This window comes from Mytilus trossulus, unplaced genomic scaffold (genome assembly GCF_036588685.1).
Source record: "Mytilus trossulus isolate FHL-02 unplaced genomic scaffold, PNRI_Mtr1.1.1.hap1 h1tg000050l__unscaffolded, whole genome shotgun sequence".
Taxonomy (NCBI): Eukaryota; Metazoa; Mollusca; class Bivalvia; order Mytilida; family Mytilidae; genus Mytilus; species Mytilus trossulus.
The window spans coordinates 381255-525433 of NW_026963292.1; the positions used below are offsets into that span (position 1 = coordinate 381255).

The following is a 144179-nucleotide window of genomic DNA, read 5'->3' on the forward strand; positions in this document are numbered from 1 at the left end:
TACTTTGTAAAGGATCACTCTGATTCGAACAAAATTCTCTGAAACTGATATTATCAAGATGCTTGATTTCTTCATTGACAACATATTTGTTACGTTCGGAGAACGTGTTTTTCAACAGACTGTCGGCATTCCAATGGGAATAAACTGTGCCCCTCTTCTTGCCGACTTATTTCTTTATTATTATTATGACGCTGACTTCATGCAGGAACTTCTTAGGAAGAAAGATAAGAAGTTAGCAATATCCTTTAACTCTACGTTCCACTACATAGATGATGCTCTTTCACTAAATAATTCAAAATTTGGTGACTATGTGGAACGCATCTATCCCATTGATCTAGAGATAAAGGATACTACAGATACAGTTAAGTCGGCTTCATATCTTGACTTGCATCTAGAAATTGACAATGCGGGTCGGTTGAAAACAAAACTTTACGACAAAAGAGATGATTTCAGCTTTCCAATTGTGAACTTTCCATTTCTAAGTAGCAACATTCCAGCAGCACCTGCATACGGGGTATATATCTCCCAATTGATACGATATTCCCGTGCTTGCATTTCCTATCATGATTTTCTTGATAGAGGGTTGCTGCTCACAAGGAAAATATCAAAACAAGAGTTCCAAATGGTGAAGTTAAAATCAACCCTTCGTAAATTTTACAGACGCCATCACGAGTTGGTTGACCGTTATGGAATAACTGTTTCACAAATGATATCGGATATGTTCCTTACATCGTAACTAAAATCCCCTTCCCTTACATATATTTGACCTACCGAATTAGACTATTTACCGGATTTGTTATCACATAAGCAACACGACGGGTGCCACATGTGGAGCAGGATCTGCCCTTCCGGAGCACCTGAGATCACCCCTAGTTTTTGGTGGGGTTCGTGTTGTTTATTCTTTAGTTTTCTATGTTGTGTCGTGTGTACTATTGTTTGTCTGTTTGTCTTTTTCATTTTTACCCATGGCGTTGTCAGTTTGTTTTAGATTTATGAGTTTGACTGTCCCTTTGGTATCTTTCGTCCCTTTTTTTAAACAAATTGTTTGAATCAGTGTGATTTTTTATAAAGTAGGATTTTTCACAAGATACTTATATCTACGATTGCCATTCTCTTTTACAAGACAAAGCAATACCAATTTTAACTCTTTCAATTTGTTTTTTTATTTGGAATACAGAATACTTATGTGAAGTGAAGAAAAGGCAAATGTTTTAATACTATTGCAAGTTGAACAGTCTTAGATTGTAGGTACTCTAAAAGATCTTTGGGCATTTTTGGCATTATCCAGGATTTCCTCTTTAGTATGTGTCATGAGGGTATATGTTGAATTTCAAAGGGAATTGTCATTACCTAATTCATTTATCAACCAGTTATGTAATGAGATTTACACACAAAAACGATGCTGTTTTAGGCTTTAACTGTGGGGACTTTATCAGTGGGGACAACAACATATTTTTCATGGAGGTAGCTAGGACATGTGTTTTGTAACATTTAGGTCTTAAAAAATTGATGTAGCATAGTAAGTATTGATAGACCCATTCAGTTTCTTAATTCTGATTTGTATCAACGAGTGCACAGCCTTAATCCATTCAGAGTATACATGTCTTCTTTCTACAAATAACCCAACATGGTAAAATTCATCAACTCCTTACTGAAATTATAACTCTTTGATGACAGTTTTTCACAATTTTTTTTGTGCATTTTTTCATTTAAATATATCTTTTATATTTATCAAAGATAAATAGAATTTTCAATAAGCAAAATCAATCAGTAGATAAGATCTAGAAACAAGAATGTATCCACAGTACACAGATGCCCCATCCGCACTATCATTTTCTATGTTCAGTGGACCATGAAAATTGGGGGAAATCTCTAATTTAGCATTAAAATTTATTGCGTTTTGTTTTTTGATTTTGCCATGTGATTATAGACTTTTCAAATTGATTTTGATGCGTTTTGTTTTTGGATTTTGCCATGTGATTATGGACTTTCCAAATTGATTTTCCTCTGAGTTCAGTATTTTTGTGATTTTACTTTTTTTATATTAGAACGATCATATCATAGGGCACAAGTATACTAAGTTTCAACTTGATTGGACTTCAATTTCATCAAAAACTACCTAGACCAAAAACTTTAACCTAAAGCAGAACAAAAGGACAAACAAACGAAAGTACTGAATAATGGACTCACAGACTGAAAACATAATGCCCATAAATGGGACAGAAAAAAAAATTGACCATTTTATTTTTAAGTTTTACCTTGTACATGTTGTATGTTAAAAATTATTATAAATAAAAAGACACTTTCAAAAAATAACAAAATATCAGTAAGGCAAGATCTACTTACAAATCAAATTTTACCAAATCAAATTTTATCAATGTAGTTAGTAACTTAGTAGATATTTGCTCTTTATATGAGTGATAATCCTTCAATGAGGATTTTTTTTTTACCAACTTTTGTGTTTTTGAGTAAAAACTAAAGAAGATGGAGAGAATTTTGTAATGAAAACTATTGTGGTCAACAATGTTGGAGTGTCCTTTGTTAGATATATATGTCACAGGGTCTATAAAGCCCTCATTTTTTGGTCATTTTAACTATTCACAAATGCAAACAATTAACTTGAAACATCTCAAAATTTCGTCATTTTATTCATATTCATATAACAAAACATATAAGAACTGTACAATATACAAATGCAATGTCTTTGTACAATAAAATAATCAAATATCACAGACATGTTTAATATAGAAAACAATATTTATCCCCTCTTCTGTCATTCCTTCATACAACAAGATTGGAAAACTACTTCAACAAGATTTTCAACATTGCATGATTTTAGTTCAATTTAATTCCTCATCAATACTTTTCAGTTTTTAATGTAACAATAGAAATATTCTCTATGTTTCTGATCCTGCAGACATTAGTTCCTGATTATACATAGAAAATCCTAGCACTTCATTAGCAAACATTTCTCCTGTGATATGATGTGGGAGGTTCTGATCAATAATATCTCCGGCAGTGTTGACTTCAAATTCCTGTAACTCACTACTCCCTCCCTCAGCATTAAATCCTAGTAACGTGGTCAGATACTCCGCTAATTCATACTCTGTCATGTGTTCTCCTGAAAAGAATAGTAACAAACATTGTTTGAATTGTTTTACATTGTCTTATCTGGGCCTTTTATAGCTGACTATGCGGTATGGGCTTTGCTCATTGTTGAAGGCGGTACGGTGACCTATAGTTGTTGATGTCTGTGTCATTTTGGTCTTCTGTGGATAGTTGTCTCATTGGCAATCATACCACATCTTCATTTCTATATTGATTTTGTGCCTTTATAGTTTTTGTTCTCTATAACATTTTACAAATTTTTGGTATCATAATTTCTTCATTTCCAGTCAAACCTAGGTATGATATCAGGGACGTATATATACTCAGTAGATATGACCCAACATTGGGATTGTATCCAGCCAATGAAATGGCAGGATTCTTGTCAGTAATGTCAGAAGAAAAGTTATATATAATATACATGGTCTTTTATTCCCCTATCATTAAATCTTAAGTCTCAAATCTTAAAAATGATGCTGCATCTGCTATAAAAAATAAGACATTGAGGGGGCATTCAATTATATGGCCCACTACTGCTTGACAAATGACACAAGTAAAGGCTGAAATCAATGACATTTAATACAAATACATTTTAGAAGGGGCATCATTTAGCAAATTTCTGATGGGAGTTGAGGGTATGTTTAATATGTAATGGTTCTGAACAGACCATAAAAGGTTATCATGTTTAACCCCGTCACATTATTTATGTATGTGCCTGTCCCAAGTCAGGAGCCTGTAATTCAGTGGTTGTCGTTTGTTTATGTGTTACATGTTTGTTTTTAGTTCTTTTTTTTACATAAATAAGGCTGTTAGTGAATTGTTTTACATTGTCTTATCGGGGCCTTTTATAGCTGACTATGTGGTATGGGCTTTGCTCATTGTTGAAGGCCGTACAGTGACCTATAGTTCAGTAAATGTGTGTGTCATTTTGGTCTATTTTGTGTTGTCTCATTGGCAATCATAACACATCTTCTTTTTTATATGATTAGCTACAGGAAACCCCTTAAACAGAAATATGATCAAAAAGACAAAAAATCATTAAGGTAACATTAGATGAGATGTAAATAAGAAGAGTACAGTACTAACCTTTAGTTTGTAACATATCCAAGAGATCGCCTCTTTCTATGGCATTTCCTTGTGAAGTCTGAATACCTAAAGTCTCAAAAGCTGTCAGAAGTTTACCTGGGTCTAAACCAAATGCTGGACGATGATTAATATACACTGTCAACAAAAATATCAAATGAATGTTAACAATATTATGTGATAAATATTTGTAACCCACCTTCATAATATCAAATAGAAGGAAGAATAATAATAATTTGACTGAATACACAGAGAATAACTTGTAATTTTTGAATGACTCAAGCCTCTAAACTCCTGTGTTTGTCCATGTTGGACAATACATGTAACATTCTATAGTTTTAGATAATACTACAAATTGCTTATTAATGAAGACTGAAGAGAACCAGTCAAGAATCAGTTCTATTTTTTTTTCTTTTTTTCTTTTGATGACCATCCTTTTATAGCAGACATTTGATAGCAGACATATAATAGCAGACAAAATGCTGTTGAATTCATTCTCTACTTGTCTAGGCACACTCATGTTATTTTTTTTCTTCGAATGTATGCATTATCTCATTAAACATGTCCCAACTTTTTAATATGCCCATGTCTGTTCTTTATTCAAACTTTTTGTTATGCACTTTGGTATATTTTCTTATTCATATTTGACATATTACATCATGAAATATGTTCATTATTTCATTTTAGTGTTTCTATGTTCTAATATGTTCTTATCCTCTTGTTTCTATCTAACGCATGTGCTTTTTAAGACAGCAGAAAACCCTAAAAGCCACACAGTTTTTTGGTCCAATGTTAGTCTATTTATCTCATTACATACAACTTACATTTGATAAAATCTCCCAAATCAATATCTTCTATGTACTGGCCTGTTTCTACATATCTACTGAACTTTACTTCGTTTAACATGTCCTCAATCTGTTCACAAATAAAAAAACATGTGTTAAGTATATAAAATATATAGAACACAATACTATAGCATTATTTATTCACAAGATACAAGGAAAATATAAGGTAGCAATACACAGTTAGGAAACAACTTAAAATTCACACTCATAATCTTTAAAAACATTCTTTCCCCTCCTGTCTGACTAAGAAGAATTTATATGTGTGTTATGCATGTATATACTTATAGGAAGAGAATCTTCCATAGATTTGATTTTTAATGGTCATAAGGGTGAAATATATTCCCTTTTAGGTGTAACCATGGCAACAATCTGCATTTCTTAGATACAAGATATAGCAAAAAAGGGGGTGAACATGTCACAAAAGTCTCCAAAATTTAGTCTAAAGGAATATTTAAATCATTTATAGTGATACCTTTCTTGATTCCATAGGTTTATATCTATCAAGTGTTCCAAAAAAATCATATGCTTTTCTGCTCGTTTTTCCATAAAATTGAATTGAAAAGATCGAGTGCAAAACCTTTGTTGATAAAATCATATAAATGGCCTGTAAAACATTAGTTAAGAAAATTAATTGTGATGTCATAAAAGGAGGATATCAAAGTGATAAGAAACCAGATTTTTCTTACATCATGTCCTATTAGGGAAGACATTGAAAGTTCAATAAAGGATAAAAAAAACTTAATTCCTATAGTTTTTTTCACTGAGCCCCTTCCCACCCTCTTAACTTAATTTGGGAAAAATTGATTGACCAATAAGGATATATGTAAAAATCCATGTCAATTTATACAAAACTTGCAGCAATTTGACCCCCCCCCCCTAAACTATTTAAATTAAGTTTGTTATCCTTCATTGATTTTGTTGATGTCGTCTAGCTCTTACTCCTGTAGAATGGTTAAAATGAAAATCATCATAACCATTCCTGGCGTCAATTTTGTCCAAACAAAAAAACTGATCAATATTTGAAAAACATTTTGTCAAACTGTCAACAGGGAGATAACTCAACAAAAACTTTCTAATTCAACAACTTAACATGAGAAAGAATAATAGCATTAAAAAATTGACATAAATTCTATTAATAACTGTGGACATTAATTTTTTGTTCTATTGTTTAAAATAAAATGCTTTATAAGATTGAGAATGGAAATGGGGAATATTTATAACAACTACATTTATAGAATGATTTTTTAACATGACTTTCAGCAGTATTGGTTATTTTGTGACAGTCCCATGGGTTATTCAAACTTTTGACCTCCTTACATAAGAATCTTACCTCTTGTTCAGATGGGTAGAAACCCATTGCCCTCATAACAAATGGTACTTCTGACAGAGGAATCTTTACTGAAACTTCTCTCTTGTCCATTGCATTCACACCTTGACTACAAAATAAAGTGTTCATTCTAGGATGACATTTGGATATTAGACTCCTAAAGTGAAGTGTAAAATACATTGCAAAAACAGTTAGCTAGAGTCTAGATATAATTAAAGGATAAAAATGATTATCATTTTTGAATATTTTTTTCTGTTGCTATGATTTCATTTTCATGTGAGTTCAAATATGGATAATTAAAAGAAACATATTTTTAAAGGATTTTTTCTATTCAATTACAAAGTGAAACTTACCTTCTAATTTGTGCATAATAAAAATAATCTTCCAATTCTCTGAAGAGTTCTCCATCTCTTCCTCCTTCCAGTAAACCATAGAATGGTATTAAATCTTCTCCACCAAGTCTGGATTGTGCTTCCAAAACACTGAAACAAATAGAATGTATTTTAATGATCAGAATGTACTGTTTTAAAAACTTGATGATAGATTTTTTATAATCTCTTTTACACACAAGAAAATTTAAAGTTTAACATATTACTTAACCCTTTCCTCTATAATGACGCCTTTTGACGCCTGTGTAGTGCCTCAGTTGAAACATATAACATATGAAAAAACTTTATCAGACTAAAATAAAATTGTATCGGATATAAAAAAGGATATTCATGAAATATCTGACTGGATGAAAATATTTGTTTTCGCAATGCATGAATACTTTAAACCTAATGATTTTTTTATAAAAAAAAATCCTATGTGAATCAAGTATGTAAAAAAAAAAATCCCATGGAGGAAAGGGTTATAACATTTCTATATTGTTGAATACAATACAATAAAGTAAAGTGAACAGAATAAATTTAGAAAATAAATGTTATGGTGAATTCTTACTTATATCAAAATGTATACTCTGGCAAAAAAGTCTGTTTCCCAAATGATGTGCTATATATTCAAATCCTGTTATAACAGACATTATTTTCTATGGTACCATTCATATTTATGTCATTTTTGATGAAGAATAATTATATCAAGAACCTGGTCTTTTACACGCACCTTATTTATCTATTACACACGATTCCTACCCATGTGTGTGTGATGTGTGTCAGGGGTGGATCCAGCCATTTTAAAAAGGCGCGGTTCCCAACCCAGAGTAAAGGGGTGTTCCAACTATATGCTCCCATTCAAATGCATTGATCGTCCCAAAAAAGGGGGGGTTCCGAACCCAGAACCCCCCCCCCCCCCCTGGATCTGCCACTGTTTGTATAAGTAACATACTTGACATTGATTTCCCACATGTGTACAGTAGCATCAGCTCCCCCTGCTGTAAACAAGTATTTTCCATCGTAGCTACACACCATGTTCTCTACTCCCCCAGGATGTGTGATCAGGGCCATGGCATTGTGTGGGTTACCATCCAGTGGCAGCATACTTAACCCTACTTTATCTGTTGTCACATAGGCTAGGTAACGTTTGTCTTTAACTGGGTCAGCTGTTGGTACTACTTCCATTCTATAAAAAGAACATAGGAAATTAAAATATACACAAAAATCTGAATAAATGGACATTCTTAAATTTTTGCCATAAATTTCATTTAAAAAAAACTATATTGAAAATGTTAAATTATGAATATTTGCTCAATATTGCTTTAAATTCAAAAATAATGGCATGTTCTTATCATTGCAATTTTTGAAGAATGGTTAAAATGCAAGATTAATCATTGCGGTTACAGGAAATCTGCATACAGATATATATGTATCAGATATTAATTTTGTGATTTACCAAGTAAAATATTTTGCATCAAATAAAATAATAATTTATGAATTTATGTTCCTAAAACCTTACCTTTTAACTGGAGTACCATATGTTGGTCCAAGTAAAGTCTTCCTACACATTTTTGTTGTGGCATTATATAACTTAAATTTATACTGTAAAAAAATAAAAAGATAAAATTAAATATATGTCATGACTATCTTAACTTAATCCTACGGGTGCTGGAGTTTCTCGCTACATTGAAGACCCATTGGTGGCCTTCAGCTGTTGTCTGCTCTATGGTCGGGTTGTTGTCGCTTTGACACATTCCCCATTTCCTTTCTCAATTTTATGAGACAAATATATTATTTAAAGTTAAATATCAACTTTTCATTCTTTTAATTTTCTGGCTTTAATTTTGTTCAGACATGTTTCATGTACCGGTAAAATAAAAGTGTTCCTAGCTAGTGACCAAAATGTGAGGGGGGGGGGGGGGGGGGGCAAATTACTTCTTTGTAATTGGGTAATAACAACATGCAGTGAAGTAAGGCAGAGAATTAGTCTAACTTGATCATTGTACAAATAGACAAATTTATTGCCACTGGACACCATGTCATTACAGTAGTGTATTGCCACTGGACACCATGTCATTACAGTAGTGTATTGCCACTGGACACCATGTCATTACAGTAGTGTATTGCCACTGGACACCATGTCATTACAGTAGTGTATTGCCACTGGACACCATGTCATTACAGTAGTGTATTGCCACTGGACACCATGTCATTACAGTAGTGTATTGCAGTGATCAATAAAATGGAAAATGGAAATGGGGAATGTGTCAAAGAGCTGAAAACAACCCAAGGCAGCCAATGGATCTTCAATACAGTGAGAAATTCCTCGCCAGGAGGCATGCCTAGTTTACAAGTATTTGAGGAAAAATGCTATCTTTGTAATTGTAGGATATCAGTATACAGAGTAATATACAGCAATAATCAAAATTAAGGTAGTACCCAACACCTTCACTAAAACTAATCTGTCACATTTAATTTTCATAAAATTTTGACGAAGTATTTACTTTGACCATTTGAAAAAGGATAACAATTTCAAAACATTTGAACCAACCATTTTATCAGAAAAATTACACTGGTTATATAGCATTTAGACAAACACAAATTTTGATCATTGGGTCGCTTAATATTCCCTTAACAACACAACATAATTAAAACGTTTTGCTGATTTTACAGAGTTATCTCCCTGTAGTGTTAGGTACCACCTTAAAATTGTTCACTGAATGTTCAAGAGATAACCCAATATACAATTTGAGATCAATGAAAGAAAAATATAAACTTTTTTGTATGTTTCTGGCTGAGAAACTGTGGAAGAGCGAGGTTCTACTGAGCCTTTCCCAAGTTTTGTGCCAAGTACAAAAAAGTTTATATTTTTAAGACTGCACCTCAAACTTATACATGATAGCTTTTTAAATCATTACATAAATGTCAAACTAATTTTCATCACTTAATGAACCTCTGATTGTGGAGAAAGTGTTCTATGATGAAATTAACATTATACAAAATATAGCTGTATTACTATCTTTAGGAAATAAACACAACTAGTTGCAGTGTAAATTTTAAATGTTTGAAAAAAGAATACAGTGTCAGAGATGAATAAGAGTTTTACCTGATCATTAGCTGTGAGGACAAAGTGCTCTTTAGTGATTGGTGGATACCAGGTCATACATTGAGGTACAGCACTCTGTTCAATCCTGTCAGAACTGGTTATTTTAAGGTCATCTTTACTACTGTTCTCAAGGTCATATTCAACCTGAAAGAAATAGCTTTCATAAGTATACAAGTTATCTATGATATCAGGATTCTTTGTAACATCTTGGGAGTTTAGCAAAATTGGGTGAATCTCTTAAACTAATAGGCCGAATAAGCATCCTGTAACATAAAAACAGCTATCAGTTATTGTTGTTTTCTGGTCAATTAAGTCCTCAAAAATCTATATTCTATGAACTATGAAAATATCCACAGTATTCAAATCCTTAATTGTCAATTCCAAACCATAACATCCCACAAATATGATTAATTTCATGGTCAGGCGCAGCCTATATCTAAAGAAGCTGGGTTGTTAATTGTTTGCAGTTAAAAACACTCCAAATCCTTATAAAGGCTTATATCTTTTTATATCTATGTCAAACTCCAGTTATTTGATGCTTAATGGATATGTACGTTTTAAAAAAATCACACAAATATTACAGATAAATTGTGTTGTACCATATAAAATATCTATTGGTATAAATACTTACTAAAACTCTATCCATGCCCAATGACATCAATCTTGGTTGATTATTATCTAAGTGTATACCAAACATTAGATCTTTGATTTCTTTATAGTGAGCTCTGTATCTTCCCAGGTAGATATAAGGATCTACCTCTACTCCTCGCTGTCTCTTATATACTGATACTGTGTATTCTCCATCCTAAAATATCATTATAAATAGTGTTACCGTGTGTTTTTCTATGATGTGATGTTATGCTAATGCTTTAGAAAAAGGGAGAAGGTTTGGTACCATCAAAATGTTTAATCCTGCTGCAAATGTTTGCACCTGTCCTAAGTCAGGAATCCGATGTATAGTTGTCGTTTGTTTATGTTATTTATACGTGTTTCTCTATTCTTGTTTTTTTTTATATAGATTAGACCCCATTAAAATTAAGTATTCAATCTAAGTTCCACTGGTTTTTAATTTGATTTAAACATATTAATTTAAAGTGGACTGGGAAACAAGTTTTTCAACTTATATTAATCCCTTTCCACTTTGCGAGTGCGAGTGGTGCCTTGCACTGCTTTTTAAAGTGACTTACTCAATCATAAAAGTTTTCCTGAATTTATGCTTACATTGACCCAAATGTATAATTTACATTTTTTCTGTGATATTCAAGCAATGAACTTGAGCTGCAACAATACTTAATTAATTTTGATTAGAATTTTAAATCATCTCTCCATGCAAGAATAAGATACTAATTATAATCAAGATCCTTCATAATATTCCACTGAATACCAGTATACAAATATATCTAGACTATAAAGCTCTTTTCTACTGCATTAAGATACATAAACAATAATCTTTTTACTACATGTAGTACAACATGCAATTATTCTTTTGTAATCTAGTGAGTCAGTCTGTGAGTGTACATGCCTTATAATATGGGAGATAACTCATGCAGGAACAATGCTTTATAGATAAGAAATTAAGTAAATACTTTGAGTGGTGAAACATGTCAAGCTGGCAAAAGTAACCACAACAATTCAGTGTGTTGAGATTTTATATTTATTTAATTATCAAATATTGCATTTATGAAAAATAGAAAAAAATAAATGATCACTGAATAGCAAATTAAAAAAACTTATTAGGATTTGGAAAAGAATAAAATGGTAATTATACATATGATATATACCAATACACTAAATATTTGGTGTAGGGAAATATATAACTTAAATAATACACCACTATAACAAGAACTTACTTATAAAAATATATAGTAAAGGGTGCATACTGAAATTGTAACTAATCAATATGTATGATGTAGTACATGTATATAAATAAAAAAAATAGAAAAAGAAGCTAAATGGAATATATTTGGTTGTTTCTATAATAAATTGGTGTGTTTTACAACAAGTATGTGACTTACTTTCGTAGCTTGGCTCTGAAAGTTGTAGGAAACAGTATAAAATGACAACAATCATAAAAAGTAATTATACAGACAAACAAAATGGACATGATTTGAACAGTTTGTGATGAACACTTCACAATAAACAATATTAACAAATACTTTAAAACAAGCAAACCCATAGCCAGGGGATTCCAGGAGTTGTATGAACCCCCCACTTTAAAAACAAATAAGCACTGTTTAATTCAACGTTCTGTTTGAATTGTGACTGTTAAACATGATCATTAAGATTAATTTGTGTAAAATACTTACAGCGGTAGCCAAGTACTGAGAATCATGGGAGAAAGCTAAATGTGTGATGGCATATCTGGCGTAACGGAATGGTTCCGATAACTCATCTTCTAATGTGATAGAATCTACTACTCTCAGCTGACCATTCACAAAACCAATAGCTGTAAAACAAAAATGTTAAACATATCAAAATCAACATCTCTCAGCTAACAGTAACCATTCTCAAAAGCAAAAGAGTTCTAAAATATTAAAACTATCAAAATCTATATATACTTTCTGCTGATCATTCTCAAAAGCAAAATCAAATATTAAATGTATCAGATTCTTCTACTCTCAAAGGATCATTCTCAAAAGCTTTAAGGTGGTACCAAACACTTTAACTAAAATTAATTTGGCTCGTTTAATTTTCATAAAATTTTGAAAAAGTATTTACTTTGATCCTTTGACAAAAATATAAAAACTTTTTTAAAATTTGAACCAAACGTTTTATCAGAAAAAATACACTGGTTATATAGCAGTTTCACAAACATTTATTTTGATCATTGAGAAGCTTAATATACCCTTAACAACACAATGTAATTAAAACGTTTAGCTGATTTTACAGAGTTATCTCCCTGTAGTGTTAGGTACAACCTTAAATAATTAATGTGTCAGAACATTAATCTCTAAATGGATTATTTGTTGGTGTGGTTGTTCTTTTTCCCTTTGTTTCTATGATTTATTTATTCACATTTTTATGAGTTTACACAATAGAAACATGCATGTATCAGTGGCAGAATTTTTTATTTTTAAATTCTATTTTCTTGATGCATACTATCACATGCTCTGATCGCTACAAAGGGATAAAACCTGATTACATTTTTTTTTTTTGAGTTACAAAAAACACAACCCTTGTTACCATTCTCAATTTACCTGATAAACACCTGAATTATAATATTCTTTATATCTCACGATATATAAGAAACTTACCTATATATTGTCCTTTAGGATCAAATGCACAACATCTTATTAAACATCCTCTCTCAAACTGTCGGGTTACTACCACTTGTCTAATAATAGATACATAGGTTTCTGGTAAAATTTTGTTTCATAGTTAATGAGAACCATTCAAACAGGAGAAGTTTGTTGCAGTATTGTTTTAAATGCACTAATTTAATGCACTCTAATAGGTAATATATAACCCTGATTCTTCTTTATCACTGTGTCTGCATAGGTTTTCGGTTAAATTTTGTTCCATCATAAGCTTATGAGATCCATTTAAAAACAAACAGGAGAAGTTGGTTGCAATATAGTTTTAAATTAAGTGGGTAGACCTTAGTTCAGGGAGATAACTCTTTAAGTCAGTTATGCGTTTGTAAAAGTCAAGTATAATCAACGTATTTTAAGCATTTACCTGAAACAGATTGGAAATAATCTATGTAATCTAGAAGCTTAGAATATATTTATGAAAATGATTGACACAAACGTACTGATGATTTTAAGAGTTATTTCCCTTAACCTAGGTCTACCTCCATAAGTAAACTTAATCTTTGTCATATATAACCCAAAATAACCTTGATTCTACATTATCACTATGTCTGCAATGTTGTTGCTATTTTACATTTTAAGGCATTTTGTACCATTATTTCAATGTTCACATGACTAAATCCTGTGTTATTAAGGTTTGGTAGTATAATGTCTATCACATGGGTGTTCTATGCACTCTGTGCATGTCAGCCAGAATTCTTGGAGTCAAAAATTTATTAAACTTTGTCAAAATAAATCTAGTTTAAAATTTTGTGAGATTTTGATAGCTTTAAAGATATACTTTAATATGTTGAAGGCCGTACGGTGACCTATATTTGTTACTGTCTGTGTCATTTTGGTCTCTTGTGGACAGTTGTCTTATTGGCAATCATGGCACATCTACTTTTTTATATTTAATACTTATTTTACAGGTTACATCCTTTCATCTATTGGAATTATATCGTTTATCAGATAAAAGTAGTAAGCTGTATTGTTCAGATAAGGTTTTACAACAGCACAGACTTACTAATATATATAATGAGGAAGCAATTGAAGGGAAGACCTACCATTATCATTATGTTTCTTTGTTGCAAAGGGAGATAAAAAATAACGATGATCTCAATGATAATTTTACAAACAAACTTACTTCTTTTCATAGTCCCATATCTTTATCAATCCAGCATAACTACCAATTATCAAATATGGTCTGAAAAAACAAAGAAAAATTAAATAAGTTGATCTTTCAAAAATTTATCAGGAAGTTTCTGTATCACATTCCTCAGTATTATTAATTATTCAACTGAGAGACATTCACTGCTGTTACAAATATGACAAGTAAGCTTAAGCTTAAAAACAAATAATGCCAATATCTAATGAAACTTACAAATCTGATGTGAGTCATATGATGAAAGTAAGACCAAGTGATAAATACATATGCTACAGGTCAAACTGAACTTTAGACTAATTTTAATTAATTATATGTTAAAAAGGCCATTAAATAGCTATGCAATTTGTACACAGACACATGCTATCTAAAGTCTTAAACTAAAGGGATATAACTTACTTTGTAGGATGAGCAGACAAAGCATGAATGGCAGCATCATGTTCTCTGTGGATTAACTACAATGTAAAACATTCTCATTAATTTTCATTTTGTCATTTTGTAGACAAAAAATTGATTACCGGTAGTTAACTTGACATATTCCAGGTATGAATAGAACTTATAACTATTGAAATGTTTGTGTATAAAGCTACATTTTAAAATATTTATAAAACTCCCTGTAGTGCATAACTCAACTTATCAATTAATGTCTTACAAAGAATTATTCTAACAAAATAACCCTCTAAAATGCAGTCAATCACATTGTTTTTATAGATGATTCAGCCTTTTTTTACTCTCAAATTTTCTATTCATAATACATGATCAGTGTCTTTGTTCACAAGAAATGCTATATAGTATATATATACACTAACTAATTAACTGTTGATTTATACCTCCATTGCCTTTGATCATTGCAATAATATTTTAATAAATGAACAAGTGTGGACACAGATGAGTGTGGATAGTATGTTTAGATGTTTGACAATGTCTTATGACAAAAGGAGTTCTGTGTTTTTTCCTATATGGTGTTATTAACTGTGTTGCATGATGACAACCAATCTGAGATTTAGGAGTGTTATTTATTTGATATTTATGAATCATATTGTCATAAAATCTCTAAGACAAGGACAATAGATTAAAGCAATTGTAAGATATATCAGACACAAAGTTTTCCCTTGTAAAACACTAAACACACACGACAATACTCACATCTACTTTAGTTCCATCTGCAGTGACATTGCCAAAGACAGCAATGCTACTGCCTACAACAAAATCTCTGATGACAAACTTCCTGGCTTCTATTGTAGCATCTGGGGGGTAGTTAGTGCCATCTTTGGCTCTGAAAATTAACAAGTATAATGTACAATAACTTGTACGGTCACTAAATTAGATGTACATTCTTTTCTTTTTTTAGACTTTTTTTTGGTTGATGGTGGATTACTTTGCCTTTAATCTATACTATACAGTTCCTCTTAGTGTTGTACAGTACAGAATTAAAGTTACCTTCCCTGATTTTGCCAGAAATGCTGACTTGCTCAAACAAGATTAATTTATCTAGATATTTTTTTTATTCTAGCATCATGTGACTTTTAACATCTATACATTTAATTTTGTGGGTACCAATTTTTTGTGGATTGATGAAACTTGCATACTCCTGGATTTTTGAATTTGTTGTTTTGGCAAATTATCCATATACATTCCTTTAGAAAATATGTATTTCATTGAGCATTTAAACTCCTGGTTCCCCTGTACCCATAAAAATTGGTATCCAACAAAAATTATGAATCTACAGTATTTAACAATGTTGTTTTTTAAGATACCACATGGTAGATTTATAAATAAACTAGAAATAACTAGGTGAATATATACAAATGACATGTACTTACACTGCTTGGAAATCTGGATAATGAGCAAATGAGATTGCAGTGGCTGGTCCAAGGTGGAAATCCTGATACCTATAATGTAATGGAAGATCACATTCTATCATGGGCAAGAGAAATTGTGGATAATTCAAATCTCAACTATCCTTCAAAAACTTTTTAATACTATCTTCACATTTTTGTTATTTATGCCTATTTAAACCTTCTACTCATGTGAACAGGAGATAAAGAAATTATAAGTGAAAGTTAAAAATTAATGTTTGATTGTTAAATCTTGGTCAAAATTAACAGTTATCAGTCCAAGCAATAAGAATTTCTATAGCATCAAATTTTGTCATATTGTATTATGAGTGTCCTTTATATGTTGTAATGTAAATTGATCGAAGGTGCTCTCTACAAATGTTATATCCTGAGTAACATGCTTTCAGTAATATATTAGTATTGTGAAATCATCGTTAATTACAAAACTACAAAGATGGTTCTGTTCCCAATTTAGTTTTATGGTTTGTGTAACAGTCCACCAGAAAGTGTCTTTTAATGATAGAAAAATCTATCTTTTATCTAACAGATATGTAATGGAAAAAAATCTATCTTTTATCTAACAGATATGGAATGGAAAAAATCTACTTACCAATGAACCAACTTGAGACTTTGATCAAAGAATTTGACATGTCCAGCCATATCACCCAGCACTATAAACCTGTAAAATAAAGTCAAATAACAATTGATTTAAAATGTCAGAACCAACAGTATTTTTTTTAAAATAAAATTTTAACACAGAGATATGTCTCGACTGTTGGCATACAATTCTGAAAAAAACAATCTGATGGACAGCCACATGTTTTGTTTTTTTAATTCAGGCGCATGAAACTTTATACAAAACAGCATTGATCAGTCACAGATAGTTATTATAAAACTAAATTAAGCAGAAAACTTAAAATTGAAAATAGCTAATCAATTCAAATCAATTGGACAATGGGGACAGGGACTTGAAATAGCCATCAAATGGATATGTACCAATAGTAATGCAACTTACATCAATGATTTATCACAAGTAGTTCCTAACAAACTTAACAAGCAAGACAACTTAACAATTCTCAATGCCATTAGCACTGCCATCCCAAGATTATTCAAATCCCTTTGTCTTGCTTTCAATGACTTTAGTTTCAGACCAGACACAAACCTAATTGTATCATTTCTATACCTATGATAACAACTAGTATGTAAATATTCAAATGTTAAAAACTTGGAGCAATCACATTGTATAACATGCTCACATAAAGCTCTACATTAGATTTCATGAAGAAGTGTAACAAAAAGTTTATTCTAGACCATTATGTATAATTAAGTAGATACCTAGATGATGAGGGCTGTGAAAATACATCACATGGTAAAGTATGCTTGCTTAAGCTTGTACATGTATTTAAATTTCAGAAAGATCTCATTTACTATTCCTGAGAAAAATGTGATTAGAATGCTATGAGATAGACTCACATAATCTTTAATGCTTACTTATCAGTGGTTGTCAGTACATTGATTCCCCTGTCCTGTAACTTAATTATCTTTAATGCTTTTTTGTCTGCAGATGGTTCTGAGCTCACCACTGTAAAATAAAAATATATTGTTTACAGTTAAAGCTTTATATAACTAGAGGCTCTAAAGAGCCTGTGTCGCTCACCTTGGTCTATGTGAATATTAAACATTGGACACAGATGGATTCATGACAAAGTTGTGTTTTGGTGATGGTGATGTGTTTGTAGATCTTACTTTACTAAAAATTCTTGCTGCCTACAATTATCTCTATCTATAACAGTAGTTTCTGTGGAAAATGTAAGTGAAAATCTACAAATTTTATGAAAATTGTTAAAAATTGACTATGAAGGGCAATAACTCCTTAGGGGGTCAATTGACTATATTGGTCATGTTGACTTATTTTTAGTTCTTACTTTGCTGTACATTATTACTGTTTACAGTTTATCTCTATCTATAATAATATTCAAGATAATAACAAAAAACAGCAAAATTTCCTCAAAATTACCAATTCAGGGGCAGCAACCTAACAACTGATGATCCAATTCATCTGAAAATTCCAAGACTAATTTACTTCCTGTCAGATTTGCTCTTAATGCTTTGGTTTTTGAGTTATAAGCCAAAAACTGCATTTTATCCCCATGTTCTATGTTTAGCCATGGCGGCCATCTTGGTTGGTTGGCCAAGTTACCGGACACAATATTTAAATTTAAACTATATACCCCTAAGATGGTTATGGCCAAGTTTCAATTAATTTAGCCCAGTAGTTTCAGAGAAGAAGATTATTCTAAAAGATTACTAAGATTTACAAAAAATTGTTAAAAATTGACTATAAAGGGCAATAACTCCGAAAGTGGTCAACTGACCATTTTGGTCATCTTGACTCATTTGTAGATCTTACTTTGCTGAACATTATTGCTGTTTACAGTTTATCTCTATCTATATTAATATTCAAGATAATAACCAAAAACAGCAAAATTTCCTTAAAATTCCAATTCAGGGGCAGCAACCTAACAACGGAATGTCGGATTAATCTGAAAATTTCAGGGCTGATAGATCTTAACCTGATAAACTATTTTACCCCATGTCAGATTTGCTCTAAATGCTTTGGTTTTTGAGTTATAAGCCAAAAACTGCATTTTACCCCTATGTTCTATTTTTAGCCATGGCGACCATCTTGGTTGGTAAGCTGGGTCATCGGACACAATTTTTAAACTAGATACCCCAATGATGATTGTGGCCAAGTTTGGTTAAATTTGGCCCAGTAGTTTCAGAGGAGAAGATTTTTGTAAAAGTTAACGCCGGACGCAGGACGACGACGCCGGACGCCAAGTGATGAGAAAAGCTCACTTGGCCCTGTGTGCCAGGTGAGCTAAAAAGGCACCTGGGAGCCTATTGATTTTCAATTGAATCATTTTTCATAAATTAATGATACAATTATAATGTGTTTTTGAAACTAATAAATATTTCAGGATTAAACATACTAAGCTACATGTAATGCTTATCATAGAATATCAATGTGAAACAGGAACAAGAACTTATTTATAAAGTTTGTACAAAACAGTGTATAATATACATAACATACACAATATATATATAGTTTCCTATGCAAACAAAGGAGTAGGTTCAGTAAGACCCCTTTTTGGCCCCAAAATATAGCAGTTTTACAAAAGTTTGAAAATGTAATCTTTTAGCTATTTACTAGAAAGTAGAATGCTTCTGCTACATAAAGAGGGGCTGTTTTTGACAATAAAATACATATATATTGGATACTAGCATCATTAAGTCATGCTAAATTACTGAAATCTTCACAATTTTAGCATTTTAGTTAAATTTTAGACTATTTCCATCTTAAATAAAAGTGGCTGCATTCGTGTTCATTCATAATATTGAAATGTAAGTTGTATTTGATGATAAAACATAACATATAAAGGTTGAGGATGAACACGTATAGGGCCACTTTCCTCCTAGACAAAAACCATCTGAAAAGTGACGTTTTTTGGCATATTTGATAGATTTTTCATATTTAAGCTTGAAACGGGGTGTTTTTAATGACCAAATTAGTTAAAATCTTTAACATAAACTAATTGAATCAATTGAAATAGACACTGAAGTGTTTAAAAAGTGTGCAAAATCTTTTGTTAGATGAACCTGAAATTTGAGGCCAAAATCGGCCCTTACCAGACCTACTCCTTTAAGTTCCCATTGGTCATTTGAATACTGAACTCCAACATATTTAACTTTTTAACATATGTTTGATTCAACGTACACTTAGTGAGTGGTTTATTGTTGTCCCAGACTACCAGGTTTCCTATATGTGTAGCTGTCAACACTCGAGAGCTGTTTCTTTGGAAGATAGACTGACTGTATCTGCCAACCTGTTTGTTGAAGTCCTGGTCAGTCAGAGGTGGAGCATAATATTCCATGTGGCCATCATTCTATAAAATAAACCATTCACTGTATGTATGATATAAATAGATGCATTGTTTATGTTAATAAAACAACACCACTACACTAATTTCAATAAATTGAGAACCAAAATTACGTATTGATTATCAAGTTTCTGTCTGTAATTGTAAATAAAGTTCAGAGATCTTATTTATTCTACAAGAATTTTGGAATGTATATTTCACTAAGCAATGAAATATCAACTTGCTTCATAGTGTTTTAAAATCATGTTCATTATTATGACATTGGTGTTTCAACCAACAAATCAAATAGACTTCATAAAATACTGACCAACTGTTGTTATTCTGGTTTTTTTTTATGTTTTACTCCTGGTTTGGTCAGTTAATAAGTTAGGAAGCAACAATTACATCCATTGTGATCAATATGACCTGTTGAATTACATTGTATTTTAGAAAAAGTTGAATTCTATTTTTAGATATGATGTAATTGTTGGTAACAATACCTACCCAATGATAAAATATGACTTGTGATTCACTGTTAGTCACCAGATAGTGTATATCATCAGGATTAAATAATATAAAGTTCTGTAATCCAAACTTAGGATTTAACTCAGCTGTACACATAGGGGATTCCCCATCCACAGTCCAATTCCATATTGATAAAACCTAAAACAAATAGGCTCTATTAATGTAGAGGTATTTAAAATCTCAAATGTTCAGTAACTCTTCTAGAAGGACAGAGGTAAAAAACAAAGCCATATCTATAATGAAGTGACTTATGTAAACATGTGCTTATTTGATTGACGGAAAATATATTGAAAACCATTTATATGTAATGCTTTAAAAGTTAAATGTAAGATTAGTATCACAAATTGATTATTTTTCACTTTATTCACAAGGTTTTAACAAATTTGAAAAAAAGGAAAAAACTTCTATCTGTATTTCCCTGCATTGCCTTAATTAGTATTTGAATGCTTTTGAAGATACTTTGGTTTACATGAGAGACAGACAAGTGTGTTTTCCAATAAGTCAAAAAACTAATTATCTTACCTGAGTCGGACCTGAACTCAATGTTGCAAGGTAACGAGCATCAGGGGTCATTGCCATAGCTACAACTCCACCTTCTTGATCATTGTTAAATATTGTTTGTACTGGAATTCTGCAATAAAATCATAATGCTTTCAAGTTTATGAGAGGTATTACAACAATTCTTAGTCACCGAGTTCATATTACTGACAACTTAAAGTATGTTATCATCATACTCTATACATCTGTACATGTTATACAGCATCTTATCTCATTCAGTTTGACTTTACAAGATTTGTTTTCTTTAAATACCCCCTACAGAAACAAATATATTTTTTTAATGATAAACGGAAATAACTCTATAGGCACTTTTTTCTTCATTAACATAAATGTAATAGTTTGATAGACTGTTTGTTAACATTGTAAAATAGTTTGATAAAAAAATCTTAATGCAAAAAGCTTTTAAAGATAAAGCAGGATTTTTGAACAAAGAATTTATCAAGTTTTAAGATTTGTTACAACAAATGTTGACTTGTTCTTTATTAAAGTTAATACAAATAAATACATGAAGTAAAGCATAGCCAATATTGTTGTTATTTACCCGGTATAAGTGTCCCAGATAATGACCATACTGTCCACTCCTTTGTCTCCTGTGGCTAACCATCTTTTATCTTCACTTACACATGTACATGTCAACGGGTTTGACTGAAAAAGAAAATCAATTACATTGTACTTCTAGTATACTGTTATACATTCTATAGTGCAATGTGCGCCAAATTGTAGTATCCTGCTATTAGGTAATACCTGTTAATTTCAATATTAACATACATACACAAGGTCATGTTTTTCTCTGGCTGTTTATGACGTCTTTACACTAAATCCATTGTATGTTGGATGTGAACGGATTGATTGCTTATTCGTTCTTATGTTGTACTGTTATACCACTGTCCCAGGTTAGGGGGAGGGTTTGGATCCCGCTAACATGTTTAACCCCGCCACATTATTTATGTATGTGCCTGTCCCAAGTTAAGAGCCTGTAATTCAGTGGTTGTCGTTTGTTTATGTGTTACATATTTGTTTTTCGATAATTTTTTTACATAAATAAGGCCGTTAGTTTTCTCGCTTGAATCGTTTTACATTGTCTTATCAGGGCCTTTTATAGCTGACTATATGCGGTATGGGCTTTGCACATTGTTGAAGGGGACCTATAATTATTAATGTTTGTTTCCTTTTTGGTCTTTTTTGGATAGTTGTCTCATTGGCAATCATACCACATCTTCTTTTTTATATACATATTATTATATCAACGAGTCTAAATTGAAAACTACGTTCAAACCTATGATTGCGTTGGATAAAAACCGCAATTTTTATACGTGTGCATGTCAAAAGAAATTGTTGTAGAAGGGTCTAAAAACAGCAAAAACAACATTTTCCAAAAGACCAAAAAAGTGAAAAAGTATATTTAAACAAAACGCATTTGACTAACAGGTCGAACAACTGATGGTCTTTAACCCTGCTGACTGCCATTGGCGATTGCCAAATAAAATTGATCACAAGATGTAACAAAATGGATCTAAATATAAATTTAATACTAAACAGAAAAAAAATTTGTTAACTTGTGGCCACATATTATTATATATATATACAAATCGTCTAAACATCAACCCAACAATGTTAGATCTGTAAATTTGCTTTCGCAAATTTTTTGTTCTTCCCTCGCTGTGATACGAACCCATGCAATAATATATATTGTATATATATACGACTCTAAATTGAAAACTACATTCAATCCTATTTGTATGATATAATACAGGTTTATAATATCACAAGTTGCTAATTTATTGTTTGTCAACCAAAGTCACTTAATTGGTCAATAAAAATGTACACATAACAATATATAAGGAGTCTACAATTTTCAATCAAACAACATCTTCCTTAAACTAACTTACAAATGTCTGTTATTGTCAGCATTTCATTTTTGTACATGTATGTGTTTCTTTGATAATTTGAAAAATTAAAAATCAAGAGCATAAAAGACGTCCCTAAAGAATCTTTTGTATTTAAAGACATAAATGTATAAGAATAGTATACATGTACAATGAGATTAATGAAAAATTGTACTGCCATAATCATGATAATGATGTTTAGGTAAGTTTTGCTGTTCAAAATAGAAATTTAGTACCTATAATGATTATGTGATTTCTTTAGAAATGATACTTACATGTCCTTGTAATATATGCTGTCTGTTATTCTCAAAATCAAACAGTACACCAACATGTGCACAGGCATACATTATCAGTTTACGATTATCATCTGTCAAATTCAACACTTGGATATTTCTGTTTAATCCAAAGGACCATACAATATTCTGAAAAGAAGAATTAGAAATATAAATACACATGTACATGTACAACCATATAATCTTCAAACTTATCTTACCTAGGTATGATTATCATTGGTTAAAATTAAACATATATATGGGAACAAAGTTTATTTAATATTAGTTAAATTAGTCTTTGTTTTCTAAATTCGAATGGGAACATACATTTTGTACTTTATATAATTGTTTAAATAAACCATTTTTTCAAGACGTTAGTCAAATTAATGTTTTATTGTTTTAAAATACACTGTGATCCTTAAAAAAAAGGCAAAAATTGGATTGTTTTCAAATTAACACACATTGTAAATCCTCATTATTATTATGTTCGCCCAAGGTCCATTCGCCCTGATTTTTTTTTTTTTTTTACATGTATGTAATTGTAACAGTTGTCTAGTGGCATAATTTTAAGTATTTGAACAAAACATGATTCAATTTTGTTGAAAAATTGACAGAATATTTATATTACCGCAATCAATTTATCATTTTGAAATTTCCCTTTGATTTGCTGAGTTGAATACTGGAATACAATGTTTTTATCTGTATTGACTGTATTGATATTTGTTAACAAAATAAACGATTCAGTCGATCACAAATGTATGCATTGCAGTATATCTGAGACTAGGCTCAGAGTATAATAATAAATTAATGGACTTGTAAATCCATTTAATGATTTACAGTTTGTACATTATTGTTTTGATTAATTTCAAGCTGAATATTTTAGGTCCAATATTTTATCAAAACAAACTTTTTATCCATAAAAAAAACAAGTATCACAATAAATAGTGATCCAAATTATTTTGTCATTGATTTAAACAATTAACTGATTAATGATCCTAAACAAGCCATAAACATTTAAATATTTTCATGTTTCCATAAATTTCAAGAATATATACCATAGTAATATCTGAATAAGTTTATTTAACTTTGATATCCTAAATATTAATATTTTTAAGAAAGTCAAACAGACTCAGAGAGAATGGATGCTAGGCCAACATGTTGTTAGGGCGAACAGACCCGATACCGGTTATAGGTCAACTGATGATTATTTCTTAAATTATGTGGATCTAAAGTAAACTAATATCATACCAAAGCAGTTGTGGCAATTTTTTCTTCTAGTTCTGATTGTGGCCTGTCTGGAGAAGGAATTTTTGGTGCTTCTGGTATAACAACTGTGTCAATAGTTTTTGTATCTGCAATACTGGCAGTTTTACCAGTTTCTGTTGGGGGAGGTGGTGAAGGTACTTTTTTACTTGCAGATGAAGGTCTTGTGCTTTGGGTTTGATTTCCTAATGTTTGTGATTCAGTTGGTGCAGCAGTGTCAGTTGTTTCTTCTTGTGGGTGAGATTCTGTAGTTGTTTCCTGTGGTTCTTGTTCCTCTGTTGTTTCTTGTGATTGTTCTTGTTGTTTATTTTCCTCGGTGTCTTGAACCTGTTCAGTTGTCTCACTCTGTTCTTGTTGAGCATCATTTTGGGGTGCAGATTCATTAGTTTTCTCGTCTTTTGATTCGGATGATTCCTGAGCATCTTCTTTCTGTTCCTCTGACGTACCTACTTTCTCTAATGACTTATCTTTCTGTTCTTCCTCTGCATCTTGTGGCTTGTCACCACCGTTTGCAGCATTTTCATTTGGTGTTTGTTCAGATTCCTTTTGGTCACTTACAGTTTCTTCCTGTGTCGGAATGTCTTTGTCAGCATCAGCCATGTTGAAGCTATGCTAATCAGTTCAATAAACTGTTAATAAAGGTAGAAAGACCAATAAAGATTAACCAATTTTTACAGTTTCGGCCTTAGCAACATCAATGTTTACTTTAGTGCGCATGCGTAATAAGAATCTAAAATTAAATCAAATAATGCGGTTTCCGGAAAAGAATTAAATCCGAAAAATGTCATTTTTTCTTTTCTTCAGGCTATTTTGTATTGTACTGTTTTCCTCTTTTTGATATATAAGAAATTATATCAGCGAACGAAGATAAACACTTTATTTCAAATGTGTAGCACAGTAAGCTAAAATGAGATGAGCATTCCCAACAACACCACATAGCTAGTTATGACGATCGTGCATATGCTGAGACTACTATACTGACACAGTGTTATAGTAGTCTCAGGACTATGCAATATTCCTTTTTGTATACAAATTGGTACACATTACTTAATAGTTCATTTCAAATATTGATAAGATTTTTTCAATTTAATATACCAATTACCTCTCACTCACGGTACTCAAATCGGTTTTTTTTTCTTCTATAAATTAGTTTTTAGTTTTTAGTAAGTGTCCCAAATGACACTGTAAACACTTGTGTACGTTTCCTCTTTTGTAGTTTCTTCACATATGTAATGTTCACTCATGTACTTATTATTTCTAATTACTTTAATTTTTTTAGTTGCTTCACTTTAACTTTATACTGTGAAAATAGTCGTTTATTATTAAGGTAGCACAATACAAAGATATTTTTTATACTTCCAATCTCCAATCTTTAAAATGCTGTCTGCATATAAATTAATAAAAGAGGTATATATAGAAAGATTTTTTGTAATTTTACCGGCTTTCTATTATATAAGGTATTCATGAAAAGGAAAACGAATCTCATGTTGAACTTGAACTTCATGTTTCGCTAAATAGATGATGTCCTCTCACTACAAGGTTTACAGTTTGGTGACTATATTTAATTAATTTATGGCCAATCGATAAAGGAAACAGGCCACGATCGCACTATACGATCTGTGAAAAAAATGCAAGTTTTAACGATCGTAGAACGATCGTGTAGATCGCAGTCAGGGGCGTAGTACGGGGCGCCGAATGGGACTCTTGTGGTTTTGTACTCAAAATTCAATTTTGTACGGACAAAAGTGACTTTTGTTCAACAAAAATGAGTTCAGATTAACAAAATTTGTATCATACTACAAATTTAAAATTTTGTCATACAAAATTATCTATCAGCGGACAAAAGTAACTTTTGTCATGACAAAATTCATTTTTGTTACACGGACTTGACTTTTGTTACCTAATTTGAAAATTGGGCGACAAAAGTCAATTTTGTATTGAAATTAGTTTAGTTTGGTTTCTGTGAACTCATTTGCATACAAAATCGACTTTTGTTACACAAAATTGACTTTTGTTACACAAAATTGACTTTTGTTACACAAAATTGACTTTTGTTACACAAAATTGACTTTTGTCTCAACAAAATTGACAAAATTGACTTTTGTCTCAACAAAATTGACAAAATTGACTTTTGTCTCAACAAAATTGACAAAATAAACTTTTGAGAGACAAAATTGACCAATGTGATCAACAAAATTGACAAAATTGACTTTTGTGAGACAAAATTGACCAATGTGATCAACAAAATTGACAAAATTGACTTTTGTGAGACAAAATTGACCAATGTGAGACAAAATTGACTTTTGTCTCAACAAAATTGACAAAATTGACTTTTGTCTCAACAAAATTAACAAAATTAACAAAATTGACTTTTGTCTCAACAAAATTGACAAAATTTAATTTTGTCTCACAAAAGTCAATTTTGTCTCACAAAAGTCAATTTTGTCTCACAAAAGTCAATTTTGTCTCACAAAAGTCAATTTTGTCTCACAACAGTCAATTTTGTCTCACAAAAGTTTATTTTGTCTCACAAAAGTTAATTTTGTCTCACAAAAGTCAATTTTGTCTCACAAAATTGAATCTTACCTCACACAAATGAATTTTGTGATTTAATTTCCATATCCGGTAACAAAAGTCAATTTTGTATGCAAATATATTTATATTTGCATACCTTTTAGACAAAATTGACTTTTGTCATGACAAATATGAATTTTGTCTACAAAAATGAATTTTGTCTACAAAAATCAATTTTGTCTACAAAAATGAATTTTGTCTACACAAATAAATTTTGTCATCACAAAATTGAAGTTTTCACAAATCAAGTCTGTAGCACATAGTTTTGTAAGACAAAAATGATTTTGTTATGACAGAATTGAATTTTGTACAAAACCACAAGAGTCCCATTCGGTGCCCCGTACGTAGAGCTAGGCAATTTTGATGTGTACGCAATGCCGGAGAAGGAAGTCATACGGTAGGGGGTGCAAAACCCTGCATTCTCGCAATTTCCGAGGACTTAAAATGACCTCACAGAAATCTCACTTTCAGGAGAAACAGGTCAACTTTGGAAATAATTAATCAAAGAAACCCGTACTGTTGGCTTAACATTTTTTTTTCTCTTATGTGTAGTGGGTTGATTAGGTATATTTTGTTTGTTACCTAATCATGCTGAACCCACTTTACATAAGAAAACAAACTAATTTCTAAGCCAACACTGTGCAACTTGTTTTTTTATTGAGAAAATAGATTATACATAAATATAAATTAGAATCACATATCTTTATGTTTTATTTTATGAGTAAACAAGCAGTGTTTTTCAGTGTTTTTTTCTCTCAAAGTTAATTCTGAAAAATCAATGCCCATTTCCCTTTCTTTTTTTCTACTAAAGATGTCTAAAACCGTGTCCGCTTTAAAAAAATTCTCTCGGTATACTGTATATGTTCAAAAGACCGAGTCCAGATAAACGATTCTTTTTTATTGTATTTCTAAAGTAGGTGTTCACTCTTCTCATGGTACTAAAAGACCGCTCTGCCGTTGCCGTCGAGACCGGCATACATGCAAGTACATTAAATATCTGAAAGATTCCCGGGTATAAATTTTATTTCATCAGTTATAAAGTTTGGAATCTTCAGAAAAGATGTCAGGGTAAAAAGGCATAGAATTGAAGTCTGGAGCTGGCATGTCAGTTAACTGCTAGTGGTCTGTTGTTATTTATGTATTATTGTCATTTTGTTAATTTTCTTTGGTTACATCTTCTGACACCAGACTCGGACTTCTCTTGAACTGAATTTTAATGTGCGTATTGTTATGCGTCTACTTTTCTACATTGGTTAGAGGTATAGGGGGACGGTTGAGATCTCACAAACATGTTTAACCCCGCCGCATTTTTGCGCCTGTCCCAAGTCAGGAGCCTCTGGTCTTTGTTAGTCTTGTATTATTTTAATTTTAGTTTCTTGTGTACAATTTGGAAATTAGTATGGCGTTCATTATCACTGAACTAGTATATATTTGTTTAGGGGCCAGCTGAAGGACGCCTCCGGGTGCGGGAATTTCTCGCTACATTGAAGACCTGTTGGTGACCTTCTACTGTTGTTTTTTTATTTGGTCGGGTTGTTGTCTCTTTGACACATTCCCCATTTCCATTCTCAATTTTATAGAAGACGTGACAATTGTATTTTGACACCCGGAGGACTTAGTCATTTTAAATTGTTTGCATCAACAACAGAATCACGATGCTGGTTTCGTAAATGAAAAGGGAAGACTAGTTTTCGGAACGGAATATAGCTACAAAGTGATCGTTAACATATTTGTATAATTCTTTTTTTATTAACTTCTTTACTTTAGTTTTATTCTTACTAGATTTACCATATTTTTAATTTTGTGAAATTTTCGATGTGCAATGTGCACGCAACTGCGTTTTTGCGTTTTTGCTACGCGCCTGGCAGTAAGGTCGTATTACGGTCGTGGTGAGGTCTTCAAGAACGTGATGAGCGTGGCCAACTTCGAACATGTTCAAAACAATCGTGCTGCGGTCGTGGAGAAATTCGATCGTAGTATAGAAGCATAGTGGGAGCGCACTTAGATCATAGTAAGATCGTTAAGGTCGCGGTACCATCGTAGCGAGAGCGTGATTCTTTCGGAGAGACTGCACTACGATCTCACAGCGACGTTATTAAGACCCCACTACGACCATATCACGTTCTCACCGCGACCTAACTACGCTTCCACTACGACCATAGTACGATTCTCGCACACCCTTGCCGTCCTCATCACGTTCTTCTTACAACATGACCACGTTCTTACTACAACCACCATTTTCATTGTCATTTTCACATAAAATATATTAAATCTCTACCAGGTTTTGTTTGTCTGTATGTAATTAAAACTTCTTGTCCATTTTCTCAAACGGCTTAACCATGCGTCTCGTTTTTATATAGATTGCACCGTTGGGTTTTAAGTTTGAATGGTGTTACACTAGTAATTTTAGGGGCCCTTTATATCTTGCTGTTCGGTGTAGGTCAATTCTCCGTGTTGAAGGCCGTACATTGGCCTATATTGGTTTTACTTTTATAAATTGTTACTTGGATGGAGAGTTGTCTCATTGGCACTCATACCACATCTTCCTATATATCTATGACACATCTGTGTAATCTCTGTTATCGTACACTAACATATCTTCATTTGAGCTTTATGGACCGACAAAAGGTTGTAATTTAGTTTGGCTTGGTCGGTCCCGACATCTCCGCTTCATCAGGATTCGTTACTATCAGAGCTCCCTCTGCCTCTACACAACTTTTACCACTACGCCGACGTATTCTAGTAGATTTTGTTGGAATGACTGTATTGTTTCCGAGAAATCTACGTATTATACAGAAATACAAGGAATGGAACTATATTGATATGAAACACACTATTCACATTATTGCTGAGAAAGTAGCAAGATCGCAGTATGAACGTATCATAAGCGTGGTCAGAAGTGCTAGAATCGCAGTATAAGCGTGGTCAAATCGTGTTGCGATCGAATAACTCGTGGTATGGTAGCAGTGAGAACGTGACGAGTGTAGAAAGATCTTGATAAGCGTAGTGAGGTCGCAGAATAAGCGCGATGAGAACCTGGTATAATCGTAGCGAAATCGACGTAGAAGCGTAATGAGGACGTAGTAGCATCGTGAAAGCAACGATAATTTACATTTTCATGCCGCTCATACCACGACCTCACCACGATCTGAATTTAATTTAGATCGCGATGAGCGTGGTGAGATCGTGGTCTAGTGGTACTGGGGCTTAATGTCTAACTTCCATGCAGAAATTAACAATGAGAATCGATTGATAATTTGACCTTACGACGAACGAGATTACAAAATCATTTTTAAAGTGAATTTTCCCTTTCTGTGTTTTAAAATTTTGAGCAGCGCTTGCATATAGAGTATCACTGCTCGCTGAATCAAGAATGTTGACAGCACAACTATGTTTAATTATGCGTTATAGCGACGCTTGCCTTCGGAAAGTTTTGTCTAGCGATTTCTGTCCACCCCTTCACAACCCACTTGAACTTTATCAAAATTGTATTTGAAGTATTCGCAATTGTTATTCTGATTGAAGTGGACGTTTTTAAGATTTCACATATCGTGCTTGAATAGATTGTTGAAAACATATTTCCTTTGTAGATAATGTGTTGATAAATGATTTTTGTTGATACAGAGGCTAATGAAATGCAAACAAATTTGAACACTGGCGCATTGTAAATAAAATTGATAAAAGTGGCTTTACTGTACCGTCCACTGAGGCGAGCTGATATACCATTAAATGTTTTGCTTATGCTCATAGATATTTCATGTTCGTTTGAGTAGACGAACAAGAACGTAGTTATCTATAAATCATAATCGGAAAAAAAAATTGAAACAGCGAAAAAGCAAGAAAAGTAAATATCACAGTACTTGCTATCATGAAACAAAAAATTCAGGTTATGTCGTTACCTTGCAAACGACTTTCAATGTATTTCTCTTTTTATGCATACGCAAAAAACGTGAAGGTTTCAAAACGTACACAAATAAAAAGTAAAACCACAAAAATACCGAACTCTGAGTAAAATTTAAAACGGAAAGTTCCTAATTAAATGGAAAAATCAAAAGCTCAAACACATCCAACAAATAGACAATAACTGTCATATTCATAACTTGGTACAGGCATTGTCCTTTGTAGAAAAATGGTGGATTAAACCTGGTTATATAGCATAAAATTCCATTTTATTGACAACGTTGTGTGAACAAGAAAAACAGACATAATTGTTCAAAATGTAAAAAATAGGGGTACAGCAATCAACATTATATTATTATCTTAATCTCTATAAACGCAAAGAAATATGCAAGCAAACATATCCAATATACTGGTGAAGTTTATGTATTGATAATAAGTTGGGGGATGGTTGAATTGATAATTTCAAAATTAAAATCTTCTCGTTTGTCATGTATTCTGATAATGAGATGACCATGTATGTCAAATTCAAGGTACAAGCCTAAAATATGATAGTCGTTGTCCATTCGTTTGATGTGTTTTATCATAATATCTTAATTGCCATGCTTGGGCAAACATTGATACAAGCAAAGCAAGCAAGCCAAACGAAGATTTGTCTTGCTAGCATTAATGTATTAGCTGTAATCCGTTCGATTATACATAACTGCTTACTTCGCATATGTTTTACAAATGTTTTCAAAACTTTATCGCGCAGTAATCAATGGAAGTGGAAGTCCTTTAAACCTAAAAAAAAACCACAAGAAGATTTACTTGAATATTTTCGAAACCTGAATTGTTTTACCTATATCTTGATCACTCACAGGAAAAATATCATATTATGTACCGTTGAGTTCCTTCTAATAAAATTCTTAAAGTAATGCTCAGTATTCGTTGCAGTCTTTGTTTTCATGAAGATTATCAACCCTTATAAGATAGTGCTTGTTTGATGTTCAGAGAGTTCTATACCTCCCCTCATTGTCTAATTGTACTATGTGAAATATTTATATTCTTGCTAATGGGCTTAGTCTATATGCTTATTTGTGTTTCTTTGTTACACATTTGTTTGCTTTCATAGTGATAAACTTTGTAACAGTATGTTGACTGCTGTACCCCAAATTTGGACTTTTTAACCTGTTGTGTCTGTTTGTTTTGTCAATAGAATGGAAATTTATGCGACTGTCATACATGTGAGAGGTTTAGCTAGCTTTAAAGCCAGGTTTAATACACATTTTCTACATAAGAAAGTGCCTGTACCAATTCAGGATTATGACAGGTGTTATCCACTATTTGGGTGTATTTGAGCTTTTGATTTTGTCATTTGATAACAGTTCCGTTTTGAATTTTTTCCTCGGAATTAAGTATTTTTTCAATTATACTTTTTTTTTTAATGTATTTTCTGTTTTTTTCTTAAATATGAATTGAAGTATAAATTCATTATAAACTAGTCTCATGAAACATGTGCAAACAAATCTCTATGGTCGGGTTGTTGTCCCTTTGACACAGTTCCAATTGCCATTCCCTATTTTGTAGAAGGTTATTGACCGTGATTTAAATAAATATAGCGTCACATTGATTTAACAAATACAAGTATGTAAATAAAACTATGTTACTTCCGTATTTTAATGGGTTTCTGAATGTCCCAATTTAGATTCTTATATAGTATGCCGTAGGCGTAAATGTGTTTTTATCATTTTTTTATTATTGAAATGTGGCCAAGTAGTTTCCTGGTCTAATTTTGATTACAAACAATATTTTAAATCCAAAACATCCTTTTTATACTTAACTTTTAATTGTTATGATGACAACAATAGACTAATTACTTCGGCATTGCTTTCAATTAATATCGTAGCATGGCACCAAACAACTGTCCATTTAAACAAATGTCAATTTAATTCCTTCCGTTCCAATTTTTAGTTATTAATAAAACAGTTTTAAACAGTTTTTTAATCAACTGTTTAGTAAATCAAAGGAAAGCTTTTATGCAGAATATCATTATACAATAATAAAGTCTCGTTTTATATAGATAAGACCATTGGTTTTACTGTTTGAATGGATTTATACTAGTAATTTTGGGGCCCTTTATATCTTGCTGTACGCTGTGAGCAAGGCTTCGTGTTGAAGGCCGTGCCTTGACCTATAATGATTAACTTTTATAAATTGTTATTTGGATGGAGAGTTGTCTCATTGGCACTCATACCACATCTTCCTATATCTATATAAATATAGTAACAAAATGAATGTACTAAAGGACCAGCAAAAAAAAAATATTCGTCAATGACATAGCTTAGGCCGTTAGTTTTCTCGTTTGGAGCTTTTTTTTTTTTTTTACATTTTATTCATTTCGGGGCCATACATATCTGACTATATGGTATGAGGTTTGCTCATTGTTGACCTTTAGTCTATTGTTGGCAGTTATCTCATTGGCAATCATACAACACCTTTGAAAAACACAGTATGATCAAAGTTGACAGGCTAGCCACGCTGTACTTTTCGTTATTATTGGGCTGATTTACAGGTTAATAACAATCATTTTAGTGTAGGACATCGTCTGTACACGTTAATTAATAAATAAATCACACGTCTTTATTCTACTGACGAAGTTCCTTTATTTAGTCTGCCTCCTATAAATAAAGGATGAAGATTAGAAAAGGATTATACTTGAGTTTAAAAAAAAATTCGACTTTTTGCGATGCTAAACACATACAATGAGCAGGATATCAAAACAGAGTTGTACATAATAATGCTCATCAAGACAGAAACGATAGTTTAAAAAATTCATATTTGAAATAACAACAGAAAGCAGGTACTTTAACTCTTTATGCCAAAAAAAACCCAAACCAAAACAACCTTACACCAATGCTGAAGGAAACACAAGCATACACTATCTTGTTTGAATAAAAAGCAGATAGCGGACCCTTAACATTATTCTTCTATAGTATCGTTGCTGTTCTCATTAAGATTATAATATATTTGTTAAAGCTCTTGTGTTAATCAATGAGCCGATAATGTTTAATTTCAAGATAAACTTATATGTACACCTATTAAAAATATGATTTTTATGGTAATTTAATCCTGGTATCTACACGTATGATGAGTTCATTTATTGATTTAAAATTAAAGATTTCCTAGATTTATTTTCTATCCAATGATTCATTTCATTTAGACGACAAAAAAAAAAGCCAATAACTACTGCAATTCTGAGTCTACTGTGACATTTGAAAAATAATGTTGCAAAATAAGAAAAGAAAGTGTCCCATACAAAAAGTATCAAATGGAAAAATCAACCCTAAACATGAAACACATTAAAAGAATGGATAACAGCTGTCATATTTCTGACAGGCCTTTTCTAATGTAGAAAATCGTGGCTTGAACCTTGTTTTATTCTAGACGAACCTCTTACTCGTATAACAATCGTCACAAAAATCAAAACATTGACAACAATGTGTAAACACAACAACAATATATCCTAGCTAAAAAGTCAAAATAGGAGAATAGAAGTTAACATTGTGCACTATAAAACAAGTAAATATATCAACAGAGAGAAACAAAAAAGGCATATAGACAATGCACATTAACAAAAACGAAAGACAATAACACACACAATTAACATAGCACAATTACGGGATGTATAAGTACCGAGCCACATCAAATGGAAACAATCCAAAATAGACTTAACAATAAAACAGCAATTAACAGTGAAAAAAGGAACATTATAACACATAAAAAGTAAAATCACAAAAATCCTGACCTCAGGAGAATATCAAATCGCAAAGTCCCTAATCACATGGCAAAATAAAAGGCCAAAAACAATAAAAACAAATGGACAACAGCTATTATAATTAAGATGATTAAAATTGTCAGTACCTACTCGTCAGTGTTTATATCAAGACCACCGTGGTATCATTTGTGAAGTTGATACAGAATATTTATCAACAAAGTCTTAGTATTTTCCAGTAAACTGATTTTGAATACCTAATAAGTGTGTGTTCATCTTAACACTATAACTATCTTACGATTCTTGTTTTTGTAGAGAGATGTCTCTACGATTTACGTACATCTTCTGCGGTTAAAATAACGGATTATATATTAACAGTCAGGACTCAATAAAACCTTTACGAAAACATAACAGTGAATGTAGATAATAACCTAAACTAAAACTAAGTTTATCTTAACTTAGTTTTATTCTTGGACATTATGATTTATTAAGAGATGATAATGGCTTCTAAAAAGTAAAATCACCAAAATACTGAACTCAGAGGAAAATCAATACGGAAAGTCCATAATCACATGGCAAAATCAAATAACAAAACACATCAAAAACGAATAAACAAGAACTGTCATATTCCTGACTTGGTACAGGCATTTTCAAATGTAGAAAATGGTGGAATGGTGAAAATCTAACTAGCTTTAAATCGAAGTTATATATTTGAATTGACCAAATTGGGTAGTTGTTTGATTTATTATATACCACATCTCCTCAGTACTAAGTTAAACCAAGTTTTACTCTTGGACATCATGATTTTTTTTTATAGATGCCTCTTACTAGATTTTAATTGAAGTAATTAGCAGATGATAGTTGTCTAATTATTTACAAGGTGTTATTGGCTTCTAACTAGCTTTAAATTGAAGTTATTTGCATTGATCCAATTGGATTTCTGTCTGATTAACAATTTTATCACATCGCCTCAGAATCTTATTTATTTTGCTTCTGCGTTTCCAAGTATATAATGTACTGTTCGGTGTGAGCCAAGGCTCCGGATGGAAGACCGTTCTTTAACCTTTAATGGTTTAACTTTTTATAAATTGTTACTAGAATGGAGGGTTGTCTCTTTTGTATCATACCAAATCTTCTTATATCTATGTACACTGACAAAACATTTTTTTTTATGTCAACAAAGTGTTTCCCTCTATCTTTGGATTTGAACTGTTCGAAAACATTGCCTTAAAAAACTACATGGGTTTTCCAGTTATGCATTGCACAAATACAATAGAATATTTAACAAACTGACGAAATATAAAGTATATTTAACATATATTTTAAACGCTTCTTTATAAGTGTGATTGAAATTCAATCAACTATAACTTAATATATGTAAATATATATGTGTCGCCTTTCATAGTTAGACGAAACAGAAGATTAAACTATAACACTTTCTATCGTATTCATAAGTTTTTAATATTTGCAGTATTATAAAATATTTCAAGGTAAGTGCCTATATGTTTTAAATGAATTACTCCAAATCTAAAAAAGATACATGGATGCTTTTTTTATATTTATTTTGGATGTTTGATTCTAAAAGTAAACAAAGATTCATACTGAAAATTGACTAATTGTAGGCTCTAAGGAATTAAACATCGTAATTTATATGTCTGGTCCCCTGAAATACAATGTAATTAAATTAAGTTTTGATAAACAATTACTAAATGGTGATTCTTTCTCATATAATGTTTTGAATTATTTCTAAATGGGTATGTATAAAATGAAAATAATCACTTATCATATCTTAAAATAGCCTTCTCAAAATAGGGTATAACGTGTATGTGCAAACGCACATCTATAATGTTTTCCAGCCGTGTAAGTGATATAAGACATAAAGGAAATATCGATTAAGTTAATACTTCAAATGTTACTAAATTTTAAACAAATTAATTTATTACGTCTTAGAACCTAAGAAAAAATGAAAAAATCCTCGCAGAAATACATATAGGTAATAGGTAATTGGCACTTTGGTGGCTGGTCGTTCAAACAAAACTTATAAATAAAATAACAATGAAATAAATATCCACTGTAAAAGAGGGACTAATGATACCTAAGGGACAGTCAAACTCATAAATCGAACATAAACTGGCAATGCCATGGCTAAAAATGAAAAAGACAAGCACACACACAACAGTACATTATATAAAACTAAATAATAAGCAACACGAACTCCAACAAAAAACTAGGAGTGATCTTAGGTGCTCTGAAATGGTAAGCAGATCCTGCTCCACATGTGGCACCCATCGTGCTAGTCATGTTTTAATAAATCTGGTAAAAAGTCAAATTCGGTAGGTCATATTCATGAAAGAGAAGGGGATTGTAAATGTAATATCATCGTTACCATCAGTTAAAAACACACTACACAAATTATGCAAATTAGCCTTCCAAAATTCGAGTGTTGTTGCAAGGATAGCATGTCCTTCTCTTCTTGTTGTTGCAACCACCATCCTACTTATATCCAGCTGTGATAAAGCACATATAATGTTGTAATCAAGTAAAATATGTCAGTGGTCATCACCAACATCATTATTATGAAAAATCAACCGAATAAAATTGAGAATGGAAATGGGGAATGTGTCAAAGAGACAACAACCCGACCAAATAAAAAAACCAACAACAGAAGGTCACCAACAGGTCTTCAATGTAGCGAGAAATTCCCGCACCCGGAGGCGTCCTTCAGCTGGCCCCTTAACAAATATATACTAGTACAGTGATAATGAACGCCATACTAATTTCCAAATTATACACAAGAAACTAAAATTAAAATAATACAAGACTAACAAAGGCCAGAGGCTCCTGACTTGGGACAGGCGCAAAAATGCGGCGGGGATAAACATGTTTGTGAGATCTCAACCCTCCCCCTATACCTCTAACCAATGTAGAAAAGTAAACGCATAAATAAAGGCAACAGTAGTATACCGCTGTTCAAAACTCATAAATCCATGGACAAAAAACAAAATCGGGGTAACAAACCAAAACCAAGCGAAACGCATTTAATATAAGAGGAGAACAACGACATAACACCGAAGCGCAACACACACAGAAACAGACTAATCATCAGACAAAACACCACGAGAATAACAAATGTAACATGAAAACCAAATACATGAATTTGGGATAGACAAGTACCGTGCCACGTCTTATCTCAATATCTCAAAAATAAGAGAAAACACAAACGACTCAACGTAAAAATGCAACACAAAGAGAAACGAACAATATTATAACAATGACCATCTTCCTGACTTGGTACAGGACACTTTTAAAGGGGAATAAAAGTGGTGGGTTGAACCTGGTTTTAAGGCATGCCAAACCTCGCACTTTAATGGCAAAGTTAAATATAACATTGAAATGACAACATAATATTACAGGACTACAATACAAATAAATAGGAGAACATATTAGACACAGAAAAACATGATTAATAGATAACAAAAAGCATCAGGTTTAAAATTCAATACGCCAAAAAAGCGCCTTGTCCACACAAGACTCACCAGTGACGCCCAGATATAAAAGATCGAAAGTGAAAAAAGTACAAAGTTGTACAGCACTGAAGATCAAAAGTTGAAAAGGTTTCGCAAAATACGGCATTGTTTTTATGCCCGGGATAAGAACATTCTTATTATATAGAACAATTCATGCTATTGCAAACAGTAAATTTGATCAAATGAATATGAAAGAGATATACACAAAGAAACTAAAGTATTAACTAATTACAGAAAACTAAACCTGAATAACTAAAATTGCATAACAATACGCACATTAAAATTCAGTTCAAGAGAAGTCCTAGTCTGATGTCAGAAGATGTAACCAAAGAAAATAAACAAAATGACAATAATACATAAATAACAACAGACTACTAGCAGTTAACTGACATGCCAGCTCCAGACTTCAATTAAACTGACTGAAAGATTATGATTTCATCATATGAACATCAGGCACAATCCTTCCCATTAGGGGTTTAGTATCATACCGTCATAACATATATGAGAAGAACATAACCCGTGCCATGCCAACAACTGTTTTTAGAATAAATGTGTTTAGTTCCGACACAAAGACATTATCAGTGACTCAATATTAACGCCAAAATATGCAATCTTTAATGACTTGACAACAGTATCGTAATTATATCCCTTCTTAATAAGTCTATTCAAAGGTTTTGTAAGTTTCTGAGGTGAATACTGACACCTTTGTGCTTTATAAAGAATATTTCCAAAAAAATTGGATGTGAAATACCTGAACGTATAAGAAGTCTGCATGTTGAGCTATATTTACGAATGATGTCTTTATACCGATGATAAAATTTAGTAAATGTTTTGACTAGTTTGTGATATCGAAAACCCTGGTCCCCATTGGAATTCCGATAATCTGACGATATACGGAATCCCCAAAGCGAACAAAAATGATATCTAGTAAAAATTCAAGGGCATATATAGTATCAAAGCATGTCCAATTAACATAGTTTTTTTTGTTTATTGCTACTAAAAAATTACCTAAAAGAGTTTGAACATATATATTCACATTCCGATTTTTTGAATGTCCATTTAATTAGGTGTGTGAATTTTTTCTTAATGAGAATGTGAGGCAAAGTGGTATACAGGGTAGAAAAATCAAAACTTTGAACAGATTCAAAATCACCAATATAAGCATGCAATTTATCAAGTACTTCCAACGAGTTCTTGACACTCTAAAAGTAATTTATTCCACTATTTTCGAAGGCCTTATTTGAACAATTTATTATAAGGTTTTTAATTGTACCAAGTGTGCTGGTAAGAAGAATAGACAATTTAGTAGTTGAACAATGGCTTGAAGACGAAATAAATCTATATTTGTAAGGGGTTTTGTGTAGCTTCGGAAGCCAATACATAGTTGGGACTTTCATTGTATTTGGCTCTGCTTGTAAAGCGGTGGCTAAAAGTTTATGTTTGTTACAGATTTCGTTTTCTGAAAATGGAGTCAGTTGGAATGTTGGTGAATTTGTGATTTCCTTTTTCAGAACCTCAATGTAAAATTTACGTCAAACAATAATAATATTATTAGCAGCTTTATCGGCCGGGACAAAAACAAATTCCTTGGCTAGTTCTTTTAGTTTATTTTTGATACGAGATTTGTTAATAGTAAAATGTTCTTTAAAATGTTGAATACGTATATCAACTATCTTCATTACTGAATTAAAAAAAAGAGTCCAAAGATTTTTTATCAGCTTTTTCCCGTTTTATCCATTTCATACAGTAAGTATGGAGTGAGTCGTGGATGATATTACGACACTCATTCCAATTAATAATTGACGGGGGACGATATTTGGGTCCTTTACTGAGGAATGATTTTAACTCTCGGTCTTGAACGATGTTAAGATCTCCTGTTATAATATGGGAAATGGGTCCATAAATATATTCGGAATTACTGCAATTACATGAAGTATTATTAAACGTTTGAATAGAGAACTTCAACTTTTATACTTTTTGGTTTATTAACTTTCTTTACAAACTCTTTATATGAAATGCAAGCACCGTAGGTTCTACAACAAAACCAATTCCGCATAGTCAGCTGTGCAAGGTTCGAAATGATAAATATTAAGCAATTGAAACGAGAAATCAAACGGCTGATTAATGTACAAAAAAATGAAAGAAAAACAAACATGATATATAGCAACAATAGTCAACCACTGTATTACAGATACAGGCTCATAAATTATATGGAGGGTTTAACTTGTTTGAAGGCCCCGAAACCTCCGCTAACGGAGAATAGTGGTGGAACAATACGATTTTAAGACAATTTATATATAAGGTTTTATTTAGGGTGTTATATTATGCTGTCTTATTTACACGATACCGAATGACGTTACGCCACGAGTTATCGTTCCTGACGTTATGGAATAACGTTCACACATTCAAGCCAATGCATCACAAAGTGATAAAATTATTAAAAAAATATTGGGTATTTATGTGACATTTTTAATGCAATCGGAACAACTCGGCCTTTCTGGTTGCACGAAGAAATGAAAATGCTAAATACTTTTTTTTATTATTAGAAGGATTAACTTGAAATTTGAAACCAAGCAAGATGAGAACTTATATTTAATAAATAAAAGGAAAAAAATGAAAAACATATTTATAAGAGTTAGAAAACTTGCCCTGACCAAATTGACTTTGAAACTTCTTTTGTCCTGTCAGCTATGAACCAACGATTTTTTTTTTATTATAGACTGGATAGACTTCAGATTCAATACCATGGCAGATTAAAACATTTAATACAATAATACAAGAAAAAAAGAAATAAATGTTTTTTTTAGAGTTAGAAAACTTGACCTGACCAAGTTGACTTTGAAACTTTTTATATCCTGACAGCTATGAACCAGCGATTGTTTTTATTATTAACAAGATAGACAAACTCAATACAATGGCAGATTAAAACATTTAATACAATAATACAAGAAAAAAAAAGAAAACTTGACCTGACCATCTACATCTTTCCCGTGACTAATGTCCTGACCGATGTAAATTGTTTATAACCTTTTTTTAGCTCACCTGGCCCAAAGGGCCAAGTGAGCTTTTCTCATCACTTGGCGTCCGGCGTCCGTCGTCCGTCGTCCGGCGTTAGCTTTTACAAAAATCTTCTCCTCTGAAACTACTGGGCCAAATCAAACCAAACTTGGCCACAATCATCATTGGGGTATCTAGTTTAAAAAATGTGTGGCGTGACCCGGTCATCCAACAAAGATGGCCGCCACGGCTAAAAATAGAACATAGGGGTAAAATGCAGTTATTGGCTTATAACTCAAAAACCAAAGCATTTAGAGGAATCTGACATGGGCTAAAAATGTTTATCAGGTCAAGATCTATCTGCCCTGCAATTTTCAGATGAATCGGTCAACCTGTTGTTTGGTTGCTGCCCCTGAATTGGTAATTTTGAGGAAATTTTGCTGTTTTTGGTTTTTATCTTGAATATTATTATAGATAGAGATAAACTGTAAACAGCAATAATGTTCAGCAAAGTTAGATTTAGAAATAAGTCAACATGACCGAAATGGTCAGTTGACCCCTTTAGGAGTTATTGCCCTTTATAGTAAATTTTTAACCATTTTTCATAAATCTAAGTAATCTTTTACAAAAATCTTCTCCTCTGAAACTACTGAGCCACATTAATCCAAACTTGGCCACAATCATCTTTGGGGTATCTAGTTTAAAAAGTGTGTGGCGTGACCCGGTCAACCAACCAAGATGGCCGCCACGGCTAAAAATAGAACATAGGGGTAAAATGCAGTTTTTGGCTTATAACTCAAAAACCAAAGCATTTTGAGGAAATTTGACATGGGATAAAAATGTTTATCAGGTCAAGATCTATCTGCCCTGAAATTTTCAGATGAATCGGTCAACCTGTTGTTGGGTTCCTGCCCCTGAATTGGTAATTGTGAGGAAATTTTGCTGTTTTTGGTTATTATCTTGAATATTATTATAGATAGAAATAAACTGTAAACATCAATAATGTTCAGCATAGTTAGATTTATAAATAAGTCAACATGACCGAAATGGTCAATTGACCCCTTTAGGAGTAATTGCCCTTTATAGTCAACTTTTAACCATTTTTCATAAATCTTAAGTAATCTTTTACAAAAATCTTCTCCTCTGCAACTACTGGGCCAAATCAAACCAAACTTGGCCACAATCATCATTGGGGTATTTAGTTTAAAAAATGTGTGGCGTGACCCGGTCATCCAACCAAGATGGCCGCCACGGCTAAAAATAGAACATAGGGGTAAAATGCAGTTTTTGGCTTATAACTCAAAAACCAAAGCATTTAGAGGAAATCTGACAGGGGTAAAAATGTTTATCAGGTCAAGATCTATCTGCCCTGAAATTTTCAGATAAATCGGTCAACCTGTTGTTGGGTTGCTGCCCCTGAATTGGTAATTTTGAGGAAATTTTGCTGTTTTTGGTTATTATCTTGAATATTATTATAGATAAAGATAAACTGTAAACAGCAATAATGTTCAGCAAAGTTAGATTTACAAATAAGTCAACATGATCGAAATGGTCAGTTGACCCCTTTAGGAGTTATTGCCCTTTATAGTCAATTTTTAACCATTTTTCATAAATCTAAGTAATCTTTTACAAAAATCTTCTCCTCTGAAACTACTGAGCCAAATTAATCCAAACATGACCACAATCATCTTTGGGGTATCTAGTTTAAAAAATGTGTGGCGTGACCCGGTCAACCAACCAAGATGGCCGCCACGGCTAAAAATAGAACATAGGGGTAAAATGCAGTTTTTGGCTTATAACTTAAAAACCAAAGCATTTTGAGGAAATTTGACGGGGTAAAAATGTGTATCAGGTCAAGATCTATCTGCCCTGAAATTTTCAGATACATCGGTCAACCTGCTGTTGGGTTGCTGCCCCTGAATTGGTAATTTTGAGGAAATTTTGCTGTTTTTGGTTATTATCTTGAATATTATTATAGATAGAGATAAACTGTAAACATCAATAATGTTCAGCAAAGTTAGATTTACAAATAAGTCTACATGACCGAAATGGTCAGTTGACCCCTTTAGGAGTTATTGCCCTTTATAGTCAATTTTTAACCATTTTTCATAAATCTAAGTAATCTTTTACAAAAATCTTCTCCTCTGAAACTACTGAGCCAAATTAATCCAAACATGGCCACAATCATCTTTGGGGTATCTAGTTTAAAAAATGTGTGGCGTGACCCGGTCAACCAACCAAGATGGCCGCCACGGCTAAAAATAGAACATAGGGGTAAAATGCAGTTTTTGGCTTATAACTTAAAAACCAAAGCATTTTGAGGAAATTTGACGGGGTAAAAATGTGTATCAGGTCAAGATCTATCTGCCCTGAAATTTTCAGATACATCGGTCAACCTGCTGTTGGGTTGCTGCCCCTGAATTGGTAATTTTGAGGAAATTTTGCTGTTTTTGGTTATTATCTTGAATATTATTATAGATAGAGATAAACTGTAAACATCAATAATGTTCAGCAAAGTTAGATTTACAAATAAGTCTACATGACCGAAATGGTCAGTTGACCCCTTTAGGAGTTATTGCCCTTTATAGTCAATTTTTAACCATTTTTCATAAATCTAAGTAATCTTTTACAAAAATCTTCTCCTCTGAAACTACTGAGCCAAATTAATCCAAACATGGCCACAATCATCTTTGGGGTATCTAGTTTAAAAAATGTGTGGCGTGACCCGGTCAACCAACCAAGATGGCCGCCACGGCTAAAAATAGAACATAGGGGTAAAATGCAGTTTTTGGCTTATAACTCAAAAACCGAAGCATTTTGAGGAAATTTGACATTGAATAAAAATGTTTATCAGGTCAAGATCTATCTGCCCTGAAATTTTCAGATGAATCGGTCAACCTGTTGTTGGGTTGCTGCCCCTGAATTGGTAATTTTGAGGAAATTTTGCTGTTTTTGGTTATTATCTTGAATATTATTATAGATAGAAATAAACTGTAAACATCAATAATGTTCAGCAAAGTTAGATTTACAAATAAGTCAACATGACCGAAATGGTCAGTTGACCCCTTTAGGAGTTATTGCCCTTTATACATGTAGTCAACTTTTAACCATTTTTCATAAATCTAAGTAATCTTTTACAAAAATCTTCTCCTCTGAAACTACTGAGCCAAATTAATCCAAACTTGGCCACAATCATCTTTGGGGTATCTAGTTTGCAAAATGTGTCCGATGACCTGGCCATTCAACCAAGATGGACGCCACGGCTAAAAATAGAACAGGGGTAAAATGTAGATTTTGGCTTATAACTCTGAAACCAAAGCATTTAGAGCAAATCTGACAGAAAGTTAAAATGTTAATCAAGTCAATATCTATCTGCCCTGAAATTTTCAGATGAATTGGACAATCGGTTGTTGGCTTGCTGCCCTCCAATTGGTAATTTTTAAAGAAATTTTGCCGTTTTTGGTTATTATCTTGAATACTATTATAGATAGAGATAAACTGTAAACAGCAATAATGTTCAGCAAAGTAAGATCTACAAATAAGTCAACATGACCTAAATGTTCAATTGACCCCTTAAGGAATTATTGCCCTTTATAGTCAATTTTTAACAATTTTCATTAATTCGGTAAATTTATGTAAATTTTTACCAAATATTTTTCTCTGTTACTAATGGGCAAGGTTCATTATAGATATAATTGTAAGAAGCAAGAACGTTCAGTAAAGTAAGAACTTCAAACACATCACCATCACCAAAATACAATTTTGTCATGAATCCATTTGTGTCCTTTGTTTAATATGCACATAGACCAAGGTGAGCGACACAGGCTCTTTAGAGCCTCTAGTTTCTTTGAAGGATCGACTTCAAATTTGTTGTCAAGGAAAATTCTGACATAAAATATAGAGATATAAGAAACGGATCATTTAAAAAATAATAATTAAAGAGTTAGAAAACTTGACATTACCAACATCGACTCTGTCCAGACTTATGGCCTGACCGATGAAGAAAATGTTAATAACTTTTTATATTATTGCTCCTTGTTAATCTTTAAAAATGTATTACTTTACTTTTAAATATTCTGTTTGTTTAAAATTTAAACATCTGAACGATTTATCTACATATATTAGACTGAGTTTTATCACAAGTCTTTATTCTTGGTATATGTTTGCAATAAATACTTTTTCATGATGTACGCCAAATTCACATGAAATTTTGTTTTGAAAGTAGAAATCTAATCTATAGAAACTTAGGATGATGTGTAAAAAGCACGGGGAATTATTGGTACATCTATTAATTCGTGTTAACTTGAATGGTCGTCAAAAACACCGCTCGGGCAAAATGGAAAAGGGAAATTTATCTGGATGAGAATACGGATAGAATTAGGTGATAATGCACAATACAAGCAGACTTTGCAACTCATACAAAAATATTTTTTTGTATGAAATGTTAAGAAAGTGGTTTACTTGGTTATTTTGCCGAATATCTTTCTCTATGTTCCAGTATAAAAGTCTCTGAAATTCATTGTTCTGTACAGAGTAAATCCGATATAGTTTCGGAAATATTTTGAAAATAAAGTGCTAGATTTGTAATCCTATAGACCAAGGCTACACGGGATAGACAGCAACATCGGAATGAAGCCTGAACAAGTTAACGTAGGCTGAGAAATACATGGGAACTTGATTCGGCAAAAATAAAATGAAAAAAAAAACAGGTCCCGTTACAGTCTGATTAAAGCCACTTGCGCCTATAAACGCAAGTTGATAGTCGGGACTGGCTATAGTCAGACTGGTTTCGTTACAATTTTTTTCTCTCCAAACTTACAATCAAACGACTGACTTATTATTATTCAAACGGAAAAAAGAGACTGGAATAGCTATTTCTTGAAATCCTTTAGATTTTATTTTCGTGTTAATTACGCTTGCATTGGTATTTGGTGGCAGTGTGGTTTTTTTTATTTGAGGTGAAAATAATGTACATGTACAGGGTCGGAGACAACACGACTGAAAGAGAATTAACAATTTTTTTCTTTCAAATTTTAACATTACATATAGTTGCAGCTGAGGATGAAACAAACATTTTTTTTCTCAGGGTCAAAAAAAAATTATTTTTTCTCTCCAAAAACTGGAAACAAACTTTTTTCCAAGAAAATCCCCCCCCCCCGTCCGAAAATCAAATGGTTGCTGCCTTATCGTCAGAAAAAGCTCGAGGAGTTTCACAGTTTTAAAAGGAGTTTTTAGATCTAGCATGCAACTTCCATGTAGATCTATATACATGTAAAAAAGAACTGTATGCATTTCTTTCTGTGGATAAATATACAATATAAAAAAATATCATATACATATAAAAAAGAAGATGTGGTATGATTGCCAATGAGACAACTATCCACAAAAAACCAAAATGGCGCAAACATTAACAACTATAGGTCACCGTACATGTCCTAGTATTACAATATACATGTATGTATATTGTAATACTAGTATTATGTATTAGCATGAGCTTTAAAAACACGATGGAAAAACGAGACTCGCCGAGCTTTCCACTTGTTTCGTAGCGAGTGCAAAAACCTTTCATAATTCTAACAATGTATATTGCACATAATTTTATATTTTGTTTATATCTTACAATTTACACCCAAGGCCTAGGGTGAATAGAGATAAAATTATGGTCACTTGGTCTTCTTTCGACCGGCAGTAAAATGCGTCCAAAGTGAGGCGTTCAATTGGCTGTGCGGGATGTATTATTTATTGTTAACTGCGTCTTGAACATTCATAAAATATTTGCCACTGGACGTAAAGTTACCAGCAATCAATCCTACAATTCAAAATCGCCACTTGAAACTAATAGAGCACGCAACATCATATTGTTTCACCCGTGTAAATTCGACTGTCAATCCCACACTTGATAGTCTTTTTGCTTCAGGTTTAAATTGTGTGCCTGTTTATTTAAAGATGCGCATATCGTCTGGATTTTCTTTTCTTTTTTTTGTTGATGACAGGTTGCTTGATTAGGCATTTTGATAAATTATAAAGGCCCGCAGAGTACAGACTCTGGGTAACATCTCCTACATGTAGAATTTCAAGCTTGAGCTATTATGTATCGCAGTTTGTTTTACTTATAAAGAATGCATAAATAATCTCAAGATTTGTTTTATAAAATAATTTTGCACAAATGACAGACTGTTGAACAAATAGTGAAATTTTGCATACCGTTTGCAATGTTTGTCCGACTTGCTGAGCAAGCAACTCACACGTTTACACCACGCAAAATACACTATACTAATGTACAAATGTACGTAGCAAGTCAAGAATATAAGTTTTGATTTTTTCTTTGAGTTTTGTTATTTATTCATCATGCATGAACTATTTGCCACTGAACGTTAAGCAACTATCAAAAACAGAGCAATTATATCACTGTTAACTGAATCAAATTATTAAAGTACTATTTTTCTGCATGGATGAAACAATGACACCACCATTGTCATAAAGGATGCAGTTAAAAACTCAGTAATTCAAATGAATCACTCGTGAAAAATTTCATGTTATTTTCTCTCGAATTTTACAAAAATATGAAGGTAAGTGTAAAAATCGGACGAGATTAATGTTAAATTCATGTTAGTGAAATTTCTATGTGCAAGACGAAATAAATTGTATCAGTAAAATCTCATATCAGTAGGAAATTTACGGAAACCTGACAGGGGAAACGAAAATAAAATAAACACCCTTCAGATCCAGACACATTTTTTGTTTTCCATTTCTCACATCTCTGAGGAGAATAACGTTACATTCTGTATTCAATAACGTCACACGTTTTCGGTCAAATTCTAAGGGTATCAACCAATTTTGAAGCCATTTATCTCAAAAACAAGGATGGTGACATATGATTTTCTATACATGTATGAATTCAGTTTGTAATTCTGAATATTATGCTAGTTTTTTGTTGTTCTCCGTATATAAGAACAAAGCCATCCATTGGAAAATCTAAAAAGGTTAGCCGAAAAACAGACATTTCCCCTATATACCTAAGTAAATTTGTCGCAGAAATCGACGTTTTCCAATGAAAGTACCAAGAAAACAAAAATGGCGACCCATATTTTTTATAACATATTTCGATGTAACTCGGCGCAAAGAACGCGTATGCCAAAAAGTTTGGAAATCGGGAGATATGCCATTCGGTATCGTGTTACCTTAAGATGATTCTTCATGTATCTTTCACGTCAATTGTATGTTTTGTGACCGAGTCCTTTCATTGCTAGTTATGATGGTTTACGAAATTTGTGATTTATTAGGGCAATACATTTACTTATCCGCTCTTAATGTCTTACTTTCGGATATCACTCAGCATCATATTTTAAAAACAGAAAAAAAAGATCTCATTTGAGTTTGTTCTCAGATTTGATGTGTTCAGATTTCTCAATAATACTTCTGTATAATTTAGGTTTTTGACATAAGAAAATGTCTATACGAAGTCAGGAATATGTAGCTAGCTAACCCTCTAACTTGTATGACAGTCGCATTAAATTCCATTGTATTGACAACGAAGTGTGAACAAAACAAGCAGATAAAAGGTAAAAATGTCATCTTAAATAGGAGTACATCAGTCAACATTGTGCTATAATGGTAATCAACATGAAAACCAAAAGAATGGTCAACAAAGACAACACAAAAAGGCATAAAGACAAAGCAAATTAACAAAACGAATGACTAGAATATAAAATTCTTACCAATAAAACAAGGAAGGGATGTATAAGTGAAAGAATGATATAACACGTAATTAAGATGATACACACCGTCAGTACATAGAATTTATACTTCAAGACCATCGTGTATTATTTGTGAAGTCTATACGACTTATTTGTCAACAGGGTATTGTGTCCGATGAAGATTTTAGAAAAGCTGATAGGCACCTTGATTTAAAGAACTTTGTACAGTAGTCAGAACATTCTGTTAAAAAGAATGATTTGTCCGTTACAAAGATAGTTGTATCCTTAAATAACAACATATTATATATTTAGAATGAAACGTCCAATCTGCCTCTAACGTAAGAAAAAAATATGTGTGCTAACTGAACTTTTATGTGTTCACCATAGTTCACAAATATAATCTTTATTTATCGTAACCTATTTATGGATTTTTGTTTTTTTCAACTTCATATTCACAAACGGTAATTTGTTCACAGTTACTATAAAATCCGATCTTGTTGGCCGTTACAACTGAGTGATGATAATAAGAAGGAAAAAGATATACCGGAGCAAATTTTTATAAAGCTGTTTTAAGGAAACTTTTAAAATTTAGTTATCCAAATGAGTAACGTCGGGTACTGATCTTCATCGTTTGTCTAAAGATCATAATACAAACCTATGATTGTTCATAATTTCCAACCGTAGTAAATGTCGACAAATTGTATATTTTTGTTTTAAATTTAATTGGCAATACTCAATTCAATCCAATTTGATAAAGATAGTCATTTAAATATTCTGTTATGAAATATATAGATACAATCAAATCTCTACATCTTAATACAAAGCTTTGTTGCACATATAACTATGCGACTACAGTAAATATTTATTATGCATCAAATGTCAGTCAAATGTTTATTGAATACCACAAAAATATTTTAATCGACACGTTCCATTTAAATTGCTTTGACATAAAGTCATTAACATGTTTACTAAACGGTGAAAATTTCGCACCAATTAAAGATACAAATAATTCGGTTAGTTTCGTTATTATATATAGATTTCCAAAATCCAAACCAATTGTCATATGACTAATGTCACCAAAGTAATAACAAAACATAGCAGGTAAGAAATAAACATACATATTTCCATTCTCAATTTTATACATTCATTTTATGTTATAATAGTGTACAAATTAGTATTGTACAACATACAAAATCTCATAGACATGTCGAACCCCGCCGCGTCTGTCCCAAGTCAAAAGCCTTTGTTAGTTTTGTATGATTTTTAATTTTAGTTTCTTGTGTGTAATTCGGAGTTAAGTATGGCGTTCATTATCACTGAACTAGTATACATATTTATTTAGGGGCCAGCCGAAGGACGCCTCCGGGTGCGGGAGTTTCTCGCTTTTTTGAAGACCCATTGGTGGTCTTCGGCTGTTGTCTGCTCTATGGTCGGGTTGTTGTCGTTTTGACACATTTTCTATTTTCATTCCCAATTTCATATCATGATATTACATAACAAACTATTGGCATGTCTACTAACAATTTCACTAACGCGACAATCAATGCCAAAGTATTGGAAAATCCAAAACCTATAGCAACGTTGGGCGAAAAAAGAAAATGATTTGCCATTTTTTTTTTTACATCATACCTAAGACAATCTTATATAAGTACAGATGTCCTAAGATACTATGCCTGCCGTTTATACCGGCTCGGTTATACTCTCGGAGACTCGCAAATCAAATTAATTAACAACAATGTTTTAATGGTTATTGTAGATGGCGGAGTGAATCATCTTTAAATTGTATGATTGGATAATAAAAAGTGACAGCGACTGACTTTAGAAAAAATGTAGAAATTAAAGCACATTGAAATAATTTGCTACTGTAAACATTTGATTTAAAAGTGTGAAAGGTTTTCTATTTCATTTCACCCAACCATTGACCAACTTTATTAAAATATGTTTAGTAACTGTCACGTGAATAACATTTATTTTATTGACAACATTCATATTGCATAGAAATGTTGTCGGTTAATAGTGATTTAAGGTACTCGGCTTATAATTTGATATGCAAGACGCTCGTTCAGTTTTAACATATTTATCTGTAGTGGATTGGGAAACAAGTCATTACAACTTAAATTAATCCCTTTTCACTTTGCGGATGTGAGTGATGTCTTGAAGCGGCATTAGCCTGCTCTTTTTCGAAATCAAGGTTGTCTTTAACGTGAAAGTGATATGGCTCTCAGTAACACGGGTCAGCCATTTATCGTCCCCTTCCGATGGACTATCATCGTTCCCTAAAGATCATACTAGCAAATGGTGTCAAGTTGTGTAGCCAATGCGCTCTGTTGGAATAAGCTTCATATTGAACAACAATCGAAGGCCTGATAATTCAAAAAAGTATAGCGTTGCAGTTTTAAAGTTTTCATATGATTTCAAACCATTATTATAGTAGTATAAGAACCACTCACTGAGATTGTTAGCTTATCAATTAGTTAACGATGCACTTGGATGAGGTTTTGGAATTTGTGTTAAATGTACGGACTCCTTGGTGTTTTTCCATACGATACAAGGTAAAATATTTTGCCCCATAACACCCATTTATCTTTTCAGATAAGACTACATAGCTCATAAAAGGTTATTTAATAAAATTAAGCAGATTCTTGATTTTCTTTCTTTTGATTTGAAACCCAAATAATACCAAGCAAATATCAGATAAAAGTCCTAGCCTTTTCCTGCCATATGCTATACTTCGAATATCTCGAAAAGGAGCTCCAGGACATATTAATATTTTTAGCTTATTTTGATTATTTTAAACAAATACTCTTCCAGCTAAAATTGTTACAGTAAATACTCCTTTTTAGATCGTTTTAATCGAAGCAAAAGACAAGAAAAATTATGCCTGTTCTGAAGTTTGTTATGTTTCAGTTCCTTGTTTGGCAGATAGATGCATGTAGTAAGTAAAATTATTAAAAATAATAGTGTTTAATAGTGCAAAAATATCAAAAGTCAAATCAGATAAAAAAAATATTAGATAGTTTAGTCGGGTTTTATAAAACTAGTAGACTTAAATCAGACATTCAGATCTACAAAAAAATCAAATTGTCGCTATCCTTTCAAACACGAAACATGGTTACATAGCTGTTTGGTATGACATATATGGTTGAGATGAGAATAAAGTAATGTTTTTTTATGACATAAAACTATAAAATGTTAATTTTATCTTTTATACATGCTAGTGGGATATTGTTTATATAAAATAATGATATATAGATTTGTTATTTGTAATCACTGTAAGCATTTATAAATGTGTGTCATGAGGGGAACGTTCCCTTAACCATTTAAAAAGAGATTAATGTGATGGATTATCATGATGTTTTAGGAATTTGTTAATCAATCTCTTTTTCATACTGCTTTTATTATGATTTACATTGTATCATTAAAATAAAACAAAATTCATATCATCTTTTTTTTTCTTGAAAAAAGTTTGTAATGACAGTAAGTACAATGCATTTCACCTTTTTCGTTTGACTATTGAATTATTTCTTAAGTAAGCTGTTTAACTTTCCTTCACTTCTTTTGTTTGTTTGCTCTTAGTGACACAGTTTGAACGTAGTTTTAAGAAGAATTTTTTTTTCTCCTTTCATTCTTATTTATATATATTTTGACTAGGCAATTTCAGCCATCATAACACTAAACATATGTTTTGAAGAAGTTAAAAGTATTACCAATAATTTGAATAAATTTTAGTAATACGGTTTGAAGTCATTTCTAAAAAACGTAACAGTTTGCTCTGCTAATCTAATATAAAACCTTTTTGCACAATTTTGTTCTCCATACCTTTTTCTTTGTGCAATAAAAATCTCTTCAAAATCAAGACTAGAAGAAACAAGCAGTTCTGAGCTGCCTATTTACTCTTACGGTAAAGTTAATATATTAGCTTAACCTTTTATTAAGATAAATATAAAGATAACTAATCATAGGTAGCAATTTATTATTAAAAAGGTGTCAAAAACAGTTATCAAATGTAAACAGGAGAATTGCTAAAAGTCTATCTTTGAACAAAACCTTTACTCGTGAAGCTCATGATAAATAAATATATCCAAATCTATATATTGCGTCGTATGCTGTGTCTGTAATCTTATCATTATAAACAATTCAATTGATGCTAAGTGTCATACACTGTATATATTAATTGATCTGTGAAATCGATATTCTTAATATGTGTCTATCTTTTAATCAATTATTTTTTGATTACAGCTGAATTGGAACTGTTAACAAAACCTGTAGTCTTTGGAAAAGATGTGCAACTTGCTTGCGCCGCCAATGACACAGAAATACCACTAGATCAACATCCTAGTAGAAGCTGGTCAGGTGGACCTTTCAATAAAATATTGTGTATGAATGCAATATCTGCAGACCTGTCAAAATATTATGAAGTAATCGGAAAGGATAGATATGAGTACATACTTGTTATAAAAAACTTTTCCGAGGCTGATGTAGGCTGTGAATATAAATGTATCGTTGGTGTAGACGAAACACGAAAAACACTCCAGCTGAACGAGGACTATGAATGTAAATTTTATATTTAAGCTTTTATTTGCTCTCAAAATGTAATTCATTTCAAAATTTTAACAAAATTTTATTTTACTTCATCTTTTAATGCATTGTTTGCTTTGGGCTATGTGTTGTCCCGGGCTCTTCAACATTTTCAATTTTATTAATTAAGAAGGTTATATTTGAACATTTCTAGATTAGATAAGCATATTTCCAGATTATTGGATGTTGTTTCTCTGTTAATAATATAAATGATATTTTTTTTTACAATAGATTTACCACCAAAAGAAACGACGACTGTAACTTCAAATTTACAGTATGGACATTTCAGTGTTGATGTTCATATTGATAAAGTATGGCCAACACCAGAATGTGAAATAATGTTTCAGGTACATTGATACTTACAGTTTTCAAATATATCCAACCTGAAATTGTACATATTAACTTTAGAGTGCCGACATTTGTTTTTTTTAGAAGGGGGGTATATTTGGTGGTCAGCTCACACAGTTCAATACATCTTCCCATGCTTTGGGTTAATTTGAACGTACAAGAATTAATAGCACTACATTAAAAAGAAAAAAAAAACATCCTCCAAACTAAGTTAACCTTATAAAAAACTAGCATTAAAGAAAAAAATCAAATAAAAAAATGAATTTCGAAATAGGTAATATTCAAATGAACTTTTAAAAGTCAAATGCTCCCTTCAAATTATATAATAAATTGTCTATGGTAACGTCTTATGTCTATGCACGTTCTTTTGACCGAGAAAACTGATCCTTATTAAAAAGGACGGAAGATACCAACGGGACATTAGAAAGTAATAAAATCAAATAATGTTAACAAAGCCATGAAAAAAATACTCCTAAAAACAAAAATAACAATTAAAAAAAAGACCACGAAAAAAACAAAACAAATAGAAAAGACAACATGCAGCTGATTCTGCTCCACTAGTTGTACTATTTATTTAAACATTGCTCATTGCACAAAATAAAAGTTTGCTTTTACACAATATGTAAACAAATGAAGACGATATTTTGTACAGATACACATCATGGTTTTAAATACACAAAGTCGTTAATACATCTGTCAGCATGAAACATATGCAACTTCTTAACACGAATTAGCTTTTCAAGTAATCTGGCCGGATACATGTAATATGTACACCATATTCATCATTTGTATTCCAATAAAAAATATTCGAAAACCTTGTTTATTCTGAAGATTTAGAGCAATTAAAATTAAAAGAATTTTTCCATGTCTGGTTATGGCAAACTTTTCCTGGGGGTACGATAAATAAATCTTTGTGATATTTTTATGTCTATAGCTATTAACGACACCGAGTGTAGTTCTCCGCAGTATCAATGATGAACTGTACAGAACCATCAATACTTACAATGTTAACAAACTTATATGTAAAATAAAATACACTAGTCAATATAAATGAATGATTGTTTCATTTGATAGGAAATCAAATATGGAAATCTAGCAAAAATGTCTAAAAGGACAAATGGGAAATTATATTCTGTCGACATTAGTTTAAAACACACATTGAGAAAAGAAGACTGTACCGGTGAAATGTTGATATCCTGCGAGATTGGAACAAAACACATCGAGATTCAGAGAAAACATTTTAACACATGCCCAGTCACTGCAGGTTTGTATGATTAAAATGTTTTGGTACCATCTGAGACTATGATTCTGTCAGTATAACAGTCCAAGGGTATCATCTGCTTTTCAAGCGAAGGAATATGATCTCTGCAGAATCATTTCTAACATTGATATGTCAGATCTTTATATAGCCATAAAGAAACTAAAATTTAGTTATATGTCATCGGTTTCTTATCTTTAGCCGTTTTAACAAATTAGTATGGGGCGATGGAAACTTGTGAGCAAAGGAAAAGACAATAAAAGGAAAAACTTACCTAAATAGATGACACAAAAGTGATTGGACAGGTTTATTGACTAATTTTGGTTTCTGTTTCGGCACAACCAAAATTTAATGTAAAGAGTAATATATGATACTTACTGTATTACTGGATTTATTTTACTTGACTGGGTGGACTTTAACAAGCTCGCTCATTATAGACCAGTCCATCTATAGACAGGAGTTTTAGGATAAACTCAGAAATGAAGTGTCAAGTTATGCTCATTGATCCGGTTAAAATATGTAAACACTTACATGTGTATAATACTTGTGTTTTTGGAAAATTAATAATGAGACACAGTTGTTGATATTCTTGTAAGGCAAAGTTTTGAAACATGCAAAATTTGTAACATTTGGGAATTTTTAAAATTGAAAGTAAAACCATGACGAAATCAGCTTCAAATGCATATTATGTAGTTTTTTTAAACCGCTTTTGAATACTTTTTTTTCTTTTTATTATATTCTGAGTGGTTTAAGGGGGATAAACGAAATAAGTTGCAAATGGAATATATATATTATTTTTTATAAGACACGTTTATATCAAATCTCACAATCAGAATGGTTTCAAACAGAAAAAAAACAACAGCCCATACTTAAAAAAACTCTGCTCAAATGTAAATGCAAAAAAAAAAATATATTTCATCCCTTATCGTACATGTAATTCTTTTTCTGTATATCTGTTTGGTAACACTGATGGGTGATTAGAAATCAGTAACAATAATATAACGGCAAGCATCCTTATCACACACATCTTTGAATAGACTGTCCTTATGCAAATTGAAACGTAAGCTCTGGCCGATCAGTTAATTTTTTTTTATTTAGTAATAACAACCAATAAACTATGGGCAATTATATTTATTTTGCAATCTAAAGCCTCGGTCATACCTTACCGGATAGCACGAATGGACGACTAACGGATGATCATACAATTTGTCCGTTGGGAGTCCGTTGATATACTGACCGGATAAAATGGACGTGTAACGAATGCATAACGGACATACACCGGGAGTGCAACGTACGAGAAACGGAAACGTACCGGACAGAACGGATGTCGAACGTACATCCAACGGACGAATACCGCATAAAACGAACACCTAACGGCAGAGTACCGGATAAAATGGATGAACAAGATATACAGAAATTAATGGGGACAATAATAAAACATGTAAATCGTAAAATATTCAAAATGTTCCTGTGTGACTGGTTTTGGTTTGGTCTTCAAAACACCGCCAAAGGTTAGTATCTGGTCTCAATAAGAGCTGCTTGATTGTGAAAACGTGCCCTTACTCTAAGATCGATTATGAATAATAAAAATTCATGAACCTTAAGAAATCTGACATACCAATAATTGACATTTCTGACGGGAAATTTTCAATTGGCATTTATCCTTTTCAGATACGTTCATCATCCGCTTTATCCGTTATACGTCCGGTAGAAGTCCGTTTCTCTTTCGTTAAGCATCAGTTTTATCCGTTAAACGTCCGGTAGAAGTCCGTTGGTGAATTCATTTTCCTCAAACGGATGTATAACGGACACGTTACGGATACAAAACGGAAACGAAACGGACGAGTACCGTTCAAAACGGACGCCTACCGGACGTGCAACGAACATTTCATCCGTTGGGCGTCCGTTCAAAGTTTTGAAAATGCTCAGAAATTTTCAATAGACAGAACGGACGTCGACGGATAAAACGTACGCGAAACGGACATGCAACAGATATGGACGAACGTCTAACGGATAATAACGGACGTCTAACGGACATGAACAGATTGAAAAAAAGTTATCAGTTAGGCATCCGTTCGAGCTATCCGTTAAGGTGTGACAGAGGTTTTATACACGGGTTCGTCTTTACAAGACAACATATAGCTGATCAGTTTCCATCGAATATAAACAACGCAAGTTTAAATCGCAACAAAGATGAACGCCAAAAATTACGAAAAGCAGTCAAAAATCTTGTTAAACCCATCTTCGAAGCGATATAAAGCCATCTTTTTTCAAATCATTGTCAAGACGTAAATGTAAAAATTCAAAGGTACTTTGATATCATAAAAATATAGAGGTTGCAAGATTTCCTCGTTATTTTTCTGTAATCATATCTATGATCAAATACGTACAAAGGCTTAAAAAAGTGGAGGATAGGTTACTTTATGATGCCTATGTTTGTTATAAAGTTTAGATGCAAGGAAACATTAAATGTTGGTATTCTTCTATGAGATATATACTTCGTTCACTTCATATACAAAATTTCAATACAAAGCTCAATAAATTAATTAAGTAGGTAAAACGTCATAAATATATAATGCATACTGAGTAAAATAATGAAAAACATTGGTGATATTGTCCTTTTTATTTCCAGTTCCACCCAGAGAAAGCAACTTCCTAAACGATTATTGGCTTATCACACTGGTTATTGCTGTTATCATGATTTTAGTTTTGGTTTTTGTAATAATGATATCCATGATAATCAAACAAAAAGGCTACATCAAATCCATCACCGAATTCCACCTTGGATATGCTGGCAGAACTCCTAAAGATATACCACTGAACAAAGAACCAGATGTGATAATTCCTTTGCAGTCCCTAAAAGAGCAGCCATCTTGAGGATGGAAGATATTACCATGTGTTTTATTATTTATATATATCAAATTAAGTATTCATTTATACTTAGTATAATGTATGATCCAGACGTTCATGATGAAAGTAAAATCTCAAACTTTGTACAAAATAAACAACTTACATTACACAGAATGTTCTTTGTAACATGAACATACAATATTTGATTTGATGTAGATCATACCTAAGAGTGCAAGAGTTCAAGTACATGAACAGTACCAAGATACATATATATATATATCTTTAATAATGCTTGAAAATTAATATGCGATGACATAATTGACAAAGGATGAGCACACACAATACTATTATTGAAGTACGGATCGATATTAATAAAGGGAAGGAAAATGGTTTTGGGTGCATTAGGATTATCTTTGAAATCAAAATATCAGCCTAGAAAAAATAAAATTAGCCCAAGACAGGATAATAATATTCATCCCGTTTAGAATTCAGAAAATATATATAAAACAAAATACATAAACTTGTTTTCAACAACATATTGTTGTATCTTTAGGACACGTTATCTAAGTCTTTTTATGTTTGGAAATATTTCTATAATTGTTATTTATAAGACATTAACATGATTAAGAAGATGTAATAATCAACCTTTAAATTTTCTAGTGAAACAATGATAATTATTAGATAAAAAAAAAAATAGAAATATTTTTTCTGATTGCATGATTTGTCGGTAAAGTATTGTCCGTTATTTTATATGTGGAAGGTAGCCATCTCACTGTGTTACAAAATAAATAAATTATATTAAATATGTTATGCCGATTTTTTTTGTTTCTTTAATATTTTTATATTTGTTAATACATCATTAAATAAAATATACGCAATTTAGATTAGACATTTTTGGAGCATTGATGCAATTAATGTATCACACAAAAAAATGTTAAATCAACATAACTTCTTACTTTTAAAGAAGCAAACCTATTATGTTTCTTCCTTTAACATCTTTCATGATTGATTGTATAATTGATAACATCGGTACACTTGGTTGCAATCGTCTCGTTTTTTATAAAGTTTTTTTTTTTTATATTTAGTTCATGTCCAAGCAAGATATAATTGGTTTAAAAAGAAACAATAAGAGATTTTGAATTTGCATATTGATATCGGATAATTATAAGTTCGAATAGTGGAAATGAAAAAAATGGTCTAAAACCGTCCGATTCTTTTTCAGTTCCACTCATTTTTTCAGTTTTGCCTCAATTCATCTTTTATACAAATGAGACGTTTAGCCAGCTTCAAACTGGTTTAGTTCAGGAACCAATTCATGATTATGGTAGTTGTTTTCCAATCGTCTGATTTAATAAAGCATTTGATTTTGCAAATTGATAAGAACATCTCGTTTTTTCGAATGATCTTAGGAGTCTTTTTTTTCTTTTTTACTTTTCTTATACGATATTTAGGTTAAGTATGCTACAACTACACAAAAAGGAGACAAATACTAGTCTTCAGAACACAACCAAGACAAAAAGACTGAGGAACAAGAACCTAATTAAAAAATTCAAACAGCTCTTGCTCAACAAAATTTATCATACCTATGCAAACATTAAAGTAAACATGAACGCATGGCAAAAGTTCGAAGACGAGCGAGTTATGCTATTTATTTTGATAGGGCTGCTGGGTTGACGTTCAGGTACAGTAACTGGACTATTTCGTATTGCTTTGTCAAAATTTGTATACAGCTTAGATTCGTTAAACTATCAATAGAAATCGAAACCATAATGCAGTTCTATTTTATTTTTCAAAATATGTTAGTCATGTGGTGATGGAAGTCACATGACAAATTTAACTAACTATCTTATTACGAAATTGGAAAATTGAAAAACAAATATTCATCCGCTTTTGACTTCATTTTGGTAACTTATACTTATTTGGTTATGATACACACAAAAGATTTTTGTACAGCTTACAATGGAATGAAAGTATTCTTTTTACCGCTTGAACAAAGTCGTTGACCATATTTATGTCTACCAATAACACCATTTAAATTTGTGTATCAATAATGTATCAATTAAAAAAAATTTCTATATATTCTACTCTGAAATGCATCGACCATGTCACAAATATGACATTTGTTATTCATTCGTTTGATGCGTTTGAAATTTTGATTTTGCCTTTCTGTTTTGAATTTTCCTCCGAGAACAGTAATATTGTGATTATACATTTCTATACATTAGCCATTGGAAATTTGATAATTTCAAAACAAATTTGACACATTTTGCCGATTTCATGTGCTTTCTATACAAATGTGAATCTTTCGGAAAAAGAAATAATTAAAATGTATTTCATTATATGAAATGCAGATTTTCAGTTTAAGGTCATTAATCAAAAGTTTTTCCTTACATTTATAATTATGACAAATTTTCAACAGACAAAAACATCAAATAATCAATTACCGGAAAAAAGTTTGTAATTAATAAGCATTAAAAGGATGTTTTCGAAACTGGAACTAATTACACATATCTATAACAATTACCGGAAAAAGAAGAGTTTATTACGGAGATTTATAATGACAACATATCTATTTGGTGAACTTCAATGCTAAGTATTGGATTAATTGATATTTGAATGTAAGTATTCGTTTTACTTTTGGTCAAATTCAAACATACACATAGCAATTAATTTTTGATATTGCAGAATTTAACATAGAAAGAAATTGGGTTATGAATTAGTGGTTTTATATATTGTGATTCGGGTTTTCTAGATGTGTTAAAGACCAATTAGTGGCATTGAGCGCTTTGTTGTCTCTTTGATACATCCCGCTTTCCCATTTGTCAATATTTCCCGAACAAAAGGAATAGGTATTGTATTTCCTTATCTTAATTTGTTCCTAACATTATCCCCCTTTTCTAAGCTATGTCTATTATGTAAGATAAGAAAATTCCTGTACCAAGTCAGGAATATATAAGTTGTTATTCATTCGTTTGATGTGTTTAAGCTTTTGATTTTTCCTATTGATTAGGAATTTTCCTCCGAGTTATGTCTTTTTGTGATTTCACATTTTTTGGTGGTACGTGATATGATTTAGTAACAACGTATAAATCAAAAGGTGATGTAGCAGAATAATTGAAAACTTAAGGTTTGATGTTAGACAACATTTGAATTTAATTACACAATAAGATAACGTTATACAAATAGAGGTTTTGAAAGCTATAGAAAAAGACACATGCTTTAACGTTTTCGTGTGAAAGGTCGTGTGAACTAAAGTCAATAAACATTTTATTTTCAAAACACTTTTCTCGATTTACATGTTTTGACTTTTTCTAAAACAAATATAATACAGGTGCATTGTCATATATTTACATAGTTGAAGATGGAATTTATGAAATTATCACTCTTCATGCTTATTCGAATTAAAAACATTTTTCTTATAAATTGCTTAGTGTGAATAATACAAAACTATACTGTCATATTCTTAACTGGGTACAAGTATTTTCTTATGTGGAAAATAATGGATTGAACCTTAACCTCTCACTTGTATGACAGTCGCATCACATTCCATTATACTGACAACGATGGGTTAACAAACCAAACAAACATAATACGTAAGAATGTCAAAATTACAGCAGTCAACATTGTGTTATTATCTTAATTACTAAAACAAATATAAATATATAACATAGAAGCACAAAATGGCATATAGACCAAGCATATTAGCACAAATTGAAGACAAGTATTTACCTATATATCTAGATCTATACAGCATGATTCCGTTTGGCAACTGCTCTAGCTAGTTTAAATATATTAATGTTTAAACTAATAAAATATAGAAACAATATCTGACATACTTAGCACATTGAAACACATGCCTTATTTTTGATAAGTTAGCTTAGAGGTCTATATTTCAGCCGTTTACCTATAAGGTTCACATATGTTTGACTTGTATCAAGTTTACTTAAAACCCATATTCTCTCTTTTTATTCCAATGATCTGATAAATATTGATTTTTTTTATCTTTATACAAAAGTTTGCTTATATCCGTTTTTATGTCTTTTTACATTTATTTTGTAAATTATTTTAACAATAGGAGCCATCATGATCATCCATAAAGTCTTCTTTGTCATACAAGGTAAGAGTTGTCCGCAAAAAAACCCAAATAAACGCATCATATATACCAGGACTAAATTTTGTATTCACACAAGACGCGCGTCTCGTCTACAAAAGATTCATCAGTGACGCTCGAGTCCAAAAAAAGTCAAAAAGGCCAAACAAAGTACAAAGCTGAGGAGCATTTTATAAATAGGGAAATTCTTTTTACGCACGAAAATGGTTGGTGTGATAATGAGTAATGCATTCATACAAATAACTTCACAATACCATACATCAAAATAATGTTTGATAAAAGGAAAACAAAACAAGCCTATTGAGATCTATTGAGAGTTCTCAACAGTCGCGTTCACCAAACTAAATATAAAATCACGGCAATAACAGATCAAAAAAGATAAAACAACAATGCTGTTTAACCTGTTCTCGTTATTTCCTAGCAAGAACGAAGAAATTGAAATATTGATAGCGAGGTACCTAATTCAAAGATACCAAATACATGGAAAGAATTATAAGTAAGTTGCAGACAATTTATTTTTTTCACAAAAAGTCAACAAAGCATATTTCCCGTTTATTTCTATACTTTTCATAATAATAATGTTTAATTATGGTAATATGATTTTAAAAAGAACAATAATGTTCGTCATTAACCATGTTTTTTTCTCCTTTTTTCAAGTGTTTTGTCTGCTCTATAATTACACAAATGCTGACACTTTGTATATAAAAGAGGGATCCAACACAACATTACTTTGTCCATTCAAATCAACAATTCACAAAGCACAATGGGTTGGACCAAAATCTCTTACAGCTTACAGTGATGGGGCACATCTCAAGAATACACTGTCCAATTATGAAAAACTACGTATAACTGGAAATCATAGAATTGGAGAATACAATTTGGAAATCAACAAGTTTTCAGCTGCAGACGAAGGCCTCTACCGTTGTAATAACATTAATGGTTCAACAGCTGTACATGTCGACTATTATTTAGAAGTTTACAGTAAGTCTATAATTTATTATATTTTGTTATGTATTTTTTATTATTTGATTTTTTGTTTGGTTGCTGAAAAAAGTGTATAGCCATTTAAACGGACAACGACAACTAACTAATTGTATTCATACATGCATACATGCAATTCCAACCCGAACATGTAATTCACCAACTAAAGCGATTAGCGTAATATGTTGTTTGATGCACACGTGAGTGTCAGCGGTTTCACCTTGAAACTTAGAAATAACAAGTCGAATTCAGACTGACAAAGCCATAAACAAACAAAAAATGATGATAAAACTAACATCATTCTTCAAAAAAATACTACATTAATTATAAAAACGAAGCAAAACGAACGTGACCTTACAAAATCGTGGATAGTCTTATGTGGCAAAAAGTCATCTTATCTTTCTTTATTAGTGACACCGGCAGTGATACTTTTAGTCAAACAATATTAATGGGTTGCATCACATCATGACAGGTTGATGAATGTCGCTTGTCTAGCCTTACGCCTTTATCGGTTTAACGATTATCAGTACAAGAAAATGTTCTCAGTCCTCATTGAATCGAATGTAAAATTAATTTTATAATGATCAGGAAGAAGTTATGTTAAAAAACACTTATGCACCTTAAAGGTTGCATATAAAGTAAAAATTCGGTGTTAAGTCATATTGGTGATGTCAAAGAAAACAGGCAAGTTGCAAAAAGGCGTATGTGCACGATTCGAAAACAAAACACAATCATGATAACGTCAAATTGCTCATTAATCCTTTCCAAAAGGAAACTCTTTTTACTCTAACAAGAATGGGATGAAAGCAGCTTTTCTAGATGATTAATTTATAAAAATTATCGATAATTTGAGATTTGTCAAAAAACTGATTAGTTGTTGTTTACTTGATGCCTAGTGGCAAATATTTCATACATATTCAGGACCAGAACAAAAAAGTATGAATAAAATCGACAAGTTCTCCGATTTGGGTAAATTGGGACGAAGAGATGAAAACATCGGCTTCAATTGGATAATAAGGATATTTTGCATTTGGTTAGTGAGATAATATAGTTGTTTCGAGAGAGAACACTCTACCCGGGATTTGTATCAATCTTCCTACCCTAATAGGACGTGACTATTCGTTTCCAAATTCCATACAAATTAAATAGAAACGAATTCATCATTAGGTCTTTCCACTTTTCGTGGAAAGACCTATTGTTTTCCTATTGATTTTTTTTCTTCTGCCGTCTGAGACACTTTTTTGTTTTAAAACATATCGAATGGATGTTTGGCCAATGATGTTGTACAGTAATGGAGGTTTCAAAACTCACCCTGTGTGACCGAACATTCATTCTTAAAGGAGTTATCTCCCCGCGTCCCTTTTTCTTGTTATCGCTATATCTCCTAAACCGTAAAAGATTTTTACAAACTGTTTTCACCAAATTGTTCGTCTACTCTTGAGAATGATTTGGTTTTTTTACTGGAGTGATCGGAAGACATCTTATGGGAGTTGTTTCCCTTTGAAAATTTAAGATAGGCGATATGTTGGATAAATTCATATGGTATAAGTTGTAGAGGCATGCAGTCTTTTGATATGGAGTCCTTGGTCCATTTGAAGGAAATTGAGGTCAAGGTCAAAGGTCAAGGTCATGTTATAAATTTTGAATTTTGCTTGTTATCGTTATTCAAAAGAAACTGTTACAGGTAATGATATGATATGTTTGCCAAATTACTGTTTTCAATAAGGCGCAACTTCAACCTATTCAGTCGAAGTGTTTTGTTCAACCCTTATAGGAGTTTTCTCCCCTAATGTATTTGAAATCATTATTTCTCCACAACCATACAAGTGCTTGACCTCTGCCTTCTGATTTGAGTTCACTGACTTATGACCTTGACATTAAGGTCAAGGTCAAAATCATATTCTAAATTTTGGATTTTGCTTATAATCTTTATTCAAAAGAAACTGTAACAATTAATTATATGATATGTTTTCAAAATAACTGTTTACGATTAGGGGCAACTTCAACCCATTCAAGTCGAAGTGTTTGGTCAACCCTTATAGGAGTTTTCTCCCCTTTTGTATTTGAAATCGGCATTTCTCCACAACCATACAAGTGATCGACCTGGGGTCTTTTGATTTGAGATCACTGACCTATGACCTTGAAATTGTGGTCAAGTTCAAAGGTCAATTTGACATTCTAGATGTTGACCTTTGCTTAAGATTCTTTCTTGTTCATTATAAAACAATTAAGTCTTCTGCGTATACCTATAAATCTTATTTTTTTATATATCAGTTTGAGGTACCAAATTACATCAACAAGGAGTGACCTTTTCTAATATTTTTAAATTTCATTCTTATTATCGAGGTGGAAAGACCTTCAATTGTTCTCTGAAGAATTGGTTTTTAATTTGTATTTAAAGTTGTAAACACCACTAAGGAAGTAGGTAAACTGACTCTCGGGCAAGAAGCATAACTGTATCGCACAAATTGTTACTTGGCAGAAAGTAAACGTACTAATTCTTTGTAATATCAGGGTCACCAGGTAATATGTCAGTGATGAATACTTCAACTGATGGACTACTAGAGGTAAATGAGGGTCAAATTAGCCAGCTATCATGTAGTGTGGATAGTGGTAACCCTCCAGAAGATATGATGTGGGTACATAATGACTCCGTACTGGTATTTGGAGGACCGACACTTCTTCTGTATGAATTTGTTCCTGTGGTTGACGATCATTTGCAAATTTATATATGTTTCGCTAATAACAGCAACACGGAAGTTACAGTTGAATACCAAGTCCAACTTTACGTCAAAGGTAAGATATCTTAAAATATGTTTGAGTTCAGAGACCATACATGTGCTGTTAACTTTGCAAGACATCAAAACTACGATGAATGTTACGTTTAGTGTGCATTTCGCGGTTGTATTAGTGCTGATACACTTACGGGTTTTTGAGTAATATTGTTATCAAAAATGTGGTTTGTTTCCTTGATTTATTTTTTCTTTTCGGTGCACGATATTTGAATGTTTACCTGTCTAAAAGTTTCAATGTTAACCATTTTGCTATTTTTATAAAACTACACAGTACATGTACTTAGAAAAATATTCCACTGCAAATTAAATTGTCAATTATAATTCTATCTGGTTCAGTGTATTGTCATTGGGTTTTTCATACACCTTTTTGTGTGCACAAAGATATTACAAATAGAACAGACACATTCGAAAATTTTAATTAAAAAATATGAATATGTTTACAGCGTTTATATATATATATTTTTTATCTAGAAATGGACATATTGTGGCTAATTTGTTTAGTTATATGTTTTTTATCGTTTAAAAATAATTGAGACAGGAAACCCTGTAAAATGTGTCAAAGTACAAGGAGTCGACTAAAGAGCAGAAAACAGCCCTAGGCCAAAAACAGGTCTTCAATACAACGAGAAAAAAACACAAACAGGAGGTCGAATAAATAATGTGTGTGGTAGTTTAAACATGGACGTTGCAGTAAACTCCTAATGAACCAACTTAAAAAAAACCACGCAAGTTAACAAAGGACAAATGCTCCTTACTTGAGACAGACACAAAAATGCGTCGGGATTCAAATATTTCGTTAAATTGCAATCCTCCCGTATATATCTGGCTAATGAATAATTAACCAAAAAAACAACCCAACAATACGAACAGTAGTTCAATAGAATCCGAATTAAGGGTGGGTAACGGAAGAAACTTAACAAAGTGACAATGAAACATACAATAACAAAGGACTATTATCTGTTACTGACATGCCAGCTGTCTTGTCTTTCTATTTATGCTACTAGTATATTTAATTTGCATCGTGTTAGTTCGACTATTTCATTAACAGTATGGTTATTTCTTGATGTGTTCTTGCACACTAACTGAACTTATAGAATGATGAGGAAGTACAACTGAAATCGACACTACAGAAATTTTACAATTACCAATATGAATAGTTCCACAGATACGATATCTTTATGTGTCAAGATGTTAGCGACATGTTTTTGAAATCTTAAATCGATTTTTAGATAACAGTATAGTCGGAATTTTTTTTCTGAATGTGTCTGATGTGAGATGGTGATATTCTGTTGTTAATTTCTGTGTCATTTTGGTCTCTTGTAGAGAGTTGTCTCATTGGCAATCATACCACATCTTTTTTATATTGACATAATGAATAGGCATTACGAGTGTTCTTGCAACGTTGACTCAGTCGATGCAATCAGTCTCGATTCTTCTGTTTACTTTCATTTGTCTCTTCTAAATCGAGTAAAGAGAATTGTACCTCAGGCATAAATTACCTTAGCTGTATTTGGCAACACATTTAGGAATTTTGGATCTCAATGTTCTTCAACTTCGTACTTTATTTTGTTTTACTTTTTTTGAATTCGAGCGTCACTGATGAGTCTTTTGTGGACGAAACGCGCGTCTGGCGTATATATAAAATTAAGCCTTGGTGTCTATGACGACTTTATCGGTAAAGTACTGCCGCCTTCAATTGCTTACTAGGTTTTACATTTAGTGCATATATACACGATGTCAGTTAATTAGATATTCTATTCCCCGTACATTTTTCGTATACAAAAGTTCTTGATAAAATCACAAGAAAAAAGCAGCTAATTGATATAAGTTTGCTTTAAAAAAAAGTGTCGAAAGTACCAAATGAATATTCACAATTTAAAGTCGAATACGAACTGACAGGGCCATGTTCGACAGCATACAAGTTAAAAAAATAAAGACAATTTTTTTTAATGAAGCAGGATATTTTGAACAGATAAGATATACTTTTCAGATGAATGTTGTAGGAAGAAGCCACACTTTACAACTTCATACAAACCAATATAATGATATAACCTGTATTCAAAGATTTGCATTTGTTGTTTCACGTAAACATTGTATTATATATTATATGATTCTTGAGATATGTGCACTATTTTCCGTTGGATGTTAAGCAAACAATTGTGTATCTGTAATGTTTAAATGTTGTACTATTGATTGAATTGCAAACTAATATATACACGTTTATCATCAATTTGGTTCATTTCAATAGAGCTACCATATACAACTATTCAACCTGTTGGTTCTACTGTTATTGAAGCTGCTAAAGGGGAAGACGTTGTTTTGAAATGTGATTATAAAACTAACGTCAAGCCGTATAACCTGACATGGATATTCAATAATGACACGATTCTAAGTAAATCTTCTGATGAAGTTACATTGAATGGCACTTTACGTATTACAAACGTAAGCAGAACTAATACAGGGACTTACAGATGTAACGTTTACAACACAGTAGGGATTGGATATGATGAAGTAGACGTACTTGTAACATGTGAGTACTTTATGAAGATTTAATTGTTTTTCCATCAAAATACAAAACATAAGCCGTCAACAGAAACTTTTTAAACTCACAACCTCAGTGTTTGCAGGCTGGTTGTATCTTGATAATCTAGCGAATGATAACATATAATTACGAAACATAAGAAACAGCTTCAAACAATTATCACGTCAACAATTTGAAATAGTATTACTGTAATAGAGATTAACAAATAATCATCGTATAGAACAATTGTGACCATGCATATAACTATTTCTAGCTCTAGTATTAACCATCAAAAGTTGTATTTTCTATTATATTGACTATTTCTAAGGTAATTATATAAACAGTTCATAAATTCTGCAATGACTTAATCCTCCCATGTTAATGCGAATCTGAGTGATGAAAACGCTAGCGTGTTTCAACTATTCTGAAAATAGAAATGTGATTTATTTTATCTGCAAATTTGCACCAATGGGATAAAATAATCAAGACGGCAAATTATCTAGTTTGCAAAACACAAACATTATTAGTGTTATAGTAAACTACATGATATCACCAAAAAACAGGGACAAAGTTTAAACGATTTTTTTTTTATCTTACTTCAGATAAGCCAGAACTTGTTTCAAACGCTCCTCTAGTTTTTAAAACTGAAATAAATAAACCAGCACAAATTTCAATTCCTATAAAAAGTTTTGAAAAACCTACTGCTTCATGGACTGTATCAAGTGAAGAAAATCTTCAGGTTGGTTTATTGAGTGTAAAAGAAACACAAAAAGACATGTTTGTCATTGAGGGGAAGATAGTTCCAAGTACTCATCCTCATTTTGGAAAATACAGAATCAGTGTAAGAAATAGAGTTGGAAGTATTCATGCAGATATAACGCTTGATTATACAGGTATAGTTTAATAGTGGTCATGAAATATATTAAAAAAAAACTATAATTATTTTTTTGAAGAAAATGAAACATTGCAATTCATTTGATTTAAACAGGCTGTTAGCTTTCTCTGTTTGAAATGTGTCCAGGCATTTTACACAACAGTTTTTTTTTTAAATATAAAAGCAAATCTACTGAATAACAAACCATTAATGTTTTTCTACATCTGTATTTATTTGTTATGGTGCAACAACTTTAGTCAAACCAGTTAAACATAGTATTTCACTAAAAGGCTTGTGTTTAGTCATATTTAAAGACAGTATGGTTCATTATGTTCATTCGTTTTCTTTTGGTATTGTAATGGATTGTTGTCTCTGTGAATGCATAACACGTGTTCTTACTATTAAATAGCTTTCTCTTTTTCATAGACATCCGGGTATTGACATCACCAAGGAAATACACTTGCAGCAGAGGCTTTTCGACAACTTTGAATTGCCTTGTCAATACGAATTTTTACAAAGAATGGTCTTGTGTTTGGCAGCACTTTTACAATGATGAATTCATAAGGACTTTGCCATGCAATGTAAAGGGTGGCGTTTCTCATTTACATTTTGAATTTTGTAACAACATGGATACTGGTATTTATAAATGTATTTTGGAAACACCAACATGGAATTTTTCTTCATACGCAGAACTGTCTATCAAAGGTGACAGACTTATTGTAATGAAACAAATGTTTTAAGCTTTTATCAATAATACGTAACAACAAATAACAGCACAAAATACACAAGATAGAAAACTAACGTCTTAGCAACACGAATTGCTGACTTGGTACCCGTATCGTCCTTAGAAAATGGTGTTTTACACAAGGAGTATAATTAGTTTTACTCGAATTGTATATTTAAAGAATATGTTTCTCAGGCTTTTATTTTTTTGAATTATAATGCTCTCTTGACCAATTTGATCGTTTTCAAATAACCTATCAAATATAATTCATTTGGATTCATAATATTGAAACCTATGTTTAATTAAACCTTGATGGAGCAGTAAATATAAATACAGTAAAAAGTAAAAGCAAAAAAACAGATAAGAAATGAGACAAAAACAAAGATTATCCCAATAAAAAAATGCACTCCCCCCAAAAAAAACCATTGAGCAAAAAAAAAAAAAAAAAAAAAAATACCACCACATTAAATCATTCAAAACAAAGGGAAGAAATAACTATGCGATAAATTTCATACTTTATTTTTACATTTCAGGGCCACCCATTATATTGAAAAGCGAAGTGAATAGATATAGCAATTACATTATGTTATCAACTTACTTTGTATCTCATTCTCCAGCTAAGAGTACATCTTGGTTTTTCAATGACGGAAAAAAAGAAAGTCTAATCAAATCAAAGTCTACGATTTTTCAAATCGTATCTATAAGGTCATCTTCTGATATCGTTATTTACGATAAAAAGGTTCAAATAGATTGTATAAGAACTGATCTTAAAGTACTCGACGCTAAAAGTTATAAAGAAGGTTGGTTTGTATGCCTCATAAGAAACAGATTTGGTAGTAGTGAAAAAGTATTTAATACAACACACAATTCTACATTTTCAAGAGAGTCACTTAAAACAACGGATAGTCACAGCGAGGCCTTATACAGTAGTACGTTTTCATTGAATTCATCTGAAGTAAACAACGAAGGTAAGTTTTCTTCTCTTTCAAATCTGTACCACAACACATTGATGTCAGTATAAAAAAAGCAACTTCATAAACCAAAACAATTTAAAAAAATAAAAAAATAATTTTCACGCAAAAATTGACTTTGAACTTTCAAATTACATTAACAGAAAAAAAATTTTGACAACAAATATCCAAAATACTTGAAAACCAACGATTATATAAGAATATGAAAAGCTTATAAAGCAAAACATACGAAAAAGCCAAAGTTGGACAAAGAACCAGAGCTTCGCATAAGTGAGAAACATGCATGTATATTCTTTGATTTAGAATAATTACCAAATTAAGTACCATCAACAAGAAATCCGTATTTCAAGCATACAACCCTGAAAGTGCCTATCAAGACCGGTCATGAAAATCAAAATAACTCACGTATAAACTAATTGAGAAAGAAAAACTTAACATGTATTAATCAAAATAATAATGTGATCACCGTATTATTACAGCAATTGATTCTGCAAATGATACTTCAACAGTCATATACTTAATATGTGGACTAACTCTACTAGTTGCTCTGACGTCAGCTGGAGCAACGTGGCAATACAAAGCCTTTTCAAAAGGTATTTTAACGTTGATTCTTTTCAGATACATTTTTTTGCGTTTCTGTAGGTTAACGTGTCAATTATTGAATGAGGGTCTGGAAAAGTGGTAGTAGGGATAGGGGAGGTGATCACTCAATTCTCTTCTTTAAATTTAATTCCGTTTTTCTGTCTTCCTTATCTGTTTTTCCAAATAACCTATATTCCTTATTTGTTTTGCTTTTTATCCGCAGTTCTTCATATATTAATACCATTTGTTGCTATTTTTATTTATGTGGTTTTTACTGTTTGTCCATTTTGCGGTAGCCAGTTTACTTGTCCGTTATTCTCTAATCTGTAAACCCAATCCATACCTTAATGGCTAAGATTTTAAAAATGTTTAAATATTTAACTTTATTGATGCAATATGTCATTTTTTTTATTATAAAATGTAAGTAAGATACAATGCCTATAACGGAGAGGCTCCTCAGGGAAACATGTCCTGCTACTTATGCTTAGATCCGATCGGCTAACAATTATAAGTCATCAAACAGGAGCGTTTTGCAAATTTTTTACCTTTGCCATTATCAAACACTATAGAAAAATACTTTTGCGATATAAACAACACTAACTGCGTTATCTGAAAAGGCAAGATCCTCTCAACACCCGGAAAAAATGGAAGCAATGTATTATAAGTCTAACATGCCCGAATCGATTATTTGAAAGTCAATGATGTACAAGAATTTAAAACGTTCGTAGGCTATAACCATGTTATCGTTAGAACATATTTCATTAGAAACAAAAATCCATTTTTTTTTTAAATCTCATGAACATTTTTGGAATTTTTCAGGAACGACAACTATTCAAACAGAGATACAAATAAGGTGAGTTAAATATTTCAGTAATGAATATACATTTATGAAAATAAACTCATCATAGATACCAGGACTAAATTTAGTATATACGCCAGACGCGAGTTTCGTCTACAAAAGACTCATCGGTGACGCTCGAATCCAAAAAGGTTAAAAAGGCCAAATAAAGTACGAAGTGGAAGAGCATTGAGGACACTGTTTTACCATTTAACAGTCAATTCTTTGAAACAAAGACTTGGTATGGTTGCCAATGAAAGTAGTACTAGTAATCAGTATCGAAATGACATGAAATTTAGCTAGTATACAGGATTTGAAATTTAGCAAAACCAAATACGTGTAGTCGGACATAAAAGAGGGACGAATGATACTAGAGGGACAGTCAAACTCATTGAAAAAAGGCATTGCAAAAAGGCATTGACACATAAAATTAGAAAGAAAAAGAAGATATAAATATTTAATACTCGGTTACACTATAATTTCAACCTTAATTATGATCATAATTATAAAACTCGGTACTACAGGTTTGATTATTTTGGTTTTATTTTGTGTCTTATTAGTAATGGTATTGCCCTTCAGAATGTAAGATTTTCAAAGTCATCGGATGATATCTATGAAGAAATATGCAACGAAAACGCTGACGCATGTCTACCATCTATCTCCGGACAAAAATTAGAGGGAGAAATAGACGATGAACGTTTGAAAACCGCCACAGACCCTATTTCTGCTCCATACATTAATGTTTACGAGGATTTGGATGACGAATCTACGGACAGAAATCAGAACAAGAGTGAACATTACAAAACAATCAGTTGTGAAATGCCAATTATAGATCATGATTCAGACGACGAAAATTACCTTATCCCTGGACCAGCATATTTGATTGTTATTGACTCTGATCAAGAAAAAGAAGAAAAATCATGTGATTCTAATGCATATAAACTAATTATATAATAAAACATATCTTTAATATTCGTAATAATTTGTTAGTCATCATGACCGATAAAATAGTTAAATCATTGAGCATATACTTTTTGTATTTTCAATTTATGAAAGGCATTAATGAGCAACACGACAAAACCCAACTGACTCTAGCTTAATTATACTTTCAGATTATCGTTTCACAACAACACGTAGTAGTTAAAACGTCACAGAACTATCACATAAACAATATCATATTATTAATATTCGACCGCCATAATAACACAGCAAACACGTGCACATGCTTTGAAAAAAAACGTTGAAAAATATCCACTGCTCTTTCTTTTTGATTAAGATGCAAACTTTAATTTTTTTTCCTACATCCAAAAGATAAAATGGACCTCAGACGAATTATTCTAACATTATTTTGTGTATTTCTTGGTCACATACATTTTCAACTGTTTCGGTTCTTATTTCTCATTGGCTTTCAAATGTTTGAGCTTATTCCTGACTAAACGACATTTGAAAGCCTTCTTACATTCAGGTAAACAATAATAACTAATTGATGAGAAACATTTCTTAATTTGTCTATTCTTGACTTGAGATATTATCAAGAAACTATGGTTTCAATTCCTAGAAATTAAATTAAGAAAAGCACATACAATTTATAAAGTGGTGATACCGATGCTAGTGAAGTTAATGTTTCTAAAGAACAAACAGAAATTTGAAATAATTGCATTTTTATAGCTCAAGGTCGAAATCGATGATCGAGGATTACAATTGTGTCAGGGTCCGATGGTTTCATCAAATCAGTAGTGAGAAAACATATGCCCAATTGATTTATAAGAAACCCTTCCCGAATTAACCCTTTGTAAATACACAGCGTATGCATCGAATTTAAAACTTTTTTTCTATTTATGATAACGTGGACATTTGTGTTTGAACAGGGGTATCAGTGGCCGAATAGATTAAGAACTACTGTATTTATTATTAGTGCGTCATCATTTAAATACGGCACTTGACAAGTGGTACTGTTGAAATGAAATATTTAACTTAGCATAAGATATGAAGGTTATCTATAATAAAATGCTTGCATTCGTCTTTATTGAATATTCATGATTACAATATTTTAAAACGTGAAGTCACTAATATTTGTTATTAAGATTAAAGAAACACATTTTTGTAAATTATTAGGATAAGATCATCAGCAGAATGATCTAAAAATACCTTTAGAATAGAATAAAAACAAAAAGCAGTAAAGTCCTAAAGTCTAAAAAGGTGATAATAGATATGCCGATCATGTCATTTTATATCGTAAAAGATATGTTTATCTTAAAATAGCTAACATATTTTAGTAACAAGATTTATATATTGGCGCTTTGTCGTCTCGTTTATTATACCATTTATTGAATAGAATGATCTGAGTTCATACTGAAACATAGAGAATATGGATTGGAGACTATATTTAGGTTCTTGCATGAACTGATTTATGCATAAAACAAAAATGTCAGTGATATACATGGGCAGATGCCGGGAATGTATGGAACACATGGTTAGAAATTGTGTTTGCATTTATAAAACCAATTTATTTAAATAAACGTATATCAAATACCGGCAAATTTGTTTTTCAATACGAACTTGACCATCATGTGGCAGTAATTTTTATTGAAGATTATGCATGTAACTCGAATATAACGAAGAAAAACTTAAATTTTAAAAGCAATAATTGTTCTTCAATCACCTATGTCGTCTATAATAAAAATATTGAAATCAATACCTGTGTATCGTTTTGATATATTTGATTTTTCTGTTTCTAGCATGTAATTTAGACTGCTGGTGCATGCATGGTTGTCGGTTTTACTCTGAATATTTCTGCTTGTTGTTGTTCGTTTGTTTATAAACCAAAATTAAAATAAGAATAAAACGATGTCATGTTTTGCTCTGTCAACAATGTAAACTGAAGAAGAAAAAGAAAGAAAAAAGAGATCTTTTAGAGTCTTTTAAAATTCTTTATCGTTCGTTTGAATATATGCCCTGCTACAGACATCAAGAATTTGGAGATACTCGCAATGCTTCAATTGTAAAGAGGGAAGAAAATTACGTGGCATTTTCAACCTTAAATTGAATATACAAACATTTTAGTTTCCTTTTATTCATGTACCTTTTTATGAAAGTAGGTACACAATAGGAATTTTGACCGTTTCAACTGAAGAAAAATCCAAAATATGTTTTTCGGACACATGATATTTTAGGATTACATGATTTTGTATGTTTACGTGCAATCGTTTAACTCAGAACATACTCACGCCTTCTCGTCCAATTAAAAGCAAATGTTTTCTCTTCTAGTTTGTATAGTACATGGCTTTCAATGCACCATAAAATGCTATACATGAATATGGAGTATGGAAGTGAACTCTTATCAACTACACTTATGAAGTGTATAATCTCCCGAGGTATGCTACCTAGAAATACGGCATACTGATTAAAGTTGAAATGAAATAGAATTATAAAAAAACATTTCAAGTAATGCTAATGTGTAGTATGGTTCACACATTGAACAACAAAAATATTGGGGACAAAGGTTAAGCAAGGTGTTTTCAGTTTTCTATGTTGTGTCTTGTGTGCTATTATGTGTATGTTTGTCTTTTTATTATTATGCGTTGTCAGTTTATTTTCAATCTGTAAGTTTGACTGTCCATCTGGTCTCTTTCGTTCCTCTTTTAAGGTGAAATTTTTTTTTATTCAATTTTAATTCCAGACATTCACGTCAGTTTTTTTTTCTCAAGATATCAATGTTAGGATGCTGATCTAAATACAACCGAATTGTCTTTTAGAAAATAAAATCCCCACAATAAATGTACATGCATCAATAAAAAGTTATCATCGGATGTTGAAGGGTCGTACTTCAAATATTTTTAGAGTTATTTTGATCATTAATAAAAATAATATAAATTTAAAAAAAGCCGATTTAGAAAACATTGTTTTCTTATAAAAATCAAGAAAATTTACGGTGTAGAAGTTTTTAAAACAATGTCAGTGTTATTTATTTCCATCCATTGAATTGATCTTTACCTATGTTACGCATTCCTTTTATTAACCAAGATAAGACTTCTTTTAAAAAGTGAATTCGTATTCCTGTTCCAGTAGTCAGCACTTGACATGCTAATCAATTATGTGATAATTTTTTTTATTATTAAATTTCCTGTTTACAAAAGTATGAATTTTTCGAAATACTACTTTAGTCGTTTATTGTACAACTTTTTTGAATTTCGGATCCTCAATGCTCTTCAACTTTGCACGTTTTTGGCTTTATAACAATTTTGATCTGAGCGTCACTGATGAGTCTTATGTAGACGCGCGTCTTGTGGATTTAATTACTTTTGATAACTAATTTCAATGGAAAAGCATAATTTTATCATGTCACTCAAAGATGTGAATATGTTCTAAATTGGTCAGACAGTACTTAGTCATGTTTTATGAACATTTAAAACCATTGGCTTCAACTGTGGTTTTGAATCTTCCTAAAACATTACAAATTATTGTCTAACTTGTAACAGCTAATACGGATTAATATCCATTGATCGATATATTCCAGTTCATCTTTTCAGGTTTGATTGACTTTTCTCTTTTTAGATGTTATATGTGTTATTCTCGTGGGATTTTGTCTGATGCTTGATCCGTTTCTGTGCGTGTTGCGTTTCGGTGTTGTGTCGTTGTTCTCCTCTTATATTTAATGTGTTTCCCTCGGTTTTAGTTTGTTACCCCGATTTTTTATTTTTTTTATTTTTGTCCATGGATTTATGAGATTTGAACAGCGGTATTCTACTGTTGCCTTTATTAGTATTTTCCTGGGAGTTTGATATTTTTGTTAATTGTCATACCTTTTTACCGATGTTTAGCTAAATGTACATGTAAAATGTATGCGGGGAAATTTCAACTAATGTTTTAGCATGGTAACTGCAAATATATTGGTGATGCACACAAATGTAAAGGGCCGACCATTTTCTCTTTTTATGTACAATCGTGAGAATCAATATATGATTTCTGTGCATTCAATGTTTGTACAGTCTATAAGAAGTATATCCTATGACTGTTGGTCCTTTTGATGCATTTCAGTTCCTTTCTTTATGTACTAGTTTTCAATTTCAAATATAGTATTCACTAAAAAAACAATTTGGAGGTTTCTTACGATGTTACTTATATTGATAGAGAAAAAAGGAGAAATAAATATTTATGATTGAATTTCAAAAATGTTAAAATGTTTTGATAACAATATTACGTCAAAATCACAAACTAATAATAAAGAAAGGATACAGATAAATACGAGATCACATGAACCCGACATATATACATATATATATTATATATATTAGTGTGTGTCATTATCTATTATCTATTATAACTGTACATTTACCTCCGCATAATACCTGTTACCTTTATGTGTACTTTATCGTAATTATTAGTTTGTATTAAATACATCATTCTTTTCTATATATGAATAGTATCATTGTAGACGGGTATGTATACAAATTATACGTTATATACATATATATATGTATAATTGTCTGTGTGTGTTTGTATGTGTACACTATTAATTACATAGTGTGCTAGTGACTTCAAAGAATCATGGAAGTATTATAATAATTCCATAATACTTCCATGATATTATATATATGGGGTCAGTAAATGCCATATGGTATGAGAACGAAGCTCGAATTCACATATGGACTTACTGACCCCAAATGTATCGTATTGGGTCACAAGCACACTATGTAATGAATTCATCTTACCGACTATCTTAACATGCGATATTCACAGTAGTGTCCTATAATATTAAAGAGATCAAGTCTTCTAGAACATACTTCCAGTGGTAACAACAATTCAAAAAACAAATACCAAACATTTACGACATGTTAACTTTAAATGTGTTTTAGAAATTTATTTCAACCGCTCATCATCAATTTCTTCGTTTGTTGAAACATCAAGATTTTTGTTCAACGCCGTGTTAAAAGACGTACTGGAGGTACTACTGCTGATCGTGTATTGAAATAAGCCCTGCCTACCACCTAGCTATTTACCCAATATGAAATATACAAGGTCTCCACGCGGTTGCTTTTAACCAATCATATTCCTAGAAATGAATAGGAGGTTAGATAAAACAATATACACAACGAAAATATTATAAAAATAGGCAGTAACTTCGAAATCTTGTTTTGATGTAAAAACTAGAAAGCCACGTTCATGTAGTATTTTTTCTGATATGATCGAATGATTGTTGGTGTTTAAGTCACTTTCAGCCCTATTGACTACTAGTATATTGGAAAACCCTGTGTACCTCAATCTCCAGAGGTGAAAATGTTGCACAAAATATCATTTTTAATGCATTTTACTAGTATATTTCATATTATAGAATAAAAAAAAAGGAAACAGAAACGTGTCATACAGACAACAACTCGACCAGCCCAAGGCAACCGATATGTCATCAACACAAATATTATAACTCACATCACGAGACCGCCATGCTCTAGTTTGGTCTGAAACAATAATGTATACTAGTTCAGTAGAATGAACATCTGATATGTTTCTTTCATATACAAAAATCATAGAAACTTGGGACTAAAACAGTGGCGAATTATACCAAAGGGACATTCGAATTCATACGTCGATAACACACTGATAACGCCATGTCTTAAACAGACAAACACAAACACAACATAAAACATGCAAGAATGCGCATTATGAACGTCATCAAATACCCGAGGTGATCGGAAATGCTCCGAAAGATGAAGCAGTTCATTAATCGAATAAATATGAAAAAAAGAACAATCAGTTTTCTTCTTTTTCCAGATATATCAGTAGTGATGGATACAAAACTAAAAATCTTAATATGTGGGGGAGGAAACGGCGCTCATTGTTTGGCAGTATTCGCCTCACAGAAAAAGAATATCGATGTTAACATACTCACATTGCATCAGGGTTCAGCTGACCTTTGGAACAATTCTCTAAAGGAAGGATGCCTGACTGTTTCAGCAACACAACCAGATGGTTCAGTAGAGAATATTGAATCATCACCGTCATTTGTAACGAACGACGCAGCCGCAGCAATGGATCAAATACAGGTCGTTTTTATTGTTGCTCCGGCATATCGTCATGAACTTTATATCCGTAGTATACTTCCTTACATCAAACCTAACATGCTTATAATCGGTCTACCAGGCCATGCAGGATTTGGACTTCAATGTAAGTACATTTTAGGAGATAAATCCAGAATATGTACAATAGTTGGTTTCGACTCCTTACCCTGGGGATGTCGTATTGTGAACTACGGTAAACATGTTCGCTTGTTAGGAACAAAAGACGTTGTGTATGCCACAATGCTCACAGGATTTGACAGTCGCCTTCCATTTCAAGTAATTGAAACTTTACAATACATAATCGGTGAGAAACCAATAATAGAACTAGCCTCTAATTTTCTCTCGGTTTCATTGATGGCTGGTTCCATTCTTCATCCTCCACTAATGTATGGTAAATGGAAAGACTGGGATGGACAACCTTTATCTGATGTTCCCTCATATTTTACAACAGTAAGCGAGGAACAAGCTGATATCATGTCGAACTTAAGTGATGAATTAGTGGCCACGGCAAAGAAGATATCAGACCTGAAAAGGGATATGGATATGTCTGACGTCATTCATATTCATGATTGGTTTAAACAGCGTTATTATAAGCAGATATCAGATGATAGTTCAGTGATGACGTGTATGAGAACAAACAAATCGTATTCTCAGTTTGTACATCCCATGAAGGTCGTAGAAAATGGACATGTTCCAGATTTTGAATATCGCTATATAACAGAGGACATTCCGTTTGGTCTTGTTGTCATGAAAGGTATCGCAGAAATCGTAAGCGTACAAACACCAACCATGGATAAAATCATTAAATGGGCACAATGTAAAATGGGCAAAGAATACTTAGTTGGGGAAAGTTTGACAGGTAAACACATTAAGGAAGTTCGAGCACCCCAGTCGTATGAAATCAGATCTTTGGATGATTTACTGAATTTTGTATACTTTGACATGAGATCAAAAGATTAAAAACGAGGTTAGAATACAAGCTGCATTTGTAGGAAACAAAAGATTTGTTGTTTAGTACAAAAGATCCTTGCAAAGACCTGCCATTATAAAAAAAAAGGAATATCCGTGTGTGTGTGTGTGTGTGTGTGTGTTTGTGGTGTATTTGTGTAGGTCGATATCAACAATATCTCGGACAAGTTTTGTAATGGTTGGCAATCGATTTTATTAAAAGGAAAAACTATCTCCAGAATAAAACAAAGCGATAATTGTCACCTCTGGTTAGGTGGTGATTTTAATCTGGGTGGAATCGACTGGAATGATTACTCCATAAAACAAAAGGCATACAACTCAAAACAATGTCAGCAATTAATAGACATATGCCAAGACAACTACCTAGAACAAGTTGTAACAACACCAACACGCTTTACAGAAACATCACAGGCCATAATTGATCTCTTCTTTACTAATAACAGCTCTCTAGTAAATAAAACTGAGGTAATTCCTGGAATATCAGATCACGAAATTGTATACATAGAATCAAATTTAAAGCCTAGAAGAGCAAAAAAAAAAACAACTAGAAAAGTATTCAAATACAACAAAGCAAATACTGAGCAAATAAAAGAAACAACATAAATGTAAACAATATTGCAAAATTAGAAGAACTCACAATGTATCAACTTTAGGACAATTTTAAAACAACATTGTATTAAAAACCATGGGAGAGTCAATTCCAACTAAAATTATAAACAACAAAAAAACAGAAATTGCCATGGATTAATAAAGAAATAAAATCACTTATTAGAAAAAGAAATAAACTATTTAAAAAAATGAAAACAGACTTACACAAAAACATTGGTAAACAGTACAGAGAAACAAATAAAAACTTCAGAAAGAGACAAGAAAAGCCTACTGGACATATTTAGAAAACATCACTTGCTATGACGAAAGCCTAGAAACATCTCAAAAACAGGAAAAAATTTGGAACTACATCAGACCCACAAAAATAGACAGTTCAGAAGTTGCACCGTTAAGATCTGAGGGCATGTTAATAGATGACACAAAACAAAAGGCCGAAATACTCAACAAACAATATCACTCTGTTTTTACACCTGAAGATGAAGAAGAACAAATACCAACTCTTTCTGACAACTATCCGTCCATGTCAGAAATACACGTAACATCAAATGGTATAGAAAAACTTTTACAGCACATTTCAGTCAGTATGTAGCTAATGGTAATATATTTGGTTAGCTTGCTTGTTAGCTGAACTGTGAAGTCATTGTTAGGTAAGGTAAATTTCCCTCCTCCCCTGGCATAAGGGGAAATACCTGGAATTGGGTATTAGCCCTCCTTAATAATAGAATGCATCAGGTTGTCCTTGATGGGGAGGTATCTTGTCAAATGCCTGTGGTAAGTGGGGTGCCTCAAAGCTCGGTCTTGGGGCCCCTTCTTTTTCTGATATTCATAAATGACCTACCTGCAACAGTAACATCAAAAACACGCTTATTCGCAGATGACTGTATTTTTCACAGAACAATTAAAAGCCAACATGTTTGTACCATCTTACAAACTGACTTAGACTGCCTATATATAGCCAAATGGGAACAAACTTGGGGTATGCAATTCCACCAAGAAAAATGCAACTCACTATAACTGTAACAAGATCTCAGTCGCCATACAAACATACAATGTACTTAGTACTTAAAGGCCACATTATTAGAATCGGTCAACACAGCAAAATATCTTGGTATTGCCTTATCCAACAACATGTCATGGGATACCCATATAAACAACATCACGGCTAAAGCAAACAAGATCTTAGGCTTTTTACGAAGAAACTTAAAAATTAATCAGGAAGAATTAACAGAAAGGTTGGCTTATAAATCTATGGTACGATCAAACCTTGAGTATCGCTCTTCAGTTTGGTTCCCTAACACCCCAAAACAAAAAAATAATATTGAAAAGGTACAAAGAAGGGCAGCACAGTACGTCACCAACAGGTATCATAACACCAGTAGTGTCACTTCCATGTATGACCGTCTTAAATGGAAGTCACTGGAAACTCTCAGAAACAGCAATCGAGTAAAAATGAAGTATAAGATCACACACCAACTTATAGAAGCAGACCCAAACCTTTACCTGTCACCACAGCCAGTCAAAAACAACAGATTCACTTTTTTTTTTTTACATAAATAAGGCCGTTAGTTTTCTCGTTTGAATTGTTTTACATTGTCTTATAGAGGCCTTTTATAGCTGACTATGCGGTATGGGCTTTGCTCATTGTTGAAGGCCGTACGGTGACCTATAGTTGTTAATGTCTGTGTCATTTTGGTCTTTTGTGGATAGTTGACTCATTGGCAATCATACCACATCTTCTTTTTTTATATTCACTACAATATCAAACTTTCAGCACCAGAACAGATTAATTACTTTTTTTTTTTGGCGACAAGCCCAAAACATTTTTTTCTTTCAATTTTAGCATTACATATAGTGGCAGCTAAGGGTGAAACAAACATGTTTTTTCTCAGGGTCAAAAACAAATTATTTTTTTCTCAAAAAACTGGAAACAAACATTTTTTTCCCAAAAAAAACATAGCCCCCCCCCCCTCCCCCCGAAAATCAAAGGGGTGCTGCCTAAGTACAACCTTTTTCCATACACAGTTGTACTCTGGAATTCACTACCACAAAACATCATTAGTGTTTACTCTTTGGATCAGTTTAAAATACTGATCCAAAGTCAGTATATCTAGTCATCCACCCTGTTTGTACATATTATATCAATGAGTTATTTTCATTTTTTTTTTCATTCTTGCACAAATTTAATTAGTGTCTGTTTGCGTTGCGCCGATGTATTGTCATCTATGTGGTGATGGATCGTCGTACGATGTAGATGTAGATATAGCCATGATTAGAAAATGGTTTCTTTTTAACGTTTCTATTAAACAAATAATTGCCAATCATGGTTAAAAAATCTTTCAAGATATTAATATTAGCCGCGTCCTTTCAAAAGTTTCTTTTGCACCTATACAGTTCTCATTTGTTGAATGAAAGGAAAGTTAATTTTGAGATTTTAATAAGCACCTGCTCACACTATGTAAATATCCTAGGATATTTGATTGGAAGTGCTCCGATGTGTCTCCAATGTATAGCGGAGGATCATACTCTAACAAAATATTGATTTCCCTCCCCTTACTTAAAGTCCCCTAGTTCAGCCATGGACGAAGAAGATAGAAAATCATCTAATGTTTACACGACAAAACGGAAGCATTCTAGATATGAAGAACCATCAAAGGAAAGCAGCAATGCATCGAAACCACATATTGTAATAGTTAAAAATGTATCAGAGGCAAAAAATAAGCGAACGGCGTCCATCATAATCACAGTTCCTGAGCCAACATCAGAACCCAATAATACAAGTGTTTACAATATAACTAAGACTGGTCCAACAGACCTGAGTGTTCTACTAAATCTTGGTTTTGGTGATGTATACACAGCATTAAGAAAACAAGACTTGAAAAGTCGAATACTTGAAGAATGTATTAATTTTGCTTTTGATCAGTACTTTTTTAATGGAGACAACTATACGGTTATTACAGATATAAATAAATTGGCAACAGCCAGAGTTAATTTAGATGAATTAAGCAAGCCAGTTGAGAGTTCAATGTTGTATCAATATTTTGTGAAAGAAGATAAAGGATGTTGCTATGAAAATTTCAAAGACCAAGATACTGTTCAACTAGACAGGAAAACTTTGTACAGAGACACATGCGCATTGTAAGATCTATTTAGAATTATTCAATCATCAGATAAGATAAGAAAACTTTATTTTGTTTCGGCATGAGTACAAATAAGCAACACAAGCTCTAAGGAGCTTTTGACCGAATATAAAAACATATAAATAACATAAAAACAGTGCATTTTGACATATATACACGTTCTCATCTAAAATTAGAAATTCTCATTAACGGTAATTTGTCATAATTGGTACTCAAATAGGTCGAATTATTGCTCATAAGACAAACTTATACCAAAAAAAAATAAAAATAAAGGAAAAACATATTTTTAGCTCACCTGGACCAAAGGGCCAAGTTAGCTTTTCCCATCACTTGGCGTCCGTCGTTATTGCCGTCGTCGGCCGTCGTCGTTAGATTTTACAAAAATCTTCTCCTCTGAAACTACTGGGCCAAATTAAACCAAACTTGGCCACACTCATCATTGGGGTATCTAGTTTAATAAATGTGTGGCGTGACCCGGTCAACCAACCAAGATGGCCGCCACGGCTAAAAATAGAACATAGGGGTGAAATGCAGTTTTTGGCTCATAACTCAAAAACCAAAGCATTTAGAGCAAATCTGACATGGGATATAATTGTTTATCAGGTCAAGATCTAATCTGCGTTGAAATTTTCAGATGAATCAGACAACCCGTTGTTGGGTTGCTGCCCCTGAATTGGTAATTTTAAGGAAATTTTGCTGTTTTTGGTTTTTATCTTGAATATTATTATAGATAGAGATAAACTGTAATCATCAACATTAATGTTCAGCAAAGTAAGATTAACAAATAAGTCGGCATGACCGAAATGGTCAGTTGACCCCTTAAGGAGTTATTGCCCTTTTAAGTCAATTTTTAACCATTTTTTCGTAAATTCTTAGTTATCTTTACAAAAATCTTCTTCTCTGAAACTATTGGGCCAAATGAATCGAAACTTGGCAACAATCATCTTTGGGGTATCTAGTTTAAAAAATGTGAGGCATGACCCTGTCAACCAACCAAGATGGCCGCCACAGCTAAAAATAGAACATAGGGGTAAAATGCAGTTTTTGGCTCATAACTTAAAAACCAAAGCATTTAGAACAAATCTGGTCAATATCTATCTGCCCTTTAATTTTCTGATGAATCAGACAACCCGTTGTTGGGTTGCTGCCTGTCATGCCTGTGAATCTGTAATTTTAAGGAAATTTTGCTGTTTTTGGTTATTATGTTGAATATTATTATAGATAAAGATAAACTGTAAACAGCAATAATGTTCAGCAAAGAAAGATTTACAAATAAGTCAACATGACCGAAATGGTCAATTGACCCCTAACATGCCTAAGGAGTTATTATCCTTAATAGTCAACTTTTAACAATTTTCATAAAATTTGTAAATTTTTATTAACATTTCCACTGATACTACTGGGCCAAGTTCATTATAGATAGAGATAATTGTAATATTAATGAAAAACTCCTTTATATTTTCAGACTATATCCGAAGCTACAACTTTTTTCTGATAACTTACTGAATTTATTGGATGATGTAAAGAAAAGTGAAAGGAAGTACCAACAACTATTTATATCATTTGCTCAGATTTGTGGATTAAGGTTATTGTAAGTACAATGTATAATCATGATAATGTATGATAAGTTTGATAAAGTCTTCACATATAATTTACAATAGTATAAAGATTGTTTAACAAAATAAGTTTTTAGAAATGAATTATTTAACCATGGAAGTCCCACTGACATAGGCGGATCTAAAAAGGGGGTGGGTGGCTTTTCTTTAAAATTTGGTTTGTTTAATTAGAAAATCATTGAAGAATGACTGTAGGGGTTCCCCCTTTAGGTCAGTCATATGCAAATTTCTGGATCGGCAACTGACTTACATATATATAAAGAAGATTTGGTATGAGTGCCAATGAGACAACTCTCTGTCAAGGTCATAGGTAAAAGTACCTACCCATATCCAAGCTATTAGAAAAATGGAATTATTATACCATGCACTTGCACTAAACTATTATAAGAGTAGTAGAAAAGAATGATATACAATAGATGAAAATTATATATTATATTTACATGTTTATGTACAGTCACTGTTATATACAAATATTAATCTAATATATAACAACAAACTAGAGTATACTGATGTGTATCTGTACAATATATAATAGTTATTATGATTAGGTTGAATTCCTTGTCATTTATTCATCATCAAGACACAAACTTGTCTCAGACAAATATATATATCTGTACATTAACCTCACTTTAAGGTATAGAGATGTGATTTTTTTTCTGAGACAAGTACCAGTTCTATCCACAAGATAATCTGGTCATCCAATGTTCAGTATTCCAGTACTTTGATTAAAATAGGTCATGCCATAAAAAAATTATAAAGTTTGTTTCTCTTATTTTAGTGATGGACCAGACACATCTTTCTCATTAAAGTGTGATCAGAAGACATTTATTCCTGATGCCTTAGTTAAAGGTTTTGGTATAAATAAAGATACAGAAGGATCTCACTTTGTCACTAAAGTTGTCGCTGTCGTTGAGGTAAGATTTTTACCCATGATGTATTAGTAGTAAAAGTTTTTGTCAAGCCTGCCACTTTTGTTGCAGAAAGCTCGACATACATTTGTAGGGATAGTGATGCTGCAGCCGTGTTAGCTAACTTTTTTAAAGCTTTATATTTTATAAGGTAGAATACCTGAATGCTTCATAATTTGTATATAGATGCCTCATGTTACAAAGTTACTGTCAGTCACATGTTCAATGTCCTTGACCTCATTTTCAAGATTCAGTGACTAATTAATAAAAAGTCAAGATATTTTGAAATGGTAAATTCTCTGGTATTATAAGCATGATAAGTAATAGGATAACTATATTTGGTATGTGTGTACTTTGCAAGGTTTTCTTGCCTGTCAGATAGTTTTCATTTTTACCTGCACCTCATTTCTTCAATCAGGGATTTAATTAGTAAACAAGCTAGGTTAAGTTTTGGTGGTCAGGTCCAAATCTCAGCTAGATACCATAAGCAATATTCAAGTATATTATGTGTATGGAAGGACTGCAAGGGGTACATATTCAACTGGTAGGTGTCATCTGACCTTGACTTCATTTTCATTAGTTGAGTGGTTATAGTTAAGTTTTTAAAAAAATTGTACAGTATTTACCTTTATTTCAACCAAAGAAATACTTTTCATGTATAAAGTTTAATCCTTTCCAGTGCTACAGTGAAAGTTTCACACTACATTTCATTGCATATAAAAATGTAACCTTCACCATTGTTCACTGGAAGTAAACAACCCAATGTTTACACTGTTATTTACTGGTTACCTGTTTTGGTAACTATGTAACCTTAACGTTCCAAAATATTTTATAAGACCATCAAATAAAAAAAAAATTATGCTTTCAGACACCCAATATGCATGTTCATGACTCAGGAAAATTTAAGTGTATTGAAATGCAGGGTTAATTTTCTACAACTCAAATTCAAGGGAATATTTTTTTAGGCATTCTTTAATTTCCTGTACAACCAGATGTGACGTACCATGATTTGGTGGTATTACACCTCTAATGCTTTATGAAATAGGTCAACTATATTTGGTGTATGGAAATATTGTATGATTTATATGTCAGTTGCACAGGTTATATTCGACATTGACTTAGTTTTCACAGTTAATTGCTCAGTGTTAAGTTTTTATGCGACCGAAAAATTTGAATTTTTTTTCGTCGTATATTGCTATCACGTTGGCGTCGTCGTCTTCGTCCGAATACTTTTACTTTTCGCACTCTAACTTTAGTAAAAATAAATAGAAATCTATGAAATTTTAACACAAGGTTTATGACCACAAAAGAAAGGTTGGGATTGATTTTAGGAGTTTTGGTTCTAACAGTTTAGGAATAAGGGGCCAAAAAAGGGCCAAAATAAGCATTATTCTTGGTTTTTGCACAATAACTTGAGTTTAAGTAAATAGAAATCTATGAAATTTAAACACAAGGTTAATGACCACAAAAAAAAGGTTGGTATTGATTTGGGGAGTTGAGATCCCAACAGTTTAGGAATTTGGGTCCAAAAAGGGGCCCAAATAAACATTTTTCTTGGTCTTCACATTATAACTTTAGTATAAGTGAATAGAAATCTATGAAATTTAAACAAAAGGTTTATGACCATAAAAAGAAGGTTGTTATTGATTTTGGGAGTTTTGGTCCCAACAGTTTAGGAATTTGGGGCCCAAAGGGTCCAAAATTAAACTTTGTTTGATTTCATAAAAAAATGAATAATTGGGGTTGATATGCCGAATCTAACTGTGTATGTAGATTCTTAATTTTTGGTCCCGTTTTCAAATTGGTTTACATTAAGGTCCAAAGGGTCCAAACTTAAACTTTGTTTGATTTTGACAAAAATTGAATCCGTGGGGTTTCGTTGATATGCTGAATCTAAAAATGTACTTAGATTTTTAATTATTGGCCCAGTTTTCAAGTTGGTCCAAATTGGGGTCCAAAATTAAACTTTGTTTGATTTCATCAAAAATTGAATAAATGGGGTTCTTTGATATTCCAAATCTAACTGTGTATGTAGATTCTTAATTTTTGGTCCAGTTTTCAAATTGGTCTACATTAAGGTCCAAAGGGTCCAAAATTAAACTAAGTTTAATTTTAACAAAAATTAAATTCTTTGGCTTCTTTGATATGCTTTATCTAAACATGTACTTTGATTTTTTGGGAAAGACGGCTTCAAGCCGTCAATCCCCTATGGGGTTGACCAGAGTGACACTCCCTCACATCATTCATTTTGTTTTTATACATGTTATAGTGTGGAAAACCCCCCAACAAATCTTACTTAGATTGAAGAGAAGGAGACCCAAAAATGAATAGTTTGACTTTAAACACTTTTTTACACATTTCCCTTCTGTTTCTCACGAAATTATCATATCTTGAACTCTCCTTTATACTATTTACGTGTATTCTACAATCCGGAAAAATTAGTATGACGAAATATTCTAAATATATCCAACCTACATTGTATTTTATAGTGACGTCATTCTTGGAAGAAGCAGGGATATCCTTCACCAGTTCACTGGTTATTTAAATCATTCTTAGAGATCGTGCACTAATTACAAATTTGTATTTGTTAAATTTAAACATAATATTGTTTACTGTAGTTGATTTACACATCAACATGCAATACTTTAATTTGTAGGTCAACAACTTTCAAAATAAACAAAGATCGTGGGGTTACATGAGATAGGGGAAAGAAACGATTTTATTACTTTTTTCAGGTCTCACTAATTAGAGACAAGAAGCGTCAAAAATCGACAAGAAGCGTCAAGAAGACTATTTAGCGACAAGAAAAAAATATTCTTTTTGTCGCTTCTTGTCGCTAAAATTCTTCTTGTCGCTAATTAGTGAGACCAAAAAATTCTGAGAATCTTCCTCCAATTCAGGAGCACCTCTATTGATGAGTAATTATCCACTAAAATATAAAAAGTTAATGTATTCAAACACTTCAAATGTGACATTTCATTGGATAAGTAGTCTTCTATTAAAACTAAATTTTTGTGTACCTACATAATCATTGTAATGGAAAAAAGAAATAATAAAAATTTGCATTTTGTAGTTTAAACATATTTATTATTTACGAATATTTCAAAATTAAGATTTGGAAACAAGCTTCACACAGTTTACATCACTCGTATTGTTTTTTATTAGTACCTGTTTCCCTGTGATGAGAGTTGTAACTCAGAACTTTAACAATGGAAATTTAAAACTGAATAGATTTTTCAGTCCACACTTTCTAAAGAAAAAACTTATAAATCCAAGAGTACTGTCACAAAAAATGGAAAATGGCCCTAGCCTGCAGTTCAGTGGTACACAATCAAGATTTCAAAAAAATATTGTAGTTGTTGTGAAATGACAGAATTCAGTTGAGTTTTAGATAATAAGCTATCAACTTTAATCAAATGTTTAGATTTAGAAGATGCCGATCTCTTCAATTGGTCCAAATTGAATCCTAAACTAAGGAAATTAAATTACATAAACAACTATTGATTTCAATATTGTCACCCTTTCTACATGTCCTAGCTGTTCTCTTTTTCATATGAAAACTATCAAAAGATACCCCCCCCCCTTTCCAAAAACATAATTAAGTAGAAACAAGGGCCGTCTTTCCCCTCAGAGCTATTCAGCTCTTTGATTTATTATGGGCCCAGTTTTCAAGTTGAGCCAAATCAGGATTCAAAATTATCATATTAAGTATTGTGCAATAGCAAGAAATTTTCAATTGCACAGTATTGCACAATAGCAAGAAATATCTAATTGCACAATATTGTGAAATAGCAATTATTTTTTTCAATTGGAGTTATCTTTCTTTGTATAGAATAGTAGTTGAATCAACTTTAATCATAGTTTTATACAATATACAATGTATTTTCATTTTTACTACCAACTAATAAATTAAAACAATCTTTACCATTCAGTGATAACAAGCACTTTTTATTACATTTTAATATTGTATGATGTATTTAAATCAGCAGTTATTGTTGCAAACTTCATTAGAAATTTGAATTGAAATCAGTACATTATAACTTTAGTATAAGTGAATAGAAATCTATGAAATTTAAACACAAGGTTTATGACCATAAAAGGAAGGTTGGTATTGATTTTGGGAGTTTTGGTCCCAACAGTTTAGGAATTTGGGGCCCAAAGGGTCCAAAATTAAACTTTGTTTGATTTCATAAAAAAATGAATAATTGGGGTTCTTTGATATGCCGAATCTAACTGTGTATGAAGATTCTTAATTTTTGGTCCCGTTTTCAAATTGGTTTACATTAAGGTCCAAAGGGTCCAAACTTAAACTTTGTTTGATTTTGACAAAAATTGAATCCTTGGGGTTCTTTAATATGCTGAATCTAAAAATGTACTTAGATTTTTAATTATTGGCCCAGTTTTCAAGTTGGTCCAAATCGGGGTCCAAAATTAAACTTTGTTTGATTTCATCAAAAATTGAATAAATGGGGTTCTTTGATATTCCGAATCTAACTGTGTATGTAGATTCTTAATTTTTGGTCCAGTTTTCAAATTGGTCTACATTAAGGTCCAAAGGGTCCAAATCATAATGTGACATAAACCTATGTTGTGGCAACTATTTAATCACAATCCACATCTGCGGTCGTATAATGCTGCGCCCTGCGAAGCAACTGGTTGTGTTTTGGTCTGATTTTCTTTAACTAGATAAGCAATAGGTCAACTATATTTATTGTATGGAAGAATTGTTAGCTGCACATTTGTACATGTCTGCCTAGCATGGTTCATCCAACCTTGACCTCATTTTCATGGTTTATTAGTCAATGTTTAGATTTCTTAGATAATGTTAAGTTTATGTGACAGTTGTAATAAGCTTTATATTTAGGACTATCAACATAATATCAATGATCAGTAAAGAAGGCCAGACATTTTAGTGTGTGCACTCTTGTGGAGTTATTAATCTCGATAATAACTGAAATCAAACTTTAGTTGTTTCTGTTGATCTTTTTGCATAAGCTGTCTTTTATAACAGTTAATTAATCTGATCATGACCTCATTTTAATTATTGGTAAGTTAATGAGACTGTGTGTAATTCTCATGTGTCCACTATATTGAGAGATTCCTCCTGCTCTGAGAGTAGAAGTTAAATCTTAGATAGTAATAGTGTTCCTTCATGTGCAGGTACATGATTGGACAGACAGACTGACAGAGAGACATACTCCTATATACCCCTTTATATTTATACCCCCGCTTTTACCTCTGTCTGTCCTTCCTTCAGTCCATCAGTCCGTCAGTCCGTCCAATGAATATTTTTCGTCACATTTTTCTCAGGAACTACAATACAAGGATTTCTGAAATTTGTTTTTAGAATTTATATAAGTCAGCTATACCATGTGATGCGTTTTCAGATTCATTACTCGACATCTTCCTGTTTACCGAACACTTGCATATTTTTACACTATTTATATTATCCACTTGCGGCGGGGGTATCATCAGTGAGCAGTAGCTCGCAGTTTCACTTGTTTTTTTTGCAGTAAGTATATTAAGATGACTTGTTTTGTTTAAAGAATTGTCTGAAATTCAAATATAGCTCATGTTTAGCTTTTTCAGTTATCAGTTAATTAAATTAAGTCAAAAGGTTGACTGAAATTGTTTTTCATTTACAGTCAAAAAGTACACGTGAAGAGGAGGACAAAGAAAGTATGACTAATGATTTGAGGAATAAAACAACAGTACCTCATCAATGTGCTAATTATGTAGATGACCATGTTAAAGGTCATCATATAGGACAGATGTTAGCAGTTGTCCAGTCTGGACAGTCATTATTTGGATTTAGAGGAGTATATGGATTACTTGTGGACGGAACAAAGGTTTGTCCTATTATTCAGTCATAAATATAAATATAACAGAATTTGATGAGACTGTCATCATAGTGAGAGGGTTAGCGCTATAAAACCAGGTTTAATCCACCATTTTCTACATTTGAAAATGCCTGTACCAAGTCAGGAATATGACAGTTCTTGTCCATTCGTTATTGCTGCGTTTTGTAATTTGATTTTTCCATGTGATTATAGACTTTCCGAATTCAAGTGCTGTAATTTAAAAAAGAATTTACTACAGTAAACATACTTTTTTTTTAAGCTCTTTTTCCCGATGCTTGCTTACAAACCTTAATATCTACTGACAAATTATTCTGCAACACTATTCATGAATATTTGAAGGTGTTTAATTCCTGCAGTTTTGATGTGTATGAATGGACAAGAATTTTTACAGTAAGATACAGATTTTAGCCTCCTTAAGCTTTCAATATCATGTATACATGACTTATTTAACATTACTGGTAATCCATGGTTATTTCTGTTTTTGTATTATCTAAAAACTGTCACTGCAAGTTCTATATTTGCCATTCTACTGTGAAATCGTTATTATTTGTTGGATACCAATTTTCGTGGGTTTCGTGGGTATGGTTTAACCATGAAATCAAATGTTCAATGAAATACATATTTATAATAGGCTTGACCTTTTTGCATAAGCTGTCTTTTATAACAGTAAATTAATCTGATCATGACCTAATATATAATATATGGAGATTGTCAATATCACGAAATCAAATATCCACGAATCTATGCAAGTTTTCAGCAATCCATGAAAATTGATAACGCTTAAATAGTGTTAATGTTCATTATTTGCATAGATGTAGGCAAACAAAAACTCCTCTCTGAGTCATTTTAAAAAGTCATAATAAAGAGCGGAGATGACTGTCTAAGTGAAGTCAAATTAAGGTTATATAAAAAAGAAAATGTGGTATGATTGTCAATGAGACAACTGTCCACAAGAGACCAACATGACACAGACATTAACCACTATAGGTTACCATATGGCCTTCAACAATGAGCAAAGCCCATACCACATGGTCAGCTATAAAAGGCCCTGATAAGACAATGTAAAACAATTCAAACAAGAAAACTAACAGCCTCATTTATTAAAAAATAAACAAACGAAAAACAAATATGTAACACATAAACAAACGACAACCACTGAACGACAGGCCCCCATTAACTTATTTTACATTCAATGATCAAACGTATCTCTACTGTAATTCTTATTTAAGACACTTTAAGTGAATATGCATATAAACAAATTACATAGTCTCATTTGCTACCAAAATAAGATAATTATACAATTGTCCATTTGTTTCTTGAATATACCAACTACAAGAATCTGAAGTAGTTCAGTTATTTTACATTCAATATCTATATATAAAATGAGTCTGTATTTTGATATAGGAAAATGTGATATGAGTGCCAATGAGACAACTCTCCATCCAGATTACAATTTATACAAGTAAACTATTATAGGTCATGGTACAGCCTTCAACACAGAGCCTTGGCTTACACTGAACAGCAAGCTATAAAGGGCTCCAAAATTACTAGTGTAAAACCATTCAATCGGGAAAATCAACAGTACCATATATACATGTACAATGATGTAGGTTACATGAATGATGTATATCAAACAATATTGATAAGAAATTTAAGATTGATATAACTTGAAATCATGAAGTCAAACACTTCATATGGACTAGGGACTAAATAGATATTGTGCATCAATTGTAATATTCTAAAGTAAATTATCCTTAAAGTATATACAAACTAGAATGTATCCATAGTACATGGATGCCCCACTTGCACTTGCATTTTTATGTTTTGTGGACTCTAATTTCATGAATTTGGCATTTAAATAAGAAAGATCATATCATATATATAGTGAACATGGATACATATGCCTCCTTGGGGTTAATCAGAATTTCCAGTTATATGTCAGGCTTTATTCCTTTCAGATTAAATATATACTATATACACTATTGTTCTGGAATCATTTAAAAAAAAATGTTTTAAAGCAATCACATTGTCTCTAGTTTTCTTCATGGCATCTTTAAATATAAATCACGATATTTTATTGTCCATTCTATACATGTGTTTGTTATCTGACACTTCATCCAGGGCACTTTCAGTGCCACATGACACTTTTATTGATATAAAAGATTTGCTTATCCGCAAACAGAAGGCTGGATAAATAGAGATGTTTAACTATTTGTTCGCCGAGCTAGACGAATAGTCATTCCGTTGAAATAACTCCTGGAAACAGCTTGATTCTATTCTTAATTAATTAATTAAAATCACAAAATATAAGATCATGCTGTGTGAAAAGCAAATCTAGCTGTCATGTTTAATCAAAATTCTATGCCTAATTTTTGCAATCAAAGTTCACGTAAACACATTGTATGTTTAATTAAATTTCTCAAATATCACTTTTATACATGCTGATTATATTATTTTAATCAACATGTGGTTTATTTGATCTCAGTTTTTTATTGTGAAAAAAAATCTATTTTGATGTTGATGTTCTTGCTTTCTCTGATTTCCTATTGTGGAGGTTTGAAAAAAAGACAATGCCTTATGACTCCACATCTTTTTGCAGATATTTTGAAAAGAAAGAATAAGTTTGCCTGCATATTCTTTAAAATTGTTAAAGAGAAACAGATTCAACCGACAAATCACGTGCAATATGAGATTTGTCCACTCTTTAGTTAAATTTTTACAATTTTAAAACACTTGGCAAGCCTCATGTTTAAAATGTATAAATTTAACTGTTTAAAGTGGATAAGTATTACATGGGATGCAGTGGTAGAATCTATATTTCTAATGAAATTAAAATGAGATACCAAAAATCAACATAAAAATAATATCTTTATTCTCATAACCTTTTCAGATGCATAGGCACAGACAGAGTGCAAAATATGTACATGAATATGCATCTATTTGCAAAACATATATACGATACAGGGGTTTCGAAATAATATACATTTTAGCCAGGAGGACCCACATGTTTATTTATACATTTTATAAACTTACATAATCTTTTTAACTCTGACTATTTTAGTTTGCACATCAATTTTCAAATTTTAGTATATTAAGACGAGCCAAAAAGTACTTATCAAGGTATATTTTTCTGCTGTCGTTAAAAATGGACATTCTAGCAGATAATGAAATTCTTCTCCAATGCTACCAATATTACAAAGATGACATTTTTTAATCATTTTTTTAACATTATTCTATCTCCCTTTCTCTTATAGGAGTCCATGGTTTGTTGTTCTACATTTATATAAAATAATGCTTTCGTGCATACTAAAGATATCGAAAGAAAAAAATCAAAATTTAATATTTGCTTAAAAATTCTAGAATTTACTGTTTTTGTAGACTCTTATAATTGTGTATTCCACAACTATTTATATTAGTGTGGTAAACTTAAGAACATTTTTTAACCATATATCAATACCAAAACATTGAGAAATCCAAGTATTTGAAAAAACACATTCATCTAATATTTTTTTAGCTCACCTGGCCCGAAGGACCAAGTGAGCTTTTCTCATCACTTGGCGTCCGGCGTATTTCGTCATCGTCGTCCGTCGTCGTCGTTAACTTTTACAAAAATCTTCGTCTCTGAAACTACTGGGCCAAATTAAACCAAACTTGACCCCAATCATCATTGGGGTATCTAGTTTAAAAAATGTGTGGCGTGACCCGCCAAACCAACCAAGATGGCCGCCATGGCTAAAAATAGAACATAGGGGTAAAATGCAGTTTTTGGCTTATAACTCAAAAACCAAAGCATTTAGAGCAAATCTGACGAAGTAAAATTGTTTATCAGGTCAAGATCTATCTGTCCTGAAATTTTCAGATGAATCGGACAACCCGTGGTTGGGTTGCTGCCCCTGAATTGGTAATTTTAGGGACTTTTTGCTGTTTTTGGTTATTATCTTGAATATTATTATAGATAGAGATAAACTGTAAACAGCAATAATGTTCAGCAAAGTAAGATTTACAAAAAAGTCAAATGACCAAAATGGTCAGTTGACCTTTTTAGGAGTTATTGCCCTTTAAAGTAAATTTTTAACCATTTTTTGTAAATTTTATATATCTTTTACAAAAATCTTCTTCTCTGAAACTGCTGGGCCAAATTATTTCAAACTTGGCCACAATCATTTCTGGGGTATCTAGTTTAAAAAATGTGTGGCGTGACCCGCCAAACCAACCAAGATGGCCGCCATGGCTTAAAATAGAACATAGGGGTGAAATGCAGCTTTTGGCTTATCACTCAAAAACCAAAGCATTTAGAGCAAATCTGAAATGGGGTATAATTGTTAATCAGGTCAAGATCTATCTGCCCTGAAATTTTCAGATGAATCAGAGAACCTGTTGTTGGGTTGCTGCCCCTAAATTGATAATTTTAATGAAATTTTGCTGTTTTTGGTTATTATCTTGAATATTATTATAGATAGAGATAAACTGTAAACAGGAATAATGTTCAGCAAAGTAAGATTTACAAATAAGTCAACATGACGGAAATGGTCAGTTGACTCTTTAGGAGTTATTGCCCTTTATAGTCAATATTTTACCATTTTTCGTAAATCTTAGTAATCTTTTACAAAAATCTTCTCCTCTGAAGCTACTGGGCCAAATACTTCCAAACTTTAACTGAATGTTCCTTATGGTATCTAGTTTGTAAATTGTATCCGAAGTTGTGATCTATCAACAAACATGGTCGCCATTGCTAAAAATAGAACATAGGGGTCAAATGCAGTTTTTGACTTATAACTCAAAAACCAAAGCATTTAGAGCAAATCTGACGTGGGTAATATTGTTTATCAGGTCAAGATCTATCTGCCCTGAAATTTTCAGATGAATCAGACAACCTGTTGTTGGGTTGCTGCCCCTCAATTGACAATTTTAATGAAATTTTGTTGTTTTTGTTTATTATCTTGAATATAATTATAGATAGAAATAAACTGTAAACAGCAATAATGTTCAGTAAAGTAAGATCTTCAATTAAGTCAATTTGACCAAAATTGTCAATTGACCCCTTAAGGAGTTATTGCCCTTTAAAGACTTTTTTCACAATTTGTTCATCATGTTGACTTACTTTAAAAAATCTTCTCCTTTGAAACTGCTGTATAAATTTCAGCCAAACTTAGGCTACATTTGTAAATAAGTTTCAGAGTATCTAGTATAAATTTTATATTTTATTTCCTTGTATGTCAAGAAACATAGCTTCTATGGCTAAAATAGAACATAGGAGAAAATGATTATTTTTTTTTGGCTTTTGAAGAAAATAGGATGACCCAAAAAACATTTAAATAAATTGAAAAGCCAAAATAATCATTGATGAGAGATTTAACCAAAAGAATTTCACTAGCTGCTTTGTTGTGGTTTTAAGTTTCTGATTGTGATCCTTTATTGCTCTCTTCTGCTTTCTAGTTTGACTTTCCAACTCATTATTTATATTTACTTGTGAACTTATTATTTCTCTTTTAGAATTATTTTTGGTGTTAGTGTTGAATCTTTTATGACTAGTACCAGGTTCATGTAGAGTACTGGAAATATCACTGATAGTTGTAAGACCTCCACTGGTACCTGGATCTAGAACTGACATCTTGGCTAAAGACTTCATATCTAGTTTTCTTTCTATAATTCGGTAGATATGCTGCTTACCTTCCAGAATTACATTGCTATCTGGTTCATCATCTAAAGTTGAGGTATCCAGTACATTTATGAAAGCTCTACTGGCATCAGGTTCAGCAACATCACCCCAGATGTCCAGTTTACTTTCCAAAATTTCCACTTTCTTTCCAAGAACTCCTTTTATACCAGGTTCATCCACAGCAACTGACGAACCAGTGGCCAATTTACTTCCAAAAGCTCCTTTTATACCAGGTTCATCCGCAGCAACTGACGAACCAGTGGCCAATTTACTTCCAAAAGCTCCTTTAATATCTGGCTCGTTAATGGGAGTGTTTAGTTTACCCTTCAAAACTCTAACATTTCGGCTTCTTTTTATTATTGTTATAGCAATCATTGAGTTTAATATCACTAGAGAAAAAATAAAAATTCCCATGGCTGATTTTCGTAAAGTTATAAAGTGTTCAATTTTATCTCCATACACCGTGTTCAAATCGCATTCTTGTTCTGATGAATAAACTTGGTTTTGTGTCCAAACCAGTGATGGGATTATTACAAGACAAGAAGTAAAGATCCACACTCCAATAGATAGACCTACGGCCAATTGACGTGTGACATATTTCAGACATTTCAGAGGAATGAGGATTGAACAACATTTTACAAATGTCAGTAATAAAAGTAAATATCCAGTTATGAACATCTGGGTACTAGTTACTATGGTAATTGAGTAACACATCTTGTAGTAATGAAAAAGAGCTAAATCTTTATAAAAGTAGGTCAATGAAGACACCAGTAACAGGGAACCATTCAATAGGTCCGATACGCCAAGAAATGTATAAAATATATGTAGTTGATTTCTGACTTCCTTTTTAATCTTGCATGAAGTAACAAGAAGGACTGTATTTAAAACGATTATTCCTAATCCTTCGATAACAGATATTACAAAGATAGGAGCTCTGTTGTCAAGAAAGTCTTTGGTATTGTTTTTCATTATGTCCACTGGATTTGGTTTATTCAAGGATTTATATCGAGAACTTTATCTTTAAATCCTTAGTTTATAGAACTTGATTCCTTCCTTTCCTCTTATAATGATCTTCGCGATTGTTTTGTAGTACGAAGTTTATAGTGTAATTTCATACCTATATATTATCTGAATTATTTCAATTGAATGGGCGGGGTTTAACTGGTTCTCCTATCTTACACCAGTCCATCTATATACAGGTGTGTCTGAATATACTCATCAATGAAGTGTCAAGTTATTCGTCCATTATCATACACTCAGTTCATTTGTATCGTAAGCTCCGCCCGATCAGTTGAAATAACGTTTTTAATATCAGCTCATTATAATACTGCAGGCAAACTGCTATAACACATAGCTGTAAATCGGGCATTCATATTGCTTCAATAATCATTACTTGATGATCAGCATCTGTATCTGTATCTGTATCGTTACGTCGAAGGTACCAATACTGGCTTTTACTCGACGGGAGAGAGAGCGCCTATTGACGGCGTTGGAGAGCTGTTTTGAAGCTCTCAACTGACTTGGCGCACACTACTGCTTCTTCCAGTTGGTTCCAATGAATAACAGTCTTGACAAAGAACGAGTTCTTAAATTGTTCAGTTTTACAGTTTGTAGTATCAATTGCCTTTGAGTTGTTTTTAACTGAGTTGGTAACTATGTTTGTGCTCTCAAAGTCTACAAAGCGTGTAGGTTTAATTGTCCTTTTGGTTTTGCTTTTTACCAAAAATTCGTCAGGTTTGATAGCTGGGACCAAACCCTCAACCACTTTGTACAGAAATACCAGTCTTTGGCTTGTTCTTCTGGATTGTAGGTTTTCAAGTTCAAGCACTGTTAGCATTTTGGTGACCGATCCCTCTTCTCTTGATTTATAATCCCCTGTGATGAAACGGGCTGCTCTTCTTTGGATTCTTTCTAATTGGTTGATGTTGTTTGATGTATAAGGGTCCCATACAATTGCCCCATATTCCATCGTAGATCGCACCAATGAAATGTATGCTGTTTTCTTGCAGTCTTTTGGGCAATATCTTAGGTTGCGTCTAAGAAAGCCTAGTGTAGAATTCGCTTTCTTAGTTACATTTGAAATGTGGGTGGTCCATTTAGGATCATTAGGTGTTATTGTCGAGACTTTTGTTGCAGAAAGCTCGACATAGGGATAGTGATCGGGCGGCGGCTACGGCGGCGTTCGCTCACTTCTTAAAAAGCTTTATATTTTAGAAGGTGGAAGACTTGGATGCTTCATACTTTTTATATAGATGCTTCATGTTACGAAGTTTCCGTCAGTCACATGTCCAATGTCCTTGACCTCATTTCCATGGTTCAGTGACCACTTGAAAAAAAAGTTTCAGATTTTTTGTAATGTTGAATTCTCTCTTATTATGAGTAATAGGAAAACTATATTTGATATGTGCGTACCTTGCAAGGTCCTCATGTCTGTCAGACAGTTTTTACTTGACCTCGACCTCATTTCATGGACCAGTGAACAAGGTTAGATTTTTATGGTCAAGTCCATATCTCAGATACTATAAGCAATAGGGCTTGTATATTCGGTGTATGGAAGGACTGTAAGGTGTACATGTCCAACTGACAGGTGTCATCTGACCTTGACCTCATTTTCATGGTTCAGTGGTTATAGTTAAGTTTTTGTGTTTTGATGTGTTTTTCTCATACTAAATGCAACAGGTCTACTATATTTGTTGTATGGAATGATTGTAAGGTGTACATGTCTAGCGGGCAGATGTCATGTGACCTTGACCTCATTTTCAAGGTTCATTGGTCTTTGTTTAGATATCTTGATTAATGTTAAGTTTATGTGACATACTTTATAAGCTTTATACTTAGGACTATTAACATAATATCAATGATAAGTACAGAAGGCGAAACATTTCAGCGTGTGCACTCTTGTGAAAATAGAAACAAGACTTCACTTAAAGCAGTACAGCTTTTTGCGTCATTGATAATATGCTATAAAGACATATGTTTGATAATGATTATTGTGAAACACAAAGATTTTATTACTAGGCTTTATTTTTATGTACATCTACGATACTATTACACGGGCTTTGATTCTTTTCTCTGGTCTATTCGTCCGTCCGTCTTTCCCGCTTCAGATTAAAGTTATTGGTCGAGGTATTTTTTGATGAAGTAGTAGTCCAATCAACTTAGTTCACATTTTCCCTATGATATGATTTTTAGGCAGTTAAGCTGCCTTATGCGAGCACCCTGGATTTGTGTGCTACCCAATAAATGCTGAAATACGTGCCATTGTTATTATCTAGCTGTCTACTATATTATTTATAACTTATTGGACATTTTTTTCATACTTTTCATTCTTAATTACAAAAAAATATGACCACAAAAACCTTAAATGATCGTAGATTTTCCCAAAAGTTTTGAAGTTGCACATAGGAAGTAAAGCACATTAGGAATCCTTATGTAGTTTATTATCCCCTGAGATTTTGGCTAAGATGTCAAAGAACAAATGTATGAAATATGTTATCGCCGAAAACCTCTAAAGACAAGTAGTTAAGATTTCCCAAATTGCAAAACTCGTAGGAATATTGTTTGTCGTCAACTGATTACGCTGTTGGCGGCAATTTTGAATTAGAAGACGAAATTTTCGTATCTTTTTAATTTGGACGCAGGGGTTCAAATTAGCGGTGGTCCGGGGTTTGTGACCTTCCAGTTTTGCAGTCGGACTTTCTACTTAATTACTAGCTACGCCCGACGGACCTAGAAAAAAAATAAAAACATAACTTTGCAAACATTTTTACCAAAGTTTCCTAAAACGATCTCAAACTTATTTTCATCATTACTTTCCATGACAGCGATGTTCAATTTGTTCAACCGCTAGCTTTATACAGAAAATCGCCGATAAATAATTTGTAAATCCGAGTAAAATAGTATCTCACTTTCTGTCAAAAACAACATTGTAAACAAAATGGCTGCCGCGAGATTACAATATCGGATCCGATTCCGGTAGCGGATAAAGGTAATTCCGGGTTTGGGGGCTATCAACTAAAAAACATCCAGACAGGTGACAAAATACAGCTATGCATGGTAAATAAATATAAACACTATAATTGAAAACCAAAATTGTTTACAAGAAAGAAAAAGCAGAAAATATTTTGTACACCAATTTTAATGTCAAAATCCAATACAAGTGACAGCTGGGAACAGTTTATCTAACAATATATATGTTCCTGGTAACAGTATAATTTTTTTTTATCAGTGATAAATGTTGGTAATGCATGTTAAATGCTTTTCAAGTTAAACATATTACTGCAATTTCAAGGGATATTTTTTTCTTCTCAATTTTGATAGGTCAGTTAAATAAAGGCAACAGTAGTATACCGCTGTTCAAAACTCATAAATCCATGGACAAAAAACAAAATCGGGGTAACAAACCAAAACCGAGCGAAACGCATTAAATATAAGAGGAGAACAACGACACAACACCGAAACGCAACACACACAGAAACGGACCAAGCATCAGACAAAACACCACGAGAATAACAAATATAACATGAAAACCAAATACATGAATTTGGGATAGACAAGTACCGTGCCACGTCTTATCTTAATATCTCAAAAATAAGAGAAAACACAAACGACTCAACGTTAAAATGCAACACACAGAGAAACGAACAATAATATAACAATGACCATCTTCCTGACTTGGTACAGGACACTTTTAAAGGGGAATAAAAGTGGTAGGTTGAACATGGTTTTATGGCATGCCAAACCTCGCACTTTAATGGCAAAGTTAAATATAACATTGAAATGACAACATAATATTACAGGACTACAATACAAATAAATAGGAGAACATATAAGACAAAGAAAAACATGATTAATAGATAACAAAAAGCATCAGGTTTAAAATTCAATACGCCAAAAACGTGCCTTGTCCACACTAGACTCACCAGTGAAACCAGATATAAAAGATCGAAATTGAAAAAAGGACAAAGTTGTACAGCACTGAAGATCAAAAATTGAAAAGGTTTCGCCAAATACGGCATTGTTTTTATGCCCAGGATAGGAACATTCTTATTATATAGAACAATTCATGCTATTGCAAACAGTAAATTTTATCAAATGAATATGAAAGAGATATACACAAAGAAAGTATTAACTAATTACAGAAAACTAAACCTGAATACATAACGCCTAGATATAAAATATCGAACGTGAAAAAGGTACAAAGTTGTACAGCACTGAAGATCAAAAGTTGAAAAGGTTTTGACAAATACGGCATTGTTTTTGTGCACGGGATAAGAACATCTTTATTATAAAGAACACTTAATGCTATTGCAAACAGTAAATTTTAACAAATGAATATGAAAGAGATATACATAATGAAACTGAAGTATTAACTAATTACAGAAAACTAAACCCGAGTTTATCACAAAATAGACACACATCCGAATCAGTCCAGTTAAAATAGCTGGAAGTTTCTTATATATAAAAAAAAGATGCGGTATGATTGGCAATGAGACAACCATCCACAAGAAACCAAAATGACCAAAACTTGGTAACGGTCAAGATCCCCACCCCTTAACAATATATATTCATGTATGGGACAATATAACAAATCATATGAAATATAGGTGGAGTTCGTGGAGCCACTCTACCCCTTTCTGTGCGAGAATTTATAACGGAAAAGATCCACAATCTTAAACAATATATGTTTTATGTATGGGACAATATTACAAATCAAATAAATTATACTGTACACCTTCATGAGTGAGAACTTGGAAACATTCGAGATCATCACCACCATATATATTCATGTATAAGACTATATAACAAATCAAATAAAATATAGGGGAAGTCCCTGTGGTCACCTTACCCCTCATGTTAAAGAACTTTGAAACAGCTGGGATCCCCAACTCTAAATTAAATGAAATATAGGGGGAGTCCCTGCAGTCATCTGATTGATAAAATTGGAAACAGTCGAGATCCCCACCTTTAAATTAAACCATATATATTCATGTTTGAGAACTAATCAAATGAAATATAGGGAGAGTCCATTGGGTCACCCTACCCACTCCTGTTTGATACTTAGAAACAGATGAGATCCCCACCCCTCAACCATATATATTCATGTATTGGACAATATAACAAATCAAATGAAATATATGGGAAGTCACTGGGGTCCCCCACCCCTCATGTTTGAAAACTTGATAACGGTAGAGATCCCCTTCCATAGACCATTTATATTCATGTATGGGACAATATAAAAAATAAAATGAAAAATAGTGGTAGTCCCTAGGGTCACCCCACACCCTCTGTGTGTTTTTAGAACTTAAAAAAAGATTTAGATACCAGCGCCTAAACCATATTCATTCCTGTTTTTAATTTCAAAAAGATTGAATAACATTAGGTCAATCTCATAGGCGACCTATATGCATATATCACTTTGCTAGACCCTAACATCTGTCATTTTATTCCAAACTTAGACATCATGGACTTGGGGTGAAGATGGGAGTCATTTACATTAACTATGGGCAGGTCAGTCAGACCTCACCATTGATCCCTGTAGTAGTAAACATTTGTCTGATTTGTGTCTCATAACTTTTGTACTGTAAAACACAAACTTGGTTTTCTTTCCAGGAAAGCAAGTCCATTCATATTTATACAAGCTCGTACTAAAGTCAACTTGAACTACTAACAGTCAACTAATACGAACAATTACGCTCAACTAGAAGAACTGCAATCATTGCAAATTTGTACCACTGCTGACTCATGAAAGACTCATGACCATTCGTGGTCATGTGCGTTGCTTTTGAAAACCTTGATAAAATATGAATTATTTTCCATAATGTTTAATTCATTAAATGAACATAAATGCACAATTATATATGAATGTTCAATGTTTGTTCTTTTAAATCTTTAAAAAAAAAATTGAAGCAACATTGCCACAGTTTTCATAATTATGTTTGCCTTGGTTTTTGGTTAACTGCCTACAGTGCTTACAGCGCTTTGATTCTAATTTTAATGCCAAATTAGAGATTTTAGAATTTTTAGAATTTCATGGTCCACTGAACATAAAAAAATAATAGTGCAAAAGGGGCAACCGTGTACTGGGGACACATTATTGTTATATATATTTTATTCTATTAAACATATCAACCCAAAATGATTTTCAGATCCATTTGATATACTATGGACATATATTTGATTTTAAATAACAGTATAAGACAAAGAGAAACCCCAAAATCCCACTATTTTCCTAAGCATATCAACCTAAAATTATTAAGAGAATAAATGTCCCTTGAGTTTCGTGTTGAAAGCTGTCCATTTGGTCCAAGGACACAGTTATCGTCCGTTGGTTTTCGTTGTCTACGAATATAGTCCCTAGTGTAAACAGTGTATAACTTGCATGTTTTATTTAATACACTTTCCCAATTTATTTATTTATAATAAATGCTTGAAATATTAAGTAGGGGGATGTAATTACATGTCAAAAACATTTGGGAGCTGAAACTTTATGTTAATTAGTGAATTGGTCCAGTTCTAAAAGGTCAAATTTTATCACGTCTGAAGCTGTCAAACTGAATTTTACACCCCCTTAACACAGAATTATCAATATTTTGAGTTAGAGCTGGTAGAAGTTTCTATAATTTTGATATTATTTGTCTCACTGGTAGTACACTACCCTGTAAAAATTTCATTGAGAAAGAGCAGGTGCGATTTTTTTAATTTGAATTTATTGTCTAAAAGAAATGCACTACGAAATAACTGTGTTCTCGGGCCTAAGAGATGGATTCCTGAAATCTAAAATTCTGTACTTTGGGAACTTTCCTGAATGATTTGCTGGTTTCAATTTGTCAAACTCAATAAAAGTAAAGGATTTACATCTTTGGTTTACAGAAATTCTGTTAAAAAGTGCCTTTTTGGCATTCTACGGCTGTAATAAGCATTTTAAAGCAGTTTACATTTTATGCCTAACAGGCATGCTGAATTTCTATCTGACAGTTTTTTTTGTTCCTGATATTTGTGTTTCTATGCTTAAATCAAATTTAATTAACCATTTGTGAACTCTGAATAAAGAGAAAAGTAGATTATCACAGAAAAAAAGTGCAGCATATTTTGTATTCATGGCCCTGGTTAAACGGCCTAATTGATGTATGTAAAATGTGAAGCGCTTTGTACATCAAATCTGTAGTCCATCACAAATATTTCACTAAATCTGTAAAAAAAAGCATTGAACTATATTCAGTACACCTTACTCCTTTAAAGGCTACCATATTTTTTCCCCTGTATGATAGTAAGTGGTCAAAATTTATGCCTATTGAGACTAAATCTAATTGCAAGTTTTCCATTGAAAAGTGTAAAACTGGCCGTCAGACCATATTGTCTTTCAAAAAATTTAAATGCAAGAGTCCTTTTGCATTTAGACTTCTTGTATCATAACACCTTAGCATAGAAATGAACAAAAAGTAACACATTTTCACTTCTGATAGCTTCTGTGTGCATTTTTATATGTCAATATGGACAACCGCCTACATTAACTCTAAATAATTCTCAGTACTACATGGTCCAAGACCATTTTATACACATGTGGTATACTTTTTGTAACTTTTCTATACATTTCAAGTACATTTAATATATATGAAAGAATAATTTAGGCTTAAAAAACTTCAAAAACTTCAAATTGGCTGAGAAAAATGCATATTTATATAAGGCTTCCCTGAATTGGAAAATCTCTATTTTCAGGCATAGGCACATATAAATTTGACTTTGGAATAAATACAATTCATCTGATAAATAAAATGAGTGTGCAGATGCTTTAAATACTTAATATCTAATATTCAAGAGCATTTAAAAAGCATATTTTTGCAAAATTTCAGTTTTTTGGGCCAAAATCTTGGCATTTGAAGATATTTAATTTATACGTCAAAAATAAACAGCCAAATTTCAATACTAAAATGACCATAGTTTCTGTTATATATGACATATGGCAATGAAACCTGGCAAACTATCTCATTATTGCCTAGGCTTAGGTTATGCAAAGTTTTATAAAGATTGGTCAAGTCTTTCTGTCCTATTAGGTCCAAGGACACAGTTATCGTCCGTTGGTTTTCGTTGTCTACGAATATAGTCCCTAGTGTAAACAGTGTATAGCCTGCATGTTTTATTTAATACACTTTCCAAATTTATTTCTTTATAATAAATGCATGAAATATTAAGTAGGGGGATGTAATTACATGTCAAAAACATTTGGGAGCTGAAACTTTATGTTAAGTAGTGAATTGGTCCAGTTCTAAAAGGTCAAATTTTATCACGTCTGAAGCTGTCAAACTGAACTTTACACCCCCTTAACACAGAATTATCAATATTTTGAGTTAGAGCTGGTAAAAGTTTCTATAATTTTGATATTATTTGTCTCACTGGTAGTACACTACCCTGTAAAAATTTCATTAAGAAAGAGCAGGTGCGATTTTTTAAATTTGAATTTATTGTCTAAAAGAAATGCACTACGAAATAACTGTGTTCTCGGGTCATATGACTATATATATCTATGACTTTAGGTGTTATGAATGACGTGACACTGATTTCTGCAATGATCACTGTTTTTTTTTGTTGGAGGGGTCCATATATAAATAACTAATCATAGATACCAGGATTAAATTTGTCTTCACGCCAAACGCGCGTTCCATTTATAAAAGTCTCATAAAAGCCTGCCGTCCAATTGATTTACCCTACATCTCACCAGACGCACAGTGCATATACTATATATACCTTACAAGTAGACTGTTAATCATCTGGATGTTAAATGGAGTTTATTTACTTTTTGTATGCCCATTTACAGGATTTATTATGGTACAATGTTGTCCGTCCGTCCATTGTTTACATGTCATTCATGTCGTACAATAACTCAACAATAATTCACAACACTTAACCAATTTTTATGAACTTGTTTTTTATCTATTGATGTGAACTTTCTTTTCATTTTTATACATTTTATAAATTACGTTTCCTAGTTATGGGTGTAGTTTATTAAAAAAAAAAGGGGGGATTTGAAGTTTTCGGACAATAACTCAAAAATACTTTGAGCATATTTCATGAAACTTTGACAAATTATTTATATATCTATTGACGTGAGCTCCCTTTTGATTTATGTGAGTTTTGGGTTTTATGGTTTTTTTTTTAAAGTGCAAATTTAACAGCGGGGAAAATCATTGAATTTTTAATGTTTCTAAAAAAAAAAGATGTAAAAAGTCTGTCAGTGTCTCCAAATGAAATACCAAGATAATTTGCATCAATAATTAAAAAAGTATCTAATCATTTTGCAATGGAATAGAAATTTATCTGATTACATGGATTGTGGAAATGAAAAAAAATAATATTAAAAGAATGTTCAGAAAAATTGTCATACTAGCTACAAAATTGGCTGAATAACAACATCCATAATTCTTTAATTTATTCATCTATTTAATTAAATCTTATTTTGTTTTAGGTAACACTTGTGTATTATAGAGGCACTAAGGAATATTTCCAACAATGTAGCCTCGGTAAACCACAATTAACTGCAGAAGTTTTATATAGCCATCATTTTAACATTCTAACTACAGATGGCAGGAGGACTCTCATTTCTATTCTCATTGATATGGAAAATTTAACAAAGAGAGAAATGGAAAAGGAATATTGTAAGATGTAGTTCCTTTCATGTATAATTATGATTTGTAATATTTATGTGAAATAAATACCTTTTCCAATGTATTTATGTATATAACTTTCTCATAACTTATGATATTAATATAAACAAACCCCTACAAAGTGCTGTACTGAAAACAAATATTTTATATTAGGATATCTTAGGAAGTCTAGCTTGAATAACTTAAAAATCCCAGCACTGGTAATTTTGTAAATCCTGATATTTTAAGTGTCCCAGGAAGTCACATTAAGTACTGAAATATGTAGTCCTAATATTTCAGGACTTTTCAAGACTTATTTTTTTCGTGAATTTCTGGGGTATTTCAGGACTTGTAATATTTGATCAACACAAGTTTATTCTGATTTTTCAAAAACTTTTAGGAGTTAAGATTACGGGGATATTTCATGACTTAACATATATTGGTTTCTTTTCATTTAATACATTTATTCTTTATCATCAATAAGACATGTGAGCCATTGAATGAGATGTAAATATGCCATCTGTTTTTTCATTTATATTTGTGTAGACTCCCAGTACAGGAAGTATTATAAACAAAGTGTGAGGCCAAATTAAGAAGATACATGACTTTATACATTTTCTGTAATTACTGTAACTTGTAAGAAGGTAAATAAACAATAAATGGATATTTTTTATTGTTGAGCCTGTGATTTGTCGGAGGAATCTTGACATAGGGATTGTGATCCTGTGGCGGCTGCGGTGGCGTTAGCTTACTTCTTAAAAGCTTTATATACTAGAAGGAGGAGGACCTGGATATTTCATACTTTTTTGTATAAATGCCTTATGTAACGAAGTTTCCGTCTATCAAATGTCCATTGTCCTTGACCTCATTTTCATTGTTCAGTGATTACTTGAAAAAGAAGATAATAATTTTTGTAATGATAAAGTTACTCTTATAATGAGTAAAAGGATACCTATATTTGGTATGTGCGTACCATGCATGATCCTCATGCCCGTCAGACAGTTCTCGTTTTAATGCCATGACCTCATTTAATGAATCAGTGAACAAGGTTAAGTTTTGGTGGTCAAGTCTATATCTCAGATACTATAAGCAAAAGGTTTAGTATATCTGGTGAATGGTAGGACTGCAAGGTGTGCATGTCCAACTAGGAGGTGACATTTGACCTTGATCTCATTTTCATCGTTCAGTGAGTGGTTATAGTTTTTGGGTTTTGGTGTGTTTTTCTTATACTTCATGCAAAAATTCTACTATATTTGGTGTACATAATGATTGTTAGGTGTACATGTCTAACTGGCAGATGTCATCTGACCTTGATCTCATTTTCATGATTCAGTGTTCAGTTCAGTTTTTGAGTTTTGGTCTTTTTTCAACTTTGTATTTGTTTGGCATTTTTACTATTTTGATCTCAGCGTCACTGATGAGTCTTATGTAGACGAAACGCGCGTCTGGCGTATAAAATTATAATCCTGGTACTTTTGATAACTATTTACACCACTGGGTCGATGCCACTGCTGGTGGACGTTTCGTCCCCGAGAGTATCACCAGCCCAGTATTCAGCACTTCGGTGTTGACATGAATATCAATTATATGGTCATTTTTATAAATTTTCTGTTTACAAAACTTTGGATTTTTCTAAAAACTAAGGAAGTTCTTACCCCAGGAGTAGATTACCTTAGCCGTATTTGGCACAATTTTTTGGAATTTTGGATCCTCAATGCTCTTCAACTTTGTATTTGTTTGGCATTTTAACTATTTTGATCTGAGCGTCACTGATGAGTCTTATGTAGACGAAACGCGCGTCTGGCGTATAAAATTATAATCCTGGTACTTTTGATAACTATTTACACCACTGGGTCAATGCCACTGCTGGTGGACGTTTCGTCCCCGAGGGTATCACCAGCCCAGTAGTCAGCACTTCGGTGTTGACATGAATATCAATTATATGGTCATTTTTATAAATTTTCTGTTTACAAAACTTTGAATTTTTCTAAAAACTAAGGATGTTCTTACCCCAGGAGTAGAATACCTTAGCCGTATTTGGCACAATTTTTTGGAATTTTGGATCCTCAATGCTCTTCAACTTTGTATTTGATTGGCATTTTAACTATTTTGATCTCAGCGTCACTGATGAGTCTTATGTAGACGAAACGCGCGTCTGGCGTATAAAATTATAATCCTGGTACTTTTGATAACTATTTACACCACTGGGTCGATGCCACTGCTGGTGGACGTTTCGTCCCCGAGGGTATCACCAGCCCAGTAGTCAGCACTTCGGTGTTGACATGAATATCAATTATATGGTCATTTTTATAAATTTTCTGTTTACAAAACTTTGGATTTTTCTAAAAACTAAAGATGTTCTTACCCCAGGAGTAGATTACCTTAGCTGTATTTGGCACAATTTTTTGGAATTTTGGATCCTCAATGCTCTTCAACTTTGTATTTGTTTGGCATTTTAACTATTTTGATCTGAGCGTCACTGATGAGTCTTATGTAGACGAAACGCGCGTCTGGCGTATAAAATTATAATCCTGGTACTTTTGATAACTATTTCTTATACTATATGCAACAAGTCAACTATATTTGTTGTATTGGAATATTATTCTGATGTATATGTCAGTCTAGCAGAATTTATTTTTCCTTAACCTCATTTTCACGGTTCATTGCTCAGTGTAAAGTTGTTGTGTTATTGTCTGGTTTTTTAAAACTATGCGCAATACATCAACTATATTTGTTGTATTGAAGGATTGAAAACTACGTATTTGTCATGGTTCTTCTGACATTGGCCTAATGTTTTTGATGGTGCATTGGTCGATGTTTAGTTTCTTGGTTAAGTTCTTTTCTTTGAAACTGTAAACAATAGGCAAGTATATTTAGTGTTTAACGATTGTAAGGTGTATATGGCTTTCTTGTTTGGTTAATATGACCTAGACCTCATTTTCTTGGATCATGTTAAGTTTATGTGATAGTTAAGATGTATATCTAATATTCAAGGTCCTTTATTCAAACGCGGCACATATTAGAGGTTGTATTCCCTACTGTGCTCACAAGGAAGGTATTAAACCAGGAGTTCCAAATGGTGAAGTTGAGATCATCCCTTCTAAATTTAAATGTGAACTTCTGATTTTTTTTTGATTTTTTTTTACACTTATAAACGTTTTATTTTTAAATATTTCCTGTATACAATTACCTAAGTTGCCAAGAAAACAGACAAAAGGTCCCTCTTAACAAAATCAACTATCTTCACAGGGACGATAATCGGCTAAAAATTAAGAACACTTTATACCTTGGATTAACAATTAGTTTTTGAAATATATACACATAATATTAGAAGCATCTAAAAGCTCTTTATCTTAATTTAAGCATATCAAATAATGTATAGGTTACCAATATAAATTTTACTAGAAAACACATTATAGACTATAATTAATGAGATTTAAAAAAAAAAAAAATTTGTACGTATGTATATTTTGATAAAATAGGTATTCTTATACAATGAATCAGAAAAAAAATCTAGTTGTCTCAAGTTAATACTATATTGTTCGAACGGTCCCTTTATTCTTTTTTATTGTAATAAGCATATCTTATAGTTACTTATTAGTATAAACATATTTAATGTTCAAATGACAAATGGATCAAATACAAGGTTTACGTCTTCTCCAAAACAATAAAACGTATATATACACATTAATTAATGAACACATCAAATATTTCATACTAACAACTAATTGAAGAATAAAGACATGATAACAAATGGATTTTAATCTAGTGCATCTTTTTTCAGTATAAATAAAACACAATCACATCGAATTGTTTTAGTGGAATTACCTATGCGCAAATTCTTTTTTTGTGTAGACAAACCTTTTATAAGTGTCTGTGTGTTTCTAGTAATAATGCGTGGGATCTTAATATAAAAACTTAATGGCGTGGTAGACTCGATTTAAGGGTTGACTGGTTCAGCTGAGGGTGTGACGTCCGTGTCCCGATTTAAGGTTGGACTTTTCCAATACTAGGGTATGGCGTCGTCGTCAAGGAGAAATACTACTCAACTTCCCTACTGACATGAAAAAAAAATACATTTTTATAGAGGGTCAATATAACAATACAAACCACATATCATATCTAAGCAGAAAATGTCAATATATAATAAGATTATAATGATTTCAATAACAAATTGTATGTTGTCGAAGTCAATCAAAGACCCATCCGTAATATCAAAGAGCAAAAAAGGAAACTTGATGTCAAAATGTGAAAAATCTATGGGAAACGCCTTATCGAACGATTGTTTTTAAAGTTTGTGTGAATAAATGAGGCCCCTCATGGTGGGGGGGGGGGGGGGGTCCTAGTAATCACATAATCACCATTTGTTTGCCAATATAATCACATAATCATTAAATATTTGCTTATCTTTAGTAATCAAATAATCATAAACTAAAAATAGTCCTAGGTAATCAAATAATCATGAAATATTTGGCTTAATAATCAAATAATCATTAAAAAAACGGCCAAGTAATCACATAATCAAAAACCCCATGAGGGCCCTCATAAATCAACCGACGATAAAGAGAGATTCGGGATACTCATTTCAGTGAAAAACTGAAACATAAAAAAAATCCGAAATAGCATCCACAGGCGAGTTTCACATTGAACTTGTTTACGTACAAGTATGACACATACACGTATGTTTAGTATATATTTCGGAAACGGTAGATCTATACTATATTCATATTGTTATAAACACACCGGAGCGGAACAGTTTCTGTCGCGTTATTACAACAATAACATCCCGTTAATTTTCCGTTAAACAAGAAAACATTATTAACTTATAACACAGACCGGACGAATTACGCCCACTTTACAATAGCCTTCATAAATCTCGCAACTAGCCTAGTTTGTAGTCTGCTCGACGATTTTCTTTACTACTTTATTGTCTATTATTGTTCTCTGTTCCCCAATGAATAAAGTTTATTTCGTAACGTTTCGAATATCAACTATATGTAATTCGTTATTTTATAGTTATTAGTTATAATATAGTCATTATAAAGCCGTATTTAGAATTCGTCAATTAATTGATTAGTCATCATAATATAATAAATAGCCTCTGACTAATTTTTATTGTTACTACATCATGAAACTGGCTGGAGCATATTATTATATACCTTATGTTAGATTTATGAACAAGCAATCATACGAAGTTCCTTTTTCCTATTATATTTCAATTGATCTTTGTACCATCGCCCTCCCCTAAAAATATACTTTTCAGAAGATAATCACTTGTACATATATTTAACAAAATTTGATTAAGGTTGATATAATAAATCTGTTTGACGGTGTCCAACAATACATTTAAAGGTATTTTCGGCAAATCTGCTATTGCGAAAGCCAAATTAATCATGACAACAACTTCCCCGGGACATTAGCAATTATCTCAAAATCAATCTAATTCATATAAAGCAGTAGAAAAAATGTCAACGAGATGAAAACTACCTGATGGTCTACCTTAAATATTGAAATATTCGAAATGGCCCATGAAGGAGGGTCTCCGATAGAGCGTTAATGGAAGAATATACATATTCGTCATTGTCGTCTTGTTTTACAAAGTGCAGTATGTATTATCTTTCACGGATCAGTTATCCTTCCAATTATGGTATACTTATATATACTTATATATTTCAATTTGTTGCATTTATTCTTTGAAAGACGAATAAAAAAAGAGAAGTGGTATAATTGCCAATGAGAAAATGTAAGGGATAACACCGGTTGCTGTTTTCAGGAGAATGTGGATTTTGTTCAATTTGCACGCTTTAGACGTGCTAACGTTATTTTTATCTTTTTACATGTTTTATACACCTTTATTTACACTCTCATTCGGTTTTGGCGAGTTTATTTATTTTTAAGACCTAACCAGACCTTACAATTTTTCACCACTCCCCAGAATATCAAGTGGTCGTCCCCTTACATAGTACATAGTCAAAATAAATATAAAAAAGAAGATGTGATATGATTGCAAACTGTTTACAAATGGTGATTATGAGAGTACAAGGATAAAGGCTGTTGATTTTCTATAAAAATATTGATTTATTTGTCACAGAGTTCTTTTTTTCTATTAAATGCAATGAAACAGTAAAAAGAAATCTTTACATCAAGTTTCCCCTAGAAATACGTACACAATGGCCTATCTCTATTATTCATTGTTTCTGTAGTTTTAATAAAATTGAAGTTTAAAAAGTTTGCACAAAAATGGCTACAGAAGGGCTCATAAACCTTAATCTAAATCCAAGCGATAAAATTAAAAAGCTCCATAAAATACCGAACTCCGAGGAAGATTCAAAACGGAAAGTCCCTAATCAAATTGCAAAAGAAAAAGCTCTTACACACCAAACGAATGAATAATAACTGTCATATTCCTAACTTTGTACAGGCATTTTTATATGTAGAAAATGGCGAATTAAACTTGGTTTTATAGCTAGCTTAACATCCCACTTGTATGGCAGTCGCGTAAAGTTCTATATGATATTGACAACGATGTGTGAACAAAACAACAGACATTAAAGATAAAACATGTCAAAATTGTCACATTGTGTTTAATCTAAATCACTATAAAACAAACAAGTATCTTACAAATGATAGTTAAATCCTAATCCGAGCGCTTATTTAGTGTAGAAGAACGTTTCATATAAATCTGAGAGATGAAACATAGTGTAGAAAAAATACTATTTATTGTGATCCGATCGATAACTGATAGTGTAGAAAAGGAGTAAGTTAAGGCCGTGTTCACATCAAACGCCGTGTAGAGTAAACATGTTTACAATTAGTTATGTGTAGTGTACACTGGTTTCACATTACATTTGTTCACATCTATATACCTTGTTTAGCTACCTGTACATAAGATTTGTCCCCACTTGTAAACTATATGTCATTTAAATGTTCTTTACGTAGAACTGAATTCAAAATTTTTGGACAATTTTTCTAGCAGTAAGGGAACAACCATTTGCCTTCAAAAGGGGGTGCAGGTGGGAATGGAAATATTCCAATCCCCAATTTGATAAAAAAAAAAAAATGGTCATACAGATGATAAAAAAATATTCTGAATCAAGAGTTTCCCCATACATTATAGTGGTAGATATTGAAAAATAAATGTATTTGATCACCAGAATCGAAAAAAAGGAATAAAAACGTACGCGCGAAAAAAAAATCTGACTCAGATAAAAAAAAAAATACCTCCCCCTTTTTTAGTTAAGTGATTGCTACTTTATGAAAGCCAAAGCCAATTTTATAATTTGCAGTAGTTTGAATATACTAGAGATGTCTCGATTACGCATTATAAAACGTAAGCTGCAGCAGCTTGCTTACAGCCGAAAGAAGGCTTGAAATATTAGGGATCACTACATTTTTATCTTTTTTGTTTGTTTCAAATGTTCTTCTGCAAGGAGTTATGGTAAAAAAAAAGGGTAACGTTTTTTTTTAATTTATTTTAAGTGTCATTTAACGGATCTGAGATACTAGACAAACATATCATTTACCCCACACTTTTTTTATTCATGCATTTATGCGTGAACCGTTGTTTGAGTAAAGACCAGTGGCGAATATTTCTGTGTACGTCAAGTCGATTTGGGAAGACCTTTACAAATGAATTAGGCAGCAACTATTTACCTAATTTTTTGAGGGGGGGGAGGGGTAGAGAGGCGTGGGCTTTTGATTTTTTTCAGGAGCCTAACGGCTCTGGAAATTTGTACCTCTCAACCGGTATTTTTGGCAAATACCCCTTGAAAGCATGATATATTTGTATAAAATTAAATAATTGGGGTTCTTTGATATGCCAAATCTAACTTTGTATGTAGATTCTTAATTTTTGGTCCCGTTTTCAAATTGGTCTACATTAAAATGCATAGGATCCAAAATTAAACTAAGTTTTATTTTAACAAAAAATTTAATTCTTAGCTATAAGCTTCTTTGATATGCTGAATCTTAACATGTTTTTAGATTTTTTTATTATGGGCCCAGTTTTCAAGTTGGTCCAAATCAGGATTCAAAATTATTATATTAAGTATTGTGCAATATCAAGAATTTTCAATTGCACAGTATTCAGCAATAGCAAGAAATATTCAATTGCACAGTATTGTGCAATAGCAAGAAATTTTAAATTGCACAGTATTGCGCAATAGCAAAAATCTTAAATTGCACAATGTTGTGCAATAGCAAGTATTTTCAATTGCACAGTATTGCGCAATAGCAAGACATATCTAATTGCACAATATTGTACAATAGCAAGAATTTTTCGATTGGAGTTATCTTTCTTTGGCCAGAATAGTTTGAATCAACTTAAATCATTTTTTATACAATACACAATGTATACCAGTATTCACTTTTACTACCAACTGATAAATTAAAACAATCTTTACCATTCAGTTATAACAAGCACTTTTTTTTTACATTTTCATATATTATGATGTATCTAAATAAGTAGTGATTGTTGCAAACTCCATTAGAAATTTAGATTGAAATCAGTTTTGGAATAAAAGAAAGAGGGATGTGAAAAAAATATTGGGAGGGGGGTTCAATTTTTCTCATTTCAGATTTCATAAAAGAAAAGAAAATTTCTTCAAACATTTTTTCAGAGGATTTATATTCAACAGCATAGTGAATTGCTCAAAGTCATTTTTTTTTTAAAAGTTCATTAGACCACATTCATTCTGTGTCAGAAACCTATGCTGTGTCAATTATTTGATCACAATCCAAATTTAGAGCTGAATTCAGCTTGAATGTTGTGTCCATACTTGCCCCAACCGTCCAGGGTTCAACCTCTGCGGTCGTATAAAGCTGCGCCATGCGGAGCATCTGGTTTCAAATAATTTGAATCGGGGGAAAGTTACACTCAATGATTTATTTAGGATATTTATCAACTTTATAACATCATTTAAATATTTTTTGCTTTATCTTTGTACTTTTCAAGGGAACTTTGTGAGACTATTGCTGCACGAATAATATGTAGAACAGTTGTTATTAAACGAGAGAGAAAACTGTTGCACATACATAGCACATGTAGTTTAATTGTAATAAAACGACAGAAGAGAAAATTGCTGCACATATAACGTGCTGAAAAGTTATTATAGTATGGACAAGATTGCATATCTCAGACGATATGAATATTCAATACTAAAAACTATAGTACATCTAAAAGTTATCAAAATAAAAAAATAAATCATATTGTACAGGATGTCTTACTAGTCACCTTCCTTTCAGGAAAACTGGGTTGGTCGCTGACATCAATTAACAACCTTACCTCTCGTATAAAACACAGAATTCGGAACATGTACTGACATTATTGTCTATCAGATCAGCTGGTTTTGGTAAGTACACATTTAATTTTATAATTATTTGTTGCTAACAATATGTATAATTTTGCACAGTGTGGCTCATTTTTCATGTATTGTTTAACAATTGTTCACGCTTATTAATTGGTTTGAATCGACCTGACAAGAGAAGAGACATAAGAATAGCAGAAGCTTTTGAAGCTCGCCGCTGTTAAAAAGTATAAAAAAAAGTATCAACAAAAACCTCGTTCAACTGAATCGTATTAGCTATTCGTTAGATTCACGGAATTGTTGCTGCTAGACAAACCATTCTAGTCCGTCTGGTAACTTTACAATTTAAGATTCTAAATACCGGTACTACATTAGGTCAAATAAAATCAAAATGTGTGGTCCTACACTCCTTTTTAGTGAAGTCCACTCTAAATTCTTTGGTCATTTTATAATAAACATCGTTAAAAACAGAATGTCCTTAACTAAGACTCAATGTAAAACAAATATGTTAAAAAACAAAATGGAAAAGGAAACACACATATTATTGTTTTTGTCTAATGGCATATTCTACAAAATACTAGTATCATTTTTTACTTTCAGTAAAATCATTGACTGATGATGTTGATGTTACATATCCTTTGTTTGCTATGTACACTGAATCTGGTGGTCGGATGGAGATGGGTTAACCAGTATGATAAACCCGTCGATTTTTCGTGTCCACATGGACAGGCGATTTCTTTCATCCACAGTGTACATCACAACCATTTTGAAGATCGTAGATGGGGTTTAGGATGTAGACCTACTGGTGGACGACACATCAACTGTTACTGGACACGTAAATTCTAATTAGCATTACAATCTTAAACTCGTTAGAAACCCTATTGTTTAAACATTTATTCATCAAATAAAATAAATATGAATAAAGTGATTTTAAGATAGATTGATGTCTCAATGATTTTAAGGTGGTTCATCAGAAAAGATTGCCTCAGATAGGTTTTTCTTATACTTTGCTTACATGTGGATTTTAACTAAGAAAAATTCTCAAAATGTTACATAACATTTTACAAGCTAAAGTCTTCGAATTGCATAATTTGTATAGATTATTCATAAACACAACCATTTAGTTTTGTAAATTTAAAGGAGCAAATAAAAATTTCTTTAATAAATTTCCTTTAAAATATTTACTATTACGATTATTTTCCATTAAATGGTTGATTAATAAGTTGAATTTGTAATTTTAACTATCACAAATATTTGGTATTTATCTACACAGGATATAAATTTATTTTCTTTTATTTAAATGAATAGTCTACACGTTTATATATTTATTTATATGACTTTACAGTCAGTAAGAATTTTAAGATATAGCTAATGGAAGAAAAAATTGAAAGACACCATTTTAAGCCTTCTTACTTTTGTCGTGGATAGCAGGTTTTATTTTGGTGGAGGTTGCCCCGGGCCAAGTATTTGGAGTATCGATCGATCTTCGACAATCCTAGTCGGTTGAAGTCGGAACCGCACATGACACGTACATGATTAGAACTCACAACTTCGGTGTTTTGATACTAATGATACTGCATATGGACTGCTTTAATAGACCAATAGACAAACGAGGTTAACAGCTCGAAAGCAAAAATTACAATGACATATCAATGTGAACACTGAAGTAACACCAGGGAGTTTAAATATGTAAAATATACAGTTTAACAAACTTTTTTTTTTGGTATAAATTCTAAATATGTCATTTATACTTTCTATATCAGCTCATTACGTGAATGACTGGGATAGATTCTTCAGCTTTGAATGCAACAATTATGGATTTATCACTGGTATGAAGAGCATCCATCAGAACCACTATGAGGACAGAAGGTTTAGGTTTAAATGTTGCTCAATTGCTGGTAAATATTTTTGTTAGTTATTTCATCGATACTTTCCGGTTTTAACGATGTATTTGAAAGTGAAAATTACATTTCGTCAACCAAATAAATGAAAAAAATCCTTCTTATATGAATTGGTCGTTTTGATTTTTTTGTTTTAAGTATATAGAAATATTATTAGATTAAGACATTATAGATTTTGAGATGACCTCGAAAATATTTCCATTCAACACGTGTAGCACAAGATCCGAAACAATTTTGACGTTTATTTAAAACTTCTATTATCTAAAGGACATTTTTCTCTACTAAAATTGATGTTGTCCAGTATGATACTTTCTTTAAACTGTAGTCTGCTATTCTGTCTTGACCCGATTTGTTATTGATATAGTCATAATTATAAATAACCGTTTTACAAATTCTAAATGTTTGCAATACTAAGGCTTTTCTACCTCATTAATAGGTTTCCTAAGCTTTATTTTGCAAACTGTTTAGGAATTGTGGTCCTCAATCATTTCAACTTTGTATTTTATTAGGCATTTTAACTTTTCTAATTCGAGCGTCTTTGATGAGTCGTCTTTAGACGAGACACGTGTCTAGAGCATATACAAAATTTCGGTCCTAGTTTATTTTGCTTGTTTATTCATGTTATAGTACACTTTCATTCTCTTTTTTTTTATATGATATTAACCCAGTTGTCTCTGTTTTGTTTTTATTGTAGCCAATTTTTTCTGAAGTCCTTTTTTTTCTATTCTCTTAACCCCATGCAGACTCTTCGCTTCATAACTTTATTTTTTAAGGGTAGATATTATTTTATAAAAACATATGCTATTTTTCAACCGCTAAACAATTCTAAATAGCAAGTGGGATTTTATGATTCATAGTTATTTGCGTTTATCGGACTTTTTTAACCAATGAAGAGCTAACTCTATAAAATTGTTATATTCCATTTAGGAAAAGATCTTAGTCAATGTTATAAAACCTTCAGGAATGAATACGACAAACCAAATACAGTCAGTGTACCATATGGTTCCGTGGTTAGAGGTGTTTCCAGTACACACAACAACCACTACGAGTAAGTTAAGATATGAAATTGAGAATGGAAATGGGGAATGTGTCAAAGAGACAACAACCCGACAATAGAAAAAACAACAGTAGAAGGTCACCGACAGGTCTTTAATATAGCGGTATGGCCCCTAAACAAATATATACAAGTTCAGTGATACGTCCATTAATAAGTAACAACTGGTTCTTTTAAAGCAATGTTATCAATACAATCACACCAATTAATAAGTAGTAATGAATATTTCAATGAGTATGTCCCTAATGGTTACGGTATAAATGGTCTTTGTAGTTCACACTGCTTTGAGTAGGTTTTAAATGTAACGAAGAAAAAGACATTGAATTATGAAAAAGCACGAAACTCATAACAAAAAATAACATACAAGTTAGCAACTTTTTATCACTGCATTGAAATCATCAATGAACAAATACCTATCACAAATTAGGCAAGAAAACGTCTCTACTCTTTAAATGAAAGCAAATTCAAACGATAACATATTCATGTTTTAAATTTTGTTTCAGAGATCGACGATTCAGTTGGGAAGTATGCAAGTTGGTGAATCGTCAACAGTTTTCCATAATTTGAGGATTTCGAGAGTTTGAAAACCCCAATATTATATTTCATGAGAAATAAAGTTTTGATTAGTTGAACGTCTTATTTCGGAATCCTTAACCGGCTATACTACAAAAATACAAACTCAAACCTAATAATACATTAATATGCTACTAATGGGAGCGTCCCAATCTCTATACACGTAACTGAACCAATTCGTTGATTGGTCCACATATCATCTGTTAAAGGTCAAATTGTAGGCGCTATTCATCAGTTTCAATAGCAATCCCATCCTTTATCCCGTTCAATCCAATGTATTATATTTTTTATTTCTCGTCTTTCCAATTACGAATAAAGGGTACTAAGAAAATGAAGAAACTTTGAACTTCTGCCATGCGAATTCATACTCATAAAAAAAACCATCATGTTTCAAATGGTACAAAAATTACTTGTTTTTAAAAAGCTTTGAGGAGTAATGATATTAGATATTAATAGATCTCAAAGGTACCAGAATTATAAGTTAATTCACCAGACGCGCTTTTCGTCTACATACGACTCATCAGTGACGCTCAGATCTAGAAAGTTATAAAACCAAACAAGTTCAAAGTTGAAGAGCATTGAGGACCAAAAATTCCAAAATGTTGTGCCCTATACGGCTAAGGTAGTCTATTTCTGGGACAAGAAAATCCAAATTTTTTTGAAGAATTCAAAATTTTGTAACAATCATATTTTTAAAATGTTCATATAGTTGACTTGATATTAATGTCCGCCAAGAGTGCTGACTACTGGGCTGTGATACCCTCTGGGACGACATGTCCGATAGCAGTGGCATCGACTCAGTGGTGTAAATAGTTATTAAAGGTACCAGGATTATGATTTAATACGCAAGACGCGCGTTTCGTCTTCATGAGACTCATCAGTGAAGCTCAGTTCAAAATAGTTATAAAACTTAACAAGTTCAAAGTTGAAGAGCATTGAGAACCAAAAATTCGAAAAAGTTGTGCCAAATACGGCTAAGTGAATACTTAATGCCGCTTCTGAAAAAGAAAATGCTACTTGATAGTGGCTTTATACTTCCTGTTTACATGTACTGTTTTTCTGTTAATACCATCTAACCAATTCCAAAATATGTCAGTCTGCAAAAACAATTGTGATAAATTCAATTGGCGAGTTTTAATCACACCACCACGTAAAGGATACATAGATTGTTACAAATTCGATAGATTGTGATAAGTTTTTTGTTCAGTTCATTGATAACCTCATTTTGGACTGAAATAAATCATTTTCCAAGAACGAGCAGAATATGATATCGGATAAGAGAAAAGCTTTATTGTCACATGTAGAGAAATAAAGATTGCTATTGAATATAACTTCTAGAAATCTTAGTTAAATTCTATTTGTTAACAGACATTTTTAGGATAAAAGTATGCATTACTTAGACATATACTAGTACTTAAAGGGGCGATAGCTACGAGATATATGAAAAATCTCAAAAAGAACAATGAATTGCTGCCAAGGGCCCGATTTAGCAATTATAAGTTCAGAAATGTTGTGAAAAAACGTTCAGATCAAAAGCTATACAAAGTGTTTTGAGATCTCAACGAGCAAAATACCACAATATTAAAAAAAAACTCATTTTTCGTAAACACAGTATTTGAATGAAATCGCCTTGAGGAAACTGTAGTGCGCACATGTACACCGAGCGTTGACATCCGTTCCGAAACTGCTCTCGTGCATCGTGAATACATCGACGGCGCTCTCTCTACCGTAATATTAAATAAATATAGGAAGATGTGGTGTGAGTGCCAATAAGACAACTCTCCATCCAAATAACAATTTAAAAAGTAAACCATTATAGGTTAAAGTACGGCCTTCAACACGGAGCCTTGGCTCACACCGAACAACAAGCTATAAAGGGCCCCAAAATTACTAGTGTAAAACCATTCAAACGGGAAAATCAACGGTCTAATCTATATAAACAAAACGAGAAACGAGAAACACGTATATATTACATAAACAAACCACAACTACTGTACATCAGATTCCTGACTTAGGACAGGTGCAAACATTTGCAGCGGGATTAAACGTTTTAATGGATCCAAACCTTCTCCCTTTTTCTGAAACAATAGCATAACATCACAACATAGAAAAACATACGATAAAATATCAATTGACAGACTTAACTCAATCAAAAAACGTATGATTACACAATGAACGAATACAAATGCACAATTAATTAAATATTAGAGACAAACATTCATGACCAAAAAGCTAACAAACAAATTCAAACAACCTGAGAAATATTTAACCAATCAATGTTCACTTTAGAAAAAAGCCGGTATTGGTATCCTACAGATACAGATACATAATTAGAATGATCATGTTACTAGATCGAAATATGCTCGTTGGTGACCTATCTGGATATTTTATTAATGACCATTATCGTTAAACTATGAAACTGTTTATTTTACTATACGCGTCACCTCCATAAAGTTCAGAATGGAAATTGGAAATGTTTAAAAAAAAAAAAACCACACAACCCGACCATAGAGCAGACAACAACCAAAGGCCATCAATAGTACAATGCATCGAGAAACTCCTGCACCGAAGGAGTCCTTCAGCTGGACCCTTAACAAATATATAAACTAGTTCAGTGACAATGAACTCCAGACTAAACTCCAAATTGTACAGAAATACCTAAACAAATATGTATACTAGTTCAGTGATAATTAATGTCATTGACGTCGCGCAATCCTGTGACGCGGCGTAATGATAGGTCTCTTCAATGAACCACGGGCTCTTAGACCAACTTAACGCAATCGGTCACAAACTGGTCCAACATTATGGAAAGGTGTCCTATACAAAAAAAGAAGATATGTTCTGATTGCCAATGAAACAAATCTAGTCTCGTTTTAAGGGTTGACTGGTTCAGCATAGGATATGACAGGATATGACGTCCGCGTCAAGACGAAATATACTCGCCTTTCAACACTGACATATGAAAAAATAATTTTGATATAAGAATACAAACCACGTATCATATCTCAGCAGGTAGTGTCAATATATCATAAGAATATTATAAGTAAACATTGTATTGGGTCCAAGTCATTCGAAGATCCATCCTTTAAAGAGCGAAAAGCCATCCAGAGATCCAAATATGAAGGATCTATGGGAAACGCTTCATCGAACGTTTCATCTAAATCGGAGCTATAAATGATGGGACCGACACACGATTCATCTAAATCGGAGCTATGAATGATAGGACAGAAAGACTTTTCATCTAAATACGATATCTGTGTAATAATTTAAAGGTCATCTAACGAAAAACATGGCAGGTTGAACCTGTTGTTATAGATCATTCGTCAACTTATATTTACCTTACCAAATAGACACTATGATTTGTTTTTGAAATGGCTAAGCGTTTGACAAACTTTTATTTTACCTTTATATTTTGTTGATTCAGCATTTTATAATAATATGAGGAATTCAGAAAAAGTTACAAATAATAGTGCATTTGTCGTCCATATGGTTTCAGAAAATAAAATCGTGACGTCAATTTAAAACTTTGCTTCCTTTATTTGTATTTTCCATTTACACTATTGTTGTATGCTCAATATATGAAGAGAGTTGACTTTGGAATAGTTCTAAATTTCTATGAATTCCATGCCAGTGACACGAATCCCATTAAAAAAAGAACTAGATCATTGATATATCAACAAAAGACAGTATAACTACTCTGCAGTAGGACGACATGGAAATCACTCAAAAAAGAGAAACCAAAAGAAGTGAAATGAATCATTTAATCGGTACAATTCAGGGCGGAAGTAGGCTGTTTTCGATGATTATTCCGTCTATAGAAAACATGAATTAATTAATTTCCCCAACAATATAACGATTGTCAGATTAACTTTGCTCTTACGTGCTAGAGTACAAGGGTATTCTCTCAAAGATAATTTAATTCGAAAAATAAAAAATCCGGAGTCAAAATTCGGAAATATGAAAATATCCTATTATTTTGTCTTGACTCGTACATTGTTAGTTACATATTCTATTCTATGAGTAAAACAAACTACCATTTCATATTAAAATTCACCTTAGCTACACTATATGAGATATAGTGACTGCTATGAATGTATATAAACACATTTGGTTTTCGATTGGTAATTTTGGCATGAAACTATCTTGTAATTTCACTTTGAAAAATACCACATTTGTTAATGATATTAGTTGACATTAAAATTGCACTTTAACTTTTGAACAAACAGGTAAATAGTTTGGCCCTGAATATTTTATCAGATCTTCTAATAAAAACTGTGTGCTCATTTTAAGAGTACTTTGAAATATAATCATAAATTTAAAATTGAGCAATTAAATATAACTATGTCATTTGTTTTCCAATTAACTGTATGCGATATATTTGGATAATTACCATAAGTGAGTTATAACACTATCTAGGCTTTATGATCGGACAATAATTGTTTGATTTATTCAATTTTAAATTTTATATAAAAGGTTGTTAGCATGGAGTAGGCATACACAGTTTACGACAGCATTGTCGCAACAAGGGCCGGGCCAAAAGATGTTGATCAATTTTGTTTACCTATTGTTAGCAGGATCTTTATGTTCAGGTATGATTTTTTTCACATTTTATGACTCTTTCTAACACTTGATAAACTGTTAGATCAATAAAGATGTGCAGAATATTCGACAAAGCATCACTGTTTGTTTTTTTCTAATCGTAGAAATAAGGAAACTGTACAGTGAATACTGATAGAATTGTTGAATGTGTCAGGGTGTCTTATTTTGCCATCTTCTTTCCTCGGGGTGTTATGTGTTTTAGATTTAATTTTTCAGAGATCAAAATCTAAAAAAAATTGTTTTTTCGAAGAAAAAAATGACATTTAGGATATGATTCGTCCAATTCTATAAACTTTAAATGAAGTCTTTTTTGAAAATAATATATTTATATAAAGGATATTTTTAAAAATATTAATTCCTATGCAACAAAACTCCAACCTAATTGAAAAGACATGATGGATTTTCGCGAATATTAGGCATACAACGCGAAATAGTTGGCAGGCTAATATTCTGATACGATAGACGCGTATTTTGACTTACAGTGACGCTCAGATAAGAATATCAATAAAATCAAACAAATACAAAGTTGAAGAGCATTGAGGACACACATGTGACATAAAAGGCACACTTATGGTGGTATGGGTGTCTTTCGCCATCTTGGATTGTAAAAAACAGAGAATCTAAGGTCCATATTTTCTATCAAGTTAGCAAAATTTGATGCAGGAATGCAGATTTTTAATGTGAATTTTCATTGAAAAGAACCAATTTATAAGAATATAACTTATAAATATTAATATTTTTACAAGTGTAGATTATTTTTGGTTGTTTTTTTAATGTTTTCAAATTTGCAATTTCAGGGGAGGTAAATCTAAAACAGTGCATTTTCTGAAGGACTCTTCATGAAATTTTCCTATTTTGTCTTTTAGCCGGAAAAACGTACGGTGACCCTATCTTTTCTTTTGATATTCTCTAAGCATTGTATGAAAGCAATCTTTTCCTAATTAATTTTACAATTCTATCATTTTGTTTAGTTTCTATTCACAAAATGTTGTATATTCCTGCATAATCCATACAAAATTTGTCATTTTGTCACAACCTGTAGCTTGAGAAAATGCACGGTGACCTATCATTTTTATAATATTTTTGAACATGTATCAATAGATACTACATTTTGACAAAGTATGAACAAATTCTATCATTTTTATTTTAGACTCCCATACCACCTTAAGAGGATATTTTAAATAATGCGAAAAAGAATGTACTACTTGATGTTCCATTTGGCTGCATTTTCTGAAATTTATGAAAAAACTGTGTACACATGATTTTTTTTTAATTTTAAAAATATTTATTAGTAATCCCCTTTTACATCAACACCCTAAGTTCTCCAGGAAAGCAACTAAGGGGGCCCCGATTTTTACAGTCTCACTTGTCGTAGAAAAAGCAAATGAGAAAAAAAACTCACATTTTGAATTATTAACATCTATTTTTATAAATATCATCTATCCTTGTACAAATGTACATGTACATATAATTATTATCGATCTATATATCTATACCTCACATCATAAATAATCATTTGAATAAAGTATTCATTCTCTCTGTACTTTTCTCTTACGAAATCTACCAGTATTTATTAAGCAGTTTCAATTTTATATTTGAAAATGCCAGAACCAAGTCAGGAATATGACAGTTCTTGTCAATTCGGTTTTGATGCGTTTTGTTATTTGATTTTGCCATGTGATTATGGACTTTCCAAATTGATATCCTCTTAGTTCAGTATTTCTGTGATTTTTACTTTTTATAGTACATGACGCCTTTCTTTTGTTATGTTTATTTCTATTACATTGAATTTCTGGTCGAGTGGTCTTTTACCACGAGCGATTCGTTAAAAAGTTAACTTAAAGGGAATGTGTACGTCATTCATAAAAGCTGGAATAATGATTTTAAAGGTTCATTCAATGATTATGACTTGTCAACTGCGGATTTGACAATTCAAGTACTCAACGAAAACAATTTTTGGAATGATTATTATCAGGATTGAACATACTGTTTCTGGAGTCTGTTCAGAAAACTTTCCATGCCTTATATTTATAAAACATATATAGAATTGTCTTAAGGCGTCAAATAGAACAACAACATCAACGATCAATTGATAAACGAAGTGAAATAAAGAATGGGCAACACAAATAGAATTCAACAATAATAAAAAAAAAATTAGGACTAGATTGTGACGTATTATTGTAACCAACATATAATTTCAAAATTCACACATTAACCACGTTAACCTTTTCAGTTAACCTTTCCAACTGTAGTCCAAATAATTATAACATATGTGCGTTGTTTGCCTTATCGATCTACGTTTCTTATGTAGACTGAGTTACAGATTTTGTTTTATGTCAAGCCATATTAAATCATCATACGCCATAATATACTTTTTGTTTCGCCCTTTTTTTCTATACGTTAGGGTTTTTTTTTTCACACAAAAAACCTATACGTGTTCAATGTCATATGTCCTTCTGACAAACATTGGTTTCATTGACACTCATGCATATACTACCGTATAGCGGGTTATTTTCGCGGGGTGCAAATTTTCGCTTATTTTCGCGGATAGAACAAAATCGCCAAAATAAGTTCCGCCAAATTAAAGGTGTACATACAAAGGTATGAATACAAGTTTTTAATCCGCCAAAATAATAACCGCTAAAATATTTCGTATACCTTGTTCAATGAAAATCGCGAAATTTTACACCCGCGAAAATAACCCGCTATACGGTATCCTTTATCTATTGATGTGTTTTGGTTGGAAAGAATATTGTTCCAAGTGTTTTTGACATTTGAATTGCTACAATTAATTTAAATGTTTTATATTGTAGCAGCTAAACCAGATGTTTTTCTTTTTTTCGATTGTTTTGAATCGGACTACATGTGTGCTATAAAATGTAACGCAACAAATATGCCATTGGATGCTACGGTAAATGAAATAGTTATGCATTACCGCAGCACTAACATTATCAATCACCAGACAACTGAATTAAGACAATAGTAGTATACCGCTGTTAAGGTTTAAATCGATTACGAGAAAACCGAAAAAACACATCAATTATGAATGAAAACAGAAACACCGCAGTGCAACAAAAAACAAACGACAATGCAGCATACATTGAAACAACTATTAGATAATACTGTTATTTTCCTGACTTGGTAGAGGACATTTTAAGAAATGGATGGTGTGTTGAACCTGGTTTTTCATGTTTGTTGCTTAAAGTGGTAAATCGATTGATAGAAAACATATCCGGGTTAAAAAAAAAACGAAAAACCTGAGGGAATCGCATTACATATAAGAAAAAAAACAACGAAACAACACAAACACTGAAGTGCAACAAAACCCCAACGACACGGCAACACTCACAGAAAAGAACAATAATATTACAATTGCCAGTTTCCTATCTTGGTAAAGAACATTCTGAAAAAAATGAAAGATTGAACTTGGTTTTGTTGTTTGCCAAACCTCGCGCTTTTATAGCGTTTAAAACAAGGCAAATTCCGTATTATATGCCGTATCAACCTCGACAATATCAATAAAGGCCATCGGGATGATATAACATATGATACGGATTTTTCCATGTTTTATTCTCTTTACTGCGTCCAATGCTCTGTTTTGGATTAAACTAAATCAAAAACACCCAAAGCTATCAAATTGAATGTCGCAAGTTCTGCACCAATTTATCTAAGTAAATAGATAATATCACAAATAACACACATCTTTTCTATCATGCGAATTATATCCCCACTAAAGCAAAATGGTTGCTCCCTTAAGGTGGTACCCAACACTTTCACTAAAATTAATTTGGCTCGTTTAATTTTCATAAAATTTTAACAAAGTATTTACTTTGACCCTATAACAATGACATAAAAATTTCAAAAATTTTGAACCAACCATTTTCGCAGAAAAAATACACTGGTTATATAGCAATTTGACAAAAGCAAATTTTGATCATTAAGAAGCTTAATACCGCCTTTACAACACAACGTTATTAAAACGTTTAGCTGACTTTACAGAGTTATCTCCCTGTAGTGTTAGGTACCACCTTAACTCTTATTAAGTGTTATGAATTAAAGATTTGTTCGTATGTTATTGTAGATACATCTATCAAAGACCTCTCCAGAAAACGACACTGTTTACGGTAAGTTTGACTATATTCTTAATATATGACATGCAATCAATAAAGCTAACCTTGAATATTTGTTTATAAAATGACAATTGCTGTTAACTTATTTTCAATCGTCACCCGTCATGTGAATCCTGTTGTTCAGATGATTAGAATGTCACAATCTGGAATTTAAAATTTTCTGCAATTTTCTGATCAAAGACGACTATTTCGGTATCTGAAGATTTAAGATAGTTATTGAAGGTACAAGGCTTATAAGGCCGCCACTTTATGTCGCTTGTGTGTTTGAAACACTGCACATACATGTCGTATTGGTCCAGACATGCGTATGGTGGCAGAAAACCTGTCTCTGCACTTTTGTTTTATGTGTGAGTACGAAACACTCACACATTGATGAAATCCATGTTGTGTAAACTAGTACACCATAATTATTAACCTTAATTTACATGTAGTATATATATAGATGTGTTTTTAAAATGGATAACATCGTTCGATTTACCAAAAATATGTATCAAATTATGCAGCAGATTTTTGTTTTCAAACATGAAAAGAAACGGTATGTTTCATTGTATAATCTTGTGAAAAGTGGTTTTGTACATCTGTCGTACCATATTAACGTCATCCGAATATATTTAATTATATCAGAATTTTCAAAGAAACAGCCACAATACACGTACATGGAACGCTCTAATTTCGTTGCAATCTTAATGGACCCATTTTACAAATCATGGGAAGGTTATTATACATGTACAGTAAAGGAGAATACGGCTACACATAAAACATGGACAACAGATCCAGTGTATTTAAAGTCTCCAATAAATGAAAGCAACACAGGTAAGTAAAAGCAATCAATACTTTGACAGGTAGAAACTAAGGTTATAAAAAATATGTCATCAGTGGTGTGATATAATACACATTGTAATAATATGTATATAGGAATAAATAAAGACAACAGTAGAATACCGCTGTTCAAAAGTCATAAATCGATTGAGAGAAGACAAATCCGGGTTAAAAATGTGAACATGGCTAACCTGAACCGATTCAGTGTGGGATTGATGTTTTATCTATCATTTCAAATGAATTATAAAAGAATAACTAATTGAAGAATTCATTAAGCCTTCCCGAATCGATTAGACGTACACAAAATTATTTGCCACTGATTACGCATTTCTAAATTTTCTATAACACAACTTTTTGGCACAACTTTTTGGAATTTTGAATCCTCAATGCTCTTCAACTTTTTATATTAAAAACCCATTGGTGGCCTTCAGCTGTTGTCTGCTCTTTGGTCGGTTGTTGTCGCTTTGACACATTCTCCATTTTCATTCTTAATTTTATTTACATTTTATGAAACTAATTGTAAATAACACGGCCTTAGTTTCAACATGAACTATCATAGATATAGGAAGATGTGTTTGAGTGCCAATGAGACAACCCTTCGTTCAAGTAGCAACGCATCAGTCTGTTGCTCTTATTTGATAGTTTAAACAACTATAGTCAACAAGTTCCGATTAAGTGGTTGCTTCATCATTGACCCTACTAAATCTCTTTATATTTTCTTTTAAATAACCAAGTATCTTATCATTTAATATTTTTTGGGCACAAATACCATTCTTTTTAAGCTTCTCAAATGCGATCGGATAATTATATTAATTTTTTTGTACCTTTACTGTGATAAAATGCTCTCTTATATATCTATTTTGTATTTTATAATTTCAATACACTAATTTTGAAATTCCTTGGTAAAGGCATTCAATCGACGAGTTTAGGTGACTATCAATAGAGATTTCAATAGTGTTTTCTATTATAGTAGTTACACCAACAACAAAGTCTTGTAAACATTTTGAATGGACGATTGTAATGTAATCATGTGCAGTGTAACATGCATGCATAGCAACATTCATTTACGAGCTTGTAACCGTAAATGTCATTTACCCTTTAAATGCATGCGTTCGTCAGTGTGTTGTAAAGAACATCAAAGACACCCTGATAATATAACATACCAAAAATATATAATAGCGCTATCCTGGTTAAGTTCCAACATAGCGGAAGCGTTGTTTAAGTCAAATGTGTTTAATCGAATATAATCGAAGCGGTTTTTAAATAAAATCATATATCCTTATGCATGAACTTACAGTTGTCGTCTATCAATTTTTCAATTGAACGTTTTGCGGCAGTAGTAAATAAAATCAACTAAAAGTATTAAAATGTTATTTTATGTTTTTTGAATATTAACAGCTCCAGCAAGAATCAATTACGTAAAGACGGATTATCAGCGGACACTAGTAAAAAGTGGTGAAGATGTTCGGTTTCGATGCTCTGTTGACGGTATCCCAGAGCCCAAAGTAACATGGAAAAAGAAAGGAAATGAGGAATTTTCGTCTATGGTACGGATGTTTGTCAAAAGTGAATGCACTTCTCTGTCCCGGAAATTTCTTTTTAATGTTCCGTCCGATCGGTTATTGTCACACAAATCGAAAAGCATTATTGTCAGGATACATACATCTTTTGAAAACTAATAACAAAAGCTGATTAGCGGAGTTGAGAAAAATGAGGAAAAGTCCCAAATCAAATGTCAAAATCTAAAGCTCCAACATACTAAACGAATGGATAACACCTGTCATATCTCGACTTAGTACAAACATTTTCTTATGCAGAAAATGGTGCATTGGACCTTGTTGTATAGCCAGCTTAATCTCTCACTTGTATGACAATCGCATCAAATTCCATTATATTGACAACCATGCTTTTTTCTTAACAGCAAAACAAAATAAACAATAAGCGAATCGTCATGCCTATCTTGTAGTAACAATAACAAGTTAGAAATTGTCAGAGCAGTTACGATCAGATATATGTAATTGAATCTAATGGATTAAACCTGGTTTTATAGCTAGCTGAAACTCATTTGTATGTCAATCCATTTTATGTAATGAATTGCATTGTATTTACAACATATAAAAGAAACATTGTGTAAACCGTTATTGATTTCTGTTTGAATTGATATTTAAAAATGTAATTTTATAATTTTGTTTCAGGAACCTGTGTTACATTTCCCCTCAATAACCAGAGAGGATCAAGGACAATATGTGTGCGTGGCTGATAATGGAATTAGAAAGACCAACAAAACTGCAAATCAAATATATGTTAGAACTTTTAAACCAGTCATTAAATATGCCAACCCAACTGCAGGTGTTATAACTTTACGACAGGATGAAGTAAACTATAACACACTAAAAGAAACCAACATGGAGTATAAAGAAATGGCAGTTATAGTAGAAGGTGTATTTTTTTTAATTACAACAAACCCATACTCTCTACTTTTTGACTTACGTGTTCTTTTCTAGCAACAAATATTCATTTGTTATTGAATGATTTAGTATTTTATAACACACATTCATTTCTAGATAACTGTTGCCAAAACAGATGCTTAGCTATTGTCGAGACTGCTTGATGTGCTCTTAAAGCATGTTCAACTTCAGTTAATGTGCTCATTTTTTTGTCCTTTTAAAGTAGATATATGAACAAATATCATGAAATTCATCCTACCCGATCCAGGCACTAAAGAAATCGGTTTGGACAAAAAAAAGTTGGTAGTCTTGTTGTTAAGCTTCTTCAGAGGATAATATAAAATTGTATTACCTTTTCAGAGTTGGGAATTTGAAGTTCGTCAATTTTCACCGTTATTCAATTATTTTGTAAAAGGTTGTAACATTAGAAAAAAAATATTTTATAAACATAGTTATAAAGGTTTAACCCGCCTGATTTTTTTGGTGCATGTAGTTCAGTGGCTGCCGATACCATTTTGTTGTATTCGTTTTTAGTTTATTGTCTTGATATGTATTGAATTATATATACCGTCAGTGATTGTCATTGTTGATGTTGACACCAACGTTAAAATTAGAAGACATGATACATTTTCTGAATATCGTCATTGTTCCCGATTTGTACATTTATTATTAGATTATCCTGATCCACAAGTGACTTAGTTGAAGGACAATGAATAGTGTAATTATTCACGATTTAATCATTATTTATAAGTTATCCTGTTCCACAAGTCACTTAGTGGAAATGACAATATATATCGTTATCATTCTTTATTTATGTTTTAATGATTAGGTTATCCTGACCCACATGTTACTTGGTGGAAGATTAATGAAAATGGTAGAGAACGACTACCTGAAGATTCTAGTAGTTACTGGGATCGTGGATTTGAATTCTACAGCGAATCAATTCGCAATGATGAAAGTTTCTACCCAGATGAAGGATCGAAATCGATTAGGTTACGAATCTATAATGTTTCTCCTGTAGACCTTGGAACCTATGTCGTTAAAGCAGAGAACCAACTTGGTACAGCTGAGTTAACATTTACAATGAAAAGTAAGGTCATTTAACATGTGTATGCCCTCGTTTAAAAAATGGGGGATATACTGTTTTACCTTTATCTGTCTCTCCATTCGTCCATCAATCCGTCAGTATGCTTACTATTGTATTGCAAAGGTTTGTAACATTTTTAAACCCTTTTTTTAAGTCACATGTATCTAGCAATGAAATGTTTTCCTGGTATAAAAGTAAATATTTGCAATGTTCTACCAATTCAATCAAACCGATTCATCTTCAAACACGTGCAGCATATCACGGTGGGTATGGTTGTCCTGCGAGAGAACGTACTGTGCTGGTGATTCGGTCCTGACGGGTGCTGGTGATCAATGAAAAAATGTAAACAAAGACGAAAATAATGATTTTTGACGTTTTCACTAACAAAAAATTGAAGAAAACAGTTGAGATTTTTCAATTTTATTTCTTATGGGTTCATATATAAACCATTGAAAAGTTGACCCTCTAAACTGTTTCAGTAAGCGTAACACAAAAATGCTCATTTTCAGAAAATCTCGAACTGAAAAAATAAAACAAAAATGCTCATAGAGTCCTCTTTCTATACTGCAATCCACACGACAAAACTATTTTATAAAAAAACATTGCAATTTATAAAAATTTAGCATTTTCTCAATTTACTCATGTCCTGATACTGTGCTGGTGGGTCCTGTCATTGTGCTGGTGGGTCCTGATACGGTGCTGGTGATTTTGGATTAGAAGTTGGTCATATTTGAAACAAATGTTACAAAATCAATAAAATTGGGCAGATAATTGTTGTCAATAGGATCTATTACTCCTATTTAGCTCTTGTGCATCCATTTGGCTGTTTAATATGTGTTTTCAAATGATCATAACTTGTATAACATAATTACATAAAAGGGCAACATCTTTCGTCCAATATCAGAGAACAATATATAGTATCTAAAATATGAATAGTTTTATTAAGATATTAAATACCCCTTACATTGATGCCTCAACAAAGATCAAAGCCCATGCCGCATAGACATGTTTGTCAGCGCTCCGCATACTCCTCCCAACTTCCACCTAAACCAACCCTCCTCATTTCCTCCTTCATTGTTACAGTGGTGTACCAACACAACAATTTATCACATTAAATAATTACACAAAGACACACATTATTGAACAACGAATGCTCGCAGGTACTGAACGCTAGTTCAAAGCCACATTTTCAACTAATAGATAAACCATGTTCTCATATACAAAAATCTCAATCGTGTCGATTAAAAGTCTCAAAACTTAAGTTCATATTTTAATGTTTGATGAAGCAGAACTTTAAAAGTGTGCAGTGAATCTTGTGCTCACAACAGTTATTGTCATAATTATGTTTACATGAGACTTATAAAGAAATTAAGAAGGTCGAAGAAATGTTTTACAGTTCAATTTAATTATCATGAATGGAAGGTGAATGGAAACTGTGAGGGTCAAAATTTTTGCTTATAAATTTTTGCTGGACCCAGTTTCGTTATCTGATCTGAACGTTCTGAAATGTGCAAGGTGGAAAGACATTTTGATTTTTTTTACTCGGAAAGTTTTTCCCTAATTGCTTGAACTTTTGCAATATTAAAGCCGATTTCAATGAGTGTGAAGACAAAGGGAATATCTTTGGTTATATTGCTTGATGAACAGAAAAGTCACCAGGCTACTTCGAAAGGAGGGTACGGTTTAGCTCACAAGCAAGCTAACAAAAGATATTATGTTTGCCTATATACTCGATGGAATCGGCTGTAACTAAAAACTCGAATACATTTGAACAGACAGTGATCATGTTTGTTGATGAATATTGTTTTTCCTAGATTCACTCTTGAAAAATCATTTGGTAACATTTGGTCAAGTAATTTCAGAAAAGATCTTTTTGTAATTGCGGACGTCAAGACAATACATGAACCTCACACGACCCCTCGACACAGGTGAGCTTATATATGATCTTATAGTGATTCAGGTTGATAACCATTTGAAATTAAGCCAGTTTTTGTGTGTGTGCAGATTTGTATTGTTTTAAACTGTTATGGCATTTTAAAGTTAAATGTAGATGTTTAATATAAGAATTGCTTTTTTAAACTCAATTCGTAGTATGAAGCTATTGATTGATTGATTGTTGGTTGCTTAACGTCCAGTGGCAAATATTTCATGCATATTCAGGACGAGAACAAGTTCACAATAAATACAATAGGTATGTCTTGTCATAAAAGAGGCCAATAGTCGAGGAATTTTGGACTGCCACTGGAAAATGAGGATGTATTGGATAGGAACAGAAATTTTGCCTTGCAGCAGGCCACCTACGGACCCCTCAAAGAGTTGCTGCAAGGGTTATTAACGTGCAAAGAGCATGACACTCTCTTTACACGAGACATCGGATTTAACGTCCCCATTCTGACCCGACTCGCTGCGAACTTGATACATCCCGCACAGCCAAACGGACACCCCACTTCGGCAAGCGTTTTACTGCCGGTCAGGAGAAGACCAAGTGACCATATCTCTATTCCCCAGTAACCCTTGGGGAATTTTGAAATGCACAATTAACAAAGCAAACGTTAGTTTCAAATACTTTTAAATAGATTTTTAAGGATAATGTACCCTTGCGTTGGTCCAATGCTAAACATAACAAAAGTCTCTTTACAAACGTCTGTGAATTTTCTACAAAAATAGTGATTTTCTTTTCACCAAATTCTCTTTTTCTACTAAAATCAGTAATGAACTATAAATAATAATGCTTTGCAAGAAGTTTCCCCTTGATATATGTTCAAAATTTTGTCTCTATTATTCATTGTCTGTGCTGTTTTGATACTTTTGCAGTTTGCACATTTCGTAATTGACAAACCACAGAAGGGGTCATAAACCATACACGAAAAGATAAAATATTGATCTGAGTACTTAATTTGCATCTCTGAACCCCCACCCCGGTTTGTTTTTTAGGAGGGTGTCTAAAAATGATCGATTACAGACAGCCGAGTACGCATTTTACTTTTACGTTGTTTACGTTGATTGTTACTGTCCTGAAAACAGATAGATGGAAACAAAAATGTTTGATATATCTGGCTTTAGATTCGTTTTTTTCAATATAAATTAAGGCTACATTTAAATATAATAATACTAAGAATTCACAATATAAAAAAATGCAGAAAAAAATGGATGAAGTGAAAAAATTAGTATGAAGTCATTACTACAGAGATGGTGTGTTTGACACACAAAACTTAAGGTGTCATACCACCAATTACTCCCTCAAATTTAGAACGTATGTGAAAGTAGGCCTACTCGGACAAAAAATAGTGCATTTGATGTCATTGTTTACTTAAACTAACCAACAAATTGGCAGAAATGAAACTTTTGGTGAAAGAGAAATATGTTAAGACCATTTTGAGCTAAAATTTACTTGTTTATGAGTTTGCATTCAAAATTGAGGATTAATGCACTCCATAGTATACTAATTTAAGATTTCCAGAAAACCAGGGGTTATTTTTAGCGGTACTTCTATTCGGAAGACCTTTTCTTTTTTATATGATTTTAAACACCTGTTGAAAATTGGCATGTAGAAAGCTGATACATGTGCGATTCAGGATATACCTGGTTTCTATGAAGTTAAACTTAAGGTAAAATATTTAGAAAGCTGTGAAAATTGTAAAATTTGGTTGAACAGATAGGGACTTTTAATTGGTGGTATGACACCTTAAAAGCTTAGTGATATTACCAATACTAAAATAAAAGTAAAGTAGGACACATTGTTCACTTCCTCCCCCGTAATTCTTTATCAAAAATATTTATTTATTTTGAAATTTTGAAATGAAAAAGCTAAGAAATCTTAGTTTTGTTTATAGTGGTCTTGAGGTTATCTCGTCTTCAGTCTCTGATATATTCTAGTCTGCCCTTTCATAAAATAGTGATTTGTTTTAGTGTTCTATCGAACTTTCGATAAAAAAAAACCTGATAACCGTTCAGCAAGTGATTCTTTTTCATTTTTCTTTTAAAATACAACTTTTTAATCTTACGGGAAACTATTCCAAGCTTAAACTTTTACCGAACCACGCTCTTACTTATACCCATCCCCCCCCCCCCCGCAAAAAAACCCCAAACAAACCCGCAATACTATTGACATTCTTATAGTCAGCACTCAATTGTTCACAAAAAAATGTGATTTAAGCTGCTAAAGACATATGATTCAAACGCTCAGAAAGTTCTTTGTTCAATATTTTTTCTCTCCATTTTTATGCAAAACGGTAACCTTTTACATTTTTATTTAATGGGTTATTGTTGAAGGTATTACGATGACGTATGGTTATTAACACATACTTCCTTTGGTTTCTTAAGGAAACTTGTCCATTGACAACAAACATACCACATCATCTACTTTATATAAGTACTGTATAAATTACAACGTATTTTGGTGATCTCGCAAAATGATCGTAATCCCGAAAATCGTAAACATATTTTCTTATCTTAAAAGGGGACAAGAAGGGTTCCATTAACAGGCCAATAAATAAGATTACAGTTAATTTAAAAAAAAAATAAAAAAATAGTGGTATTTGTTCTTGCATAATAACAGTAAACGGATTCAAAACAATGTCAATTTCAAGAAAGCAGGCAACAGTTAATTAGTCAGTAACAGTACAGCATCAATGATCTTGAGTATATGCCACTTTTAACTAAAATATAAAGGCACAGAACCAGGACATCGGAGCACAGAACCAGGACCGTTTTTCTTATCACCAGCACCGCGTCAGGACAATTCCGTTAAACGAACTTGCACGACTTTTGCAATATAATATTGTTTTAATATACTTTTGCATGGTACTTATGACACATCAGAGAAAAATTAAGCAACAAAACAGTCGTTTTATTGCCGTTCTGATACAATGTAAACAAACCCACCAGCACAGAATCAGGACCCACCAGCACCCGTCAGGACCGAATCACCAGCACAGTACGTTCTCTCGCAGGACAACCATACCCACCGTGCATATGAAATCACGTGATTCCTAAACGCCTGTTGAAGGTTATATTATACATTTACGACGGAAAACAATAATCCTCAAATGTGTATATGACCTCTTGACATTGTCGGTTTTGAACTTATTATCTTAACTTGACTTGTATTTTATTTTTATTTTATAAAAGTACATTTTAAAGCTGTATTTAAAAATTACTGTTGAATGTCTGTGAAGTTATCTTATTTGCTTAATTAGTTTGGGTAAACAAATCATTATATCAGGCTTATATCAAGTTCATAATATTCATTTTTTTTTAATTATTTTATAACTTATCATTTTATTTTATCATTACAGTTGAGTCTAACTAACATATAACTAGAGGATAAGAAACAACTACCAGAAGTTACCAGGTCATCTATCATTTAGCTTATACTTTCCTGAATCTACAATATAATAAAAGATTTTCTGCCAATAATGTTTTTTTTTCTTCTATTTTTATATAGAAAATTTAAATTAAAAAAAAACGTATTATAACGCAAGATCATGTTAAACCATACAGTAAGCACATATGTAAACAAAAACCATAAGACACAAAATATGTAGTCCAAGCACAAGCGACTCGACTAAACTGACAACTCACTCACATATATGAAATGTACCAATAATACAGAAATCAAACCACAAAAGAAATAAACTGATAACGACTCAGCACAAAAAGCATACCCATTGGATCCACACGTACACGTATAAGAAAGTCACAACAAAATGCGCGAAAGCCTCAAACCATAAGTACCGATCCAGGTCGTTACAAACAACGAACTTCAGACATAACAAAATATCCAATTGAATAAGAAACCCAATTAATAAATAGTTTTTAAATTATACCAGAGGAAAACACCTTCATAGCCAAACATGCAATTACATGATGATTCTAGCTACTTTTATTTAGTGGCTTTTGTATGAATTTTTCTCAGATGATTAAAAAATAAGATTTCAAAAATGATGAATTCAGAGGCAAATCAAAAACGGAAAGTTCCTGATCAAATGGCAAAATATAATCACTAAAACACAAAAATTAATCATATTCCTGACTTGGTACATACATTTTCTTATGTAGAAAAGGTGGATTAAACCTGGTTTTAAAGCTAGCTAAATCTATCACTCTGAAAGGAGGAAATGAACAACTAAGCATACCTAGTTCCAATATAAATGTAGATCGATCAAGACGAAGAACTGTAAATTAAGAAATTATTGCGAGGTTTTGAGGTATAATATAAATGCGTCATGATGAGAATTGCAATGATAGAAACTGGCATTGTAAAATCGATACACACATTAATGCACGTTTATTGAATTCGTTATGATAGTCATTATGTTGTTGTCCATGTTTTTATAAATCGCAATAATGAATACACGGAATAATTTCTGAGTGTACAGTAATTTGCAATATTTGAAACGACTGATTGGACACTTTTTTTTATTTTCTATGCTCATAAATGCCTGCACATTTAGGACGTTCAGAACTGATAAAACTACAAATAAACGGTTTTTAACATATCTATTATATCAAATAAGTTTAAGAAAATGTGATATGTGACACCTATTTTCAGAGTCAAATCGACGTTGATATACCCAATTATAGGTCACCATACGTTATTGTAAAAGGGGTTTTATATATGTCATTTGTAGAAGAACTTACATAATTAAACATATGTCTATGTTTAGTGTTTTTGTATTGTAAGTTGTCTGTCATATACATAAACTTCTACATGTCGAAATACTAGTTGTATGTGTTAATATATGGTTTTGAGCTGTGATCTCTCGAAAACAAACTGACAATGCCATGGCTAAAAAAGAAAAAGACATACAGAAAAATGATAGTACACAAGTTGCAACATTGCAAAGTAAAGACTAAGCCACACGAACCTCACCCAAAACTGGGGGTGATATCAGGTTCTCCGGAAGGGTTAGCAGATCTTGCTCCACATGAGGAACCCGTAAAATGTAACTTTTGTTAGCGAAAATTGTAACAATTGATAATGTGTCTAATAAATAGTTAATTAAATGCAAAGATAAGGTTTTGCTATGATCCAAATACTTGAAAATGAATATTCACAGAGTGATTATCCTAAATTCAGTGCTGAATCTGTTTAAAAACGATCAACATTGTTAAAATGTTTCAATAGTTATATTACGATTATTTAGCTTTATTCGTTGTGCTAGATTTTCACAGATACTAGTGGATCGACAAGTCAAGAAAAAAAGGTGCGTATTTTACGACTTTAATGCATCGGCATAACTGCAGACTAACAATATTTTAATTGTAATGCTTAATCGTTTTTTTTTTGTGCCGGTCGTAACCATTTCGTTCGGTGTAGTTCTCTTTATCTATAATACTAAAATAACGAGGTCCAATTTGTCAGCCGCAATGGGGTACAAACGACAAATTAAAGAATTCAATATTATATATAGCCGATATAGGACAATGGTGTTGATTCAAGATTACACCACTCCAGACCCTTTTGTTTTGCACATAATTTATATTGCCAATAAATATATACACGGGTCGAATCCGATACCGATAGTTTATTCACCTGTTACCTATTACCATATCTGTACGTTTCTCATCTCACAGTTAGTTTTTCTCGTTTGAATTGTTTTACATTGTATTATTGGGGCCTTTTATAGCTGACTATGCGGTATAGGCTCTGCTCATTGTTGAAGGCCGGTGACCTATAGTTGTTAATGTTTGTGTCATTTTTGTCTTTTGTGGATAGTTGTCTCATTGGCAATCATACCACATCTTCTTTTTATATCTTATAATCGGCATGACTTAATTAGATGACAATTCCAATACTAAAATAAGTCTTACGAATAGTTATATACTTTAATTCAGTCACGGACCTGCTATATCACGGAAGTGTTCTAGTAAAATTGAAAATAATAGACACGTTGATTTGTTCATTCAATATGCAACTCGACAAACCTGTTTACATTGGTCTCAAACTTCAGATCCAGCGCTTTATGAAGAGTTCAACAACAAATTTATATTGTCAATCTATAATTGCGTCTATTTTCCAGAGAACTTGAGATCCCACCCAGCTTTTAGTGGAATTGTTGTTGCTTAGTCTTGAGTTATTTCTGTTGTGGCTTCTGTATTTTTATGTGTCTGTTTGTCTTTCAATTTTTAGGCATGGTGTTGTCAGTCTATTTCCAAACAGTCATTTGACCATACCTCTTGTTTCTTTCTTCCCTCTTTGTCTAAGTGTTGATCGTTTTTTACTCAGTTTTAAGAATATGCATTTCAAAGGAGTAGATACGCCCTTTCGTATTTTAAATTACATTGATATATTCAATATTTTATTAGCTAAAAGTAATAAAAAGTAATACAAATCAAATTGGAGCGGAAATGCCTTCATGGAATACACCTAGGTTTATGAGCCTGATAACGCAAAATATTTTTGAAAATTATATCATATATATATAGTCTGTTCTCACCAGAAAAACGCCTTTTGACTTGACTGCGTGTGTGTCCTACAAACACAAGCCTCGGAAACACGACAAAAATCTACGTTCCACCAAATCTGACAATGGACTCCAAAAAGAATGAAATAATTGTAAAGATAATTAATCATCCAGTTCATTTATTAGATTTTAGTTTGGTTCAACTTAATTTATGCGATATAATTGCTTCTCTGTTTGATTCAGAAAAAAACCCCGATAAAGCTAAATAATTAATTGATTATCTAATTACTACCATAATTTGATATTAATAAGTATTGTAATTTTCATTGTTATTAATAAATGTTATACCATCATTACAAACATAATCTTGAATTATATCCTAATTCTATCCTAGTTTTGGGAAGTTTTAACAAATTTTAAAGTGACGAGATTTAAATTTGTGCGTTTATCGATTTAGCTAAAAAAAATATATTTATGTATCCGTTTTTTTTTTCTAGTTAGTCATCGGTTTTATCATTTACTTCTATCATACAGTTATTTTATAAGAATTTACTTTTTGCAAAAGTATGAATTATTATAAATAATAAGGATGTTCTCATTTTGAACTTTTTCATCAGAGCTTCACTGGTTAGTCTTGTGTGAAACGCTCGCCTGTCAAATAAAACGGGTATCTTTTGTAAGCTATTATTCGTGTGTGTTCTCTGTCCTATATGTTCTCTAATTTATTTGTATTGTAGACCTATCATGTAATGTTGTCATTTAACGGATCTTTCTTACATTGTCATAAAAGCGGGAGGTTTGGCCTGCCACAAAACCAGGTTCAACTAACCATTTTCGTTTAATTAAAATGTCCTGTAACAAGTCAGAAAAATGTCATTGTAATGTTATAGTGCGTTTCTGTGTGTGTTACATTTTAATGTTTTGTTTCTGTTTCCATTTATATTTCATGCGTTTCACTCAATTTTAATTTG

General features: G+C 32.1%; 6 protein-coding genes across 8 annotated transcripts; 5 read left to right on the plus strand and 1 right to left on the minus strand.

The window, feature by feature from the left end:
- Positions 1 to 2629: 2629 nt before the first annotated feature.
- Positions 2630 to 25264, minus strand: LOC134699383 (cilia- and flagella-associated protein 251-like). 2 transcript variants are annotated; one of them, XM_063560984.1, is made up of 24 exons: positions 24540 to 25264; positions 23295 to 23441; positions 21675 to 21778; positions 21098 to 21206; positions 20555 to 20713; positions 19909 to 20077; positions 17622 to 17712; positions 16741 to 16809; positions 16116 to 16184; positions 15439 to 15568; positions 14692 to 14747; positions 14275 to 14334; positions 13092 to 13171; positions 12144 to 12283; positions 11853 to 11867; positions 10469 to 10642; positions 9838 to 9981; positions 8251 to 8333; positions 7684 to 7917; positions 6714 to 6842; positions 6364 to 6469; positions 5013 to 5103; positions 4192 to 4326; positions 2630 to 3121 (listed from the first exon to the last, which is right to left on the minus strand). In XM_063560984.1, exons 1-24 carry the CDS (start codon positions 25152 to 25154, stop codon positions 2898 to 2900), a joined length of 3333 nt encoding a protein of 1110 aa, XP_063417054.1. In that variant the 5' UTR covers positions 25155 to 25264; the 3' UTR covers positions 2630 to 2897. The 2 variants fall into 2 exon arrangements, with proteins under 2 accessions (XP_063417054.1, XP_063417055.1); XM_063560985.1 differs by lacking the exon at positions 11853 to 11867.
- Positions 25265 to 36172: 10908 nt separating this feature from the next.
- LOC134699233 (uncharacterized) lies at positions 36173 to 58801 on the plus strand. 2 transcript variants are annotated; one of them, XM_063560841.1, is made up of 7 exons: positions 36173 to 36269; positions 48736 to 48865; positions 51844 to 51935; positions 53240 to 53554; positions 53810 to 53925; positions 55001 to 55190; positions 57817 to 58801. In XM_063560841.1, exons 3-7 carry the CDS (start codon positions 51878 to 51880, stop codon positions 58059 to 58061), a joined length of 924 nt encoding a protein of 307 aa, XP_063416911.1. In that variant the 5' UTR covers positions 36173 to 36269; positions 48736 to 48865; positions 51844 to 51877; the 3' UTR covers positions 58062 to 58801. The 2 variants fall into 2 exon arrangements, with proteins under 2 accessions (XP_063416911.1, XP_063416912.1); XM_063560842.1 differs by lacking the exons at positions 36173 to 36269; positions 48736 to 48865 and adding an exon at positions 50004 to 50101.
- Positions 58802 to 79213: 20412 nt separating this feature from the next.
- LOC134699322 (opine dehydrogenase-like) lies at positions 79214 to 80446 on the plus strand. The gene has a single exon (XM_063560935.1). The coding sequence runs from the start codon at positions 79214 to 79216 to the stop codon at positions 80444 to 80446; it is 1233 nt and encodes a 410-aa protein (XP_063417005.1).
- A 3169-nt stretch (positions 80447 to 83615) lies between these two features.
- On the plus strand, positions 83616 to 108969 carry LOC134699218 (uncharacterized). The gene is made up of 5 exons (XM_063560828.1): positions 83616 to 84199; positions 85667 to 85792; positions 86596 to 86731; positions 92371 to 92574; positions 108708 to 108969. The coding sequence occupies exons 1-5, from the start codon at positions 83640 to 83642 to the stop codon at positions 108906 to 108908; spliced, it is 1227 nt and encodes a 408-aa protein (XP_063416898.1). The 5' UTR covers positions 83616 to 83639; the 3' UTR covers positions 108909 to 108969.
- Positions 108970 to 118111: 9142 nt separating this feature from the next.
- On the plus strand, positions 118112 to 121777 carry LOC134699275 (millepora cytotoxin-1-like). Its single transcript, XM_063560881.1, has 5 exons — positions 118112 to 118235; positions 118791 to 119025; positions 119954 to 120088; positions 121019 to 121139; positions 121649 to 121777. The coding sequence occupies exons 2-5, from the start codon at positions 118806 to 118808 to the stop codon at positions 121710 to 121712; spliced, it is 540 nt and encodes a 179-aa protein (XP_063416951.1). The 5' UTR covers positions 118112 to 118235; positions 118791 to 118805; the 3' UTR covers positions 121713 to 121777.
- Positions 121778 to 131133: 9356 nt separating this feature from the next.
- LOC134699323 (protein amalgam-like) lies at positions 131134 to 140202 on the plus strand. The gene is made up of 5 exons (XM_063560936.1): positions 131134 to 131260; positions 132665 to 132813; positions 133462 to 133705; positions 134543 to 134803; positions 140098 to 140202. Exons 1-5 carry the CDS (start codon positions 131134 to 131136, stop codon positions 140109 to 140111), a joined length of 795 nt encoding a protein of 264 aa, XP_063417006.1. The 3' UTR covers positions 140112 to 140202.
- Positions 140203 to 144179: the final 3977 nt, after the last annotated feature.

Excerpts from the sequence above, each read along its gene's own strand:
- LOC134699383 (XM_063560984.1), bottom strand. The coding sequence starts at position 25,154 with ATGGCTGATGCTGACAAAGACATTCCGACACAGGAAGAAACTGTAAGT. Across the intron at positions 9,982-10,468 it reads TGGGCATGGATAGAGTTTTA|GTTGAATATGACCTTGAGAA; the intron begins GTAAGTATTTAT and ends TATTTCTTTCAG. Across the intron at positions 7,918-8,250 it reads TATGGTACTCCAGTTAAAAG|AATGGAAGTAGTACCAACAG; the intron begins GTAAGGTTTTAG and ends TTCTTTTTATAG.
- LOC134699233 (XM_063560841.1), top strand. The coding sequence starts at position 51,878 with ATGCCTGTTCTGAAGTTTGTTATGTTTCAGTTCCTTGTTTGGCAGATA. Across the intron at positions 51,936-53,239 it reads TTGGCAGATAGATGCATGTA|CTGAATTGGAACTGTTAACA; the intron begins GTAAGTAAAATT and ends TTTTGATTACAG. Across the intron at positions 55,191-57,816 it reads CACATGCCCAGTCACTGCAG|TTCCACCCAGAGAAAGCAAC; the intron begins GTTTGTATGATT and ends TTTTATTTCCAG.
- LOC134699322 (XM_063560935.1), top strand. The coding sequence starts at position 79,214 with ATGGATACAAAACTAAAAATCTTAATATGTGGGGGAGGAAACGGCGCT.
- LOC134699218 (XM_063560828.1), top strand. The coding sequence starts at position 83,640 with ATGGACGAAGAAGATAGAAAATCATCTAATGTTTACACGACAAAACGG. Across the intron at positions 85,793-86,595 it reads ATTTGTGGATTAAGGTTATT|TGATGGACCAGACACATCTT; the intron begins GTAAGTACAATG and ends CTCTTATTTTAG. Across the intron at positions 86,732-92,370 it reads AAGTTGTCGCTGTCGTTGAG|TCAAAAAGTACACGTGAAGA; the intron begins GTAAGATTTTTA and ends TTTCATTTACAG.
- LOC134699275 (XM_063560881.1), top strand. The coding sequence starts at position 118,806 with ATGATGTTGATGTTACATATCCTTTGTTTGCTATGTACACTGAATCTG. Across the intron at positions 119,026-119,953 it reads CATCAACTGTTACTGGACAC|CTCATTACGTGAATGACTGG; the intron begins GTAAATTCTAAT and ends TTTCTATATCAG. Across the intron at positions 121,140-121,648 it reads ACACACAACAACCACTACGA|AGATCGACGATTCAGTTGGG; the intron begins GTAAGTTAAGAT and ends ATTTTGTTTCAG.
- LOC134699323 (XM_063560936.1), top strand. The coding sequence starts at position 131,134 with ATGGACCCATTTTACAAATCATGGGAAGGTTATTATACATGTACAGTA. Across the intron at positions 131,261-132,664 it reads AATAAATGAAAGCAACACAG|CTCCAGCAAGAATCAATTAC; the intron begins GTAAGTAAAAGC and ends GAATATTAACAG. Across the intron at positions 132,814-133,461 it reads ATGAGGAATTTTCGTCTATG|GAACCTGTGTTACATTTCCC; the intron begins GTACGGATGTTT and ends ATTTTGTTTCAG.